The 144,179-nt window shown below is 43.4% G+C and overlaps 1 protein-coding gene across 1 annotated transcript; it reads right to left on the bottom strand.

Annotated features, from left to right (window-relative positions):
* Nucleotides 1-71,192: 71,192 nt before the first annotated feature.
* GABRA4 (gamma-aminobutyric acid type A receptor subunit alpha4) lies at nt 71,193-134,654 on the bottom strand. The gene is made up of 9 exons (XM_083754990.1): nt 133,985-134,654; nt 133,644-133,762; nt 103,525-103,592; nt 101,006-101,226; nt 100,828-100,910; nt 99,085-99,228; nt 96,373-96,525; nt 88,096-88,355; nt 71,193-73,300 (listed from the first exon to the last, which is right to left on the bottom strand). The coding sequence occupies exons 1-9, from the start codon at nt 134,065-134,067 to the stop codon at nt 72,767-72,769; spliced, it is 1,665 nt and encodes a 554-aa protein (XP_083611116.1). The 5' UTR covers nt 134,068-134,654; the 3' UTR covers nt 71,193-72,766.
* Nucleotides 134,655-144,179: the final 9,525 nt, after the last annotated feature.

Raw genomic sequence — 144,179 nt, 5'->3', positions numbered from 1 at the left:
GTTTAGCATGAGGTGTAAGGTAAAGGACCCCTGGGCGGTTAAGTCCAGTCAAAGGCGAATATGGGGTGCGGCGCTCATCTTGCTTTCAGGCCAAGGGAGCCATCATTTGTCCACAGACAGCTTTCCAGGTCATGTGGCCAGCAGGACTAAACCGCTTCTGGTGCAACAGAACACCATGACAGAAACCAGAGCACATGGAAATGCCGTTTACCTTCCGCCACAGCAGTACCTATTTATCTACTTGCACTGGTGTGCTTGAACCCTGCCCATCAGTTTAACTATGGTTTGCTTACTGTCAACAAACCGCAGCCTGAAATCATGGTTTGTTGTCGGTTTACAAACCTTGATTTTTACTATGGTGTAGCGTTATGTGTAAACTCTGTACCCTTTCTTAACCATGGCTTGTTTGCCAACCTCACCACTGACACCCACCAAATGACAAAGGCATGAAGCAAGAGTAGCTGGAACACAAAACACACTTTGGAGAAACAAACCATGGCCTGTTTGATCATCTGGGGACAACTCGAGGTTAAGCCATGGCATGAACACAGGTCACTTTATTATTCTTGGGCATTTGTGGCTCTCATCTGATGTCAAAGACTCTGCTATGTCATCCAGAGGCAAGAAAAGAATCTGGACCAGCCCCAGTAATGATAATGGGGCTCATAAATCCAGTAAAGCAGAGAAACCGATGAGGATGGACTCCTATCTCACCACTGTAAGGTCAACGCCAAACGTGAGCAAAAGAATAACAGCTACAGGACCCCCTCTAACCTCAAAGAATAAGACTCCACAGAAGGCAGCTACAATCCAAGCTTCTTCCCCAACCCTAAAAAGCTCCAGCCCAGGTCACTCCCCGGAGGAGGAGGGATGCAGAGATACCGTATTTTTTGCTCTATAAGACTCACTTTTTCCCTCCTAAAAAGTAAGGGGAAATGTGTGTGCGTCTTATGGAACGAATGCAGGCTGTGCAGCTATCCCAGAAGCCAGAACAGCAAGAGGGATTGATGCTTTCACTGTGTAGTGATACCTCTTGCTGTTCTGGCTTCTGAGATTCAGAATATTTTTTTTCTTGTTTTCCTCCTCCCAAAACTAGGTGCATCTTGTGGTCTGGTGCATCTTATAGAGCGAAAAATACGGTAATTTCCCGGACCAAGTCTCCTGCACCCCCCGCAACTATATCACCCAACCTCTCCAAGAGATTTGTTTTCTGTCTGTGGAAACTTTGATCCTTATATTGCAACAGCTAAATAACACAGACTGTGTTGCAAAACAGCTGCAAATGAACACAAGTGCAGCTGTTTGGGCAATGAAAATGGGCATTTATTTTGAGAGCTGCTGATATTGCGGGAATGGTGTAGTGCGGCCGTCATGACCACCTCTTGATTACTGCCTGAAAAGCATGACAGGGTTTTTGATATTCCTGCCAGAAGATCAGGAAATTCTGAAATTGCAATATTTGACCACAGTGCCATTTATTGTTAATTTTGATAATGGGTCTAAATAACCCCACAGCCACACTCGTGTTTTGCTTGTGCGCTGTCTACCGCGATTGGTGACTCTAGTTCTCACTGTTTTGTTTTTGGATTTGCATTGCAAAAGCAATAAAGGCTTGAAAGAGAAGAATTTGCTAATTGCTATCTTAATGAGAGGCATTCGCAGAAAGTTAATTAGGTCATTCCCCTGAGCTACAGTAATTATGTTTGGGGGTTTCTTTAAGAAAAGAAAATCTTTACAAATGTCCGTCCTGTTGTTTGTCAAGGAAGAAGGCATTGGGTTCATTGCAGAGACCCCTTTTATCAGGGATAACAGTTGCCAAGCTGAGAAATCATTGATAGAAATATGCTATTCAAGAAAATGAAATCAGACGTGCTACTTGTATATGCAGTGTTTATTCTCAAAAATTCAGCAGCTAGCAAGGCAATGATGGTGATTCAAGCAAATAATTATCAATGCTATATCTTAAAATTCAAGGTGCTGCAGTCCTATACCCACTCTCATGTGAATAAGTCCAAATGATGTTAGGATTTTCATCCACCCGTGCTGCTCCAGTACGTAGCACTATGTTGTTTATATCATGTGAGTGTCTGAGAGCGTGAGACAGGAAGTCTCCGTACTGTTGGGAAAGTTAGTTTCACTTCTGTGTGTGATGCTTTTCCTGTGCTGATGCTGAGAGAGCACAGACATGCTGATGGATTCTTTGTTTATAGACTGTAAAATAAAGTACAGTGGTACCTCGGGGTTAAGTACTTAATTTGTTCCGGAGGTCCGTTCTTAACCTGAAACTATTCTTAACCTGAAGCACCACTTTAGCTCATGAGGCCTCCTGCTGTCGCTGCACCACTGGAGCATGATTTCTGTTCTCATCCTGAAGCAAAGTTCTTAACCTGAGGCACTATTTATGGGTTAGCAGAGTCTGTAACCTGAAGTGTATGTAAGCTGAAGCGTATGTAACCTGAGGTACCACTGTAGTTTAGAGCTACTGATTGACTCTTTCTACTGCTATGAGATGCAAGAAGACGAGTGTACTCCTCTCAGGAGGGAGGGGTCGCTTATCACCAGCCTCTCTGGACTGAGGAAGATTTACAGCCAGAGAGTGACCACCGGAGAGACACCCCGGTGTCTTGGGAAGTTGGTGGTCTTCCTGGGTGCTTTTCCCAACAATGAATTCATGGAATCTTAGAACTGGAAGGCACCCCAAGTGTCATCTAGTCCAATGCCCTGCAATGGAGGAATCTCAGCTAAAGCATCCATAACATATAGCCATCCAATCTCTACTTAAAAAGCTTCAAGGAAGGAGAGTCCCCTGTCTCCTGAGGGAGACCGTTCCACTGTCAAACAGCTCTTACTGTCTGAAAGTTTTTCCCTATGTTTAGTCAGAATCTCCTTTCTTGTAACTTGAAGCCGTTGATTTGAGTCCTACTCTCCATAGGATTTAGTTCATAGGCCCACATAGGTATGCACTGTAAAGGGCATATAGTACAAAACCTCAAGGACCTACTCACTCATCATTATACGGTTCTATCATTTTGCAAAGTTTGATATAAAGAATTGAGGGGAGGGGGAGTTGAATAATTGGCTTGATCAAACAGAAGGGGAATAGGCTGCTAGTTTTCTCTCCTTGGGCTTTTCCACACTTCTGCTCGTCGCATGCCTAGGATGCACAGGTCTGAGCAGTTTTCAGTTTCTCACACGATTTCTAGGCAGTTTTGCACCTGCCCCACAGCTTTCCCCTGGAAAACGCACTCTTTGCAGCTGAATCAGAACAAACAGCAGTCCCCATAAAACTGGATTGTTTTGATTCAGGGGTAAAAAGTGTGTTTTCCCTGGGTGAAAGCGGCAGGGCAAACTGAGGTGTGGATGAGACATATCTCTCTCTCTTTCTCTCTCTCTCACACACACAAAAGCACACACACACACACACACACACAGAGAGAGAGAGAGAGAGAGAGAGAGAGAGAGAGAGATGTTAAAGTGGTTTTCTTCCATGTCGTCTGGTAACAAGGCTGATTTTAGACACAACTTGCATATTTTTATTAGAATTTCATTTTTTTCCCTTTCAGGTTGGGACAGGTTGATGGTCCCTGATTTAGGTATTTGAACTGTGAACGTGATATTGGACAGTATTTCAACAGCTGGAATGCAGTGGCATTTCATATTTAATGGTATTGACCATTTAATGTTAGATAGCCACTGACGATCAAAAGAATAACCAGATGCCAACAAGAACTCACATTTGGAGATAAGATTTCATTTAAAATTCACATTCAAAACCAGAATGGCAAAATTGGGGAGTCGGGCAATGTTTGAAGAATCCTAGATCATTGTTTCAGCTCTAGAAAAGAAGTACACAGATTACCCTTCTAATAATAATAATAATAATAATATTTTTTTATTTATACCCCACCCTCCCCAGCCAAGGCCGGGCTCAGAGCGGCTTACAAGCAATAATAAAAACAAGATGAATGATTACAACTTAAAAACAAAAATAAAATACATTAAAATAATGGAACATTAAAATATTAAAATGTAGCCTCATCGCAGGAGGAGAAGGAAAAGAAAGAAAGAGGAGGGGGGAAAGAGAGAGAGAGAGGGAGGGAATCAAATTGGCTCCAAGCCAAAGGCCAGGCGGAACAACTCTGTCTTACAGGCCCTGCGGAAAGAAATCAGATCCTGCAGGGCCCTGGTCTCATGAGGCAGAGCGTTCCACCAGGCCGGAGCCAGAGTTGAAAAGGCCCTGGCTCTGGTTGAAGCCAATCTAACTTCTTTAGGGCCCGGGACCAATAGGGTGTTATTATTTATGGACCTTGAGACTCTCCGTGGGGCATACCAGGAGAGGCGGTCCCGTAGGTACGAGGGTCCTAGGCCGTGAAGGGCTTTAAAGGTCAAAAGCAGCACCTTAAATCTGACCCTGTACTCCACCGGGAGCCAGTGCAGCTTGAAAAGCACTGGGTGAATATGCTCCCATGGCAGAGACCCCGTGAGGAGCCTCGCTGCAGCATTCTGTACCCGCTGGAGTTTCTGGGACAGCTTCAAGGGCAGCCCCGCATAGAGCGAATTACAGTAGTCAAGCCTGGAGATGACCGTCGCATGGATCACTGTGGCCAGGTCGGGGCGGGAAAGGTAAGGGACCAACTGCTTGATGCGGCGAAGGTGGAAAAATGTCGCCTTGGCTGTTGCTGTAACTTGCGCCTCCATGGAAAGGGAGGCATCAAGGATTACACCCAAACTCTTAACGGAAGGCAATGGCACTAATTGGGCCCCCGCAAGAGAAGGGAGTTTAAAAGCTCACCCCATGTTTTCCTAGGAGAACCTGTGGCTCTTCAAATGTTGTTGGACTCCAACTTTAATCATCAACCTCAGCTAGAATAGCAAAGAGTCAGGGATGATGGGATCAGTACACTTAGAAACATCTGGAAGATCATGAGCTCCTCAATGCTGTTCTAAGATTTCAATCACAAACCTTCTTTCCCAGCCTTGTCACCTTAGATCCCTAAAATAGGAAAACCAAGAACTGAACCGTAGGGCTTTATGATGCAAAACATGTGCTCTACAACTAGAAAGACAAGTATGAAATGATGCTATGAAATTTATAGTTCTTTGCTCCTGTTTCTCCTTCCAAATAGGGAAGCTTTTGTGGCACAACACATTTTGTTTTTTGTTTCCCCATATTTCTACATGCAAAATGTTGTCACATTCTTGTATAAACTCTCTTCAGCAAATCCTTAGAGAACCAAACACCTTTTTGCAGTTGAAACCATGCCCAGAATTTCTTCCTCTTTATATTCAGAGCAGTGTAATGTTTCCATTTCCCCAAGAATGCTGTACATAATTACACCTGGATTATTTGTATGCCATGAAGATTTTTATAAAGCTTCATTTGCTAGGGTTACCAACCAATGCCCTTGTGTATTTCATCCATCTACTCCCACTGTCCTGGAGCTATTCATAAAAGTGATGGCATTTCTCATGGCCTTTGTGATTCCTGATAAAACCACATTGTAGGAAGCTGAAGCTGGTGAGAATGGAAGAGGAATTTCTGGAGAGTCTTGGGACCAAACAACTCTTGACATGGAATGCAAAGCTTGCACTTGTGTCGAGAAGCAGCAGCAACAGCTACCTGAGATTCGCAGTATTGATTATGACCATGGCAGGTGTGTGTTTAAGAAAAATCCTGGTCAGCTGCTGTTTGCTTGATTCAAACATATTTGGATAGCCAACAAGGGTGTAAGGGATAGGACTAGATTTCATTCAATACTCCAGGTTCAGTGTCATACTTGCAGGTGTGAGGGTATTGGCGGCAAGCCTTCGGCTCGAGTGGTTGTTGTTGTTTAGTTGTTTAGTCATGTCCGACTCTTCATGACCCCATGGACCAGAGCACACCGGGCACTCCTGTCTTCCACTGCCTCCCGAAGTTTGGTCAAACTCATGCTGGTAGCTTCGAGAACACTGTCCAACCATCTCGTCCTCTGTCGTCCCCTTCTCCTCGTGCCCTCCATCTTTCCCAACATCAGGGTCTTTTCCAGGGAGTCTTCTCTTCTCATGAGGTGGCTAAAGTATTGGAGCCTCAGCTTCACGATCTGTCCTTCCAGTGAGCACTCAGGGCTGATTTCCTGCACAATGGGTCGGTTTGATCTTCTTACAGTCCATGGGACTCTCAAGAGTCTCCTCAAGCACCATAATTCAAAAGCATCAATTCTTTGGTGATCAGCCTTCTTTATGGTCCAGAACCTTGTTTGGGGGATGGGAGGTGTGGCCATCACCTGCCCCTCCATACTAAAGGGTATTCTGTTAAAGCAGGCATGACCAAACTTGGCCCCCCAGCTGTTTGGGGACTAAAATTTCCATCACCCCTGACCACTGGTCCTGTTAGCTAGGGATGATGGGAGTTGTAATCCCAAAACAGCTGGAGGGCCAAGTTTGGCCATGCCTGTGTGAAAGGAATCCCAGGGTTGTGGTTCCTGTCTGAAGCCCGGGTGGAGGCTAGGGCCATGGCACGACCTTCCGGTGCATCAACAGGGCTCCCCCTACTGGTGGTTAACCCTTGTGAGACTTCCTGCAGGTGGGCAGGAGTCAGATATAATCAGTTCAATTCCAGTGCCTAAGCCAATACCGCTCATATTCTGTAATAAATAAAGTTGTGGCCTAAATTTTGCCCGTTTACCTAAAATATGGTGTCCACGTGTTATTATTCAACATAAGGGGGAGGCTTCGGGGTCTTGACAAGCAATAGTAGTAGCCCTTGCAGCTGGCTGTGCAGGGCTCCAACTGCTGGGCGCAGTGAAATTGTTTCACCTGTGCCTTGACGAAGGGGAGCCATTCCGGGCCACAACCACTACCCACCTGGAATACCAGTGCGTGGTCCCAATGTGAAAGGGCTGCCCGTGGTTTCTGGTGTTTTTTAAAAAGGTAACGCTAAAGGGACCCCTGACCATTAGGTCCAGTCGTGACTGACTCTGGGGTTGCGACACTCATCTCACTTTATTGGCCGAGGGAGCCAGCGTACAGCTTCCGGGTCATGTGCCCAGCATGACTAAGCTGCTTCTGGCGAACCAGAGCAGTGCACGGAAATGCCATTTACCTTCCCGCTGGAGCGGTACCTATTTATCTATTTGCACTTTGACGTGCTTTCAAACTGCTAGGTTGGCAGGAGCTGGGACTGAGCAACAGGAGCTCATCCCGTCTTGGGGATTCGAACCACCGACCTTCTGATCAGCAAGTCCTAGGCTCTGTGGTTTAACCCACAGCGCCACCCGCATCCCACAATGTTTTTTTTTTTAAACGCACAAAAAAAGACACAATGGAAAGCCACACGTTTCAAATGATGTAAAATGCCTCTCCAAAATGCCTCTTGTTCGACATAGAAGAAAAACTGCTTTAGTAGCACTCATTTGTGCCTGTGATTCATGCAATCCATCTGGGGAAATGCACACAGAAGCCTTGTCTTGCGCCCATCAGGCTCCACAATGGCCATTTTTTAAAGCTGCCTTTGAACAAAAGGCTTCAGACAACAACAGCTACTATTATTTATTGCTATTTGTTTCTATGAGCAAATTATCTGCGTTACACATTGTCTCATCTCCTTGTCAAATAGCACAATCCAATATTCCCCGGGGGGAATATAAGGAAGACCTAACCTAATTCTGAGCACATTTACTTGGAAGCGAAGCTCATTAATTTCATTAGACCTTACAATGAAAGGCTTATACCAGGCACTTGCACTGGAGATCAAAGCCCTGTCTGAGAAAAGAGAGTCGCCACTCATGCAAATGGCAAATGTAGCCTTAATAAGAATAAGAACACACAAATTATTCCCCAGTAACTTTTCAGGTAAACCTTGTTTTCTGGGTGTCTTGAATTCCTTTGGTGATGAGCTGAAATCCAGCAGAGTAAAGGTTGTTCGCATTACTGCAATTGTTTCCCAGGAAGAGTCCAACTGTTGCATCGTTCCCTGGTCCTGAATTCCCTGGTCCTGAATGGGGTAACTGTGCCCCTGAAGGACCAGGTTCACAGCCTGGGAGTCATTTTGGACTCACAGCTGTCCATGGAGGTGCAGGTTAATTCTGTGTCCAGGGCAGCTGTCTACCAACTCCACCTGGTACACAGGCTAAGACCCTATCTGCCCATGGACTGTCTTGCCAAAGTGGTGCATGCTCTAGTTATCTCCCGCTAGGACTACTGCAACGCGCTCTACGGGGGGGTACCTTTGAAGGTGACACGGAAACTGCAATTAATCCAGAATGTGGCAGCTAGACTGGTGACTGGGAGTGGCCGCCGGGACCACATAACACCGGTTCTGAGAGATCTGCATTGGCTCCTAGTACGTTTCCGAGCACAATTCAAAGTGTTGGTGCTGACCTTTAAAGCCCTAAACGGCCTCGGTCCTGTATACCTGAAGGAGCGTCTCCATCCCCATCGTTTAGCTCGGACACTGAGATCCAGCGCTGAAGGCCTTCTGGCAGTTCCCTCATTGCGAGAAGTGAGGTTACAGGGAACCAGACAGAGGGCCTTCTCAATAGTGGCGCCCACCCTGTGGAACACCCTCCCTTCAGATGTGAAGGAAATAAGCAGCTATCCTATCTTTAAAAGACACCTGAAGGGAAGTTTTTAATATTTAATGCTGTACTGTTTTTAACACTTGATTGGGAGCCGCCCAGAGTGGCTGGGGAAACTCAGCCAAATGGCAGGGTATAAATAATAAATAAATTATTATTATTATTATTATTATTATTATTATTATTATTATTATTATTCCTTTTCACTCAGCTATTTATGGAAGAGGAGCCCTGCCGGTGGAATAGCTGGCAACCCTTGTTGTTTTGTGAACAAATAAGCTATAAGGATTCCTGTACAATTGAAGGCTTGCTGAGATTCACTAAGCAGGCAAAGGTGAAATGGAAGGAATAAATTGATTCTACTCAATGCAGAATCAATTTTCTACATCGGTTTTCTTGTTAATTGAGTTTTTAGCAGCAAGAAAGCCGAAAGAAGAAAAAACGGAAATAGGAAATTTTAATCTGAGTTTATTACAGATATATTAAGCAGAGAACACTAAGCCTTTGAAAAAGTACCAAAAATAATTCCTTTTTTATACAGAAAAAAGCACCTCTCTTTCCTCCCTCAACATCGTTCCCACTTCATTATATAAAACACTTTGCATTGGATTATGCACCATTTTTGGTGGTGAAAGTACTGCCAAACACACCAGGAGACTTTTTCCTCTGATTAGTGTGATAGGGGAGGGTGGGGTGGGGAGAATATCTGTTTCCATAGCAAATACTAAACTTGCTGCGCTGCTGTACCGTTCTGTCAGTATTGGGATTATATAAGAACCTGAAGCATAAAGGTTGAGCAATACACTGGAATCATTAAACCCTGTCTGAGAATTGGAATAATGATGGCTTTTTGTCATTATGGAATTTAAGTTGCGCAAACCCCCTTCGTAAGGAGTTGACATCGCACGGTAAAGCTATTCCAGGCCTCAACAACTTCAAATTACAGCTGTTGGTCGGGGTTCTTTATAGGATTGTTTCAGTCTTCTATGGAAAAAAACTTCCCTGTATATTGAAAACTAGTATTTTGGGGGAGCAACCTAGCCTAGGTTACTGCCCCTTCCCTTGATACCAAGTCTCTCTCTCTCTCTCTCTCTCACTCACTCACTCACTCACACACACACATCCCTGCTTTCTTTCAGTTTTCTTTTAAAAACTGCATTGCTGTATTCAGACAGGCCATTCAAACCACATCTATGGTGCTGGTGCTGTCCATATATCAAGTGCTGAAAAACTGGTAAACTGCTGCATATCAGTGCATCATAAATCTGCCCTGCTTTTAAAAAAGGCTGGAAGACAGAACACCCTTTATGTCAGCAGATATTGGCCATAGTTCTTAAGTGCAACTATTACCAACACAGCAACCACAGAGGCCTTCCTCAGTGCCCAGAGGGTGCCCATTCCCTTGGTTGTGGTGATCAGGACAGGTGAGTTTGAAAATATGCCCGCACGTCCCCAAAAAGTAGGCAACCCTTGCTTTAGTATGTTGGCTTTCATTTCTGGATGTAAATTGAGAAGCTTTTCAAAAAAAACAAAACTGTGCTGTGCATTGTTGAAAAGAAAAAGCATGTGGAAGTCACACACTTAACTACAGTGGTACCTCGGGTTAAGTACTTAATTCGTTCCAGAGGTCCGTTCTTAACCTGAAACTAATCATAAACTGAAGCACCACTTTAGCTAATGGGGCCTCCCGCTGCTGCCTCTGCGCCGCCGGAGCACGGTTTCTGTTCTCATCCTGAAGCAAAGTTCTTAACCCGAGGTACTATTTCTGGGTTAGCAGAGTCTGTAACCTGAAGCGTATGTAACCTGAAGCGTATGTAACCCAAGGTACCATTGTATATTACACATGTAGAGTTGCCCTTTAACAGATTCGTGCCAGGAATTACCGTACTTTTCCGTGTATAAGACTATGTTTTTTTCTTTAAAAATCATGCTAAAAAGTGGGGGTTGTCTTATACATGGGTAGTGCATAGGGTGAACGTTTGATTGGTTGCTGCCGAGGCTGTCAGCGGCTATTTTGCATGTTATTGGTTGCTTCGTCAATGGGTGGTGTTGATTGGCTGATGCTCCGGCAGTTGGGCGGGCAATTGGCAGCTTCTGCCGGCAATGAGACAGGCGGGAGGTGGATTATGTGACACGTGTGGGTGAGCAATTTTCGGCAATCCCCCCTTAAAAAGCTCAACTAACCCTGGGTAGTCCCCCCTAAAAAGCTCCACAACTCTGTGCCATCTCCCCCCATTTTCTTAAATTTGAGTCCCCCAAAATAGGGGGTGTCCTATACATGGGGGCATCTTATAGATGGAAAAATACGGTAAGCAGGTGAAGTGCAGCTGTAAGAAAAGTTTTGGATTAGACTGAATGGCTTGGCATGTAGGTTTCCAGAGATTGGCTCCTTATGTTGTTGACTTACTTCACTACAATCCTGGCAGCAGCACCTTAACTCTTTATGTACAATGTGTTACTATAAGTACTATAAGTAAGACAACACCTCGTTGGACTATATAACACATCACATGATGATCTGACCTATATAACACATAAAATGATGCTCCATGGCTTGTTGTTCTTCCCAAACTGTAGTGACACTTGTGCTCTTGTATAATGCCTTTTTTGTGGGGTATCTGGGCTTTGAACATGCTGTTCCCCTTGCACAAACCAGTGGTGCCAATTCCTAGGGGCAGAGGTATGTTTGGCCCCCTCAATATCCGCTGGCAGGGGACTGGGCCCCCTCAAAGTTGAGGGGGGCAGAGGAGGTCAAACGTGGAGCTGAGTGTGGTGCAGTTCAGTGACTGGCTCCTGGGCGCATGACATCGCACACGTCATACGTCGCGCACATGACATACATGCTGGGCCTCCCCCCCCCAAAAAAAATCTTGGCCACAATACACCGCTTCTGTAGACAACTTACATGGACAATAGACTATGTCCATTCTTTATTGACCATTTGCACTAATTAGTTTGTGCAGAGGTTATACAACATCGTGATTTGTTTGGGCAGCATTCATCTTCCCATTAACCATCCACCCACCCACCCCATGTTATTCAGTGCATTTCCCTGCAACATTCCAAACTGCAAAACGTCTTTTTTCAAAAGTAAATTTGTTGTGCTAAGGGTGACAGGACACCTTAACCCATTTTCATTGTGCAAACTTAAAATTTTGGCGTGCATATGAGCCCCTCCTACAAAAGAATGATAGCCTGGAGGCCACCAAGTCTTCCATTCAAAGGTTTGTCTGCTGATTGCCAATAAAAATGTGAACATCGGCCAGCCTCTGACACTCACTCACTCATATGTACTTCGCCTCTCTGCCCAGTGTCCATAGATTTTGTGCCTGAAATTGCATTTCCTTCCACATGCATAAGCCCTTCCCTTCCTCACTTGAAACCATATTTCCCTCCTGCTTCCTGTTAATGTCATGTTGCCACAATAGGCACAATAACTACCAGCATTACTCTCAGCAGAGGTCAATAACTAAGCACAACAGCTCATTTTTTTAAGCAGAACTGTTTCTCAGTCAGAGTTGCACTGTGTCCCAGTCACTTCACACGTAAGTGTGAAAGAACGAGAGAGTAGAAGCATAATGCGTTGCGACTGGAGAATACTTGGAAGCATTGCAATGACCACACAAGACACAAAGTAGTCTGCTACCAACTTTTTGCTTCTTTAGAAACATCTCTCTTTTTAAAGGAAGCCCCCTTCCCTTCACCTCTTTTTAATAACATTTATCTACACCAAGGAAAATTTACTTTTATCTACAAACACTGGACGAACAGGACAATTGACTTAGCACAAAGCAAGATCTCCTACTACATTCTTGCTTGGTCATCAACATTAATGCAAGTGTGTGTGTGTGTGTGTGTGTGTGTGTGTGTGTGTGTGTTGCCATGCCATCTAACTTGTGTGGAAAGCTGGAAACTGATAGAGTAGTAAGCCTCCCCCCCCCATCACAATTTGGTAAAGTATTACTAATAAAATTCACAGCTGATGACAGTTAGTGGGGGACCCAGTACTCCACAAACAACATAATGTTTTGGTTAGACCAAGTCTTTTAAGGAGCTGCTTGTATTTTCCTCTCTGTCATTTTTAGACCTTAAGTTCAGATTTCTGTTTCAGGTATGGTTAGTGCTGTTTAGGAAAAATAATAATATCTGCAGTTATTTTTGAGGCATTTTTATTATTTCAGTATGCTATTGTGTTGTTGTGCTTGAGGGTTTGTTTTTGTTTATAGCAAGAAACTATAGCCTTTTTAATGAAAAGGTGAGATAGAAATACACTTAATAATCCTTGGTGATGTCAGTCTAAGTCCATTGATTTCAATGGGCAGTATGATTCCAATTTATGATTGATATTGGATTAGTGATGGTGGTGGTGACAACAGCGACGGGAAACAGAGTTGTGATAACACACTGCAGCAACGGAGGAATAAGAAGGCCGTCATTCCATAGCAACAAAACTGATCAGTAACTAAGGATGCAGCAAAAGCAAACACGACATCACTTGAAGCCAGCCACAGTTATCTCTATTACTGCACCTTATCGTACCTTTAAGAAGCAGACAAATTTCCTCATATTCCCCACATATTTGGACAGCCCAATACATTTTGCCAGATGAAGAGAAAGAGAAGATGGTCCCCCCCCCTTCCAGACACAGAACCAACTGAACTAGCAGCTGAATTTTATTTTAGACAACATCCCCTACCTGAGGCTAGCCTAGGGCGTGAAGAATAGGCCGCCTGCCTGCTTAAACTGCCCCGGACAGTGCCAAAACAGTCCTAAAGGCAAGCAAAATCTGGTGAGCTGCTAAGTTCTGATCCACATATTAGCCCGAGAACAGCAAATCAGTTTGCTTTTCTATAAGAATTTGTGAATTCAGTTTGCACATCAGTTTGCTTTTCTATAAGAAACTGGAATTCCTCCAGCATTCTTCCTCCTAATCCTTCATTATCTAGACTGTGGCTTAAATGGTTACTTGTGGCTATAACAAGACCTTTCTGCAACACACTGAATTTCAAAAATATTCTAAGGGAGTTTTTTTTTTTTTGAGGGGGTGGCAGTGATTTTCTTTCTGGCTCCCTCATCACCTTTGGCTGCCCAGTTTCATTTGTCATTTTCACCTTTCTCCAGGCAAAGTTGGACGAAGAAGAACTTAAGTAATACAGGAAAGGTCTCCCCTGCCGTCCAGTCAGAAATAGAAAGTATCAGAAGTATCGCCAGAGAGACTCCCATTAGTCTCCATCACAGAACTATTAAGTCTGTGCAGCTCCTGGAATTCAGATGGTCTGGCTTTTCTGAACTTTCCCTCGTTTAGAAATGGATGTGCAGGACAATGTTGAAGGTCAAGACTGAAGCACACAGTGACTGAGAAAATAGGCAGGTAGCAAAAGCCTGCATCACTATAGCTGCACCAGAGAAGCTGGGAGAGGATGGATGAAGTGTTCCTTGTGTAACCCCATCGACATTGCCTTTACATAAGCACTTGGAGACCTGATTGACCTTCTTACTTATATCCTGACTCCTGAATCAGCTGCCAGCAACATCTGTGGAAACCTTTTAAGGACCTGAGAGTCGAGGGTGCAGGGAGGGCGCTGAGAAATCGCCAAGAGCAGAGAAGTATTATAAAATATTTAGTGTTTCTAAATTAGTCTTGAGGGTATTCCTGGGGCCAGGAAGGGACAAGATGAACTTACTGAAGTCACGATCTCAGCAATTCATATCTACTGGTTCTCCAAGTGACCCTATTTATCTCTGAAGTCACTATTTTTCTGGAAACTGACCTGGTTATGAGTCGGGGAGATTTTGGAGGCATCGTTGTTGTTTTTCTATTTAAAAACATCATTTTAGTGTATGTACCAGAGTTGTCAGTTTTCAGGTTCCATTCACTTCCCATCTCTAGAGCAGGGGTAGCTAACCTCACCTCAGGGGCTTGATCTGCCCACCTACCCATTTGTTCTGCCCTTTCCAGACCCCACCAATTTTGGCAAAAAGAAAGAAAGAAAATAATAATAATGATAATGATAATGATAATAATAATAATAATAATAATAATAATAATAATAATAATAATAATAATTTATTATTTATATGCCACCCTTCCAATTGTGTTACCCCAGCAATGCCAGGCAACTTCCAACAAATTAAAACACAGGAAGACATCAAACATTAAAAACCTCCCTATGTAGGGTTGCCTTCTAAAAGTCATTTATTTCCTTGACATCTGGTGGGAGGGTGTTCCACAGGGCGGGTGCCACTACCGAGAAGGCCCTCTGCCTGATTTCCTGTAACCTCACTTCTCACAGTGAGGGAACTGCCAGAAGGCCCTTGGAGCTGGACCTCAGTGTCTGGGCTGAACGATGGGGATGGAGACGCTCCTTCGGGTATACTGGGCCGAGGCTGTTTAGGGCTTTAGAGGTCAGCACCAACACTTTGAATTGTGCTCGGAAGCATACTGGGAGCCAATGTAGGTCCAATGTACCATAAACACAACTGTGGGTTGGGTGGAAAGATTTAAATCTCTCCACTGCATGTAAACTGCCCTCTCCCCCCCCCCCCATCAAGAGATCAGTCATTGGTTGATAAGAGAACAGGTGATAAATGTCATCTGTATGTGTCAGGGAACTGCCATCAGAGCCAGAGGAGGAGGGAGGGCTCCAGAGGGATGCCGGAGAGTGTCCCAGTAGGGAGAGAGGCAGCCCATCTGCTGGGGAAGGAAATCAGCGTAGCACCAGTGGAGAAGGGGGGCAGACAGGGGAATCGGCGAGGGGACTCCATGACTCTTTGCCTGAGACCAGCAGGGAGAGCACGGGTCCTCCACTGCCCACACCCTCCCTGCGCAGAAGACTTCCGCACAGGGAGAGTAGGAGGAGACTAGGCGTCAAAGAACTTTTTTGCTGGAAGAAGTTCAAGAAACGCCCACTGACGGATTCTGCCAGTGATTGAGACAGCCACGGGTGAGTGGCTGTCCGGACAGAAAGGGTTCACCCAGGTAACCCAGCCAGGTGTGGCGACGACTTACGCACGAGCAACCCCTAGAACGATTACAGTATGCCTACCACATATGGAAATGGATCGCTAGGTGGGAGTGTCTGTCCTCTGTTCAACTGGGTCTCTGGCTCTTGCTAAATTATCTTGGATGTTACCAGTATAAATAGTAGTGCTCATCTTAGACTTGACCTCTTTAACATTCACTGTAGTTCCGAATAAAGCAGTTGCTTCCTCGTTCCAAGGCAACAGAGTCATGACCATGTTTACAACCATAGTAAAATGCACCGAATGTTAAACTGCTGGCAGGATGTCTTCTGCTTCACAGAGGATTTCAGGGACAGAACAGTCGGAGTTCAGTGCTGTCATGCTTTAAACTAGTCTGGCTCGTGTGTCTTTAATAGCGGCCTGATTTAATAGCAGGAATTTAAGAGACAAAAGTTCTTTTCCTGGCATGATGGAGGTGATTAATTTCAAGGAGCAAGGTGCTGTAAAAGACCCAGGAGCGAGACCGTTGAAAAGAAATGGCATGGTAGATAAGGCAGGTGGGAATCAGAGAGGACCTTAGCAGATAACTCCATTTGTAGGTGAATATTTGGGAGAATATGTGATGTATGAGCCAGAGACAACTGGAACCCTAAAACACAATTCAGCCTACGTCCCCACCTCCTTTTAGTATGCCTCTGTGGCCGTCTTTTCATGTTACATTAGACTTATTTTTTCGTCTTCATTTTTACCAGGCCCTCTTTCCTCCCAAAAAATAAATAAAAGTAAAGCAATGCAGCTCTCAAAAATAAACATTAAAAACAAAGATAACAACATGGATAAAACAACCTAAAATGCATAATTAATATAGGTGTATAAAAAACAGATCTGACTCCATGCACTCCCAGTGCCCAGAAGTGGAGATATTGAGTTATATCCAGTGTCAGTCCTACCCAGAGTAGACCTATTGAAGTTAAGTGATGTGAATAACTTGGATCCATTAATTTTGATAAGTTGACTCAGAAAAGGACATAGCTGAATTCAACTCTTTCTTCCCTTCTCTCTTTGTAGTAACTGCATGTAAGTGGGTGGTACTACTCACACCTAAATCTCTCTCCCTTTTGCCCATGGAGGACCTCCGCCTGCTAAATTGTGGCCTTTCAGATATTTAAATAATCTCCAGATCTGAGATGATAGAAATGCATCTGCTCCACCTGCTCCTGTTATGCAAAACATTTCGCACATCTGGACCTCAAAAGCATCCTTAAATGAGATTGGCACTAGAGGGAGTAGTAGCTACAATTTTTATATCATTTAACTTTTAAATTTCCCCCTCATCCTTCTCTGTGTCACAGCTTGCTCTTGTTCTGTCACATGCACACATTCTCTGTCTCTCTGTCTGTCTGTCTGTCTGTCTGTCTCTCACTCATTCACACACACACCCCAACCCCACAATGTGCACCAGGCTATCAGACTAGCAAACAAACCACAGATCTTTCCATTCAATGGATAACCGCAGCTCCAACGCCACTTCTGACAGCTTAATTGCAGGCTTTAACTAAGCAACCTCTGGGCACTTGAAGTAAGTCCTGCAGCTAGGGCTGGATATTGACGTTTCTAATCTATAAGGATTTCTCACTATTGCACAAATATGGCAATCAGTTAATGAGTTGTGTGTCGTTGCTCTTTCCGGAATAGCCAGAATAAATTACTGTTATGTCAACGACACCATTTGCCTTGCAGCAGTGGTAAATTGAAATAACAATTAATGCGCAAGGGGAGTGATTTGGTTGGTCTTCTTTAAAAAATATCAGCCTTTTGAGAAGCCAGGAAATGGAGAGCCTGGTCGATGTAGGGGTGCCCCTAAAAATGGCACAAAGGTTCAAAGGGCAGGAGCTAAAAAAAATCAAATCCCTCCCCTCGCTCAAATGAAGACTGGCTTCAACCCTGGACTGGTTGTAAATTAAGAGGATAAGAAGAAGAGTTTGGATTTGATATCCCACTTTATCACTACCAGGAGGAGTCTCAAAGTGGCTAAAACTCTCCTTTCCCCTCCTTCCCCACAACAAACACTCTGTGAGATGAGTGGGGCTGAGAGACTTCAAAGAAGTGTAACTGGCCCAAGGTCACCCAGCAGCTGCATGTGGAGGAGCGGAGACGCGAACCCGGTTCACCAGATTACGAGTCTACTGCTCTTAACCACTACACCACAGCAGGTTGGGGGGTTGACTGAGGGCAAACTGAGGTTGGTGGTGCCCCTATGGACCAGCCTCTATTGACTTCTGCTACTATCAACCTTCCTTTGGGGGGGGAGCCTTATCTTTAGGATGGGGGATAATTTCAGTTCAGTTGGCATTCTTACTTCATAAACCAATACACAAACTGGAACATAAAGGGTAAAGGTAAAGGACCCCTGACAGTTAAGTCCAGTCACAGATGACTCTGGGGTTGTGGCACTCATCTCACTTTACAGGCCGAGGGAGCCAGCATTTGTCTGCAGACAGTTTTTCCGGGTCATGTGGCCAGCATGACTAAGCCGCTTCTGGCGCAACAGAACACCAAAATCAGAGCAGCGCACAGAAATGCCGTTTAACTTCCCGCCAGAGTGCTACCTATTTATCTACTTGCACAGGTGTGCTTTCGAACTGCTAGTTTGGCAGGAGCTGGGACTGAGCAACGGGAGCTCACCTCATCACAGGGATTCGAACCGCTGACCTTCTGATCGGCAAGCCCAAGAGGCTCAGTGGTTTAGACCACAGCGCCACACAGCTACCCTTTTAAACTCCCACTTCTGTGAATTTTGCAATGTAATTCTCCAGCCAAGTAATGAGTACAAACATGCATATACTGGAGGAAAGTGTGTGTGAAAATGTGTTAACTTAGAGGAAGTTGCTCTGCAGAAATGTCATGTTGGGCAAAATTGCATACAAAAAAAATCTGTGTATATTAGGAGAAATTCATACAAAGATGCTGTTGAATTTTCAGGAGAAATGCTTTCATATTCCGAAGAATGAACTGTTTCTGTTGCATCACAGAACAGACTTCTATGCAAGTTTTGTCTCTGGTGACCACAGAATTTTATTTTTCAGTGCTGTTGCCCCTATTCACCCACTGGGTCTGTTTGACATAGTATGCCTTCATTAACCCTTTGCTTATTTTCACTTTAAGCTGTTCTGCTTTGTTTAAAACTGTTGCTGGGAGGGAAATCCCCTTTCCTCCCCTATGACAAGAAAGTTATTGACATGCCAAAGAAGATAGATGCAATGGCCAAGAGCAGGAACAGAAAAGATCCCGCCATGGATGCTAAGAGGAAATGGACTGTGCTGCAGAACTAACACTATCAGGGCAACAAATTTCACCAGAGACCAACTCTGACATTAGTTTCTTGAGTTTCTCCCCAGTTGTGCAGCATGTCCGATTGACTAGAACTGGGGTAGCCAATGGGGTGCCTTCTAGAGATTACATTCCAACTCCCATTAGCCCCAGTCAGCATGGCCGATGGTCAGAGATTATGAGAGTCCAATAACATCTGAGCAGAGCACTGTGTTGGCTGCTCCTGGACTAGAATGAATACTTGATTTTACAGTGACTCTTCCACTTCCAATTCTGCACAGATAATATTCATGTGAAATGTATCCTTATTGTTGTTTGTGAAAAACCCTGTAGGCTGATGGCTTTCAACTGGTAGGTGGGTCATGACAGTGGCACTACAAATGTTTTCTTTTGCGGTGATGTTGCTTAGATTTTTTAAGAGGAGGAGAAAGGAGGGAAGAAAAGGAAAAAACACCAAGAGAAGGGGAATAATAGTCGTTAAAGCGAGAGAGTAGCAGGTACTTATGGCAACCAATGATAAGTGGATTCACTATTGAAACTTGGGGTTAAACATGGGCTCCAGAACCTTGACACTTATAAAGGACTAAAGTTTTGTGGCAACAACAGTGATTCTTGGATATCTGACAAGCCAGGCATTTAAAATATAGCCTTCCAAAATTCTGCATTCAGTTTATGAGTGGCACAATCAGAGAGGAGTGGATTTGGTCAAATATCCTTGGGGAGAACTTCCCACCATCTCCCAAGAAAATCATCTTCTGGGAAATTTCTGCTCACATTAGGAATGAATGACCCTCTACTTCACATTGGTGGGTGAAGGAAGGAATGGACTAAGAAGGAATGCTTCCATCAACAATATTAAAAGATATGCAGTTCAACCCAAAACTCATGAATGCAGAAAATGGGGAGACCATTTCGCTGAATATTCTTCAGGGAAGGCCTGAGATTCCCCAACAGTTAGGAAGAGCTCAAAAAAGAAAGAAAAAGAAAAACCAGCATAAAACATGGGGGGGGGAGGGGGAATCTAAAATTCATTCACATTTTTTAAAGGCATGATTAAAGCATCTCACCCATTGAAAGAGTCCACAGTGGACTCAGAAATATTATCATTACCATTATTTATATTTATAAGCTAACTTCCAATCTGAAGGTTTTCAGGGTGGTCCACAATGCAACACCAGAAACACCATTAAGCCAATAAACAACACAAGACAGTAATTCAGCACCGGAGAAACCAGTTCATTGGCTGTTGTTTGATGTAAAAAGAGCTCTTCATAGTTCCAAAGGGACTGTTCATAATGGATGTCAAACATCAGTTGCGACAAAGGGGGCATTTTGTTATAGGTTGCAATAGGGTGACGGATTTCCTAATTAAGCAATATAATTCATTACAGATGTGTCTCAAACACACACACACACACACCCCAAGAGCCTTGCTGGAGCTCCTGCGTTTCTCCTGGCTAAACTCCCTGTGAATTTAATTGGTGCCTCTGTTGCAGACAACAAATCAGGATGATGATCCCTGGGAAAAGAACAAAAGATGAATTATAGGGAAAAACCAAAGCCAGCTTTCATCGGAGAAAACTGAAGTGCCAGGCACATTAATTGAGACAAATACAAGCTGTGGCATCATCAAGCATTTTGAGTAGACAAGAGCGTTCAGGTAAGAGTGCCAAAAACATCCCCATATGTAACTTTCTTAACCAAGCTATGGACAAGTACAGAACTGAAGGCTTTCCTCAAAATTGCTAGAGGGGAAAACAAGAATAACTCTTCATGCAGCAGACGTGTAAAGTTGTTATCTATTCACATCCATAGTAGCCATAGTCATAGGAGTAGTGATTTTGGCTGTTCAAAATGCTTTACATAGACACATTATTTTCTTGTAGTTTTATGACGACTCTGCAGAGCAAGTGAACCTTTTCCATCCTCTTGTGGGGGAGCTTCTGTGGGGGACGACTTGCGTGTAAGGGGCGGGGCCAGAGACAAAAGTGGGTGGAGCAATGGATGTGGCTCCTATCTCTGTTGAATAGGCAATACTGCAGCAGAGGGAGGGAGGTTTCTGTGCAAACTCCTGCCTCCATCCAGACAAGCAAAAGGCATTCACCAATCCAGGAGACATTGCAGCCTGACCAAAATGTGCAAGGGAGCTTGGCTGCAGGTCCAGTGAGGCGTTGGGCCTTGGGAGAGTCTGGGAAGGGCAGACAGAGATACCTGGAGGGCCCCTGAGATGGAGATTCCCCATCACTGCTGTGAAGTATGTTAGTACAGGTATGTCCCGACTGAGGACATCAGTGAGGTCGGAGGACGCTAAGGCACCATGGAGCTTTGTTTAGACTGCTCCATTTCCCTGCCTAACAGCTGGCACACAGGGTAGCGCAGCAGCAGACGACGACGACGACACTTTCCCACATGTCCTCTAGCCTCCAGCCAGCCCCAGAGCTTCAACTCTAGATATTTTGGTCTGGATTGGAGAGAGAGCTGGAGAGTGGGGGGAAATAGGCATTCAGAGGCTTTTCAGATGGTGCTCCCCACTTTATGCCATTTCACTTATGGGTGTAGAGTCCCAGAATGTAGCCCTTGTTTAAGTAGGGGGCACACATGTACTATTATTCTCATTTTACAGATGGTGGACTAAGGTGGCTTATCTACTAAGTTCAGGGTAGAGATGAGAGTTGAAGGTGGACCTGTTATAGTTTAAGTCATGAGCAGCTAACCTGTGGCTTTCCGAATGTCACTGGACTGCAGTCTAGCTAGTCAGCCTGACATGCAGAAATCACCAGGGGAAGCTTTTCATTGCATGGACATCAATGTTATCACTGGCTCAAATGACACTTAAAAGACTAACAGATAAATAGTGGTATCGGCTTTCATGGTTGAAGTCAGCTTTTGGTGCATGGAAATATATTACCTAGCTTTTTAAAGGCACCACAAAACTCCTTGTTTTGCCCCCATACTGCTCACATGTTGGAGGAAGCTCTGAAGTGGGGAAGCCTTCTGAATGTGCAGAGTTCCACCGCATGGAGACAGTCTGTGTGTATTCAGTAGGCTTATCCGCTTCTGACCTTTTTCCTGATGCAGGGGCAGTGTGGAGGTGGGGCCAGCAGTGTTAGTGCAGTCTCACTCTTCCTTAATCAATCCTCTCTCTTTCCAACTGCAATTGGAAAGCAAATGACTCACCATTCTACAGTTATTCAGATGTCTTGGCCAACGTTAGAATCTCCCTAAGGGACAGGTGATTGGACTAGAATCAGTGGTGTCCAAACTTTTTTCAAAGAGGGCCAGATTTGATGAAGTGAAGGGCCGTGAGGGCCAACCAAAGGGCCAACCAAAGTTGTTAGGGATTGAATTTGTTGAGCTTTTTATGATTTTACCCCAAAATAGTTGAGCTTTTTGGGGGGATTGAAGTTGTTGAGGTTTTGGGGAGATTTTACCCCAAGAAATGAACTGCCCCAGGGGCCAGATTAAATGGATCGGCGGGCCGGATTAGGCCCACGAAACGGACTTTGGACATGCCTGGACTAGATGATCCTCAGGTCCCTTGCAACTCTATGATTCTGTGTGCAGCAGGACTGTGGATGGAGCAGTGGTCCTGGGGGAGAGATGTCAGGATCGCTCAGGTGGCTTGTCTTTCTTTGAAACTGGTAATTCTGAGCCAAACAGAAGCTACATTATGATAACAAGGATCCATCAGGGTACGATGGATCTTTACCAAGGGAGCGTTCAGGAAATTTGCTAAGAACAGCAATCACTTCATGGTTTTTTGTGAGTGTGTGTGTGTTTCTTTTTCTTCCCCAAGATTCTGCATTGCAGTAGATTTTTGGCTTTGAAAATCCCGGGGAGGCAAACTTGCAACTGATGAGCATTCAGCATTAGATAACCTGCATGTGTCCTTTCAGAGCGACTCTGAATTGTTGTTAGCTTTTGTACTCCCGCTGGCTGGGCGACAAAGGCAGCGATGTCATTGTCAGATGTAGAAGAAAACGGAGAACAAAGTCAAGGCGGCAGGAAACGTACCTGAACAAAAGAGGTGTTTGACTAGAGAGGAATCAGGTATAAGTGGCTATCCATTTGCACAAATGAAGTAAAGGAGAAAGGAAAGGTAAACAAGGAAGTGGACCAGAATCCTTAGATATTTAAGCTTCCCCTCTTGCAGCCCCCCACCCTTCCATCTGGCCATGAAGCATGACAGGCTTCTGGCAACAGCAAAAGACGACCATTGCTCTCATGAGCTGCTTTGAGCTTGCAAGAGACATCTGGTTGGCTAATGTAGGAATTAGACTGCTATGGCAGTCAGATGCAAAAGAGGGAGCTGCTGCATCTTTAATAGCTGTGTCAAATTTCAGCACCTTGCAACCCCATTCAACTCAGAGGAGGAGGAAGAAATTTCAGCAGCACCTTGCCATGCTATTGAACTCCAAGGAAGAAGAAATTCCAGCAAGTTCTGAAGTTCCCTCTTCTACACAACATCGTATTGGGCCACAGTCTGAGAAAAGATATGATGCAAGAAAACAAAACAAAAAAGAATGCCTCCCAAGTTTATATGTTTAATGTACTGAGTTGAATAGGATTCAGAATGCAGCAGTCTGATTGGTCCTAGAACAATGCAGCAGTATGATTGGTCTGCAGGAGCCACCCAATCTGGCTCCAGATGAACCTGATTGACCTACAGGAGAATTCCGGAATTAGCCAATCACGGTCAGCCCATTGTGCAAATAATGTATATAAAGCAGATACTTTGAGGGGACTTTCATTCCTCCTCACCACTATGAGCTGAATAAAGAGCATGAAATCCACTCTCGACTCTGAGTATATTTCAAATGTGCTCCAGATAAAGTTTTCCTTCTTCAGAGCAATCTAAAACCCATGCAAACACCATTACTAGGATTGTTCTGTAGCGTTGTAACATAAAGAGTAAGCAGGGAGTGAAGTATTTATTTTGCTCTCCACTCCCTTTTTTGTTGCTTTCTGAGAAAGCATATTTGTAGTTCCTGACATAAGGGGATTCATTAAGACTTAATAGGTTTGATTTATGCCAGCAATGGCTTTCTGTTTCACAGTTGTGAGTGAGAAAGCAGTGCAAGGTTTCACAGGCTAGTCTAAATTGCATTTGTTCATTAAGAGGTTTTCTAAAAGTTTTTGAGACATTCCAATTTTTAAAAGAAATTTCACTTTATCATAAAAAATGAGCACAATAATATCAAACAGCAATCAACAGCACATTGTACAATGGTGAATCTTGGGGTTGGGAGAAATAATGAACAGCAAATGCAAATGTAGTCAGTTGTACCTTGGAAGTCAAACGGAATCCATTCTGGAAGTCCGTTTGACTTCCAAAACGTTCGAAAACCAAAGCGCGGCTTTTGATTGGCTGCAGGAACCTCCTGCAGCCAATCAGAAGCCGCAGAAGCCCTGTTGGACGTTTGGCTTCCAAAAATAGTTCACAAACCAGAACTGTCACTTCCGGGTTTGCGATGTTCAAAAGCCGAAACATTCGGGAACTAAGGTGTTCGACTTCCAAGATACGACATTAATGGTCACATGGAAAACAAAATAGATTAGGATTGGCAATTTATGAAGTTCTTTCTACTCAGAAGAACAATACACAAGATTAAAATTAATTACGACTCGTTAAATTGGCCTACCTAAACACCACTAAGGGACACGGGTGGCACTGTGGGTTAAACCACAGAGCCTAGGATTGCCGATCAGAAGGTCGGCGGTTCAAATCCCCGCGACGGGGTGAGCTCCCGTTGCTCAGTCCCTGCTCCTGCCAACCTAGCAGTTCGAAAGCACATCAAAGTGCAAGTAGATAAATAGGTACCGCTCCGGCGGGAAGGTAAACGGCGTTTCCATGTGCTGCTCTGGTTCGCCAGAAGTGGCTTAGTCATGCTGGCCACATGACCCGGAAGCTGTACACTGGCTCCCTCAGCCAATAAAGCGAGATGAGTGCCGCAACCCCAGAGTCGGTCACGACTGGACCTAATGGTCAGGGGTCCCTTTACCTTTACCTTTAAACTCCACTAGCCCTCAAGTTAAAGCTTACTATGTTATCCCACCCAAGGCCTTTTAGTCTAAGAGAAGGACACACCTACCAATCCAGAGAAGTCCAACAACATCTGGAAAGCTGCAGGAACAGCTTTCATATGCACACTCATCCCAGTTTGACAATGCAAATATATTCCTACCAACTTCAGAGTCTGAGAAAGATCTGTTTTTCTTTGTAGGTTCAGAAACAGATTTCTCTCTGTATCTCTCTCCTGCTGACTCCATTTCCATTTGCCAGAACACACCAAATCTGCACTCGGTTGGAAACCTAATTGTGTTGTGTTTCTCTCCCTGTTTCCTTATAATCAGTCAAATATGTACAGCTGGTGTTCTATCAGTGATAAATTTATTGTCACTTCCACAAGGTCCCTATTTTATTTTATTTTATTTTATTAAATCTGATTTCAGTGTAGCCCCAGTAGGCTGTGAAAATGGTAGGATTTTCTGGGAGAGCAGAGAGTGTGCAAAAACTGGTAAAAGATAGTGATTTTCATCTTTCTGACGATCCCTGGCAAGGGATTTGTCAGATTTCCCAAAGAGCAGCATAAAATGAAATGGATGGATGGATGGATGGATGGTTGGATGGCATCCTCTTCTTCCTAAAAGGAGCCTAGCCCTTACAAGCATTCGCATTGGATAATGCCTGTAAAACACCCACTTGCAAAAAGGGCTGGCCCACCCATTAGGCAGGGTGAGGCAACCACCTCAGGTGGCAGGATCCATAGGGACAGCAGATCCCGATGTGAATCTTCATTCTCTCCTTATTCCTGATTTGACTCTTCACTCATCCCTCCTTCTGTATGTATGTATGTATGTATGTTGTTTGGTAATTTAATGTTGTGAACTGCCCTGAAATCTATGGGTATAAGGCGGTATACAGATTATTGAATATTACTTGGATTATTGAATATTATTTTATTTGATATAAGTTGTTTATTTTAAGGTCATATTTTTATTATATTTTTGCATTGGATCAGATAGTTACAAGGTGTGCAATCTTTGTTGTTTCTTCAGCTGGTAAACCCTCTTGTGCACAGAAATACAGAAAGGTGGTATACAAATTAAAAGTGAAGTGAAACGAAACGAAATGAAATTGTAATAATAATAATAATTTTGTAGTTCGCCTCAGGTGCCAAAATATCTTGGGCTGGCTCTGGGTGCTGGGGATTCTGGGGCTTCTCATCAGAAGAAAAGACACTCGGCTGTAGACTAATCTACATTGGTGAGTTATAACTTTAAAAATGTGTTATAAAAATGTGACACCAGTGCAGCAATCCATCGCCAATGGAAAACTGCACTGAGAGCTATATTTTTAATAGCGTTTTTTATAGTGTGTTTCAGATCAGTGTAGATCCAGCCATCACAACTTGCCAGGGCTGGTTCAGGTACAGGTCAGCATGAAGATTCAGAAACAAGCAGTAAAGTTGAATTCTTATTCATGGAAGTGGAATACAAACAGAAAAACCTGCAAACAAGACTGGCCTGCAGTAAAATAGTTGCCAGAACTGACGATCTGGGCCTCCCACTTCCCTCTGCATCTCCTAATTGTCCGGATATTTTCCAAGCAGTCTTAAACTCCTTTGAGGAGGGGGCCTCTCTGTGCTCTTTGTTCTGCTACATGCTAGGCCCTCTGTGACTTTAGAGACAAGGAAGGAGGGGAGCTGAATATTACCCTTCTCTGTCTGAAAGTTGAGTTTTGGGGATCTTGGGGCAGGGGAAGAGAGAGGGTGCAACAACTTACAGAGCTGAAGTCAGCACAATCATGCTTCCAGCATGCTTCAGGCACCGCTGGGTTTGCAATCGTTCATCTATGTGTGCACCCCTGCTCAGACACTCACAGCACCTTCTGCTTTCTCTTTAAAGATTACAAAAAGTGGATAGATTTTCTAGCTGTAAAGATAGACTTGAAAGCAGACAGGCAATGGTTGCTGAATTCTCAGAAGTCAGAGGAGCAATAATAAGTGCACAAGCTTTTTAGTAGTGGGGTCCAGGGCTCCAGGGCTCTTCATAACCCTTTGCCCATCTCCATGACTACAAAAAGCAGAACAAATGCATTCATAATAATACAAGAAATTATAATTTCACATCCACTCTGTGTCCGTCTGTTCCATATTTAATGCTGCGTTGCCCTGCCAACAAGGGTATACTTTTATTGTTTCATTTAAATAACATGTAGCCAAAATGATTGCCACATTAAGCGTGACTCATCCACAAAGGCAGGGCCAGCTCTGTAATGTAGCAAAGTGAAGTGGCCACCTCAGATGATCAATTGCAATATTATTAGGATTTCTTTACCATAGGATCCCAGGGTGGGTTTAAAGAATATAAAAATATAATATTTCAAACAGATATTGGACATCAGCAAATGGTAGAAAATTTGCTTTTGCATTGTTGTTTTTAACCAAAAATAATAATTTTGGCATACAGTGGTACCTCGGGTTAAGAACTTAATTCGTTCTGGAAGTCCATTCTTAACCTGAAACTGTTCTTAACCTGAAGCACCACTTTAGCTAATGGGGCCTCCCGCTGCCACCACCACACGATTTCTGTTCTCATCCTGAAGCAAAGTTCTTAACTTGAGGTACTATTTCTGGGTTAGCGGAGTCTGTAACCTGAAGCATATGTAACCTGAAGCGTATGTAACCTGAGGTACCACTGTATTTGTGCACATATGTGAACCTAAAGGTATTTTCTTTGATGCCTTTCAAGCATTTTCAACCCCAGCTCTCCTACACACAATATTAAATAGTGGTGCTGTAGTAAAATTAAATAATAAATAATAAATACCCCATGTCTGTTCTGGGTTTTCTCCAACTCTCCTGAGCAGATTGGGGAGAGGGGAGGGGGAGGGGGAGGGAAAGTTCCTTTGCAGAAGCGAAAGTTCTTGCACAACTGGTACAACTGTCCGCTTTCATGGTAAGGCCTTGCATCCCTTTCACAACAGCATATCAGAGTCCATTCATTTGGTAATTCATTGCCCTACCTAGGCAGCTAGAAATGCTAGCCATTCAGGTTACTCCTCTGTTGCTTAAAAAAACAAAGTTTCAGGGGCTTCAGATCTCACCAGAAATTGTATGAGAGCACACAAGCTCCCACATGACTTTGGGCAAGATCTCACCCAAAACTGGCACAAATCAGTGCCGATAGTGGTGCCACTTCTCCACCAGCAATGGATGCAGCCGGTTTCATGGCGGCTACAGGAGCAGGCAGGCGGGGGTAGCAGAGGCAGCAGAGACAGGGCAAAGCAACACTTCCTGTTTCCTCACTGTGGGAATGTTCAGGGAAGCAGGAGAGGATATATTGTTTATTCATATCCTTCCTAACTTGCACTAGCAAGTTCCTTTACTTAGCAGAGTTTCACATTTCCCTTTTAAACGCACAGCGGGTAGCTGGTTGCAGGCTTGTGTAAGCCTCTCAGTACAGTGGTACCTCGGGTTAAGTACTTAATTCATTCCGGAGGTCCGTTCTTAACCTGAAACTGTTCTTAACCTGAAGCACCACTTTAGCTAATGGTGCCTCCTGCTGCTGCTGCGCCGCCAGAGCACGATTTTTGTTCTCATCCTGAAGCAAAGTTCTTAACCCGAGGTACTATTTCTGGGTTAGCGGAGTCTGTAACTTGAAGCGTATGTAACCCGAGGTACTACTATATCAGGTTCCTGGTAAGTTCCTTTATATCCCTCTTAAAAGAATCAACACGACATAAAGTATATAAAAGTAGTTTACTCACATTCAGTTCACAGATGGATCCCTGAAGGCAGACTTAGTTACCAAGTACATACATGTGGGGCTATCCCATATGGGGATAACCCCAGTGTCCTCTGGAAGCCAACAGAGCATCTCTAGCGAAAAGCTGCTCCAACGACAGAGGAAGTCATAAAGAGGGAAAGTGCTGTGTGCCTTGTCCCTTTTGTTACCTGAACAGGTAAGGTCACACCCACCTCTAGACACATGCAAAGGAAGTATGTCCCAGCCAGGAGGAAACAGGAAGTTTTTGACTGGCTGGACCAAACATTCCCCCGCTTGTCCACTCTAGGAAAACAAGGAATGTTGTACTTGACTGCTACTTATGTATCACACCCCACAGTCACAAGCGCTGAAATGGAACACACCTCCTTTGCAGAGCCCTACCAGGCAGGTTGTGAGAGGAGCCCCCTCCCTCAGAGCCCCCACTTGCAGAAGTGATTCCTCATCCAGCTGTGAATGTGTGTGGACGCTTGCATACCCTCTAACATTTCTCTGTTGAAAATATGGATGTCCTGTTTAATAATAATAACAATTTTACTATTTATACCCCACCCATCTGACTGGGTTGTGAGAGCCACTCTGGGCGGCTTCCAACATATATAAAAACATAATAATACATTAAACATTAAACAACTTCTCTATACAGGGCTGCCTTCAGGTGTCTTCTAAAGGTTGTATAGTTTAGGGCTGCCATATTCCGGGGATCAAAAACCCAGACATCCACACACACACCATCAGGACATAAACCCCACCATCCCTCATCTCCCCCGCTTGCCCCCTCCCTGCCGCTAACCCCTTCCTTGCCCTTTTGCCCCCCACTTCCTTCCCCTCTCTTACCTTTGTTGCCTTCAGCCTTCTGCGCACAATGGGAGGCTGAGCGGCCCTGGGGACATCGCGCAAGGCTTGGTGACGGCCGGGAGCAGCCCAGCATGGCCCCAGGAAAGCCGTGCCAGGTTTGGCAGCCACCGGGAGCAGTGCAGGGCCTAGCACGGCCGCAGGAAGGCTGCTTCAGGTCACCCAAAGCCCGCTTCCTGTTCCGGGGCACAGCGCCTTCTGAGCATGTGAATTAAAAAAACGTAAACATAAACATAAAAAAACACCAAACCCAGACATTTATTCCAAAATGCAAAAATCCACCCGGATGCAGGTGCTGGCCCCCGCAAACCAGACATGTTCGGGAAATCCCAGACATATGGTCACCCTAGTATAGTTACTTTTTTCCTTTGCTCAGGGGCTGCATAACTCCATACCCTCCAACATTTTTCCAATGAAAATGGGGACGTCCTAAGGAAAAGCGGGACATTCCGGGATGAAACCAGAAACTGGGACAGATTCTGTAAATCCAGAACTGTCCCTGGAAAATAGGGAGACTTGGAGGGTCTGTGATTCTACTGGTCCTTGCCTATCTTCCAACTTTCTTACTTCCCGTCTCTCTTTTGCTTCTCCATCTCAGTTTGGCTTGACTTTCTTTAAGAATGTTTCAGCAGTGCCCCTTTTGCAGCCTTTTGTTTTACCTCCCCACGGCCACACCTGCATCTCATTTTTGCGGCACAATCACTAAAATAAGGCATAGCATTAGTTGGTTGACATCTGTCACCATCCCTGGGCTTCTTCGCTCATCATTATATTTCTTAGGTAATTGCTTCAGAATATTTCTGCTCCCAGAATAGTCCTGCTATTCATATTTGTTCCTGAATGCTGCGTACCGATTTAGAAGGGCCTATTTTCAGCTCGCATTACTTTGTCATCATGTGTCAGCCGTGTCAGGATCCCCCTCAAAAGATAAGACTTCTGAATGATTCAGTGCATGGTGGTGGAAGAGGAGGAGTGGGACTGGAAAAGAACTCAGCCCCTTTAATTACCCCCCATTTTGGGGGGGAGGGAGTGTATACAGTTCTGAATTTCCTGAAATGACAATCCTTGCTGTCACTAAATAATTCCTTGGTAGTTGCAAACAAATGTGAAACTTATTTGATATATCTTGGCCTGTTGCATCTCAGCAAGAATATGTGGGGCAACTTTGGAAGGCGTGGGGAGTGAAGAGGGTGAGCTGAAGAAGCAAGATTGCCTTCCTCTATTCTTCTTCCCCAGAAAGATTCAGGGCAACCAAAAGGAAGGACTTCTTCACACCATGCCTAGCTAAACAACAGCATTTGATCCTGCAGCATATAGTGATGGCTGCCAACTTAGATTGCTTTAAAACACGATTAGACAGGTTCACTAAGGATCAGGCTAGTGATGGCTACTAAATCAAACACTCTAGCTTGCAAAATATCAACAGAAGCCAAACGTGTTTTGGCGTTGGTGTTTCCTCTGTGGTTTCTGTTGTGTGTACGTAAATGTTACTTGGCATGAAAGCAAATGTAAATGTACAAATACGAAAACAAATTAGATAGATAGGCAGAAAAGGTGTACCCCAACCATTCTGACACTGGAGGCAAACTAGAAATTATGTGTGTGTGTGTGTGTGTGTGTGTGTGTGTGTAGAGATAGATAGATAGATAGATAGATAGATAGATAGATAAATAGATAGATGATAGATAGATAGATGATAGATAGATAGATAGATAGAGAGAGAGAGAGAGAGAGAGAGAGAGAGATAGATGATAGATAGATAGATAGATAGATGATAGATAGATATAGATGATAGATAGATAGATGATAGATAGATAGATAGAGAGAGATAGATAGATAGATAGATAGATGATAGATAGATAGATATAGATAGATAGATAGATAGATAGATAGATAGATAGATGATAGATAGATAGAGATAGAGAGAGAGAGAGATAGAGATAGAGAGAGAGAGAGAGAGAGAGAGAGAGAGAGAGAGAGATGATAGATAGAGATAGATAGATAGATAGATAGATAGATAGATAGATAGATAGATAGATAAATAGATAGATGATAGATAGATAGATGATAGATAGATAGATAGATAGAGAGAGAGAGAGATAGATAGATGATAGATAGATAGATAGATAGATGATAGATAGATATAGATGATAGATAGATAGATAGATGATAGATAGATAGATAGAGAGAGAGAGATAGATAGATAGATAGATGATAGATAGATAGATAGATAGATAGATAGATAGATAGATAGATGATAGATAGATAGAGATAGAGATAGAGAGAGAGAGAGAGAGAGAGAGAGAGATGATAGATAGAGATAGATAGATAGATAGATAGATAGATAGATAGATAGATAGATAGATGATAGATAGATAGATAGATAGATGATAGATAGATATAGATGATAGATAGATAGATGATAGATAGATAGATAGATAGATAGAGAGAGAGATAGATAGAGATAGATAGATAGATAGAGAGAGAGAGAGAGAGAGAGAGAGAGAGAGAGATGATAGATAGATAGAGATAGAGATAGATAGATAGATAGATAGATAGATAGATAGATAGATAGATGATAGATAGATAGATGATAGATAGATAGATAGATAGATAGATAGATAGATAGAGATAGAGATAGATAGAGATAGATAGATGATAGATAGATAGATAGATAGATAGATAGATAGATAGATAGATAGATATAGATGATAGATAGATAGAGATGATAGATAGATAGATAGATAGATAGATAGATAGATAGATAGATAGATATAGGTAGATAGGTAGGTAGGTAGATAGATACATAGATATAGATACACACACACACACACATACACACATCAAAAGCAACACCACTTGGAAATGCAAAATATAATGGTTAAGATATGGTTGAACATTTAAAACGACACTCTGGTTTAAAATAGACAAGTATTCAAATTTAAAGTTTTATAAGATAGTTCAGAAGTCAAATCCTGCTGATTTTAGTGGTGCTTTTGCGCAGTTCCAGGTTCCTTTTTGCTCTCTATTAATAATATATATTTTCCTACCTGATTCTAGGCTGGTTTTCTCCAAAGTACATTCCACTGATTTCAACGGGACTCACTTCAGAGCAAGCTTGCACTGGATTGCATCCTTAGTAATAATTCAAAGTTTCCTGAGGACCTTGTTCAGAGGCATTCTATACAAAACAAAAATGAGCATGGAATGGCTTTTGAGGGAAAGGTACTGCTGTTTTATCAGCCCCACTGCAGAAAACAAATACCCACTACTGGAAAAGGACTGACAAGAAGGAAGAAATTAAGAGAAATGAGGTGTCTGCCTGCCTGTGAAAACCACTATTAGGAAAACTGACCCAGAAGGATACAAAGATGATAACCCGATGGAACTGTTGCCTTGATTTGAGTTTATTTACTGTAAACTGAATCACAGTCTGTAGTGCCCATTTCCTGCCGTAGGGTTTTATCTCGTACATATGACCTTGTCTCCACTAAATACAAAATTATGGGCAATATGTTGTTTGGTCTAGCTATAAACAGCTGACTTCTATTACTTCTTGTTCTACCAAGTTAAGTCTTCATGCTAGGAGTATATCATGTTCCGTGAAAATGTACACATCAGCCACCCTCTCTGTCCAACTCCTGCTTTTGAATCACTTTTTTGGTAGGGCTGGGAAAGAGACCCTCAGAAAAATGTGAGGCTGTGCTTGGGGAACCTGCCAAATTTCACTAGGAAGAAACTCCGCCCCCCAAAAACCCTCTTCCTCTTAGAAATATGGAAATATCACTGCTTCCCCATCCTTAAGGACGACACTAGTGCCATTGTGACATCAGGAGCCATTCTACCAAACCCCACCCTCATCTCTGACCTATTTGCATGCCTACAAGGCTACACACCTCAGACAGAAGCTGTGTACGTGTTAGCAGCTTAACCCATGGCATTTCAAATAACATTTGCACATTGCTGTACACATCAGTAGTTTGATGTGTTTGCAATTTGCCCGCAATCTGTCCAAACCACTGGGTGGAGACAAGGTGTGGATGTCTTTGTGTTGCTTTCATTGTCATATCAGATCAAAGCTGGCTTGAGGGGAAAGGCATGAAGATGCAGTATTTCTCAAGGAGCTATAGGAAATATGCGTCTTGCAGCTAACTAGTGTGGTGTGCACACTGCTTCACAAACTAGCAGCAGGAGTGCGCCGGAGGCAGAGTAAACAGGGGTGTGCATACAGCCTTAGGGTAAAGCAGGTGTAACGTTAAGCACGCTTTTGATCATATGCTTCTGAGCGGCCAGATCTTCTTCTTTTCGAAGCAGGGTCCCCTGATCCAGAGCTCACATCTCCCACCCACCCACACCACACCCTGACATACTATGTTTGTTAGCTTTTAATGGGGCATATATATTATCTATCATTTTCACTTTATCACCGTGTGTCAAATTATAAGAGGATAAATTGCTGGTATTTTTAACTGCACAGCAGTTTGCAAATATTGATCCTATTATACGGATCTACATGTATTTGGTGCTGGAGGAGACTCTTGAGAGTCCCACGGACTGCAAGAAGAACAAACCTCTCCATTCTTAAGGAAATCAGCCCTGAGTGCTCACTGGAAGGACAGATCCTGAAGCTGAGGCTCCAATACTTTGGCCACCTCATGAGAAGAGAAGACTCCCTGGAAAAGACCCTGATGTTGGGAAAGAAGGAGGGCACAAGGAGAAGGCGACGGCAGAGGACGAGATGGTTGGACAGTGTTCTCGAAGTTACCAGCATGAGTTTGACCAAACTGCGGGAGGCAGTGGAAGACAGGAGTGCCTGGAGTGCTCTAGTCCATGGGGTCACGAAGAGTCGGACACGACTAAACGACTAAACAACAACACATGTATTTAGCAAGGTGAGGTCCTTCCCCAAGCCTCTCTAATATCAGGAACAATGCCGAAGTCTAGGTATGAGGCAGTGGTGTGTGGTCACTGTGAAGCAACTTGTACCTGCGAAGTGGTTCTAAATAAGATCAGCCAGACAGCAATGGAGAATAAGAAGGTGAGGTTTATTGCCAGGCAATAAGGTACCCAGTTGGAATAGTTTCCAAAGAACTGGGACCCTGATTGACAGAAATCCAGAGGTCTTTATACCTGAGCAGAACACAGCAAATCATTGATCATAAGACAATCACGAAGGATTCACAATATTGTCAGCAAGAGTCAGCCAATCAGCAAGCGGTTGTCACGCTACTTGACCCCCGGTCAAGCCTTGGTCAGCACCGGATTCTAGTTCTGCTTTCCGATGCTTATAGTGACGCTTGTCTAACCTTTCCCCCAATTATGACAGGACATGGACATTTTGGACATTTTGTGGTTTTGCTCTTCCTGTTCTGTGGATTTATTTTAGCCTGTATCTGAGGGGATTTTGTACCAGAATCTCTGATTCATGTCTTTCCCCCTTGTTCGGGGTGCGCAGATGTTTAGGGGAAAGGTCGGCTCCAAATTCCGCTGTTTCAAGCATTTTGCAGTTTGCTAAAGCACAGCTTCCCTTTTGATTCAAAATGGATTTTTAAGTACTGTAATCCTTGATTATGTGTAAGCATATATGAATATATTGATTATATTGGTTTCTGATAACTGATTATGTGGATAGCATAGGGGTAACCCTTCTCCCTTGCCTCAACTGGACCAGGGGGACCAGGCTGGTCCCCTAAATATTCCTGGTAAATTAATTTACCTCTTAGGAGGGAGGTGCGATGCTCCGACAGGGTCCAAGAGCCCTTCTGCCACCTCCCCCAAGCCCATCCTGTTTTGGGAAGGAGGCAGGAAGGCTCCAGCATCCTTTTTTTAAAAAAAAAAAATGTTTTTATTAAGCAATTTCAACATAACAAATTGTCAAATCATATAATCCCATACATTATTTCCCCCCTTTTTTCCAGCCCCCCTTCCATCCCTCCCCCCTCCCCCCAAGGACTTCCCTCAGCTCCTCTCTCTGATTTCTCTGCACATATTATTCTCTGCATGTTATAAAATTGTACATATCCTTACCTTATCTGTTTATCTATCTATCTATCTATCATCTATCTATCTATCTATCATCTATCTATCTATCTATCTATCTATCTATCTATCTATCTATCTATCATCTATCTATCATGTTCTCAACCAAAAAAAATGTGTATGTTTATTCAAAACCTGCCAAGGAGTCCAGTTCATTTTGTTGTCTTTTTAGATAATTTGTAAAAAGCTCCCATTCTTCCTTAAAGTCACAGTTGTCCTTGTCCCGCAGTTTGTATGTCAGTTTGGCCAATTCTGAATAGCTCATCCATTTTTCTTGCCACAGTTCTTTCCCTGGGATTTCCTCATTTTTCCATCCTTGTGCTATCAAGACTCTTGCCGCTGTTGTAGCATACATAAATAAGTTCTTTGTGTAGTGGTGTAGTGGTTAAGAGCGGTAGACCCGTAATCTGGTGAACTGGGTTCGCGTCTCCACTCCTCCACATGCAACTGCTGGGTGACCTTGGGCCAGTCATACTTCTCTGAAGTCTCTCGGCCCCACTCACTTCACAGAGTGTTTGCTGTGGGGGAGGAAGGGAAAGGAGAATGTTAGCCGCTTTGAGACTCCTTCGGGAAGTGATAAAGCGGGATATCAAATCCAAACTCCTCCTCTTCTTCTTCTTCTTCTTCTTCTTCTTCTTCTTCTTCTTCTTAGCCGTCTTGTCTTACAATCCCTAACAAGGAGGTCTCCAGCATCCTTCCCAAAGCCTGGGAAGCTTCTGCCCAGCTTAGTGAGGGAAACAAGATGCTCACATGTGTGACATCATGATGCTGCCCCCACCCCCAATTACCCTTGCAAGCTGGCACCTCTGGCCTTACTGTTCCCCTACACACACACAAAATCACCGCACTCCACTGGTATGAGGAATTCTTCCAGATTCTTTTCTGTCCAGTTCCTATTCTAAGACAGCAAGTTCTTCAACTGGACTGTTAAAAAAATCACATCAAATTTCATGCTTACATTTATTTCAATTGAGCCATGCCATCTCAATTGACATTCACAGCTCTCATTTTTTCCAATGGGCCTTCAGATAAGGACTCATTGTTTCCAATGGGCATTCTTGCCATTTGCTGTAGTATGTCCCCTGTCTGTGTGGTGCTGTATGCAGTATATTTTGGAGAGGGAAGTGTGAAAAGGGCATTGTGGGGCAGTTGAGTTTACTGAGAAGGGCACAGGATGTGACAGATGGGCAGAGAAGCAAAAGAACCCATGTCCTCATACTCAAGAAGGAAACCGAGTTAAGTGGAAACGACACTTTACTGGTGCGGAAGTTTGAGTTCACTGGTGAGGAATTCATGAGGGCTGGCAGGGAATTTTATCCACTACTTAATATATTTTATATATTTTTAAAATTCTTATAGATTCTTTGAAAACTGAACCGTGACTAAAACATTCTATTTTAGCCAGAAACTTAAGAACAGGGGGGAAATGTTATTTGACGCCACATGATGCACACTAATAATGCCCACTGATGAAAGTGTGGTTTAACGAAATATGGTATGTCACTATGATGTCCAAGCTTACAGAAATTGGACAGCTTAAGATATAGGAAAGAGAACCATTTGAAACATATTGGTCTTCCTCTATTACTTATATAAAACAAAGGTTTTATTGGGAGCTTTCTCATTGCTGAAGCAATATAGTAGATAAAAGAATGTATTATGGTAACATAAGAGAAGATATATGTTTCTGTTTTCTAGGGAAAGTCCTGGATTTACAGAAGCTGTCATGGTTTTTTATTTGATCCTGGAATGTCCTGCTTGGCCTTAGGACGTCCATATTTTCATCAGAGAAATAAATGTTGGAGGGTATGGTAAGACGTCCCTATTTTCATTGGGAAAATGTTGGAGGATATGGAGTTATGCGACCCCTGAGCCAAGGAAATAAATAACTATACAACCTTTAGAAGACATCTAAAGGCAGCTCTGTATAGGGAAGTTATATTAATGTTTAATGTTTTATTATGCTTTTCTATATGTTGGAAGCTGCCCAGAGTGGCTGGGACAATGCAGTCAGATGGGCAGGGTAATAACAATAATAATAATAATGGAATGGGACATCCCAATTTTCATTGGAGAAATGTTGGAGGGTATGGGAAATTGGTGAACATAGCTCCAGGGAGAATTTTAGCAGAGAACAGCATGGGAGAAAGGATTAAATCCCCCTTCCCACCTGTGCCACAGTTTCAGTTCAGTTCAAGACTACTTCGAAGGGAGGACGAGACATGGGACTCATCTATACAGCTGCAAATAAAACGTTTTAAATGTGTTGTGAAGTGCAATAGGATTGTCCAGCGTGCACTGGTCCATGGGGTCATGAGGAGTCGGACACGACTAAATGGCTAAACAACAACAACCAAGTGCAATATACAAATGAGAACACTAGATGGCAACAGTGAGCTATGCAAAATTAAGCATGTTTTTCAAAACTTTTTTTTCCAAAGAATAGCATTTTCACAGAGTTCTTTTATATGTGTGTAGATTCCACCATGGTCTAATAAGCATGATTTTTAAAAAAATGCTTAAGGCCATACCTGGTGTGACCCTAAATAAAGGCTAAAAGAATGGAATGGAATAACTGAGAATGCTGGAACAGTAGCAAAAGAGATAAGGAAAACTATAGGCATCTGTAGCAGTCAGTGTGGTGGGACAAAGCTGCCAATGTCCCTTCCCAACACATTCATGCAGGATGGGACTGGATTGGGGCAGTGTAATGAACACACTGGTGGGTCAATCTGGTGGGTCCACCTGGCACTCTTGACTGTGCAGCCGCAACCTCGCTCCACTCCAGTCACAATGATAAGAGTCACAGTGTCCAGCCCAAATTCCTTTTGTTTGTTTGCTGACAAGTCTGTGCCTTCACTGCAATATTCAATCTGCTTCCATCGTTTTGTGCTTCTCCCGCCACTAGAGGACATAATGAGCATTATAAAACAGGGGACATTTGACAAAGCGTCGCCTCTGACAGGAATAACTTCAGCAACACTAATCACTGTTTTGCTTCAAATGTGAGGCATTATTTCTCCATTCTTTGCTCTGTAAATCAGACAGAAAAGGTGTACCCCAACCATTCTGAAACTGGAGGCAAACTAGAAAGAGTGTGTGTGTGTGTGTGTGTGTGTGTGTAGATAGATAAATAGAGAGAGAGAGAGAGAGAGAGATATGAGAGATAGATGATAGATAGATGATAGATGATAGATAGATAGATGATAGATAGATAGATAGATAGATAGATAGATAGATAGATAGATAGATGATAGATAGATAGATAGATGATAGATAGACAGATAGATAGATGATAGATAGATAGATAGATAGATAGATAGATAGATAGATAGATGATAGATAGATAGATAGATAGATAGATAGATAGATAGATAGATAGATGATAGATAGATAGATGATATAGATAGATAGATAGATAGATAGATAGATAGATAGATAGATATTGATAGATAGATAGATGATTGATAGATAGATATAGATAGATAGATAGATGATAGATAGATGATAGATAGAGAGAGAGAGAGAGAGAGAGAGAGAGAGAGATAGATGATAGATAGATAGATGATAGATAGATAGATAGATAGATAGATAGATAGATAGATAGATGATAGATAGATAGATAGATAGATAGATAGATAGATAGATAGATGATATAGATAGATGATATAGATAGATAGATAGATAGATAGATAGATAGATAGATAGATAGATAGATATAGATAAATAGATGATAGATATAGATAGTAGATAGATAGATAGATAGATAGATAGATAGATAGATAGATGATAGATAGATAGATAGATAGATAGATGATAGATAGATAGATAGATAGATAGATAGATAGATAGATAGATAGAGATAGATAGATAGATAGATAGATAGATAGATGATTGATAGATAGATGATAGATAGATAGATAGATAGATAGATAGATAGATAGATGATAGATAGATAGATAGATGATTGATAGATAGATATAGATAGATAGATAGATGATAGATAGATGATAGATAGAGATAGATAGATAGATAGATAGATAGATAGATATAGATAGATAGATAGAGATAGATAGATGATAGATAGATAGATAGATAGATAGATAGATAGATAGATAGATGATAGATAGATAGATAGATAGATGATAGATAGATAGATAGATAGATAGATAGATAGATAGATAGATAGATGATAGATAGATGATATAGATAGATGATATAGATAGATAGATATAGATAAATAGATGATAGATGATAGATATAGATAGTTAGATAGATAGATAGATGATAGATAGATAGATAGATAGATAGATAGATAGATGATAGATAGATAGATAGATAGATAGATGATAGATAGATAGATATAGATAGATAGATGATAGATGATTGATAGATAGATGATAGATAGATAGATAGATAGATGATAGATAGATAGATAGATAGATAGATAGATAGATAGATGATAGATAGATAGATAGATGATAGAGATAGATAGATAGATAGATAGATAGATAGATAGATAGATAGATAGATAGATAGATAGATAGATGATAGATGATAGATAGATAGATGATAGATATAGATAGATAGATAGATAGATAGATAGATAGATAGATAGATAGATAGATAGATATAGATAGATAGATAGATAGATAGATAGATAGATAGATAGATGATAGATAGATAGATATAGATAGATGATAGATAGATAGATGATATAGATAGATAGATGATAGACAGACAGATAAATTATAGATGCGATAGCCTCTGTTGCATACCAGAAAAACAAAGTCAAATAATATGTGTTCACTGATAATGTTTACACATTTTTGTGTGTGGATACAACCTTTCTTAAACAAGGTCTCCCAATTTGCATTTCCTGATCATGATTCTGCTTCCACCAACCAAATCTCTATAGTCAATGCACATAAGATTTTTTTTTTAAATGTACACAACCAGTGTGTCCCACTGAAATAAATGAAGCTGGTGTCTGGTTCATGCACACATGGTCACCACTTAATAATTTGCAGATGAGAATGGGCAGTCACAGGTTGCACAACACAGACAGATATTCTTCAAAGTCCTCTCTTAGACACAGAGCTCGGTTCATTTACATTCACTTGCTAGTCATCAAATGCATAGAAATGAAGTGATATATGTGTGTATCAGAGTTAACTATATTAGTACATGTTAGCAAAAACTCTTTGGGTATCAAAGTGGAAGGGTTAATAGGTGAAAAGGCATGGGAATCTATATGGCATAATCCATCTCTAAAAACAATTTTGGCTCATCCCAGGGAATTACCCTTAAAATGAACTTTCAGTAGCATTGGAATCCCACATGCCTTGCAACTCCACCCTTAAATCTAAAGAATTAATTTCTTTCCTGTTCACAGCAGCTAGCCTACTTATTGCCCAACGATGGAAGGAAACCTTTAATATACCAACAGAGGCTTGGGTTAATAATATCTGGAGCATTGCTTTATCAGAACACTTCGCATACCATTGGCGACTAATCAAAGGCATCTCCAAAAAATATACCTTTGATACAATCTGGTCTCCCTTTTTCTCTTTTATTGAAGAATGGCAGGACATTTTAATGCCATCATCACCACAGAGGTGTCTGTGGAGGGGATATATTCATTGAAAATGTTACCTTTTTTTCCTTTCCTTTTTTAAAAAAGGAACCTACCTGTTAAGTCTGGCTCCAGATGTCCTTCTTGAAACATTGTTGCCACTCTGTAGGGTTTCTTAATAATAATTACCATCATTTATATGCCACCAGGGTTGCCTGGAGAGCCATGTGTGTTGTTGTTGTTTTTTTAAAAAAAGATTGCCCAAGATTTAAACTGATTTTATATATATTGCTTTTTTATTTTCACTGTTGCTATGATAACTGCTTTTGTTTCTGAAGTTTCTGATCTGTTTTATATTTGTTTTATGGTTCTCATTTGTAGGCTATCTTGAAAACCTAGATTAATAATAATAAGAAGAAAAAATTAAGGGTATCAAAGCAGAAGGGTCGATATTCTGTCAACTGAAAAAGGTAGGTGTAGATGATATGACATGCTACTGGACAAAAAAATTACACAAATTTGCCACCATTTTACCTGAAGCAAAATAATCTGAGGGGTAAATTGATAGTTCCTGTTTCAGTAAAATATTTGAAGCAATTTTCAGAGAAACTGGTTTTGGTAAGCTTAGGAACAAATGGAAGGGGTCTGAGTATCTAGACTGTGCCCTAGATTGTGCCCATGTCTGCAAGCTTCCAATCGAGAGGTTTGTCCAAGCTCACAAGATGCCTCCCAGATGGAAGAGAGAATCAGAGAACTTGACTGTCATCTTGTCTCCTTGATGGCCTAACTCTGAGAGAGGCATAGACTATGGCCCTATTGCCTGAAGTGTCAATTCAGCTTTATTTTATAATTCTTGATTCGTTTCATACATAATGCATTCCTTCTCTTTCCCTCTCACATAAGCCCCTTTATGTGAGAGAGCCACTATTTAAATGATACAAAGAGTTATTTTTAACCTGAATTGGCTGCTTTCGAGGCACTCTAATATTAGATCTATTTGTAGGGATAATGCACGTCTGCCGAGCAATGAAAGTGGACAGAACCTGGAAGTAGAAAAAGACAACGGAAGTCTCTTTTGCTAGATCAATGTTTTTCAAACTGTGTTTTGGAGAATGCTGGAGTTATTTACAACCTTCTCAATGTTCTTCTGTGAGAAGACCCACCACTATGGGGCATAGATTGCCACAGCAGAGTGTTGGATATGTTGTTGGACATACCCTGAATTTTTAAAAATATAATTTAAAATATAATTTCCATTTAACATTATACATTCACATCATCTTTATCCATTATACCTTCTTGGCTCTTAGAGCCTATCGAATTCCTTCCCTCCCGCCTCATGGCTTTCAAAATTAACCTTTATATCTTTGCAATCTATACATTTTCCAATTCTAATTACACTCACTACAGAATATCTTTAAAAATTAAATAAATAAATACGGAAAGATAGAAAATTTCTCCTCACATGTCTTCAGTCAACCCTGCTAGCAATGTTAATTGCTTACAATGATCTTTCAGATATCATCTAAATTTACTCCAGTCTTTTTGGAAATACTTGATCTTGCTGGTTTCGGATTTTTCCTGTCAGCTTTGCCAGTTCTACAACTCTTCTTCTGCCACTCTTCTTTCGTTGGTACTTTTAAAATTATTATTGGCTTAAAAAAAAATTTATACAGACAGCAAAACAAAGAAGTCTAAATTAACATTGCCTTCTATCGATAAGAAATAATAATAACTATTACAATAATGAAAATACTAAAAGTACATTTACTTCCCCTTTTAAACTTCTGTTCTGGTTACAATATATTACTATTCTATAAGAATCTATTATGAAGAAGAAGAAGAAGAAGAGTTTGGATTTGATATTCTGCTTTATCACTACCCGAAGAAGTCTCAAAGTGGCTAACAATCTCTTTTCCCTTCCTCCCCCACAACAAACACTCTGTGAGGTGAGTGGAACTGAGAGACTTCAAAGAAGTGTGACTAGCCCAAGGTCACCCAGCAGCTGCATGTGGAAGAGCGGGGAATCGAACCTGGTTCACCAGATTACAAGTCCACCACTCCTAACCACTACACCACTGCTGTCCCAGATATTATTTTATTTCCCAAATTCAACCTAACCCTCCCCTCCTCCCCACTGCTTCCCTTCACCTGTGTGAGATCTTCCCATCATAGTATTTATTTTCTAGTTGCTTTGATAAAATAGAATAACATGAAAACTGTTAAATTATAATTACTTCTTTTGTCCTTACACGCTTAACAATTGCCTATTAAGAGTTCTGCTTTAACACCGTATTTCTTCATGTATTCCCCTATGCATTCCCATTCTGTATAGAATTTTTGATTGGAGCAGCCCCTGATTGCTGCAGTCGTTTTTGCCATCTTTCGTTAGTACTTCTTGTTGTTTCCATTTTGGGGCTAAAAGAATTCTGGCCGCAGTTGTTGCATAGGACGTACACTGAATTTACATGGGAAGGATCAGGCCAATGGCCCATCTAGGTCAGCATCCTGAACTCAAATGGCGAACCAGATTCCAAATGGGATGCTCATGAGCAGGACCTGAGCTCAAGAGCAGTCTCTGTTGGGAAACTGTGTACGTGCAGCTACTCACACAGAGTCAATGAAGGTTTGGCAGAGAGCCAGAAGGTCACGTGAAGGAGTAAGTCTGCCTAGTTATAACAGAGACATGGAGACCGCTCCCTGATTGGTCAAGCTCTCTCAAGGGAGTGATAATTAATGGCCTACTAACTGGTAGTTCGTGAGTTCAGAAGTTCATTGCTTCAGTGTGTCAGTGTAGGAGTTGTGAGTCGTGTCAGAGAGAGCTAGCTAAAGATCCGTGTTCTGTTCCTGTAAATAGTCCACTGTATATAATAAACACCTAACTACAAGTTCCTGGTTCCTGTTTGCAGCCAAGTCGCCAATTGCTTCCGTGGATTCTGCGTTGACTCTGCTAGGTCTGGCTAAGGTCCTGCAACTAGTCAGGAAGTTGCGAAACACCAAATAGGTTTTACCAATAGTCTCTCCATCACAACACAATTAAAATAACCAAATACAATAAATAACAACCAAGAGGTCAAAAAACCCCTAGAGTTCTATAGTGGCAGGCATCAACAGCCAGCCCAAGACATGGTGAACAGAGATGTTTTCAGCCTGCGCCTGAATTGCCCTTGTTGGTGCATGCCTTATTTCCAGAGGAGGACTATTCTAGAATTGTCTTGAATTATTTTCTTCATCACAACCTTGATGGCAGAAAGTGAGGAGGAATTAAAGAACCTTTTATTGAGGATGAAAGAGGAGAGCGCAAAATATGGTCTGAAACCGAACATCAAAAAACAAAGATCATGGCCACTGGTCCCATCACCTCCTGGCAAATAGAAGGGGAGGAAATGGAGGCAGTGAGAGATTTTACTTTCTTGGGCTCCATGATCACTGCAGATGGCGACAGCAGCCACGAAATTAAAATTTCGCCTGCTTCTTGGGAGAAAAGCAATGACAAACCTAGACAGCATCTTAAAAAGTAGAGACATCACCTTGCCAACAAAGGTCTTTATAGTAAAAGCTATGGTTTTCCCAGCAGTGATGTATGGAAGTGAAAGCTGGACCATAAAGAAGGCTGATTGCCGAAGAATTGAGGCTTTGAATTATGGTGCTGGAGGAGACTCTTGAGAGTCCCATGGACTGCAAGAAGATCAAACCTCTCCATTCTTCAGGAAATCAGCCCTGAGTGCTCACTGGAAGGACAGATTGTGAAGCTGAGGCTCCATTACTTTGGCCACCTCATGAGAAGAGAAGACTCCCTGGAAAAGACCCTGATGTTGGGAAAGAGTGAAGGCACAAGGAGAAGGGAACGACAGAGGACAAGATGGTTGGACAGTGTTCTCGAAGCTGCCAGCATGAGTTTGACCAAACTGTGGGAGGCAGTGGAAGACAGGAGTGCCTGGAGTGCTCTGGTCCATGGGGTCACGAAGAGTCGGACACGACTAAACGACTAAACAACAAACAACTTCCCAAATTTGCTTCTTGCCCACTGTTTGTAAAACTTGGGTTGTCTTCTCTCACTGCCTAAACACAAACTGTTTTCCTATGGCACACAGACACATACAGGAAGCAGATTCCCCCCCCCCCATCATCCTGCCTGGTGGGTGTGACCTTCAGGTTCTCAGCTGCCAATGGCTTTTAAAGCAAGCAATTAAGCTGAACAAAGAGGGGTCGCCTCTTCACTTGACACAACAGAGTTGCATTCCCATAACGCATCACTTAATTCTGGAGCACAGCAACTTCCTTGCACCCTTATGCATGTTAACACTCACAGCCAACCTTTTGAAACAGAGAGATGCATTCAAATTGATGACAAGAATGATAAACAACCATTTTATATACACAACTTTAGCCGGAAAGTACATGTTTTGATGAATGCATAGAGCTCCTGTAAGCTTTCCAACATCACCTCTTTATACCTATTCAAAACAGAGGTTAAAAGCTGCACATCTAAGTAATGCCTACCAACAGCAAAGTTTAAGTGACACAAATATAAGCAAACCTTCTATTTCCCCCGATGATAGCTACATTCTGTCTGGAATGACATCATCTAAAGCAATACTGACAGGACTGGAGACAGCTTGCTTGCCGCATCCAGTGTTATTATTTTGATTATTTAATTTCCCTCCTTTATTTTATAAAATATTCCATTTTAGCTGCTGCTACAATGACACATTTTTGAAATATAAATCTTAAAACAACCACCACCATAGGAGTAGCCTTCAAATAATCTTGTTTACATTCTTTGTAAGGATTCTATTCTCTCCCTGTTTTGCTGAAGCAACCTGTTGCTCAGAGTTTAGTTCAAATGTTCAGCTCAGAATGTCCAAGATAATACGTTTGGAACCAGAACCAGAAAGGACCTCTATTTCATCTTCAATATGACTCAGTACAGCAAGTTTGGCTGAGCCCCTTGCCCTCCAGATGTTGTTGATCTACACAGTGTCTATAATACCTGACCATTTGGAGTTGAGTTTGACAACATCTGGAGGGCTACAGATTACCCATCGTTGTGGTCCAGGTTCTGCCATGGGTCAGAAAAAAAGCCCTGATGTGTGGAATTTAGCAACTATATTTTGTAGACGTTCATCACTTTGAGCCAGAAAACACTATTCTTTGCTTGCATTATCCTTTTTGGCCCATTCCCTTCTAGACAAGGGCCACGTGGTCACAGGCCACTGAATAGATATTCTGAAGTAGCGGAAGTCTATTTACATTTTTCAACTCCCAGCCATCACTTTTGTAAGCAAATGTACCTTTGGGATGGGACGATTAGGAGCAGAAAAGTGACAAGAGCAAGGGTGTTAAACTCTTCCTTTATTTTCTTCTGATCTCCCAGTCACGCACCTGGAAGCTACTCCCTGCTTTGGTGGTTTCCAAACATGTGTAGTTACTAGGACCTTGGAGGTCTATCATCAGGTTTAGGAGCTATCCATGGTGCTGATACTTTCCTTTTTGCCTGTGCATCCAGATCAGGGCAAGGAGAGGTAATATGGAATCATCAATCCAAACCCTGCTGTCCTTGCTTAACAGTTGAAGGATGAGCAAACAGCGACACCCTGGACCCTTAAAAACCCAGTGCCCTTAGAATAGGGGGAATGTTCTAACAGATTGAAACCAACACCTTGATCTTTGCCAATGCAGTGATTGGAACACTTTTGTGACCAGCCAATCTCAGGATGTGGATTCCTACACTTTGCACCATTTTCAGTCATAACAGAGACACAAATAGCAATTCTAAATGAAGCACTTTACTACAGATCTACTACAGATCTAGCCATCTCCTGTCCAAACTACTGCTCTGTCAGATAATCATGGTAGTTATTTATGAGTAAAATGGCTGATTTGCTCTCCCTTTCAGCAATGCATGCTGATGCTTGAGAGGTGTTAATACAGCACGGCAGATAAAACTTGATTTCTTTATCAATTCTACTCTCAGACTCGATATGTTTAAGTCCACATCTCATCTTTTCTCTTGGGCCCTTCTCACCTTATGTTCTTCGTATCCATTGAAAATGCGGCACTCCATTCTGTTATATATTCTTAAAGCCTTGGCTTTATTCCTGACTCTCTTCTCTCCCTTCAGTTCCCAGGCAATTGCCAAGTCATGTTGCTTTTCCATTTACAACACTGCAAAGCTACAGCACACTCTCTCCACCCTGTTGATGGAAACTCTGGTTCAGCCTCTGTTCATCTCTCACCTTCATTACCGCAATTTCGTTCCTTTGCAGACTCCCATTGTCTCTTCTCAGTTCCTTCACCTCTGTGGAACCCTGTTACACCATTCATTCATCTTTCTCATCACCACAGTCTGACCACATGGTGCTCCTTCTTAAATCCCCACTCTAGCCCTGTATTCTCTATATGCTCTGTATTCTTGCACATGCGTCCTGTGGCCCTCCAGCTCCTTCAGTCCTCACGCTCCACCAACCTCAGCCATTTGAAGGTATCCTGCTCCCCTTAATGCAGGGCTGGGAAACCTCAGGCCTGTCAACAAAGAGTGTTTGAGGAACCTGTAATCCATTCTTCTGGGACAGAACTGTGCCACCTCTGTTTCCTAGAAGAATACTATGTTTTGTTTTGATATCAGCACTTTTGTGTTGGCAGCAGCCATTATTCCAAGGCTGACCCTCATCTTGGAACTATTTGCATGCCTGTTAACATAGTTCATTTCACATTAAGAGGCAAGAGGCTGAATTGTTTCATTCATTCAGTCCTTTAATTTGTACTTTGATGTTCCTCTCAAAGAGCCCAAAGAGGGCACCAAACATAAAAATGTTAAAACAATACAATTTAAAATAAATATATATTTAAACTGTTTTAATATCACTTGAAAACATTTAGAGCACCTAAAAAATCAAGAACACCTACAAACATGATCTCATTGGATAGAGAGAGGGGGAGGTCTGGGCAAAGGTGGAGTAACTGCCACTGACATTCACCTTTCTTCTTGACTATAGAGCCATCTAAATGACCACATTTCTCTATTCATTTGTCTCTCACTAGTATGTGACACACACACACACACACACACACAAACTCTCACATTTTCCAACAGGTCAATCGCGATCTACTGGTCAATCCCTGGAAGGCTCTGATAGATTGTGGCCAACCACCAGCTCCTCCATCCGGCCCTGGCCCCTCTCCCCACCCTCTAGATCACTATACCAAAAGACGGAGCTCTCGTTGAGAGGCTTAGTGTATCATTAGTGTTCTCTTGGTGAGCGACTTTTTAAAATTCTCCATTCTTCCAGATTCCTGATTTTGTTCCCTAAAGAAAGCTCAACAACGTTGACCTCAACCCTCCCAAAACGTGATGTTCCTTCCTCAAAAAACTTTGACCTGAACCCCCCCCCAAAAGGGGTGGATCACTGCCAGTTTTAATTGTGTGAGTAGATTGCAGTTTCTTGGAAGTTGGCCGTCCCTGCAGTAAAGTATTCACAGGCAGGTTGCCATATGTCCTCTTTTTCTAGGACGCGTCCTCTTTTTCATAGCTATGTAAAATGAGAGGCACCATAGCGATCCATAGTTAAAAGTAGATGTTGGCAAGTGTTTTACTCTTCAAAATTTGCCTATTGAGAAAATAGTGCCCACCATTTTAACACACCTGTCATATCCACACTGTGTACTTTAACATTAGTTAGCTTGTAATCTTATGCACACTTGCCCAGGAGTGAGCCCCACGCAACTCAGACATGCCTAGGATTGCACTAATAGTTTTACTGCCTGTATCCTGGGCTCTCTCTCCTTCCCCACTGCCAGCTGCCATCTCAACAGGAGTTTGCATCTTTATCCATCTATTGTAGTCATTTAATTAGCTGCTATCTTGCTACTTCTTGTTTGAAGTTTGCAGTTATAGTGCTTTTTTCATTCATCCAGCCAGAAAGCTTAAATAGGTCAAGTTCTAAACTACTAGATAAGTTTCATTCTTGACTGACTCATTAATGCTTCTTTCTTCCCGGGAAGATTTCTCCAGCCTCTCTTTCAACAAAAAAACACATAAATAAATGTAAATCTTATTTTAGGTCCCAGTTTTGGTAGAATATTTAAGGGTTCCTCTCTCAAAGGCAAGCTGTCTTTCAGATTTATAACCACAGTCACCAAGGAGCCTGTTTATTAAATCTTGCTTGACAGCTGTTTCCTTACTAAGATATTTTGCAATTGAAATCAGGCTGAACAGCACTGGCCTGGTTAACATTGTGGGTAGGAATAGGTACGACCTAGGTGGGCAATCATTACAAGTGCCTCCTCCTTTGAACCTCTCATTGCTTAAAAACAAAAGATCAAGCAAGCCAAGGCTGCCTGAAGTACATTTATAAAATTAATGGATTTACCGTCTTCCATATAAAATCCAGCATGATGAAACCTATGAAGAAAATGTTGTTGTTGTTTAGTCATTTAGTCATGTCTGACTCTTCGTGACCCCATGGACCAGAGCACGCCAGGCACTCCTATCTTCCACTGCCTCCCACAGTTTGGTCAAACTCATGCTGGCAGCTTTGAGAACACTGTCCAACCATCTCGTCCTCTGTCGTTCCCTTCTCCTTGTGCCCTCACTCTTTCCCAACATCAGGGTCTTTTCCAGGGAGTCTTCTCTTCTCATGAGGTGGCCAAAGTAATGGAGCCTCAGCTTCACAATCTGTCCTTCCAGTGAGCGCTCAGGGCTGATTTCCTTAAGAATGGATAGGTTTGATCTTCTTGCAGTCCATGGGACTCTCAAGAGTCTCCTCCAGCACCATAATTCAAAGCATCAATTCTTCGACAATCAGCCTTCTTTATGGTCCAGCTTTCACTTCCATACATCACTGCTGGGAAAACCATAGCTTTTACTATAAAGACCTTTGTTGGCAAGGTGATGTCTCTACTTTTTAAGATGCTGTCTAGGTTTGTCATTGCTTTTCTCCCAAGAAGCAGGCGAAATTTTAATTTCGTGGCTGCTGTCGCCATCTGCAGTGATCATGGAGCCCAAGAAAGTAAAATCTCTCACTGCCTCCATTTCCTCCCCTTCTATTTGCCAGGAGGTGATGGGACCAGTGGCCATGATCTTTGTTTTTTGATGTTCGGTTTCAGACCATATTTTGCGCTCTCCTCTTTCATCCTCAATAAAAGGTTCTTTAATTCCTCCTCATTTTCTGCCATCAAGGTTGTGATGAAGAAAATAATTCAAGACAATTCTAGAATAGTCTTCCTCTGGAAATAAGGCATGCACCAACAAGGGCAATTCAGGCGCAGGCTGAAAACATCTCTGTTCACCATGTCTTGGGCTGGCTGTTGATGCCTGCCACTATAGAACTCTAGGGGTAGAACTCTAGAATGGAGAGGTTTGATCTTCTTGCAGTCCATGGGACTCTCAAGAGTCTCCTCCAGCACCAGAATTCAAAAGCATCAGTTCTTCGGTGATCAGCCTTCTTTATTGTCCAGCTCTCACTTCCATACATCGCTACTGGGAAAACCATAGCTTTAACTATACGGACCTTTGTTGGCAAGGTGATGTCTCTGCTTTTTAAGATGCTTTTTAAGATGCTGTCTAGGTTTGTCATTGTCACTGCCTTGCTGAGGTGAAGGGGCTTGAATAACTCAGAGAAGCTATGAGCTATGCGGTGCAGGGCCACCCAAGATGGACACGTCATAGTGAGAGTTTTGACCAAACATGATCCACCTGGAGCAGGAACCGGCAAGCCACTCCAGTATCCCTGCCAAGAAAACTCCATGGACAAAGACAACAGGCATATAAAATTTGGGAAGAGTTGCAAGTAAATGCTGTTGCTTTTGGGGAAACAAATGCTGCTGCCTCCAGACTGAGATGATATACCTCTGAATTGCTGGCAGCCACAAATGGGAGAGTACTGTTTCACTCAGATCATCCTTGCAGATTTTCCATAAGCATCAAATTAGCCACTGTGAGAACAGGATGCTGGACCTGATAGGTCTTTGGCTTAATCCAGCAGAGCTCTTTTTATGCTCTTCACTAGCATTGTCTGTCACAGTCTTGGCTTGTCTCCCCAGCTCAGCATCTATATGCAAAATAAACAGCTCTGACAGCTGTACAAGCTTGCCAAGGGGACTCTCCCCGCTAAAGCGTGCCCCAAAATGTCTTGTTAGTTGAGGAAGTGGAGAATGCAGTAAATAAACCAGTCAGTATATGCTGTGGCTGATGATTAGTGTGTTAATACTGAATTGGGGGGATCGAGCCAACCTCACATAAAGCCATTATTATTATTATTATTATTATTATTATTATTAATTATTATTATTATTATTATACCCCACTTTTCCCCCTCAATTGAACCCAAGGCAGTTTACAGAAAAAATAAGAAGAGGTAAAACACAGAAAAATAATAATTAAAAAAACAATTAAACATTGATCAAATATATACATATACCTATATTCTATTTAAAACATATATATAATTACAATAGGAACAGCATGGCACCAGCCCTTTCATTAACAGCAGTCACTCCCCCAAAGCTTGCTGGTACAAGAAATTCTTCAACCGTAAAAGAAGGACAACAAGGAGGGAGCCAGTCTGACTTCTCTAGGGACAGAGTTCCAAAATCTGGAAGCAGTGTAACTTTGGAATATACTTGGGTCTGGATATTCAGTACATATGTTGCAGTGAACCTTGCAGTGGATCAATTGGATGGCACTTTGGTTCAACAGACCTCTTTTTGTTTCTGGCTCATGCCCAATTCTACTCAAATAGATCATATTTATTGGTGAGCAACAGTGTAGCGCTGTTTGCCGGCACCCAGGGCAGGAGTGTGTGTGCTTGCACACACACACACACACCCCAGCAGGGCAGAGGGCGCTAAGCTAGCCCCCACCGCTTCCGCTGCCTGGCAGCTGCAGGCCTTAAAGGATACTCTTCACCCTCCGCACCCCTCCCAGCTAGCGGGCAGGAGCAGGGCAGGGCATTGCACTCACCCAGACTCACTGCTGATGGGTAGGCGGTCTCACTCTGGTGCCCGGTTCACCTGCCCCCGCCCCCATTCTGCACCCGGGGCCATGGCCCCCCTGACTCCCCACGCTACAGCAGTGGCTGTGAGCCCCCCCCCCTCCTTTCCACATTATTATTACTATTGTGGGTGACCCGGAAACTACAACTAATCCAGAATGCGGCAGCTAGACTGGTGACTGGGAGCAGCCGCCAAGACCACATAACACTGGTCCTGAAAGACCTACACTGGCTCCCAGTATGTTTCCAAGCACAATTCAAAATGTTGGTGCTGACCTTTAAAGCCCTAAACGGCCTCGGTCCAGTATATCTGAAGGAGCGTCTCCATCCCCATCATTCTACCCGGACACTGAGGTCCAGCGCCGAGGGCCTTCTGGTGGTTCCCAGCTGGTTCCCAGCTTCCCTAAACAGGGCTGCCTTCAGATGTCTTCCAAATGTCAGGTAGTTGTTTATCTCTTTGACATCTGATGGAAGGGCACCACTACCGAGAAGGCCTTCTGCCTGGTTCCCTGTAGCTTTGCTTCTCTCATTGAGGGAACCGCCAGAAGGCCCTTGGCGCTAGACCTCAGTATCTGGGAAGAACGATAGGGGTGGAGACGCTCCTTCAGGTATACTGGGCCGAGGCCGTTTAGTGCTTTAAAGGTCAACACCAACACTTTGAATTGTTCTCGGAAATGTACTGGGAGCCAATGTAGGTCTTTCAAGACCGGTGTTATGTGGTCTTGGTGGCCGCCCCCAGTCACCAGTCTAGCTGCCGCATTCTGGATTAGTTGTAGTTTGCGGCTCACCTTCAAAGGTAGCCCCATGTAGAGCCCCGCAAAGGCTCCAGGCAAGTCTCCCTGGGAAGAACGTTCCACAAGTGAGGAGCCATCACAGAAAAGGCCTGTTCTTGTGTTGCCACCCTCCAGACCTCTCATGGACATGGCACACAAAGAAAGACCTCAGGTGATGATTGCAGGGCCTGGGTAGGTTCATATGGTGAGATGCAGTACTTGAGGTGTTGTCCTTCTGAACCATTTAAGGTTTTATGGGTAAAAATCATCACTTCCCATGGGCGTAGTGATTCCCTCAAGATGGAAAAGATTAGCCAAGCCTGCGAATTCTGGAGGAAGCTCAGTGTCAGAACACTGGAGTCTATTTTGCTTCACAGCTAAATTTGCAAAAGGAGCTGTGGTAAAAACAGATGCAAAGCAGTCTAAAATTAATGGACTGCTTTTCAAGGGTAGCCTTTCTGGGGGGAAATAAAAAACCCAAATCCTTATGTTTTTCATCCTGCCTCTCATATTACAAATTCTGGTGACAGTCAGGATTGAAAACATCAGGATTTGAATTTTTAAAGATTACCCTTGCAAAAGAGTAATAGGATTCAGAATGTATCTAGGGCATTTTAACTTAGGTCTTATGTCATAATGTATCACACCTCTGAAAGTCTGTCCATCTCATCCTCTCAAAGTGTTTTTCAAGTGTGGATAGAAGAGGCATTGTCTGAAAGTGGAGAATGGGAAGAAGGTAAAGGTCTGGATTTTGAGAATTCTCAGTCTTTCACTTTGCCAAGAGCACCTCAAGTGCTATTTTTCTTGAAAAAGATGTGTCAGAATTCAACACAAATGCCTCCCTTGTTCTCTTATAATGGCAACAGCGCCCACCAGAGAGGTGCCAAAACTGAGCCCCACTGAGTTCAGGCTGGGAAAAAAGCCCTGGGCCTCCCCCACTAAGATTTGCTCTGGAAATTGCACTGTTTTCCTCTGGTTAAGGGAAACACCAGCCCCTTTTATGATATTGGCAGCCATTATACCAACCACTCACCTCCTCTCAAACTTATTTGCATGCCTAGCAATCAGCATACTTCGTGTTAAAGAATGGAGCTAGCAAGGAACACATTCTGCAAGGCTTCGACAATTAGGGTGAGTGAAATATACTCGGAGTCAAGAGTGGATTTCATGCTCTTTATTCAGCTCATAGTGGTGAGGAGGAATGGAAGTTCCCCCAGAATGTCTGCTTTATATGCATCATTTACACAATGGGCCCCACGTGATTGGCTAATTCCGGGATTCACCTGTAGGCCAATCAGGTTGCAGATTCACTTCCACCTGGTGCTGGATTGGGTGGCTCCTGTGGACCAATCAGACTGCTGCATTCTGGACCCTATTGTTCTAGGACCAATCAGACTGCTTCATTCTGAATCCTATTGTTCTAGGACCAATCAGACTGCTGCCTTTTGGATCCTATTCAACTCAATACATAACAGTGGGCATCTTGTGAGAATGGCCACAGAGCTGGGTTGAATAGGACTGAACTGAAAAAGAGGAAGGAAGGATGCAGATGAGGGAAGAATGGAAGAGGGCCCCAGTGGACTGAAATAGTGGACAGTGGGAAGGAAACTGAGGCCAAGCTGCCTGGGAACAGAAGCTGGGCCACATCTTATTTCCATTATCTATAGTTACCTTTATTATTTTCTGCCATCTTCTTCCAACAAGCTTTTAAATGGAGGTTTTAACCCTGGTCTTTCATCTGCATTGGACTAGAAAATGCGTTTGTGTTTTTACTGCTGATGTTTTTACTGTTAATTGCTTTGGGATGCATCATGCCAAACGATTCGCAAATGAAATAATACAAATAATTCATGCTTTAAATAATACTGTGCCTTGTTCTGTGGAGTACTATGAAGTCAGGTCAATCTTTTAAATGCCAGGGATAGTTGGCTATTTTAGTATAACACCTAGAAATGGCAGGGGAAGGGAGAGGATGTGAAAATATTTTGTCTGGTCTGGTGGGGTGAAAACAAAGAATGTGGAAGAAAATCTTTCTGGTACAATTTCATAGTTCCTAGCTTTACGGTGCAAGCCAGTGCATGTCAGTTCTGAAGTAAGCCCCAATGAGTTCAATGGGACTTACTCCACTGTAAGTGTGTATAGGATTGTGGCCCAAGTTGCACTGCTGTCATTTTGGCAGCCCCTATCGGGGCAAGAATTACTCAGCTCAGGAGGGTGACTAGAAAGAAGCAAAGCCAGAGTTTTGAATCCTGCAAAGATGCAGTGATCAACCTTATCTGTCGGTTGAACTTTGGGCTGATTGGCGCCGTTAATATTTCTTGCAGCGGTTCCATCACAGAACACAAGTATGCCTGGCACACGGTTTGAGGATTCCTATGAGAAGGTTAATCAGAAGGATGTCCTGACCATGTTGATGTTGGGAGGCAATTCTCAGGGCTACCTGGTGACATTTAAGAGAGAAAGCATTGAGACCAAATGTGTGTTCTGCCTCCGTCCCTGCTCTCCATTCTCCTGAGAGTTGCATCTAGGTTGGGATTACCAATTTCTTCCATATCTCTCCACTCCCAAAATGGCATATCCATTTGTCCAGGAACTAACATGACTAATTTCTCTTTCACACACATTTTATACGGTGCTATTTGTCTAGAAAAAGAGGTGCCAGAACTCACCATGAATGCCTCCCTTGTTTCCTCATAATGGCAATAGCGACTACCTAAGAATTGCCAGCACTGAGTCCCGGAAAGTTCCAGCTGGAAAAAATTAACTCTGATTTTATAATTTGTAATCTCTGGCTAAGACAAAACGGCCTCGGCCCAGTATACCTGAAGGAGCGTCTCCACCCCCATCATTCTGCTCGGACGCTGAGGTCCAGTGCCAAGGGCATTCTGGCAGTTCCCTCATTGCGAGAAGCAAAACTACAGGGAACCAGGCAGAGGGCCTTCTCGGTAGTGGCACCCGCCCTGTGGAACAGCCACCCACCAGATATCAAAGAGATAAACAACTACCTGACATTCAGAAGACATCTGAATGCAGCCCTGTTCAGGGAAGTTTTTAATGTGTGACATTTTAGTGTATTTTTGGTCTTTGTTGGAAGCCACCCAGAGTGGCTGGGGAAACCCAGCCAGATGGGCAGGGTACAAATAATAAATTATTATTATTATTATTATTATTATTATTATTATTCATCTTCTTTTACGGATATTTTTTAGTGATGCTAAATAATGCCTCCTTTCCTTAGTGCTTTGGAGGGGAGGGGTTGATGCTCCTTTAAACAATATTATTTATTTAAACTGCCCTCAGTTACCATGACTTCCCCCATCATTCCACAGCCAAATCTGATTTCATTTCATCTACTGAGGAAAATTGCCTTCAACCGGTGATATTCTGTGAATTCTGATTGGGTGGGATAGTCCATGTGACCACAATTCTGAAAAAGAGAGGAGCAGTAAGGGAGGAGGGAAAACAGGACCAAAATGGCAGAGAGGGTTACAGTGGCATTTGAGCAGATTTGGAGCAGAGGGAGGGTGAATATCCAAACACCGTTGCACAGGAGGAATTCTACGTCAAAACTGCAGCATTAAAAGCTAAAATTGAAGTGAATATTTAGCACAGATCTAGGACATTTGCATAGGAGCATTGATCATGAACTCGTTTCAAGATGAGAGGCAGCATCTTGAGACAACTCAGACAGAGATATTGGTTTACTCGTACTGCTCTTTCCTGAACACATCTTCAGATTGCGGCACATTATTTCCCTTCTCCTTCTGAGACTCCGTCCTGTAAAGAAGACAAACTGTAATAATACTTTCTGCCTAAGGGATTTGTTCTACCATCGTATGGAGCTACCAAATAATTTTAGCCCACCAGAGTTCATATCCATAGCCAACTTTTATGTCCATATTACAGATAAAGAGGGGAAATGACAATAGAAGGAGGCTGTACAATCATTGCTTATTTCAATTTACAGGAAGGAAGATATATTAATACTATATTTTCACACCCAGCTTTAAGGCTACTATGTTTTATTGATCAGCCATGCCTCACAGCTGCATCCACTGCTAGAGGACTAGAAGAGGCCAAGTGTAATTGAGGCTTCATTCCAAAACTGGTCATTTCTTTGACTAAAGCAGACTCCTAATTTGAACTTCTGCATCTGGATTTAACTCTGAACTGATGCCTTTGGAAACAACAGGATATGGCGAGTATCACATATTTCAAATTCACAAACTCAGTACAGTTTGTGCGCAGTTTGTACACAGTTTGTACACTTTCAGGAGGTGGTGGAACAGAGTCAGTGTGGTGCAGGAAGAGTCCCAAATGTCAAACAGAGAGACCTAGATCTATGATGGACTGGGAGAAGGGAGGAGGCAATGAGTTTTCTTCTCTCTTTAATTCTTTTAAACCTTCACCTGGCACCTACAGGTCATGACCACGCACCCCAAAAACTCCATATTCTGTTCACATACAAACCCTGTTTCCAAGTGGCCAGACCAGGAAGTGAGACAATGAAATGACCAAAGGGAGCTTGTTTGAAATTAACATGCATTCCGGCAAGGACATCAAATTTCTCCTAATTAGCTTGCATATAGAGAGGATAGCACACATCTTAAAAGAACACCCATCACACCTCCCTTAAAAGCTCTGAACAGAAAATGAACTTCTTAAAAATAATTGGGAGAGGGCAGAGAAGAATGCAATTAGTGCCCTCACATTAGAGACTCCACCTCAATTAATACAAAACTAGAATTATCAGTCTGGTTTGGCGGCAACAAAAAGCCCCGAAGAACAATGTGCCACCTTAAAGACTGTTAAATGTATTGTGGGATAAGCTTTCAAGAGTCAGATCTCACTTAAACTAAAGCAGGGATAGGAAATCTATACTTCTGGGGGTGTCCTTATCCCCAGTCATCTTAAATAGATATCACTTGCCAAAATGGCTTCTAAGCAGGTAAATAGGTAAGGGTAAATGACCCCTGGACGGTTAAGTCCAGTCAAAGGCGACTATGGGGTGCGGTGCTCATCTCACTTCAGGCCGAGGGAGCCAGAGTTTGTGCACAGACAGCTTTCCGGGTGCGTTGCTCATCTCACTTCAGGCCAAGGGAGCCAGAGTTTGTCCACAGACAGCTTTCCGGGTCATGTGACCAGCATGACTAAACCACTTCTGGCACAACGGGACACCATGATGGAAGCCAGAGAACACGGAAACACTGTTTACCTTCCCACCGCAGCGGTACCTATTTATCTACTTGCACTGGTGTCCTTTTGAACTGCTAGATTGGCAGGAGCTGGGACAGAGCAATGGGAGCTCACTGCCGTTGCACGGATTCAAACCGTTGACCTTCCGATCAGCAAGCCCCAGATGCTCAGTGGTTTAGACCACAGCGCCACTCGCGTCCCTCATGGTGGTCTGGGGAGGGGTATACATACAGAGAGAGAACCAGAAGGCCGGATCACATTATTATGTGATCAGTTTCATTCTGAAGAACTTCATTGCCCAATGTTGTGACCTGCCAAGTGTAATGCACCATGACCCACCAGTCATAATGACGTCCTATGTTCCTGAAAGCTCCTCTTCCCAGTTTTACAGTTCCCAACCAAAAATGAAAAACTGGAGGCTTATGGAGCCATTGGTGAACCACCGCACACGGCTAGTGTGCTGCTTTTACCCTGTGCATCACAGGATATGCAGGCTTGCTGCAGAACAATATGAAATGATAGTAACTCATGCATCTAATTTGTGGACAACTGGCACTCAATGGGACATGGATGTTGTGAAAGGAAACAACAGCCCATAGCCACAAATCTATCAAGCAGACAGGGTGTCATCTATATTGAACACTAATTAGCATCAGGGTGAGAGAGAACATATTGATCCTGAAGCAAACCACAGCGAGGAGTGTTCAGTAGCATTTCTAATTGTTTGGCTTACCATTTTTCATGCTGGCTGGCCTTGAGTGTACCAAAGAAACTTCTTTGTTTCTTTATTTGTAAGATTTCTACCCTGCCCTAATGGATCATGCCAAAGACCCATCTAGAAAAGCACTCTGATCTCACAGAGGCCAACAAGAGGCCCATGGGAAGCCCATATGCAGGACACAAGTGAAGTGTAACTGCACACTCACATAATTGTGTCCTTTGGTATACAGAGGCATACTGCCTCCAACTAAGTATTAGCTCATTTCCTGTGCTCCTATGACATCAGAACACATAGCAAATTGCACTACACATTAAAGGTAAAGGTAAAGGGACCCCTGACCATTAGGTCCAGTCGTGGCCGACTCTGGGGTTGCGACGCTCATCTTGCTTTACTGGCCGAGGGAGCCGGTGTACAGCTTCCGGGTCATGTGGCCAGCATGACTAAACCGCTTCTGGTGAACCAGACCAGCGCATGGAAACGCCGTTTACCTTCCCACCGGAGTGGTACCTATTTATCTACTTGCACTTTGACATGCTTTCGAACTGCTAGGTTGGCAGGAGCAGGGACCGAGCAACGGGAGCTCACCCCGTCGCGGGGATTCGAACCTTCTGATCAGCAAGTCCTAGGCTCTGTGGTTTAACCCACAGCGCCACCCGTGTCCCGCACTACACATTACAGACGCAGAAATCAATATTGGGCTGCTACATTCGGTAGTAGCATGGAGCATGCAAATAATAATAATAATAATAATAATAATAATAATAATAATAATAATAGAAGTATAAAACATTGAAGTATAAAGCATCATTTTCAAATTTTCACATATTGTTTTAAGGCAAAGAATGTATAAATGAGGGATGTGGAGAGAGAATGAAAACAACAATAACAGGAAATGTATTTTTTTCAGAATGATGTTGAAAATGCACATTTAGTGGTTTCAACTGCAGGCATAGAATTAGTTTAATTTGTTTAGCTTTTAGCTGATTAATGGACCGAGCTGCATCTTGACAATAATATTAGGATGCTCGCCAGCTTCTGTGCCACTTCAATAAATTATACAGCACGTTAACATTCATCATCTCACTGATGAAGCCCATCCTCTTACCTGTCCATCTGCAACATCTTAGTGATAAATCAGTGGGGTGTAGGATTTAACATGACTACAAAAAGGAGCTCTGAGACCCATGGTTACAGAAGTTTGAGCAAAAAATGTATCCTTATAAAGAGAAAAGGGATACTGCAAGAAGACAAATTGCACCCCTAGACGGATCCTATCGTTGTAGGCTTTGTCTCTGTCCTGATGCTGATCTCCAGAGCAGATGTTGGTGGTGATTTTCCATAGAACAGAATAGCACCTATTCCCTTACATGGGGGGAAATAAAAGGATGTACTTTGAATAGAACTGCACAACTTGTGTCTCACCAAGCCAAAAACATGCACACACCAGAAGGGGCCCTTTGATACAAGCTCCCTGGAACTGCAGACTTGCAAAGTGCCCCTGTTTTCCAAGGACAGTCCTGGATTTACAGAAGCTGTCCCCGTTTCTGATTTGATCCCAGAATGTCCCACTTTCCCTTAGGATGTCCCTATTTTCATGGGAGAAAGGTTGCAGGATATGGAATAGGACATCCCTAGGGCTTTTATCCCAGCCAGAACTCACCAGAACTCAGTCCCAGCACCTCTCGGGTGGGCACCATTGCCATTCTAAGAGAAAGAGGGATGTGTTCATGGTGAGTTCCAGCACCTTTTTCTGGAAAAAAGAGCCCTGGGGCTGTATCTAGACACATCGAAGAAGTATTACACGTGTTGTAAATTTAAACAGGGAAAAAAGGTAGGGACAAACAGAACTCCATTGCGCCATCTGGTGGCACAATGTTATATTGCATATACAACGCATATAAATTGCTTTTTCTTTGCCAATCTAGCCGAGACCTGGGTGTCCCTATTTTCATCAGAGAAATGTTGGAGGGTATGGCCATAGGATGTCCTTTTCATTGGAGAAATGTTGACGGGTATGGAACTGCCGCAGTGAGGGGGTGGACTCATTTGGGGAGAAGGTCCCATGGAAGATGTCTTGACCAAGGGCCCTCCAGAATCTGGAGCCGACACTGGTTAAGAACTCTCACAATATAGTATTTTATTGACATCAGCAGCATACATTGGAATATAATAGGAACAGTTTTGCACAACCTCTCCCTTTTCAAGATGGATTTCTTCTTTTTTTTTTCAAAAGACACAGATGTTCATAATACAGGTAAGGTAACAATTAAGCTGCACAATACCAAAACAAGTTTACAGTTATTTTCACCACTCTAGATTTTTGTGGTTCGGGTCACCTGACCGAGACTGAATGTATACATTCAGATTCAATCATTAGCTGGGTTATTTTATCATCGTTGTTATTATTTACTCATTAATCCTCTGGGCACATTGCTTTACCATGCAATCCTACACTCGGATCAACTCAAACATTTGTCCCACTGAGTTCAATGGGCCTTACTCACCAGTAAACAGGTATAGGATTGCACATGTACAGTGCAAATCTATACATGTCCACGCAAAAGTAAACCCCATTTGGTTCAATGGGACTTATAGGAAAGTGCATATAGAATTGCAACTTGTGATGAATGGACTGGGACACTTTTGGACTTGATGACTCAGATGAATGTGTTGTGTCCATTTCAAACAGCCCCCAAACTCCATTTTAAGAATCATCCCAGCTTGAAATTAGCACAACCAAACTAGACTGTGCAGAAGTTCAATTTCCTCTGCATTATTCAGTGCTGGGTGGACCTGTCACATCTCTCTTCTTGATCAGGTTATTTCTAGGATGTGGTTGTGTATTGTCTGCCTACCAATCTCAGTGTTTTCTCCCTTTTAAATGGGAAACAGCCTTGGTTAGCAAGCTGAGATTCAGGTATCCAACTTAATGTCATGTCTTAAGCTACTCTGATTGGCTTTTCACAAGCCCTAGAATCTTCACACACTTGAATAGGCATGAAGAAGAAGAAGAAAAAGAAGAGTTTGGATTTGATATCCCGCCTTTCACTCCCCTTCAGGAGTCTCAAAGCGCTAACATTCTCCTTTCCCTTCCTCCCCCACAACAAACACTCTGTGAAGTAAGTGAGGCTGAGAGACTTCAGAGAAGTGTGACTAGCCCAAGGTCACCCAGCAGCTGCATGTGGAGGAGCGGGGAAGCAAAACTGGTTCACCAGATTATGACTCCACCGCTCTTAACCACTACACCACTCTGGCTCTCTTTACATGACAGTAAACAGAGCTCTCTTTTTGCTAATTGTGAAGATTTTCCTTGTTATGAAGCAAGATTCGAGTGCCTGAGAAATTCAGAGTTCATATCCAGATAAGGTTTGGAGTTTGGTGATGCCATGGGGTACAATGGTACCTTGGTTTATGAACAGCCCTGTTTATGAACTATTCGGTTTACAAATTCCACAAAACCAGAAGTAGTGTTCTGGTTTGTGAACTTTACCTCAGTCTACGAATGGAAGCCAAACGGTGGAAGGGCACCAATGGCAGGAGGCCTCATTAGGGAAAGTGTGCCTCAGTTTAAGAACGGATTTGGTTTAAGAACGGACTTCAGGAACGGATTAAGTTCATAAACCAAGGTACCACTGTAATTTCTTGCAGGGCTGGGCCTACCATCATCCAGAGTGAGATTTGTCAACGTGACTGCTGAAAGTGCTATAAAATGGCAAATATTAGAAACCTCAGCTGTGGCCTTCCGTTTTTGATAATTCCTCTTTAACTCTGCCACAGTTCCAGGTCTACTTTCCCCACCCCGTCTAACATTTCAGCATATAGTTTTGTGTGTATAACATCACTGGAACTTCCAGTTAATGGCTATTTCAACATACAGCTTCTTGCGTACAAGATCTCAAGTTCAGTCACTGGCATCTCCAGTTGAAGAGGCCTGATTTAAGGGGTTAAGATAAGATGGCAGAATCTGGAAATGGTAGAGTGAACCAAACCACTGCAGGTAGTCAGTGCCACTTTGAATGGTCTCCCACACTAAACAACAACACCTTACATATACAAAACTATCACAGCAGGGAGAATGTTGCGACACAGCCCATTCCTACTGTGCTCATTCTCTAGCTGTGCAAGGTGCTTTTTTCTATACAGGGCGCACACCAAAATGTGGCCTTCTCTGCCTGCAGTGTAGTGCATCTTTCCCATCATGCCACAGATTCTGCTGCACATGTAAACGAGACTTCAGATAGTAGAGCAGGGAATGGCTTCAGCCTGAGCCCGTCAAGATCCGCTGGAGCCAGTCCACATCAATGTGCTACTTGAGGCATTGGTCTGAGTTAGTATTAAGAAGCACCTTTTACCTCTATTTAAAATACACATTGAGGGTTTTTTTGCTATTGATTCCAGCAGGCATGTAACTGGGCATAGGACGGCTCTTTTTTTCTGACAGTCAACACAATCTGCCCTGTGGAACACCCTCCCATCAGATGTCAAGGAAATAAGCAGCTATCCCATTTTTAAAAGACATCTGAAGGCAGCCCTGTACAGGGAAGTTTTTATTATTTAATGCTGTATTGTTTTTAACACTCGATTGGGAGCCGCCCAGAGTGGCTGGGGAAACTCAGCCAGATGGGCAGGGGTATAAATAACAAATTATTATTATTATTTTAAAAAAATAGTATTATTATCATGCCACCTGTGCAGGTTCAATGGGAATGAATGGGTGAATTGTATTAAAATGCTACAGTACTCTCGCCCAGGAGTTGTTCCTAATGAACATGGTACAAATATCTAGTTGCACACATTTGCAACTTGTTCATACAAGTTGTTTACTGGCTTTAAAACTAAATCCATGATAGTGTAGGTGAACCACATTTGTGATGTATTGGTGATATGCAGAAATCCTGCGGGTTGTGTGGGTCACGCAGAACGTTTTTGCTGGGGGGGGAGAGGTAAAAGTGTTTTCTATGGACAGGATTCAACCAATGAGTCCTGTCAGTGGAAGTTCTGCAAAAGGGTTTCTGCTAGAACAAGGGGCCTTTTCCATCTTTCCTCATCCTCCTGAACCCCTCAAAATTGACTCAAGGGTCAAGAGAACCACTGAAACAGCAAACAGGGAAAGGGGTGGGAGATTGTTCCATCTGGCAAGGCGAAATGTTTTCCCTGATGGAAGGATCACCTTAGGGCAATGTTGAATTCCTCCTTCCATCTTCAGTATAACAACCGTTTAACAGTGTGGGATATAACAAGGAAACATTGGCTGTGCCCTGTCCTCAATGGACTACCACCACAGCAAGATAGAAGCAACACCAGCTGATGTCTAAGAATGAGACCAAACACTTTGAATAACTATAAACTAAGTCTTATTTTTAAAAGTTTTTGTAGTGCTTCAAAACCCTGCAAAACCAGTTGGGCCAGAGGCAACAAGGAGAGAAAAGAAACCACAAATGCCTCTATCATACTACTGTCAGCTCCTAAAACGCTCTTGTCTCCAATATTTCCAACCCTAGATTTGAAAGGAACAGCAACAACAACAAAATAACCCCAGACAATAAGATTGTCTCTCTTCCAATTCAACCTAAACAATGAAGCACATACATAGTCATCTTTTCCCTTCTGAAAATACATTATTCATGGTTCCTCTTGCCATGAAAGCGAATAAGCTCTGAGCTGCTGGGGAGGGAGACTCTGACATTAATTGGCGCGGTGATGAGGTTTATAAGCCCCTTCAGCTGAAATGTGGAAGAAAGGAAAATATTCATGATTTCCAGGCTCCCTGGTTTCTTATGTTCTCACATAAGAGGACAACAAGCTGTCATAATTAAGAGTCAACAAGCCAAGCTACAATATTTTAACACGTAAAGTGACTGAGTTTGGGAGTCCTGTTGAGCAATTCATGCAGATTTCTGCCTTCTCCATCAATCTCCATTCCACCTCTTTTTTTTTAATAATAAAAAAAAACCAATAAACATGCTTATAAATAACAGTGACTTGAAAAGAAACACCTTTTGTTCTGTATGACAACCACAGTTATACAGTCCTTGTTTCTTTGTAGAATAAAACAGTGGCTTTTGATAAGTCACTCCAGAAGACAGATGTGGATACAGAATTTTGTTAAGTGTATAGCAAGCATGCTGAAACCAGATAATCGGAAACAAGTTTTAAAAAAAATCAGAGTAGATCAACAAACTAATCAAAGTTAATTATAGCAGTACACATAATACACATTAGTTCTCTTGTCTCATTATCTTCCACTTCTCAATGCCTGCAAGACATTTGATGTTGCAAATAGAAGTGTGGGGGGGTGGGGAACAAAAGGAACCAATTGCAAATGAGCTTTGCTTGCTAAGATGTACAACTTGTGGGTGTGCACACACTTTGTAACTCTACGTATCGGGAGAAAAATAGTTGTACTTAGGTGCACTGAAACCAGTGGGGGAACTAACTCAGTGCTCATTCCTTTCAATAGGACTTAAGCATGGCAAACCTTCTTGGGCTCCAGGCCTGCTAAAGACTATGAGTTGGATCTTGCCCTCTTGAAATGTTTGGGATGGGTGCTGCTGCTTGGAGGAAACTTTCCTTCCATGAACTTCCTTAATTTAGGAGCCAGTCTTGGTCTGAGGTGTTTCCTCCCTCTCCCACCTGTCCTCCCCTCACATCGTTTTGGAAGACACCCACCCACCTACCCCCAGCTGCAGGGAGAAAGAAGGGATGGGAGAATTGTCTTCAATTCAATCAACTTATTTTAGGGCCCAAGCCAATGGCCCTAATCCAACTCGTAGTAAGGACTAAGCCCCATTAAAAGCAACCATCCTTGAGTTAGTCACTACTATTTTGTTCCATTGATTTCAAGGGGAGTAAGTCCTAACTAGCAATCTACAGCTGGACTGAGAGCACTGTTGATGAAACATTCTACATTGGGCTGATCCCAGATATTTAGGCCCAGTTCTGTAGGCAGAGGGAGGATTCACTAGGTAATTCTGGTTGTGATGAAATTAATTCATTTATTGTTGTTGTATTTCTACTCGCAAGAAGAGGAGCTAGTGAGATTTTTTCCCCTCAAGTGCTGAAATAACTTGGCCACACTTGGGCTGGATCTACATTGATCCGTAAAAACATTATTAAAAATAATGTTATATAATGCTTGATGCATTTTTCCATTGTTGGTTGATCGCTGATCTTTAGCACCCTCAGGTGTCACATTTCTAACATTATACCCAATGGGTGTAGATGAGTCCTTAGATTCTATGCAACGTGACTTGCTCTGGCCAGGACATTTGCTGTGAAGGCAGCGAGACTCCTTATGGGGTCTTCGCTGCGTGATCATATTCATCCAGTACTATACCAGCTGCACTGGCTCCCGGTGGAGTACAGGATCAGGTTTATGGTGCTGGTTTTAACCTTTAAAGCCCTATACGGCCTAGGACCCTCCTACCTACGGGACCGCCTCTCCTGGTATGTCGCACAGAGAAATTTACGGTCTGCAAATAAAAACATCCTGAAGATCCCAAGCCACAGAGAGGTTAGGCTGGCCTCAACTAGAGCCAGAGCTTTCTTGGCCGCGGCTCCAATCTGGTGGAATGCTCTGTCTCAAGAGACTAGGGCCCTGCGGGACCTGACATCTTTCTGCAGGGCCTGCAAGACAGAGCTGTTCCACCAGGCCTTTGGTCAGGGCGCAGCCTGACCCCCTCCTCTGGCAATCTGCACAGAATTTTGCTTAACTGGTTGCCATCAATTTGATTTTAATTTGATTTTAATTAATTTTATAATGAATGTTTTTAGAATGTTGGATTATTTTGATTGTTGTTAGCCGCCCTGAGCCCAGCTTCAGCTGGGGAGGGCGGGATATAAATAAAATTTATTATTATTATTATTATTATTATTATTATTATTATTATTATTATTATTATTTGTCAGGGCCCTGGTGATAGCCCCTACCCCTTGTGGAAGCTGCTCTCAAGAAGCATCATGAGAAGGCACCATTTGTGAGAACCAGTAGTGCCCTGTTGTGTGCTCTTTGTGCAGCTGGAATTGGAAAAACCACACAAAACATGCTAAGCACATACACTGGAGGCTGGTCCACTTGTCAAAGAGGTACTGAGTCACCAACCTCACTTTGTTCTCAGCCAGCCTTCTACCTACTTACTAGAGGCTGGGGGCGGATACTGTCTTTCAGCTTCCTTCTCCTTTCCCATGCCTCAAAAGGGAGGGAAATGGGGACAAAAGATGAATTAGTTGGCCCTGCCTGTTGAGGTGCCTCCACCTACTGTTGGTCTCCCTACCTTCTGCCCTAACATTCCCATTGAGCACAGGGCATCACTGATCCTATACTGAACGCCTATGTGAAAGTACCAGTCCTCACAAAAGATGCCTTTTTATGGATGGAACCCACTGGATGACCCCCTTTATGTTCCCAAGGGACTCTTGATAACAAGGAGCTCTAGTTTATATAAGTCATATGTTAAAATAAAAAAAAATTCACACTGTTTCACACTGCCCTTTGAAGAATCTCTGACTGGATTTGAGAAGTTTTCTGAAGCCACCTTCACAGAATTGCATCTGTTCTTGATGCATTTGCCGATTTACAAAGGAAAAGAAGCTAATTTACAAAGAAAAGCTGATTTACCAATTAAAAGGGAGGATTCTCTCATTTGCCTTCTTCAAAAGGATTGAAGACACAATCGACTTCGAATTTTACATTCCAATAGATTGATTTGCTTTGAAAATCCTTATAATGCAAGAACACAGAAAGATGTCCCCCAAAAGTAAATCAAATTACATATTACAAAGCAACACAATAGAAAATATTTTTAAAGCATATCTGTTGCATCAGCAGATTCAGTACTGGAAACCAAACATGCTCAGCTGGCGGTGCTTATACATCAACAAAAAAAAATACATTTTGCTTCTCAGAGACTTAAGCTCAGAACACTTAAAAAAACACTGTATAAAAATGATAAGGATGGTTGTTCCTTCTTGACTTGGAATAGAATTATCTTTATCTGTGTTTTTTGGATGTAAGCACACAGGTGTTGAGAGGTATTTATATGATCCCTTGTAAAATGACAGATTAAAAGGGGAAAGATTTGAAAATAGCCTCAGAAACTTTCTTAAGAGGGAAAGGAAATCTTGCTCTGTATTCAAATTTATAAGGGGCTACTTCCATTCTCAAATTGTACAATCCCAGGGAGATATTGGTTGTCCTATTTCTTTGCCACTTCCTGGACACTACTGTGTTTGATCCCAGAGTTGGAAGGTGGGGAACTATAGGGAATCTGGGGCTTCACTCATGATTTCCCAGCATTTTTTAAAATGGCCATTGGTGAAGAATGACAGCATGAAAGGACAATCACCATTCAAATGAAGAAAGAAGCACAAGAGGGAGGGCACATGTCAGATGAGGGAAGAATGTAGATTGGTGATGAAAGCTACAACAGCAATATTGCAGGCTTCTGAGGCACCCAGAAAATTTGTCTCCTCTGACTAGAAAATACTTCAATGAAGCCCAGGTCATCTCAAACAGACGGGAAGCAAGCAATTTTGCATGTTTTATTGGAGTAACCAGTAAACAAGTTGTATTTGTGGGTTGTGACTCTGCCTGGATAGCTGAAATAAGGAGATTTGATTGTGAGTTATTAACTGCAGTGGGCCCAGCTACTTGTGGGGCTGAAGACAGATATGGTGCAAGAAGTGTGAAGAAGTCAAGAAATATGGCACCCATGGTGGGAGCATGGAGTGTAGGAGGCTGGGGCCTACTTCACATGAACAAACTATTCTTTTGCCACACACAGCCGTGTACTTGAGTGCCTGGCCATGTAAAGAAACTTCAGTGTGAACCTGCTGCTTACACAAGGTCAGCTGCAGCCATCTTGATGAGTGAATATAAGCAATTAGTTGACTCTCAAGAGAGGCCTGCACAACTCGTGACCCACCAAGCCAAACATAGCCCACCAGTCATGCACTGTGGCCTGCCAGATAGCTGCCATCATACTACAAAAAATGATAATTTATCAAGCCCCTGGTAGCCCACTAACTATGGCTAGCAGACTATATACAGCTTGTTTGCTTAGTCATTGTACAGGCCCAACTCCCAAGATGGCATGGAGGAAATGAACAATGTGATTTCATAAAGGCAGAGAAACAATAATGTAACTCAGCCAAAAAGCTTTTACTATATACTGCTTGTAGGTCTTTGAAATCTTTGAATCATTGTAGTGTACTTTCAGCACAGTCCAAAATTCACAAGGCATGATAGAGAAAAAGGCTTCTGTAAGTGCCATCTGTAATGCATTGATTTCCTCTGATTTCCCCAGTCTTTGCTTCATAAATGTACTACATGACTCAAAATAAATACAAAACATTCCAACCGGACAGCTACAATATTGAAATTCCCAGAATGTGGAGGTGGACACAGATACATATTTTACCGTGAATCTGTACCTGAATGATTCAAACAAGTTTGCCTCAGAGTGAGAGGACTCAATTAAGGACAATTTGATCACCTGTATGGGCTCAGGCTTAACTCTGATTACCACCTCCCCCTCTCAGAATCTAACTTAGATATGGGGCAATAATAAAGCCATTAATTCATTTCACTAGTTCCACCATCTATGGAATTCTAGTAACATTGGGCTTACCAGTTGTAGAGTCTGTTAAGCAAGAAAGGTGTCATTTAAAGATAGTATTCTAGCTAACTGCCACGCCATCTGTACCACAGTCAGAGTTACTGTCATGAAGGTCACCCAGTCACACCTTTAGCTCTGCTGTTCCTTTTGACTGCTCTTCTGTTTGGCTACTACTTCTGAAATGAGGCACCTCCTATACTCACAGAGATGCCCCACATGTTTTAAAACCCTGGAAGATCAGGATTCACAAATGCATGGGGAGCCTCCACTAGAACAGCAGCCCCCCCCCCCATTTCAGAAGTAGAATTATTTATTATTATTATTATTATTATTATTATTATTATTATTATTATTATTTATACCCCAGCCACACAATAAAAGATCAGACATAAAAAAACTTCCCTAAACAGGGCTGCTTTCAGATGTCTTCTAAAAGTCAGAGAGTTGTTTATTTCCTTGACATCTGATGGGAAGGCGTTCCACATTGCGGGTGCCACTATCGAGAAGGTCCACTGCCTGGTTCCCTGTAACCTTACTTCTTACAGTGGGGGAACCGCCAGAAGGCCCTGGGAGCTAGAACTCAGTGTCTGGGCTGAACGATGGAGGTGGAGATGCTCCTTCAGGTATATTGGGCCAAGGCCGTAAGAATGCAAGTAACATTAATATCAGACCAAGCACCCATCTAGTCTAGCACCCTGTTCTTATAGTGGCCAGCCACACCTGAGTGTGACAACACTCTTCTCTGTCCTGAATCTTCCAACTTTCAGCTTCATTGGAGGACCCCAACTTCTAGTTTTTTTCATGAGAAAGGGAGGGAAACTTGTTTCAATTCACATTCTCTGCAGTATGCATAATCGAAAACAGTCAAGAGTCAAAACAAAAAAAATTCCTTCCAGTAGCACCTTAAAGACCAACTAAGTCAGTTCTTGGTATGAGCTTTCGTGTGCATGCACACGAAAGCTCATACCAAGAACTGACTTAGTTGGTCTTTAAGGTGCTACTGGAAGGAATTTTTTTTGTTTTGACTATGGCAGACCAACACGGCTACCTATCTGTAACTGGAAGTCAAGAGTCATGCAGTGATGGGCAGTGCTTCTTCATGGCACTGTAGAAGGCTCCTTTTAGAACTGTATGAAACCAGGTGAACTATAAGAAGAAAACTTGGAAACAGGCTTTTTTAAAGGGACTTTGTCCATATCTCTTGAGAAAACATGGGCAATAACAGCTGCCTGCTTTTAAAGGCACTGAAGACACTACTAGAGAGAATGCAGAAGTACAGTGGTACCTCGGGTTACAAACTTAATTCATCCCAGAGGTCCGTTCCTAACCTGAAACCTTTCTTAACCTGAGGCACACTTTCGCTAATGGGGCCTCCCACTGCCACTGCACCACTGGCCTGTGATTTCCGTTCTCATCCCGGGGCAAAGTTCGCAACCCGGAGCAACTACTTCCGGGCTAGCGGAGTTCGTAACGTGAAGCGTTTGTAACCCAAGGTACCACTGTAGTGTTCTAGGGGTGACCCTAGCAGGTTATTCATTCACCTGAACCTTCACAGCTTGCATTACACACAGACATACCAAAACGTTGAAGGAAGTATTCATAGCTACTTCCCGTGCCAATGTGCTGGCCTACTCCTCTTGTAACATATTGGCTGTCTGCCTTTTGGTGAAATATTGAATCCAGGGAGTGGGGAGACTCGTGGACAGATAAAGAAGAAATGCACAAATGAGGAGAGACATGAGGAGAGATACAATTTTCATGGAAACAATACTTTCCGAGCTTGATCTTTCTTTTCTTTTCAGAGTTGTAAGTCAAGAGAAACACAAACGGTTCTCCAAAGCTCACAGAAGTCGTAAATGTTTGCTCCAGTGCAATGTTATCATAATGTTGCCGCAGTGCTGCCAAAATTTAACATTTGTAGTTTGTAGCTGTCACTAATCCACATTCTAAATATTTATGGGTTGGTGCTGCAGGTTGTACAATTCGGCTAAACCAGTAAAGTGCTTAAAACACGGTACTCTCAGAATTGGCTCATTTCTTATGTTCTGACACTGGTTTTGGAATCGCTTTGCCATGACCCAGTTCCATGGTCAGACAGAGGCTGTTCAACATTCATGTGGGAAACATAGGTTCCTACATACAAATGTCACAGAAGTACCTAGGTTAAAATCCACAGGAAGCAGCCACAGTGCCACAGTGGAGACACCTGAAGTTACTGTGACTAAGGCCACTGAAACAGGAACAACAACCAGGCCCTGGTTCAATATTCACATATTCATACTAAGATGTATTAGAAATGTAAGATAAAAAAATCACAGCAAGTGAAGAGGAGAAACATCCTGGCAAGCGAGGGAAGGAAAAACAAAAATATCACGGAAAGTAGAGGGGCAAATCCATCCATTTGGTACTCCTTTTCTATAAAACAACTGTTGAAGGGTAAACATTAAGTAAACTTGAACCTAACATAGCTTAAATGGAAGAATGATGCTTAAATGATTTATGGAGGATACACATGAAATGCAGGGCAATGCAACTAGCAAGTTCATTTAAATGAGACGAGTTCCAGTTTACTTAGACAGGTTATACAATCCAATTCAAGCCTAGCACTATTGTGTCCCATTCATATTAGTGAAACTGACTTAAATTGGGCTTGGTCGTGACCCTAATTTGCCAGCCAAAAAGATTTTGTGCAAGTGTTTTACCTTAAGACCCACCCAAGCTTAGTTCAAAAACATAATTGCCTGTGCATTTTGTTTAGTGGAAATTATCTACCCCCTTATTTGCATAGCTCTTTTCTCCTAAAGCTTCCCCACGTACAACAATTTTTTTTGCTTTGCTTTCCACTACATGAATGCATGCTTTTTTTTTTCAGGGTGTGTCTTTACCAGCGAAGGTATGAATAACCTCCACTTCACAGCCATCTCAACTCACAGGAGAGAATACTGTCCTGCAGCTAGGCCATGAAAACATCAGCTTCTACTTACTGGTGCACACTTTCAGGAAAGCCGGACCACATTTATTGTATACATGTATCTGTATATCACTATAATATATTTGCTTCCCGTCTCTCTTCTTCCCAATGGCCCCATGCATTTTTGTTCAAACAGAACACCATTTCAAAAAGGCCTGGAAGACAGTGTCCATACTCCCTGCCCCTCCATTTTGCTGCGTTAATTTACCTAATAATACCTGCCCTTTACCATGGGAAAACGAGCACAGAGCTTTTTCTCTCTATCTTTTTTTTTTATAAAATAAGCATTAAAGGTTTCTTTTTTAAAAAATAGCTTTAAAAGAAGAAACTCTGCATTCAAATGTGTGTAGAATAAATTTCAGGAAAAAACCTACTACATAGCAGCAAGACTACATTAGACTTTTCGATTTCTCCATCGTGTCCTTGGATAGATACACCACCCAGTAGACCATATTAAATGCTCCAAAGGTGACGGGGAACAAAATGCGTGCATATTTGTCTATCTTACTGGTGCCAGAGCTTGAGGGTGGGGGAGGAGGAGGAGGAGCGATGACTGACGACTTTGAAGGCGCCCCCAAAGTATTTGCTGTAGTCTGAATCTGCTCCAGTCTAGATCCAAGTAAACGATGAATGGTTGGAGATCCAGTCGTGGCTTGCTGGGGTATATATCCTGTTAAAACTGGGGTAGAGGGAGGAGCTGAAGGAGTAGCTCTTGCAGAAGCCAATGTTTCAGATATGCTAATTCGGCTGAAGGGGTTCGGACTTGATGCTGAGGGAGATCGGGGCATAACGTCCGAAGGCCCCTGAGTTACCGTTGAAGGTGGCATGGAACTGTTTCCTGTATCAATTCTCCTGACGCTCTCCGTTTCTGCCTGTACGGTGGTATTAGTTCTTTTTCTCACATTTGAATTCGAGTCCGTACTCTGCAATATGAAAAAGAACAACATCAGAAAATATCGTGAGCAGATGAAATCGCGAGCAGGATTTGAAATATGAGCAGCGGTAGAAAATTTGGTAATATATGAAATCGAAGAGAATGTCCTAGGCGAAAAGTTTTTTAAAATGCAATATGTAAATGGGATGGGATTAAGAACAGCACAGAGGAGAAAGCAGGAGGTCAAAGTTTAAAGAGAAATGTGTAACAAATTTGGGATCTGGAATTTATATCTAAAGATTTTAAAGTTTAATAAAAAATTGACACAAAAAGAACATCTGCAGCTTTAGAAAGAATTTTGCATGAGCAAAATCCTGAAATTTAGGAATGCGGCTAGGACATTCAGTGCAAATTTGTTAGTCAACATGAAATCTCTTATTCCCATTACATAGCAACATGGCCAGTTAGACAATCACAGCTAGAAAACTATCTCACTGAATTTTCATTGTGATTTGGCAATGTAGACACTAGACAGCTATTTTGGTTGGGTTGCTGACGATTGAGAAACTATTCGGCATATTACATAAAGTTATATCATGGTAGAATTCCAGACTGTAGCACTTCATACTGCATAGTACAGGGAGTTATATGCTCCCTTACATAAAGACCTCCTAAAATGTAATAAATCAGTCGATCAAGGTCATGCTAAAACTCTCAGCCTGAAGAGCTACTTCATAGAGTAGACGGAGGTTACATACAATTGATAAACCTCTCAATGTAATGTGAGGGAACATTCCAATGTGTAGTCAGAAGTGGTACAGTCCATTATTCTACACTTCTGTCTACAACCTCATTCTTGTAATATGTTGACCCTGACAACAGGGACAATATCCATGGGAAAGATCCATGTAATGCAAGCCACATCGATATTTCTGGAAATAACCCAGGTACTCAGCTGTGTCCTAGCACAACTCTATGCCCATTTTAATCAAGCCCCGGGTGGGAAATGTTTTCAGCACACTGTAGTTTGCATAGTTCATGCGGACTGAATTTCAAATCTGGATGTAAAGCTTGTTCATAGAGATTGAACGTGCCAATCTTCCCTCTGGCAGCGCTTGTATGCTTAGCCCAGTGTGAAATGGTGCAGTGTGACTGACCTTAATACTCACAGCTATGGCTAAATGTGGCTCCAATTTTCAGGGAGTAAAACAAAAATAAAAATCTTAATGGAATCAATGCCAATGATGTAACTCATTTGAGCATTCTTTCTTCCTGACAAAATAAATCTCGACCCAAAGTAATGCTCTCTCTTGCAGTACCAAAGAACATAGGAATTTGATGAGTCTGTGAAATTTCTTGAACACTGTGGCTATCTTTTTGTATCCAGCATTGCTTCTGATGATAAATGGTTTTACAGCAGAATTCTGTATGTGCCTACTCAGACTTAAGTGTCTCTGAGTTCAAAGGAACTTACTTGCAGGTAAATGAGTACAGGTTTGTAGTCTTTGACGGGACATGGGTGGCACTATGGGTTAAACCACAGAGTCTAAGGCTTGCCAATCAGAAGGTCAGCAGTTCGAATCCCCATGACGAGGTGAGCTCCTGTTCCTCAGTCCCTACTCCTGCCCACCTAGCAGTTTGAAAGCACATCAAAGTGCAAGTAGATAAATAGGTACCACTCCGGTGGGAAGGTAAACAGCATTTCCGTGCGCTGCTCTGGTTCGCCAGAGGCAGCTTAGTCATGCTGCCCACATGACCTGGAAGCTGTACGCCAGCTCCCTCGGCCAATAAAGCGAGATGAGCACCGCAACCCCAGAGTCCTAATGGTCAGGGGTCCCTTTACCTTTACCTTGTAGTCTTTGGTTGCAGCCATGCATACATTTAAGTCCATACACACTGCCCAGGCCTGCAGCCACAGCAGGCGCTGTGATTATCCATCGGTTTGACTTCACCCCCAGAGGTGCACTCCATTGTCTTGTGAGACAAAAGGATGCCACCAGCCCTCTGCACGTACAAACATGCAGTTTGATGTATAAATCCATCTCCATTTTTCCAATGCGCTGATTTGTTAAGGCGTTTGTGGGCATTTTAACCAGGAAAAGGAGCTGTAAACACACTTGTTGTGAGCTGAGTGTTGATACAGTTGTGTCTGGAAGCATGGCTTTGTCGGGAATTCAAGCCCATATCAGGAGAAACTGGCAACAATCCCAGGCACCCGGCTTGATTCCCTGTTGACCTCCCTGGCTGCATTCCCCAGCAAGCACAGGCTAGGTCTCGATCGGCGATTCTTCTCAAACGTGGGAAGAACACCCCCCTCTTTCCTGCCCCCCCCCCCGGCAGGGGAAAGAGATAGACAGAAACGTATTTACATGCTTTTATTTCTGTCTTTGCAGCATTACAAAAAAACATGACTGCTCTCTTCAAACTCCAGCAGTGTAGTGACAAACACTTCCTGCACTTCCTGGACGGGAACAAACGGAAGAGCTCATATTACACTCTGAGGTAATTCCGGTGCTTCGCACTGTGAATTGACTGTCCCTCTGTTTCCCACGGACAGTCCCAACATTCCCATCATGTTTACTTTTCAAGCTAGGACTTTGCAGCAGCATTGCTTCAATATCGTAACAGGCTTCGCAATGGGACAGGGAATGACAGTGGCTAGAGCAGGGGGCAATATGATGCTCTCTCCAGATGCTGTTAGACTACAACTCCCATCACCACTGATCATTAGCCATCCTGGCTGGGGCTGATGGGAGCTGGAATCCATCAACATCCCAAGTACCACATTGGTTATGCCTTGGCTTGAGTATGTGGAATGGGGAGGGGAATTAAGCATAGGCAACGTTGAGGAGAGTTAAAAGAATGGCATGCCTGCAGAATGTCATACACTTAGTAGAGTCCCTTTGTTACACATACAACCTAACATGTGGCAGGAAATACACATACACAACTGAGCTTTTATCTCGAAAAGGGGAGAAGAGCAATGTATCATGTGGACATACACACAGGTTGTGTAATTGTGCATAGAAGTTTATAACACTCTGAGAGCAGAGCATTCACTGCTACTTAAGAAATTCTTGACAATACAGTGGTACCTCAGGTTACATACGCTTCAGGTTACAGACTCCACTAACCCAGAAATAGTACCTCGGGTTAGGTACTTTGCTTCAGGATGAGAACAGAAATCGTGCTCCAGTGGCACGGCAGCAGCAGGAGGCCCCATTAGCTAAAGTGGTGCTTCAGGTTAAGAACAGCTTCAGGTTAAGAATGGACCCCCAGAACAAATTAAGTACTTAACCCAAGGTACCACTGTAAAGCCTTTAAGCCTTCAAACATGCAGAGAAATCCAATGGCACTGTTCACATCTTTGAAAACACAGAGTAATTAAATGGTAAGAAAACTTGGTTATGCCATTGAGCGCTCTACATGATGGCACAATGGGGGTGGGGATATGTTAGGAAGGAAACATAATTTGTTTCCCGCACAAATCATTTACATTTGAAGAGGAACCCAAAAATATGATTGTGTGCCACCACAATAACGTATAATAAACAGGAAGAACTCTTGCATGTGGTCTTTTGAACCCTGCTGCTATTTAGCCTACTGCCAGCTATTCTGCCACTTGAGAATGGACTGCATGAAGAGACAGAAGAAGAATAACAGTGAAAAATAAAACCGTTAAAAGATAAAGGTTTGTTTCTAGGACCTCTGCCTGATATGTTATTATTGTTTATTTACTAGAGTGGTGATTATGCAGGGTTGGGGTGTTGTTTTGATGAACAGGATGGTGTTTTTTTTAATGAACAGGGTAACCTTTGATACTGTTTCCCACAGAAACTGATACAAAATACATTGAAATGCAAATGTTTTCCTTTCGAAATGGAATCCGAAGCACCTTATTGTGAAAAAAAAGAGAGTTTAATTTTCCTCAGAGGTGTTCTCTGTTATGCATTCAGCTGACATTTTGTTCCTGGCCTTTACTTCAGGTAGGCCAAAAACTTGCAGTATTAAGCAGAATTTACTTCCAGAAGCATTTAGTCATTACCTATCCAACAAAAAGTTTTGAATATTCTTTGTTTTGAAAAGGGGTGTGTGTGTGTGTGTGTGTGTGTGTGTGTGTGTGTGTTTGACAGCCAGAAACAGCAGAGTTTTAACTTTTTTTATTTCTCCCAAGGGCTCGCAAAAGATGCTCTTTTCATCAGTACAGTCACTTGTGGAAATCTTATCAGCTCTATTTGGCACAAAGGTATGATAACTAGGCAAACTTCCTTGCAGGCATGTATAAATATTGTAATTAATGCTGCAGCCGTCTCTTTCCAAATGGAAGCACATTTAATTGACCGTGTGTAATGCAATGGAGTATGCCGTTGGCATAATTTGCTGCAAATCTGTCTAATCTATTGTTAAACATTATGGCAGCTCTGTTCAATAAGATTGTGTGTCTCACCTTATGGTTCAAAATCCATCTTGATACAATAAGGGGCGGCGAGGGGTGGGGGGGAGAGGAGCTACTAATCTCTGTTTGCAAAAACAACTCACAGATCCTCCGCTGCTGCCTCTTCACCAACTAAACTCTCTAGGTGTGACCGCTTGTTATCAAGCAAACGTGGTGCTCAAGTACAAGCCAAACCATGCTCTTTGATTTTTAACAAGGTTTGCCCATTAGAAACAGCTGTTCACCTGCAGTGCAAATTTTGAAGAAGAAAATCCTCTGAGCCACCATAATCCTCCACTTGAGCCAGAAAAAGAAGTATTATATTGTTTTGCTCGGATTAGCAGCTTATGACAAGCAAGCCAATTTTGCACTCCAGTGAAGTCAGATTGCAAATAAGCATGAGCTGAAACTGTGCATCCCGGCAAAAGCTGAGATTGCAAAAGCTGAGATTTGCAGCAGGTAGCTCACCTGCCTATTAATCAGCACCACAAGAATTACAAACAAAAATTACAAACAATGGAACCAAATGAACAAGTAAAAAGCATATCACAGAAGATTTAGAGACACAGAATTCCAGAATATCATGGAGATGGTATATCTAAATGCTTCCCCATATGTCATGGCTTACAATGTGTAGGAAATATTTTACATGGAGGAGCATGAAACATAAAGCCATAGACTTAGAGGGCATCTCCTCCAACCTTCTGTTCAGTGCAGAAAACCCAAAGCTGAATCATACCCAAGTGATGACTAGCCTGCTTTGAAGTCCTTCAGCAAGGGAAAGCCTCCTATCAACCCTCTAAATCAGCGTTTCCCAGACTTGTGTCTCCAGCTGTTTTTGGACTACAACTCCCATGACCCTTAGCTAGCCAGTGGTCAGGGATGATGGAAACTGTAGTCCCAAAACGGCTGGAGACACAAGTTTGGGAAACCCTGCTCTAAATCAAAGATGAGTGTTGTCATCCAAAAACATCTGGAGGAACACTGGTTCCCCATCTCTCCTCTAAGTAATCGGTTCCATTGCTGAACTGCTCTAACCACCAAAAGGTTTCTCCTAATGTTCAGCTGAAATGTCCCCTCCAGTATATGGGACACTGATCCCCCCCCCCCATGTTTGAGTAATGGCTTCAAGTTACAAGAAAGGAGATTGTCAGGAAAAACTTTCTGACAATAAGAGCTGTTCAACGGTGGAACGGTCTCCTTTGGGAGGTTGTGGACTCTCCTTCCTTGGAGGTTTTTAAGCAGAGGTTGGATGGCCATCTGTCATGGATGCTTTAGATGAGATTCCTGCATTGCAGGGGTTGGAGCAGATAACCCCGGGGGTCCCTTCCAACTCTACAGTTCTATGATTCTATGACATCCAATTATATGAAGATATGGAGTAAATCTTTAGCTCTTATAATGTTGGAGATCAATGATGATGAGGATCCTATACATAACTTAAAAATTAAGCACTATACCAAAGCTAAAAGAAGACAACTCTGCCCACAGACATACAATCCAATATATGTATTATGATCATTACCTCTCACACATTGAAATAAATGGGACTTAAGCATGCTCAGCTTGGGCTGGATTATACCCCATGCATTAAGAGTTGTAGGGCATCTCTTGCAGGCATAGCTTGCAGGCTTCTGGGCAGAATCTGCCCAAGGTTTAGACACTTAAGCGGCCTAGAGAAACATTGCAGGGATGCAAGGCTGCTTTAGGTATGTATCTGCCCCACAAGCTGAACAACTGCAGAATTTAATATTTGGGATCTTCCTAGCAGCCAACACTCTTATTCTTCATTCTAGAATCTACCCTGCCCTCCCAGTCTACTTTAAGTCCTTCTGGGAAAGATTAACCCAGCCTTTCCCAATCTGGTATCTTCCAGATGTTGTTGGACTCATACCTGACCATTGGTCATGTTGCCTGGGGTAATGGAGCAACATCTGGAGAAGACTGGACTAGCCTATGATTATTCTAAAATGGTAACTTGAATGAAGGAATGGCACTGTTGCCGTAGTTAGAGTGACACCACATTCAGTGTTTTGCTCTCCGCCAGAAGCAACATGCACTGAACTGGCATGGAGATGGGGGTGGGAATGCACAATACAATGGCATCATGTTATTGTGGGAGATTAGTAGCCAAACCTAGCGTGCATATTCTTGCTAGTTAGCATGAGAAGGGGCTAATACAACAGAACTGCACTGGTGATACTCAGGTACTCAAACCATAGAAATACAATTGGGAGGGAGGGCTTTGTGTGATGTCATTTCCCCTCTGCTGCTGGAAAGGACGACGAAAATGGTATTTCCTGTTCTTCTCTCTCTTCTGTTGACCAGCAATGGATGCAAGACATGCCTCCACGTGCTCCTACTTTAGGTACATGCCAAAAGCTGTGCCTTTACCTTTACCTATACTGTAAGTATTTTCCCTGCATAGTTTTTGCTGCTGCCATTGCAATATTATAAGTGAGTAATTCATCTTTTTAAACTTACTTCCCAAGTTGTTGCCTGGTTCTCTGTTAAGCAGGGTGAGATAGGGAGAGCCACAGCTCACTCCATAGCTGGACTTGCTCAAAACAAGGTTTTACAGTCTAATTTCTATGCTTTTAATTTTGCTGCCAAGGGTGGGGTATTAAAGTTCCGCTCGGCCCCCACAAATGGGCACCTGGAGGGATAAATCACAATTAATATCCTCTCCTGCCCATTAAATCCCATCCCACAGTTATGTGTTTCTTTTACTAGACCTTATTTTTGTAAAGTGCCTAAAGGTTTTCTTACAATCAGGCAGCGTATGCATTTTATTAAATAAATAAAATAGATAAAAACCAGCAGGGAGATGGGTGGAATACTGATAGCAGACACATATCCTCCAAAAGAACTAGTTAGGTTCCCACTTGGGATTTTTCATGAAAATCATTATTATATTCTTCATGCTCCTGAGTTAGCTTCTTCTTGTTTTTATTCCATTAAATTGTATATTTAAAGATGTATGGATTTTCTTTTAAAAAAACCCAAAACAAATTCTTGTGATAAAGCATTTCCTTGCGAATCAGGTCAAGGCAAAATGTTTCCTTTTCTGGTAATCTCCTAATCTTTATTAGCACAATATTTAACCCTTGTCATGTACCCCTGGAGAGTACAGCTTAGAAACTAGGTCAGCTTCCAGCAAACCCTCTTCTAACATTCGGTGTCTGCTGCAAAGTAAATGATAGGATCCCCCCCCCAAAAAAAAAAACACCTAAAAGTTAGTGGCAATTCAAACTAGCAGAGTTTATTCTCATTATCTAGACTGGTTTCCCATGTAGCAACTACAGGTTGGGTTTTAACTTCTGTTCCGAAGCCAGCACAAAAGGAGGCATGCTAGTTCAGAATGTTTTCTGTTATGCTCATTATCTTTCACTCACAGTTGTCCTCCAATGCTCTGTTTGTTGGAAGTCCTCACAAAGAAGCCCCCTTTGGTGGCTTGGACAGGGTAATTTGGCACGGGGAGGCCGGGGTGGGACTGGCATGCGCGTCCTCATGCTCCCTGCTCATGTCTTCATTCAGGCACAACTAAAGGGTTAATTCCATTAGCGCTGAAGTCAACTAGCCAAAAGGGATAAGGCTGGAGGTGTTGCTTAGCAACCAAGAAGAGGGGCATAAATTTGCTGAGGTACCATGTGTCCTGATTAGTTCTGTAGTTCAGAGGGAGTTTTCCCCCTTGTATTGGTTGAATGTCTCCCTCTGATGTACAAAGTCTGAAATAAGAAAGACAAGTCCTCTCTGTTCCCTTCTTCTCAAATTATACCAGTGTCCTCAGTACTGGTGCTGACCTTTAAAGCCCTAAACGGCCGCGGTTCTGTATACCTGAAGGCGTGTCTCCACCCCCATCGTTCAGCCCAGACACTGAGGTCCAGCACCGAGGACCTTCTGGTAGTTCCCTCACTGCGAGAAGTGAGGTTACAGGGAACTAGACAGAGGGCTTTCTTGGTAGTGGCGCCCGCCCTGTGGAACACCCTCCCTTCAGATGTGAAGGAAATAAGTAGCTATCTTATCTTTAAAAGGCAACTGAAGGCAGCCCTGTTTAGGGAAGTTTTCAATGTTTAATGCTGTACAGTGGAACTTTGGGTTACGTTACCGGCATCCCTGGAAGTGTTTCGCTGCAAGCACAGAGGCGAAAAACCGTGCCATGTGCAGAAGCGGCACCTCCAGTAGCAAAAACTTCAGGATACGGCTGGACCTCCAGAATGGATCCCGTTCACAACCAGAGGTACCACTGTGTTGTGTTTTTAATATTAGATTAGGAGCCCCCCAGAGTGGCTGGGGAAACCCAGCCAGATGGGTGGGATATAAATAATATATTATTATTATTATTATTATTATTATTATTATTATTATTATGTGCTATCAGGTTTTAATTTCTCTCCAGTCTCCACCTGCATCATTTAAGTGACTTTGCTAACACTATTTACTCTCAGACTATACATTATGACTCACCAAGCCAGACTCACATGGCCAATCAACCTTCTATTGCAGCTTGTGAGATACTTGACAAACGTCCCTTTCTGAAGTCCAAAAAACCTCCTCAACCCCTAGGAGACTCATTGAGCATCTCTGTAGCATCCCTCTAGGGCAGGGGTAGCCAAAGTGGTGCCTTTCAGATCTTTTGCACTGCATCTTTCATCGGCCCCAGCCAGCATGCTTAATGAGAAGAGATAACTGGAATCCTGAATACTGCGAATAATTCAGAAAAGTTTTTTAGGTGAACACTCAGTTCATCCTGGCTGCCTGCAAGGCTTCTTTGGCTTCCTTGATTTCACCCTAGATAAACAGAGTACATGCCCTGGAATCGAATTATAAAATAATACCCCATATTCCCTGCAGATGCACATTGCAGGAGATGATGAGTAGTGATAGGCCTTTTGGAATAACTTGCTCAGCAATTCTGATCTTCTCATTAAGGATTCTCAATAAGCTTCGGAGGAACTCCAGGGTTCCACAGAACATAATTTGAAAACCACTGGGGAAGCCGCAAAAGATTGAGGGGTGTGTCTGTGTGTGTGTGTGTGTGTGTGTGTGTGTGTGTGTTACAAGACTGTTGGAAGGGTCAAAACAACCTTCCTCAAGGTCAAACCCCTTGTCACAAGGGAGAGCATCCATCTATCAGCCTCATACACAGAAGTCCATACAATCCAAAGCATGGTGTTTATAAGTAGCAAGTAGCAAAAATGTACTAAGCCTCCAGATAGCAAGTACAGTGGTACCTCAGGTTACATACGCTTCAGGTTACATACACTTCAGGTTACAGACTCCGCTAACCCAGAAATAGTGCTTCAGGTTAAGAACTTTGCTTCAGGATGAGAACAGAAATCGTGCTCCGGCGGCGCAGCAGCAGCAGGAGGCTCCATTAGGTAAAGTGGTGCTTCAGATTAAGAACAGTTTCAGGTTAAGTACGGACCTCCGGAATGAATTAAGTACTTAACCCGAGGTACCACTGTGAGTGCTTTTCCTTCTTAGAAACTAAATTTAGGGAGGGCTGGAACTCAGTGGCTCAGCATCTGCTTGTTGTTCTATTGCAGGTACCATCAGTTATGAATGGGAGCGACCCAGATCTCCAAGTGTCCCTATTTTCCAGGGACAGTCACAGATTTACAGTAGCCATCCCTGTTTCTGATTTGATCCAGGGCAGCTGTCTACCAGCTCCACCTACTACACAGGCTGAGACCCTACCTGCCCGCGGACTGTCTTGCCAGAGTGGTGCATGCTCTGGTTATCTCTTCCTTGGACTACTGCAATGTGCTCTATGTGGGGCTACCTTTGAAGGTGACCCAGAAACTGCAATTAATCCAGAATGCGGCAGCTAGACTGGTGACTGGGAGTGACCGCCGGAACCACATAACACCTATACTGAAAGACCTACATTGCCTCATAGTACGTTTCCGAGCACAATTCAAAGTGTTGGTGCTGACCTTTAAAGCCCTAAACGGCCTCGGTCCTGTATACCTGAAGGAGCGTCTCCACCCCCATCATTCAGCCCAGACACTGAGGTCCAGCGCTGAGGGCCTTCCAGCGGTTCCCTCATTGCGAGAAGTGAGGTTACAGGGAACCAGACAGAGGGCTTTCTTGGTAGTGGCGCCCGCCCTGTGGAACGCCCTCCCTTCAGATGTGAAGGAAATAAGTAGCTATCTTATCTTTAAAAGACAACTGAAGGCAGCCCTGTCTAGGGAAGTTTTTAATATTTAATGCTTTATTGTTTTTAACACTCGATTTAAAGCCACCCAGAATGTCCCGCTTTTCCTTAGGATGTCCCTATTTTCATCAGAGAATTGTTAGAGAGTATGGAGTTATGCGACCCCCAAGCCAATGAGATAAGTAACAATACAACCTTTAGATGACGTCTTAAGTTTCCTGTGTTCCTACAAATGGATAAGCCTAATTTGAAATGTCACCATAAGTGACCTTCAGATCAATCTTGTTGGATCCGTATTTCCTATCACAAATCTTCTGAGGCATCTTCTCCCAAGCTACACTCCACCTGTGTATTTTCTTTTCAATTATCTTCAAACTGCATGCTATAAATATGAACTCCTGCAAGCCAATTACTTCTTATGACTTCACCCCAGCAAAGAAACTCTGAACCTAGAAGCAATCAGAGGCGAAATGAACTCTTATATGTAACCCATTTTTATTTCAGATGAAATAAAGTTTGTTGCTGGAGTGGAGAATAGGGCCCATGAATTTTGCATGATTTTCCAGTTCGTGGAAACCAATTATTCACTTGTTGCCTCAAAAATATGGGTAACGAAAGAAAAACAATTTAGATAAAGCAGCACGGCAAGCTTTTTTTTTAATGCTATTATTTTATGAGAAGCTGGGGACAAATAAAAGAGGGGGAACCTGGGGGGAAATGCAAGAAAGGGTGATTGCTTTTGCAGTGTCCATAAGGAAAGGGCTAGTAAAACCAATGTAGGGCAGTATTTGTGCATAAACAATGAAGTAACCAAAGTTAAATTAGCTTACGAAGGGACATGTGAAACTTATAGCCTTTGGAGGCCTGTTAGGAGAAGTTATTGCATTGGGTTAACCAAGAAAAAAATAATAATTGCTTATGCTTTAGGCCAAATGTTGGTACTTGCGGTAGAAAGAGTGGGGGCAGGGAAAAGTTTAATTACAGAAGTACAAGTAAATCTTAGAAGCAACCAGAAGGTTTAAAATTATTTCCAAGTCCCATCAAACTCTTTCGTTACATTTGCATTCATATCACATGAGACATGCCATGGATTGTCCCAACAGGGTGCCATCGCGTCCTGCTTTACAGATGACAATCCTTTAACTGAAGGAGACCTCTATCTGAAAGGCTGCCTGGCCCAAGTCCAGTTTAAAAATGAGGAGCCATAAGAAAGGAGAACAAAGGCTTTGAGGTTGCCCAACAATAGCCCCTGAATAGGCATGTGGGCATCTTAAAAAGCACAGACATCACCTTGCCAACAAAGGTCTGTATAGTTAAAGCTATGGTTTTCCCAGTAGTGATGTGTAGAAGTGAGAGCTGGACCATAAAGAAGGCTGATCACCAAATAATTGATGCTTTTGAATTATGGTGCTGGAGGAGACTCTTGAGAGTCCCATGGACTGCAAGAAGATAAAACCTATCCATTCTGAAGGAAATCAGCCTTGAGTGCTCACTGGAAGGACAGATCCTGAAGCTGAGGCTCCAATACTTTGGCCACCTCATGAGAAGAGAAGACTCCCTGGAAAAGACCCTGATGCTGGGAAAGATGGAGGGCACAAGGAGAAGGGGACGACAGAGGATGAGATGGCTGGACAGTGTTCTCGAAGCTACCAGCATGAGTTTGACCAAACTGCGGGAGGCAGTGGAAGACAGGAGTGTCTGGCATGCTCTGGTCCATGGGGTCATGAAGAGTTGGACACGACGAAATGACTAAACAACAACAGGCAAGTGGGCCCCCTTGCCCCAGTCTCCTCCACTATGGTGAGATGTGTTCTTATTTAAATTATAGTAATTATATCTGGGGGACGCAGGTGGCGCTGTGGGTTAAACCACAGACCCTAGGACTTGCCGATCAGAAGGTCGGCGGTTCGAATCCCCGCAACGGGGTGAGCTCCCGTTGCTCGGTCCCTGCTCCGGCCAACCTAGCAGTTCGAAAGCACATCAGAGTGCAAGTAGATACCTTCCCAGCGGGAAGGTAAACAGCGTTTCCGTGCGTTGCTCTGGTTCGCCAGAAGCGGCTTAGTCATGCTGGTCACATGACCCGGAAGCTGTACGCCAGCTCTCTTGGCCAATAAAGCGAGATGAGCGCCGCAACCCCAGAGTCAGTCACGACTGGACCTAATGGTCAGGGGTCCCTTTACTTTTACCTTTAATTATATCTGGATTGACACCTATACATACACATTTTCATATTATATGCAAATCCATGTCCTTTTCGCTTCCTATTTACTTATGTACTTCTTCTTTTCTGGTGATGTTTTAATATGGGGCAGTCAAAGTGCTTTTCCTTTCCTTTCCTGCTCCCCACTTCCTTTTTTGGCCCCCACATCAAGCATCATCTTGCCTGGCTGCAGCAATCTTGTGGCTTTCCTGGGAATAAAATACCCTTGGGAATGATGCTATGTTATCATTCCCAGGAGTATTCATCAGGGGGGAGGGAGATGGCTGATCCCAAGGGGAGACTTTGAACTCCATGACGTGTTGGATTTATCAGCCCTGTTGTGTCTCTCTTCTTGGCTGATTGGCAAAGGAACCTTTTCCGCTTGGGATGGATCTTACACCCTTGTTCCTCACCCTTGAGCTGAGCATGCGCTGGATATGGCAGCTGTTCTGTTGCTGTAATATGTAATATTTTGCGTCCGAGTGTAAAGTACAGGCAGCAGCCTGATGCCCAGCTTTGACGGCCAGTTCAGATGGTGTGATAGCACTTTGATGATGTGGCTTTATCTCAGGGTCAGCCTAAATGAGCTGAGGCTTCATTTTATACACCAATGTCTCATGTGGATGTCTGCTTCCGATAACAGTTTAATGGAGGGTAATTTCCTTCAGATGCGTCAAATGAAAATAAAAGCCTCTGCATTTCCTGTTCGTTTTATCGCACCCTTAAAACATGGCACTAAACAAGGACTGTATACAATTCCATCTCTGCCTGCAGGATCCAATCCACTTTCCTTGGACTGGGCCAGGGAAACTTTTTGTGAATATGCAGCCCAAAGAATGATCTCGGAAACGATTTTCCAAAATGTTGTTGACACATGGTAGGCACCAATTTGAAAGATAGAATTGTGAGAAGCCTCAAAGCTTTCTAGCTTTGAAAATCCTGGTTAAAAGTGTACAGAAGAGTCACACCATGAGTCCCAGTATCATAGGTTGGAGTCAGTCCCAGAAACCAACCCCACAACAAGTCCAGATCCAATCTGTAAAGTAATCATGGCGGTGCAATGTAGACTGAGACCACAGCATGCAAAGAAGGGAAGTTTAATCGTTCCTTTCCCCACTATGATTTCCCCCAGAATCAGCCTGACACCAAGTAGTGAAAGGTAAGTGGAAGCTCCCATTGGTGCCCATGGGAGCTTTTTTCCATTTGCTACTTAGAGCATGGAGGCAACTGGGAGGGTGGGAATGCTGGTACAGGAGATATAAATAAACCTTTCTTCCCCACAAGCAGTGATCCTGATCTGAATAAGGGCCCCACAAGCTTACTTTTAAGTTTAAATATGCTACATGGAGCTGCCTACTCTTTAACATAATCTATAATTTTGACCTTCAGACCTCCTTGCCTATCTAGGAAAATGGCAACAAGGAAGTAAAGCAAAGAGGTCTGGTTTTAAGGGCAGAAAAAGAGTGTATAGGGGTATCTCAGTTTTCAAACGTCTCCACTGACAAACATTTCGGTTTTCGAACACCATAAACCCAGAAGTACATGCTTCGGTTTTCGAACACGCCTCAGAAGTTGAAGATGCCACGCAGCTTCCACTGAGTGCAAGATCCTGAGGCCTAGTTTTCGGCTGTTGAGTTTTTGGTTTTCGAATGTTTCAGAACTTGAACTGTCTTCCGGAACGGATTACGTTCGAAAACCGAGGTACCACTGAAATTGCTACTGGTGTTCCAGATGCACTGCTTTCTGCCTTAGTAACACTGAAATGTTACTGTAGTAACACGGAAATGTTACTGTAGTAACACTTAGTAACACAGAAATGTAAGACTGAAGGGAAAAGGCAAAGAAGTCAGTTTAAGTAAGAGTACAGTCTAGGTTGTGGACAAAAGTAATAGTCTCAAAGGAAGCTAGAGGACAATGGAAAGCAAGAAGGGTTCAAACCACCCTAGAATGGAAGCTGACCATGCACTTCAACCCTGACCCAGCTTTGAATGCCCTTTCGGCCCACATTTCACTAGTCACGTTTTAATGCGTATTAAATAGGCTAAATACCGTGTGTGCCTCTTCTGCACAGTTTTCCTTCTGCATAGGAGTCGCTGGAACTTCAGGAGCAGATCTCGCAGCCTTCCTTTTGGCTTTTTCCATCTGAATGTTAGTGAAATAGTTGACAGCTGCAAACTCAATCAGCGCAGAGAAGACAAAGGCGAAGCACACAGCAATGAACCAGTCCATGGCAGTGGCGTAGGAGACTTTGGGCAAAGAATGCCGCGCACTGATGCTCAGAGTTGTCATGGTCAAAACCGTTGTTATCCCTGTAAAAAGAAAAGAAGCAAAGCAACGCTGCTGCATTTGAGAATCATATCAATTTTTTAAAAATAAATCACTCCAATATATTTGGGGCCATAGCCAAATACAAAATGGTGCAAGCTGAAATAGTTTGGAAGCTTTTCAACACTCTCTTTACCAAAGGGGGGGTGCATTTGAGGATTTCGTTAAAAAGCATTGAGACAAATGAGACCCCAGCTGAAATTAAAGTGGGGAGGGTGAAACACCGCATGAGTGAGGTATTGACTGATTGATTGATTGATTGATTGATTGCAATCATATCCCTTTTCCCAGCCCAAGGAACTCAAGGTAGTGTCAGGGCTGGTTCCAGATGTCGGTCAGCACACAGGAAGCAGAGACTATTAGTTCAGTTAATTCTTTATTCAAGAATATGCCATATAACTTAGCAACACTCGCATCAGGACTTGCTCTGCTAGTTCCCAGGACTGACGGTCCTCACCTTCCACTTCCTCTAAGGCTCCTCCTCTGCCGGATGTTTTCCAAGCAGTCTCAAACTTCACCTGGGCACCTGTAATCTCTGCTCCACTCTACACATCGTCTTGCATGTCCTTGGAGACTAGTGGAGAGGGGAGCTTGTCGCAGTAGGAGAGGCAGGCTCCAGGGATTTTTTCTGCAGCCTCTTGCCCCCACCCCTTCTGCTTTAGTCTCTGAGTCAGAACAGTTCCCGGTCACCAACTCTCCCTGCTCACTCTATCCTGCTGCCTCTCAGCCTCCAATCCCTCTTCCCACTCTTCTCCCTCTGACCTCCATCAATTTCCTGGCTCTGAGCCTTCCTCCTCTGGGGTTTCCCATGGGGGTCTCCCGCCTGATGCTTCCTACCACTCTTTATCATCCAGCCAGTCCATGACAGGTGGCACACATGGTTCTCCCCCTCCTCAGTTAATCCCCACAACAGCCCTGCAAAGTAGGTTTGGCTGACAGGCAATGAGAGGTCAACCAACAAGCTTCTAGGTAGGTTTGGCTGAGAGGTCACCCAATGAGCTTCATGGTCAAGGGCAGATTCGAACCCTCTGTCTCCCAGGTACTAGTCCAGCACTCACTGGAGAGTCAGTGTGGTGTAGTGGTTAAGAGTGGTAGTCTCATAATCTGGTGAACCGGGTTCGCGTCTCCGCTCCTCCACATGCAGCTGCTGGGTGACCTTGGACCAGTCACACTTCTCTGAAGTCTCTCAGCCCCACTCACCTCACAGAGTGTTTGTTGTGGGGGAGGAAGGGAAAGGAGAATGTTGGCCGCTTTGAGTCTCCTTCGGGTAGTGATAAAGCGGGATATCAAATCCAAACTCTTCTTCTTCTTCTTCTAGCCACAATGCCACACTGACTGCTAGTGTCTAAGTTACTCCAGTGTGGTGAAAACTCTCCTTTAACAGCACCATAACTATTTTAGATTAATGCAGAAGTTAAAATTATGGCCTCACCCATTCCATATTTTTATTCCTAGCTACTAGAGATAGCCAGGATCCATGAGACATCACGGGAATTAACATGGGGGCTGCCATTACACATACACCCTAATATCATCTGAATACAGTTGCATGCACTCATTATAAGCACTGAAAACAAATTCATAATTTTACATTAAAATGGAGTTCATTACTTCAGTGAAAGAATGCTTAGAACTCTGATTGTGGTCAAAAAAGTTTTCATGCTTGAAAATTGATAAGGGTCTTGGTGGACCAGTCAACTGATGATTTTTCCGCCTGTTTTAGCAATTGAAACCTGCTGTGCTATGTGCTATATGATTTTCCATTGTATTTTTAAAGACATACCACCACAGATTGAAACCCTGGGTCCAATACATCTTGTTATTGCTTTTTTAAAAATCTTGCTTAGTTGTGGTCTACCTGACCCCAATAGCAATTAAAGTGTTTTATCCAAGGAGGGTGTGTGTGTGTTAAAAAGTACTGAAGGCAAAAACCTATTTTTTGCAAACCTAAAAGGCTCCACTGAAGCTCAGAGCTCTAAATGACAGTGATTCCACTGCAAATTCTGTTTATGGCTCTCTCTCTTTCTTTCTCCACCAGAAGGCAGAGAGGAAGAATGAACTCAATATTGCTTTAAAATAACACGAGAGACTATACATTTTAATAAAGCAGCCAAGGAGACAGCGGTATGTGATCAAATACAGCAGTACAGTGTTCCTCCTGACAGTTCTGTAATATAGCTCTAATGATATGGAACAATCCACTTACAGCTCTTGGACTGAGGCTGCAGCTTGAATTAGTACAGAGCATAAGCACCTCGGGGAAAGGCTCTCTGTGTTCTGCAATGCTGTGTGCATGTGTGTGCATGCACACATGTGCTCATTACAGCAAAAGGAAAGCTGTATATGGAAAGTTTGTATTTAGACTGTACACTTTCAAAACTGTATCTGTGTCACAATGCACACTTGAGACATTATTATTTTCTATTTCTACCCCGCCCATCTGGCTGGGTTTCCCCAGCCACTCTGGGCATCTGACAGCACATCTAAAAACATATTTAATGTGGATTCAGGATCAGCTGAAGTTTGGGTTTGGTATGCACATTCACATCTGCCTTGCGATGCAGAAGAGAAGAAAGAAATTAAGAGAAGTATCAAAATCAAGAGTATGGGGAAGCAGAGAGGAGGTGACCTCAACATTTGCTAGACCTACACTGAAAAGATCTACACTGGCTCCCAGTATGTTTCCGAGCACAATTCAAAGTGTTGGTGCTGACCTTTAAAGCCCTGAACAGCCTCAGCCCAGTATACCTGAAGGAGCATCTCCACCTCCATCGTTCTGCCCGGACACTGAGGTCCAGCTCCAAGGGCCTTCTGGCTGTTCCCTCGCTGCGAGAAGCCAAGTTACAGGGAACCAGGCAGAGGGCCTTCTCGGTAGTGGCACCCACCCTGTGGAACACCCTCCCACCAGATGTCAAAGAGAAAAATAACTACCAAACTTTTTGAAGACATCTGAAGGCAGCCCTGTTTAGGGAAGCTTTTAATGTTTAATAGGTTATTGTATTTTAGTGTTTTGTTGGAAGCCGCCCAGAGTGGCGGGGAAAACCCAGCCAGATGGGCGGGGTATAAATAATAAATTATTATAGACTACAGTCCATTGAAATGAGGCTGAGCCCAAGGGATCTTGGGTAGAAAACTCTCATTTCAGAGCAACTTTCCTTACTCAAGATTGGTGCCTCTAACAATGGCAGGCCAGATACCTCATAAAATAAAGATTGGATACTGTAAGGGGCACACACTACATCAGCAAGCCAGGTTCCAGCAGTCGACAACATCAACTATCTGGCCAAACTGGGGGCACTAAGAAACAATGCAGGGTCACTGAGGACCATTGGCAATGCATGATAACTGTTCTTCCTCCCCCCCCCCCCCCCCCGCCCTGAGGTGTGAATAGAGACATGGAATTTGGAAGATTGCCACGGAAGCTGGGTGTGATGTCACAAGAAGAGGTTTGGGTCTTTGGCATGAGGCTTGGGGACAGCTGAGATCTTGGCTGAAGGCAGGCTGGGTGAAATACCTTGGACTCCAGTGCTGTACGGCTGTGGGGAACAAGCCCCTCTTGAGCTGACCATGCTGACTAAAGGTATAAATATGTGTAACTAAACAGTATTTATGAAGACACATCCTAACTCTCATGTGAACACAGGCCCTGGGTGAGCGCCTGGAACCCCCTGGAATCTTGCCATAGCTTAGCAGAGTTTGGGGTGGCATCCAACCTTTGCAACACGATGTCCAAGGTGCTGATCTCCTTGCTGTGTCCGGCAGGGCAAAAGTTTGGAGACTTGGCCTCAGATCCATGAGGGATCACCCCAAAGAGTTGCTTCCCTTCTGGCAGCCTCCAAGAGGCAGCCACTTTCCAGATCTCATGCTGGGGAGTTGGGCAGTACAGGCAGAAAGCACAGGGGAGGGGAATTGTGTTGCATTATGTAGACAAGGATTGTATCCTACTGGAAGACAATTCCTTTATTTGGGAACTTACACATTTTATTTTGAAGGGGCCTTTCAGATTAAAATAGTAATTCCAAACATAACAAAAGACTACTGTTAATCCTTCTGATTCTCTCTGGGTATATACACAGAAGCACAGCAGAGAAGTGCTCCCCGGATATTTAATTGTTAAGTATTATCCTATCGTGTATTTCATTAAAAACTCAAGTCTTTTTAAAGAGAGTATCAGATTGCCTAATTGGCATATGAATGCTAATATATTTATGTTGTAGCCTAAACTGTGACTGTTCTTATTCCTCGCATAATCCAAATAGAACTGGTGACATCGATATTAATGGGAACAATTCACTTTGCTGCTTGGAGGGGAAATGGCAGGATTATCACTTGGCACTTTTTAAGGAAGCTCTTTATCTGTTAAATCTTTCCGCAGGAAGGCTACTAGGAATGAGATTCAACTGGGAATATGGAAAGAGAGCATACCCTCCAACGTTTCTCCAAAGAAAATAGGGACATCCTATCCCATAATAATAATTTTATTATTTATACCTCACCCATCTGACTGGGTTGCCCCAGCCATTCTGGGTGGCTTCCAACACATATAAAAACATAATAAAGCATTAAACATTAAAAAAAAACCTTCCCAGGTGTCTTCTGAAGGTTGTGTAGTTACTTATCTCCTTGGCTTGGGGTCACATAACTATATCCTCCAACATTTCTCCAATGAAAATAGGGACATCCTATTTTGGCATGTCCAAAGTCCATTTCAGTGGCCTAATCCTGTCCTGGGGTAAAATCCTTTAAAAAGCTCAGCAACTTCAATCCTAAAAAAAGCTCAGTAACTTTGGTCAGCCCTCATGCATGTTCACTTCATCAAATCTGGCCCTTTTAGAAAAGGTTTGGGCACCCCTGTCTAAGGAAAAGTGGAACATTCCAGGACCAGATTAGAAACCAGGATGGCTTCTGTAAATCTGGGACTGTCCCTGGAAAATAGAGACACTTGATTACTCTGCTTCTGGTGAGTAGAATAGCATAATAGTCACCTCAGACAGAGAAATGGCTTAGCTGGCCCTTGCCCTTCCTCTAGTCTCACACCTAGAACATCTCACTGTTTCATAAGCATTTTTTGCAAGGGAGGGGGAAGATGAAAGCCTGAACGATTGTTCATGTTTATTTTACATGAAACTGGCTCACATTAGCTATCCCTGGCTCTTGGCATCAGCTGTACTTATAAGAGCTTCCCATTGAAAACTTTTCACCCAGACAAAAGCTGCTGGGTCTCTGTAAACATTAAAAATATAAAGAGCTTCTTCATGCCTGCTTGAAGATGGAGAAATGTAATCTGAATGGCTGCGCAAGACCCTGCTTCTCATATAATCAAATCTAACAAGACAAAGGCAGGCCGCTGTGAGCCTGAAGCTCCTTTGAGGGGAAAGAGAACAAACAAACAAAGCAGAAAACACTGAACTGTACTTCTTGGAATGGTGGAATTTTCCAAACTTGCTAAAGACTGCTAGCTAGAAAAAAAAAATCCATAGAAACTCTAAAGTATTTTTTTTTTAAAGCATTTTCACCTTTGAGCACAAAGACCAGCAAATGATGGCTTATTGCTACAAATGTATCACTTCAGGGTGCGTTCAGATGGGGACTTAATACCACCAATGGTTTATTGGCAACTAGGTTTTCTGGTCCCATCACCTCCTTGCAAATAGAAGGGGAAGAAATGGAGGCAGTGGGAGATTTTACTTTCTTGGGCTCCATGAACACTGCAGATGGTGACAGCAGTCATGAAATTAAAAGATGCCTGCTTCTTGGGAGAAAAGCGATGACAAACCTAGACAGCATCTTAAAAAGCAGACATCACCTTGCCGACAAAGGTCCATATGCTATGGTTTTCCCAGTAGTGATGTATGGAAGTGAGAGCTGGACCATAAAGAAGGCTGATCACCAAAGAATTGATGCTTTTGAATTATGGTGCTGGAGGAGATTCTTGAGAGTCCCATGGACTGCAAGAAGATCAAACCTATCCATTCTGAAGGAAATCAGCCCTGGACAGATCCTGAAGCTGAGGCTCCAATACTTTGGCCACCTCATGAGAAGAGAAGATTCCCTGGAAAAGACCCTGATGTTGGGAAAGATGGAGGGCACAAGGAGAAGGGGACGACAGAAGACGAGATGTTTGGACGGTGTTCTCAAAGCTACTAACATGGGTTTGGCCAAACTGTGGGAGGCAGTGGAAGACAGGAATGCCTGGCGTGCTCTGGTCCATGGGGTCACGAAGAGTCAGGCATGACTAAACGACTAAACGACAACAAGGTTTTTTAACTGATTGGATTTGCCATGGAAAGGGTAAGTCTAGATTAAAGCTGCAATACCTGGTTTCCTGGGAGTAAGCCTCATTGAGTTAGGTGGGACTTCCAAGTAGACACTTCTAGGCTTGTTAGGTAAATAAGGGAAAAAATACAGGCTGGCATTTGGATGACATGTTGTGGACCTGAAGAAGCTTGCCTGCAGGAGCAGCACCCATCCTACAACAAACAGTTCTCTGGCAATACACACAGTACAGCAAATGCATTGCTAAATGCTCATCAGCCTTACTTACACAGGACAGTCAAAGGCAACAATGTTATTCAAGTTACCATGGATCATTTGCAACCTTCTGAACTCCACTTGGTATGGGTAAGCCAACCCCCTTCGTAATTGACAGCAACCCATCACAGCCCATTACAGCATAGACATCATCACCTGCTTGCTAGGTGCACATACAAAAACTATCCCACTAAAGATAGTATGTCAGCCATGGGGGTGGGGGGAGGGAATCCAAAATTCCTCCAATTTAGAAACCTGTCTCCCAGGTCATTTGTGTGGGGTGTCTGTGTGTGAGGGAGAGTCTCCAACCAACCCTCTAAATCAGGGTTTCCTAAACTTGTGTGTCCAGCTTTTTTGGGACTACAACTCCCATCATCCCTAGCTAGCAGGACCAGTGGTCAGGGATGATGGGAACTGTAGTTCAAAAACAGCTAGACACCCATGTTTGGGAAACACTGATTGAGTCATATTAGGAGTTCAGGGCAACTCAAAAACTTTTGTGACCTTTTGGTTAGCCTAATAAAGGCATTGCCCGAATATGGATTTCTGAATCCATCCCGCCATTATTTATTTATGCATGAATTTAATAATCTGCACTTTCGTAAAAATCAAGCAAGGTGGAGTACAACATATAAGGACAAAATCAACAGCAGAGCCATAAAAACATCGATGAAACATCAACGTCATCTCTGACAAAACCTATTTATCAGGCTTTAATTTATTATGGGAACCTGTCTGAGCAGAGACAACATAGGATTAGGTGGGGATAAATTTACGCACCGCAAGCAAAAATGGATCTATATCAAAGCACTTTCAATTCTGTAAAACCTATTACCTTTCTACAGCCTCAACAAGAAAAGGCGCCACTGAAGTTTTCTTTTGCGATTTCTTGCTGGGATGAAACGGAGGAGGGCTAAGTAATACATACATATTCAGATTTCTCTTTCAGATGGAAAGTCCGCCCCTGCCAGGCCTAATTTTAACCTCTTTTATTCATCTCTCTCTGAAATGTACTGCTTAATAGGTCTTTTGGTTCAATGGTCTCCACTTGATTAATCCTTCTCCAATGCATGGCAATGCTGAGGTTTAGAAAGATAACTTCTTTAGAAAATTGCTTCAGCCGTATCTGTATTCTCCTCTCCTTTGTCAGAAACCCAGATTTCCCCCTCAGCTCCCTGTGCGTTGCCTCCATGCCGTTTGTCTCCTCTTGCTTTCAGTGTCAATTGGAGCATCCTCTTTCAAATTGCATTTTAATGTGCTTCATTCTAATATCGCGTAATCGATTTTCCTAATTGCTTTTTCAATTCACTCTCGCCAAGGCAGGAGGAGAAAGGGGCCTGTATCAGCGAAGCTGACATTACAGATTCAGAGCCTGAGGGCATACTCCTTACTTGGCCAAATCTCTCATTCAAATCAGCTGGGCTCCTCAAGAAGACTAAAAAGACATACAAAGTCAGCGGTGAGACTTACCAAAAACAGTTCTGGCAGGAACAGACTCCTTATTGATCCAAAATGAAACTTGAGAGAGGATCACAGTCATGATGCATGGGATGTATGTTTGTATCATAAAATAACCCATTTTTCGTCTGAGGTGGAAGTGTACTGTCATAACGACATATTCACCTTAAAGGGGGGGAAAGCCAAAAGTGATTAAAAAAAAAACTTTCAGTACACCCAGATTTATTCATTTATTTATTTTAACATATTCTCCAGCTACTCAAATTGCATTCAGTTCATTTGACTCTGAAAACATGAAGTTTCACTAAAGTGAAAGAAGTTTCAGCCTACCTAAGACAGCAGTGGGAGCTCACATGAGTCACTCCAAGCTCCACATAGGAAGAACAGGATATATAATAATAAACAAAAGCCATACTGAGTCCAGGGAAAGTAAGTAGATCTTAAAATACTATCCAGGAGGTGGGATGTAAAACATGACATAATAGGGACTGTATGACATCCCTCATACTTTCACGTACCATAAAGATATGTAGGTATACGCTGGAGGGAGGGGAAAATAAGTATAAGTAAAATATTAGCTGTCTGTTCTGATACTGCAGCATCTGGAAAACATATAATTACTACTTCAGGGTTATATTTTCAACAGATGCACCAAGAAAATGTCTTCCTTTCATTGGTTTATTTAAGCCAATGAATACCAAACATAGTTGTTATTCACCAGGTGAAGTTCTCCCATTTAAACCCCATTGAAATGAATACGGCACAAAATCACCTCCCTGGGCTTGTGTAGTTGAGTACCCATTCATTTCAGTGGGGCCTGCAATGGAAAATTTTCCATAATAGTGACTGTATGGAAAGTATGCTTGGGACCTTGGGACCAGTCCAATGCTCAAAGCAGGAGGGGGGGAATGAAGTGAGGTGGTTATAGGTCCATCTGAATAGAAATGGAATGGCTCTCTATCCTACTTGGAGTCAGGCTTAAAGGTAAAGGGACCCCTGACCATTAGGTCCAGTCGTGACCGACTCTGGGGTTGCGGCGCTCATCTCGCTTTATTGGCCAAGGAAGCCGGCGTACAGCTTCCAGGTCATGTGGCCAACATAACTAAGCCGCTTCTGGCAAACCAGAGCAGCGCACGGAAATGCCGTTTACCTTCCCGCTGGAGCGGTACCTATTTATCTACTTGCACTTTGACGTGCTTTCGAACTGCTAGGTTGGCAGGAGCTGGGATCGAGCAACGGGAGCTCACCCTGTCGTGGCAATTCGAACTGCCGACCTTCTGATCGGCAAGTCCTAGGCTCTGTGGTTTAACCCACAGCGCCACCTGCGTCCCTAGGAGTCAGTCTTAGGGCCTACAAAAAAATGCTGCACAAGAGCAAATGAGTTTCAAAGCCAAGACAGTAAAGAGCTAAGGATTATCAAACATATTGCAGGCTTGCATGCCTCCTCCCATGCTCATGTCCTAGTCTACAGAGCCAAACATAGTTGACCAGATGTGTTGTAGCTGGCCACCTGCCTGTCACTGTTTTTCCATCCCTGTTTCTTCAGTCTAGGGCATGCATTAAGAACAAGAGGTTTATTAAGCCTGTGGTGGGTCAGGTCTGTTCCAAAGTGCAACTGTGTGCAGGATAGAACCGAACCAATCTTCTTCATTCCACACTGTGAAAAGAAATTGCCTGCCAAAACCCAAAGCATGATCAAAATGCTCAATTAATTGCCTCACTTCCACCCATCTTCTCCTCCCACGTACCACCCACCCACTTAAAGGAAAGCTATAAACAACCTGAGCCTTCTGGTGGAAATTCTGGTATGAAACCATCATTCTGGATTTGGGCTGCTGTTCAAACGCAATTTTAAAAGAAGTGGAAGGAAATGTAAAGGTATCTTGCTGGGAAGTCCATTACACTCCAGGATCTAGTTGTTTTATAATTACATACTGAGATTTTTTGCCAAGATCATGGAGACACCTTCTTAAGGAGCAATCTAAGAATCTTGGCCTGATATTCCATTATAGTTCAGTGATATCTCACTTACAGATAATATCCAATACATTAGGAAAATATTGCTTCATCTTGTTATCAATAACGACACTCGGAAATCTGTCGCCTACATCTGCTCCCTCTGTTGCTTAATTCTGTCGTGATCTCTGCGAGAGCATGTTTCAAACTGCACCAGTAATAGAGCGTTTAGCAATACAATCATATAACCAACCAACAGCCATCGTTTTTTAAAAAATGAAAAACAAAAACACCCACAGATCTTAAGCACTGCCACTTCTCACACTGCTGCCTGTTGCTATTTTTTATCACTACACAAAAATATTTTTAAAAAATTCAAAAACAACCCAGCAGTAATAGCTGTTATGTTTAATGTGTTTGCTCCAGCAGCAATTCTAATAGGGATTTAGTTCGACAATCTGCATGCAATTTGTAGCATGATAAATCACAAAAATCAACACTTGCTAGCAGCACGGCTATGAAAATATGTCGGTAGCTACAATCTTGCATTTTCAACCATTTTCACTTTGCTTTCCGAAGACAGACAGAACAGCATGCAGCAACAGGCTATCTGCTTTAGTGTAAGGCTGGAGATAAATGGTCTAGGATTTGTCATATGTTTATTATGCCTCTTAGGCTACACTGAGATTTCCAAAGCATCTTTGGCTAAAACGAAATTAGACCGCTAACTCCACCCCTTAAGTTGATGATCACCGACTAGATTCTTACCTGTAATGGATTTAACAGTATCAGTGGATGCTGTATGCCCAAGCAGGTCATACTGAACTAAACTGGAAGACTCTTCAGGAACTTCCACTGAATTCTTAGGTCCTTTTGTCCAGGTATAAATCATTTCACTCTTTGGATATGCATCTGGGTGGGAAATACATACAATTAAAATGTTGGGTCTTAACCTATGGATGCCAACAGGCCTTTGGATCGCTTCAGGGTTTGTTTGTTTTTACTTTGATTAGCCAGTCACCTTAATAATTATATTTTTATTTTTTTTACTAGGGAGTGAACTGCTGCTCAGCTCTGCTTGCCAGACCCACCACTGCCATTCGCCCCATATTAACCCCTAGAGCTTCCTCTTCCCACCCCATACAATTACTAAGCTAATTTTTCACCTTCCCAACCCCATTTATAATAATTTATAATAATAATTTATTATTTATACCCCGCCCATCTGGCTGGGCTTCCCCAGCCACTCTGGGCGGCTTCCAAAAAAATATTAAAATACTGTAATACATCAAACGTTAAAAGCTTCCCTAAACAGGGCTGCCTTCAGATGTCTTCTAAAAGTCTGGTAGTTGTTGTTTGTTGTTGTTCTTTGACATCTGGTGGGAGGGCGTTCCACAGGGAGGGCGGCACTGCCGAGAAGGCCCTCTGCCTGGTTCCCTGTAATTTCTGAAGCAGTTTCTCTCTTCAATTCTGCAGTGACTCCACTTTACAGCCATTTTCACTTTCACCCCTATATCCATGCCTCCTTCTCCTCTCCCTCCTTCTGTGCAACTTCTTCTTGAACACAAACTACCCTATTGGTAAACTCCTGAATCTTCCTCAAGCCACACATAGCAATTAGCTTCATTTTCACCTTCCATTCAGTTGTGAAACCACCACCCCATTCTATTCTGCATTTCTTTTAATGGCACTTCTCCCATTCCCTTACCCCCTTTCCCCTCTTTTTTTTGCAACACCCCATTTTTACCTGCACCCCACATTTCCTCCCCCTTCCTCACTTTTCTCAGCTCTTCTTTACACCCAGATCGCCCCCACAGCCATCTTTGTGCACACCCCCCCATTGTGAGATATGTTACTGGATCTTTAAGATGAAACAGAATTTAAAAAGCAAGTCTGCCATTGAACTTGTTCACTTAGAGAAGGTTAAGTTCAGTTGATGGGTGTTGTACACATATGGGTGTCTTCTTGTTAATGAAATATATATATTCTAAATTACTACATTGCACCAGGAACGTTGAAGAAAACACATGGTCCAGGAGTGAAATACATTGTACTATGGAATATTAGAGGGCTCCACAACCTTTATCTCTGTCACATGAACTGCTGAGAAATGGATGACGGAGAGCTTTGAGTACAGTGAGAAGGGAGAGATAGCAGAAGTTTGAGTAAGGCAGGGATGAAGAAACACTGATATGGTGGTTTTAAATAGCAGCACAGCTTTGAGTAAAGCAGGGATAGAGAAACACTGAGGGGTGGTTGTTTTTAACACACACACAAAGCTTTAACAAGGAGAAATGGCAGAGGTGGGTACCACACAGTAGCCAACACCAAGAAGCAAAACAGCAGAGCTTTTCCCAACTCCCTTCTCCCTTCTTTTAAGCTGCCATTTCAAAATCAGTCCAGTGATATCCCCTGCTATCAATTTCAATTGACCTAAGCCATGCAGCTCTGGATATTATCTGACCAGTTTCATACATAAGACGTTAAGTAGAGAAGGTCTGTGTGACTTACAACTCCCAAATTTCAGAGGACAGGCGTGACCATCCATTGGGAAATCGACCAATCTCATGGGGCACTCAGCACTTATGGTGAGCCTATAAGGAACAAAATGGAATTAGCCCCAGAATGATGTGTTGCCTCTCTCACGCAAAGTAAAATAAAAGAACGGAAAGATAGATAAATCAACTACCTCATTGTATAAAGGATGGTACCATTTCTCATGATTCTGAATAGTTTATTTGGGGCTGTCATATTATGTGAGACAGATTTTTTCCCATTCCGGAAGAAAGTGTCTGGTGTCCACACTTTGGTAACCATCAAGTTGTTAAGTCTTAGAATTTCAATGGGACCATCATATCTTAATCTTTTGTCGACCCACGTCTGACGAAAGAAAACATCCATCGTGTATTCCTACAGTAATTTGGAAGAGACACAAACTTAATATGTTTTATAAGCATATCCTTTCTATGAATATCCCTCAAGGACAAATTAGTCACTGGTAACTGTAAACTCCCTAAACACATTTCTATCAATTAAACAGAACTATGTACTCCTTTAATACTTTAATTTTCCACATTAGTCATATAAATAAATTGCTATACATATTAAATCAATCAAAAATAATTACTATAATCTAATAGAATGGCAAGAAGCACGCAATTAAACTTGTACTCTAGCACAGAACTGGAAACAGAATGATTAATTCATTAACATATGTTAATGGTTTTCATGTCCACGCTATTTTTTTTAAACAGATGGACAAATTAAAATATGCAGTGGGCCACATGATTAATTATATCAGCCAAAATCAAAGGAATATTATCTAATTTCAACAAATAAAACACAGATGGGATGATCCAAATGGGAAGTAGCATGTCACAAAATGATCATGCAGCCCTTTATTTGGACACCACTTATGTACACGCATCTTTCCAATGGCCTTCATAAATGTGTTCACAGGACTAAAAAATGTGTGCATGTGTAGATAAAGATCTATAGGTGCATGCATATGGCTTAATGCAGAACCCTATGTGAACTGCAAAGGTCACATGGACATCTAGAGCAAAGAGGCTCCAGAGCAAATGCATACAAACCTCAGCAGAGAGGGCAAGTCCATATGGAAAAGGATATGCGCACGAAGCTGATGTTTTCAGCTGAAATCAAGTCCCAAATAAATGTGACTAGGTCTGAAACCTTAGCGAACCAATTGTGAAATCACTGGGCACTTGAAAAACATGCACTGGAAGATGCACGGATTGAGCAAGAGCAAGGCATAGACTAGAGTCACGACTATGCATTTGCTGCAACTTCCAAGCAGGAGGAGAGAAAATGTGTGGAAGATGGAACTGGGTGTGAAACTCAACTACCTGAGAACCTCAGCTTGCACTTACAGTGGTACCTTGGTTCTCAAACGCCTTGGTTCTCAAACGCCTTGGTTCCAAACACCAAAAACCCAGAAGTAAGTATTCCAGTTTTCGAATGTTTTGTGGAAGCCGAGCGTCCAATGCAGCTCTCAGCTGTTGTTTCTGGGGCGTCTGCACCAATCAGAAGCTGCGCCTTGGTTTTCGAACATTTTGGAAGTCAAAAGGACTTCCGGAACGGATTAAGTTTGGCGCTTTTGTTTTTGCTATTTTTTTTGCGTTTTTTGTTTTTGAGGCTTTTTCAGTTAATTTGTTTTTGTGACTGTGTGGAACCCAGTTTATCTACTGATTGATTGATTGATTGATTGATTGATTGTGTGACTGTGGAAATGGATAAAAGGCCCCCCTCCAAACAATGACTATCATCAGTGCAGGTAAGAACAAATTTTAATTTTAATTTTTATCATCTACAATACTTTCTTATTTATTTTATAGTACAGTACATTGATTATTGCTTTCATTTTATGGATCAATGGTCTCATTAGATAGCAAAATTCATGTTAAATTACTGTTTTAGGGTTCTTTTTACAAGTCTGGAACGGATTAATCCATTTTGCATTACTTTCTATGGGAAAGCACTCCTTGGTTTTGGAATGCTTTGGTTTTGGAACGGACTTCCGGAACGGATTAAGTTTGAGAACCAAGGTACCGCTGTATTTGTTTATCTATTGGGAGGATTTATAGTCCTTACTGTTGGAATGAGAACAAGCAATACCTGATGAAACATCAGAAGATTAATAAGATTTCTAGTAACTGTGGGCACAGCCTTATAGCTCTGCATTAGCTTCTTGCCCCTCCCTGTGACTTAAAGGAGTAGTATAAATTGTGCAAAATGAGGCAACTCAGGGAAATGCACCTCTTTTGCTTAATATGTACAGTTCATAGACTTCAGACTTCCGTGGCTCAGACTAAGTCTTTAATGCCAGTATCTAATGCCTCTGTTCCTGCCACTGTTGTCCTTCAAATCCAACAAGGTTATATTGGGGTGACTATTCTCCAAAGAACTGGCTATATCATTTCCATAGCTGGTGTAAATCTGCTGAAAGTGATTTAAACAAAAACCAAAAAAACTCACACACATTGGTCTAAATCCTGCATGGGAGGACCAGAATCAGGGCTGCCACATCTAAAAATAGCCTGAAAATTAGGCTGCTGCTAATCTTCCCTACTTTGCATGATTGACAGTAGTGCACAAAGGCATCTGAATTAGTCGTTCACTCATTACTGGGGTTCATTTCCTCACCGCCACCTCAACCCTACAAAATCAAAAAAAGCGAGTGATACCTACCATCTCTACATCAGAAACAGGTCCAAAACTGGTGACATAGATATCTGTTTTGACTTCAGTTACAGGACCTAATATATATAAAAAGGAAGTAAGCAAGGAAAATTGGAATGTTTCAGGTTTAAAAGCAGGAAAGATTGTACTTGCAAAAAAAGAAAAACCACATCTTATGCAATTGTCACTTTGACGATTCATTTGACTAATCGGAGGAAAATGCGCAGGCAGCATGTTCTTCCAACCAAGCCTGCTGAACTTGGAAATTCTTGCATAATGTTAATTTTCATGCCATCTCTTGACTTACGTAAGTACACTGGTACAATTCAGAAATGCTTTTGTAATGCGTTGTCTCGGATTGACATGGGCAAGAAAATACATGCACATGAAGATCTGGAAAAAGCTCTTTTTTATAGAGAGAAAAGTGGTCTGGACCTTCAAACTATGTTTCAAATTAGGTTAATGGGAAATATACAACTGCATTTGCAAAGACTCAGTTCACATATAACACCAAACCATGGTTTGACACTAGAGGAGCAAACCCTATACTCAGTTGCTGCCTTGTTCAAACTCCCTATCTTTCACTTTTGTGCTCCATCTGCTGCAGACCATGCCGTTTGCCACAGACCATATTTTGCAGTTACATCCAAGCTGGCAAACTATGGTTTGTGCTTGCTTTGCAAATCAGTGTAACACCGTATGATCAAATACTATTTTACAGTCCCATTCTGCAACGTAGGTACATGCCATAGTTTGCCAGTTTGGATGCAATGGCAAACTGGTTTACCAATAATCAGGAAGTAATCAATTGATAAGGAAGTGTAGAGGGAGGAGGACAGGGTAAAGGTGTGGGCACAGAGTTCATTCCTGCATGTGAACCTTCCAGAGTGTGATCCAACTAACTACACGAGAAATAGAAAACATAAAGAAGTTAGAATTCCCAATGCAATCCTACCACACCTCACTCAGAATACACACAGGTCCCACTATCCACCTGCTCATTATGCGAAAATTTGCTTATCCAAACACAAATTATGCCAAAACCTTGCTGCACACATGGCTGATTCAGATATCCAAACTGCCAGAGTTTGCCCACTTCCTTAATTTTTTGTGCTTTGCTGGCTAGGGGCTGCCATTTTAAGGCAAAAACCATGGAGAGAAGGAGTGGGGAGAAAGATTCGGACAAATCACCAAGCAGGATAAGTCAGACAAATCAGGGAACAGGAGACATTAGACAAAATCAGATTTTTCCTCTGCCTCTCTTTTGCTAATTGGCTGCAGGAAGAGAGCTCATGGATTAGAAACGTTCCCATAAGAAATAATGGCTCATCAGCACATTATGTGAATGCTCACTTAACAAATTATTTCCTGGGAATGCATTGTGTTCAGATGGTGGGACCTGCATTTATTTATGAGGATACTGTGGCTCCCAAGCATTTGGGGGGGGGGGGGAGTTGCCCTCCAATTCATTTGAGTTTAACATCCTTGACCACAATTAATGTCCAGGCTAATCAGTTCACAGCAAAGGAAGGAGCAAAGTGGCCGTGCGTGCAGTCAAAATGCTCATACATATTTTGTCTTAATAAGCCAAGTTATGGTTTATTAAGCCAAGTTACATAGCCAGCATGTTCACATACTGAGCTGGAAAACAAGTCACCAGCATCTATTGTCCATTATAGCCTCTTAATACCCTATGCCCCATTTTAGTTTTTCAAATGATTATAGCAAACAAAATAGCAACAGTGTCCATGATATTTCTACAAAACAATTTATCCTTATTAGATTTTTTAAAAAATCAGCATACTGGCTGACATTCTTTGCTGCCTCCAAAAGCTATTTTGTCTCAAGTAGGTTTATTTGAAAGGCACAATCTATTGGTGTTGTTTGAGCACATCCTTCTGTCCCCTTAAACTATTATCCATAACACATTTATTACTTCAACCCCCCTGAAAGGCATACAGACTTACACTTAGGCAAGTCTGTGATTGGAAGGAATTGTTTAGCTAGGGAGGTGGGAACCTCCACCATGTTCTCTCCAGGTTCAAAATAGTATGATGGGGGCAACTTTTGGTCCAATCTATCAGAGCTTTTCTTATGATATTATGACTTTAGAAGGTGGACAGGGATAATAATATAGATGGGTTCTGCTGCAAAACTGTGTATCTTAAAAAAGACCTCAGGCATATACAATATTTATTTATTTTTATTTTTTTGGTTGGTTGGTTGGTTGGTTGGTTGGTTGGTTGGTTGGTTGGTTGGTTAGTTAGTTAGCTAGAATACATACACACCCCTTCATCTATAGATTCAGGGCAGTTCACAACATAAACGCCTAATGCAGGAATCTCAATGCTATCAGTGATGGACCTACATTTTGGGGGCCCTGAAGCTTGAATCATCATGGAAGCCCTTTCACAACCAGCAATGAGGTCTGGGCATAGCTGTCAACCATCCCTCATTTGGCAGGAAAGTCCCTTATCCCAGCGCTGTGTCCCCCTGCTGTCCCTTACTGATGATGTCCCTTAAATTTCCCGGGTTTCAAAAGAAGCAGCTCCTCTCCCTCCCTCCCTCCCTGCCGGCCAGGGAGGAGGGAGGCTCCAACTGTGTTGCTTGGCTGCGTTGCTCACCCAATAAGGAGTCTAAGAACGACTGGGGAGGTGGAGCTTGCATGCCTTGTGCCGATCAAATCGGCTGCATTGCCTGGGGACTAGCCTTTGCTCAGCGCTTCCCAACAGAGAGGTGACGGTGGTTTTCCTTGCTGCATCCCCTTTGCCGGGTTGCTGCGCTGTGGGAACCACTGCTTGAGGCTTCGTTTGGCTGTTGGCTGGGCTTTCTGCCTTTGGTTTGGAGGGGCTCAGAAGTCGAACACACCTGTGCTCGGAAAATCCCTTATTTTGGCTGCTGATCCCTTATTTTTGAGGCTGCTGGTCCCTTATTTTCAAATCTGTAAGTTAACAGCTTTGGGTCTGGGTAGCCACTATTATCTTCTGCAATAGGCTTGTTCCACGGCAGATCAGCACACCTTTACAACATCTGTGCTACTGACTCTCAAACTTTGGGATGGTTGAAATATATACAACAAATATATACAACTCAGATTGAGTCATGTGACTCTAATTGAGTCACGGTGTGGACTAAAGATGCTTCTGGGGCCCCACCAGGATTAGCGGCCCTGAAGCTTAACCTTCATTAGTTTCATTGTTGATTCGTCCCTGATGGTTATTCTCTTTGGCTATACCAAAGAGGAAGAAGTTCCATATATTTCGAAGCCTTCAAACTTCCAAGCTGTTGGGTTTATTGGGCTCTTTTAAACAACTCTTGCAGCCTAGCAGGCACAATGTGACAACATTGTGAAGATTTTGTTGAAAGGTAAAGCGCATTTGCCTTGTGCCTAACATTGTTGTGTGCGCAAATGTCATCTAGTGTCAAAATGCAGAAAGGAAGCATAAACAATGAGAAAAGTGAAATTATTATTTCCCATTGGCCCGATATGGAGGTTTCAAGCTGCTAACTGAACACAGAACAAAAGCATGTAAAATTACCTCACTTCACAGTTTGTAAATTACACCTAAGAGTTCAGTTCGGAAGAAGATGAATGCAGGAATCACGAGAAGCTTTTCCCAACAAAGCAGCAATATACAAGCTATGTTAGGATCACAGTCACCTCAATCAGCTCCTGCAATTTTCTAGTTCAAAAGTCTTCACCTTCTATCTCTTTTTTCTGACTTTCCATTTTTAATTCATAAGTCATCATGATTGTGCAGCTGCTTGAAATCAACTCCTGAAAGTCCCCACATCTTCTTGTTGGAATGACAGCTTTTCTGAACATGACTTTATTCACTTAGCACAGGGTTGACAAACCTCTGACCTATGGCCCAGGCCTCCCTACTTCACCTGCAAGGCCATTTTGGACTCACTGTACATCTGGCTTGCATGTCCTTGTTGTAAACTTATTGCTTATTGCAGGGCATTTGGTTCCATGTGTGTAAAGCTTTTGCATTGCTGGGTTCTCTTTTACACACCTGAAGATCTTGTATCAGTGGTCAAGCTAACATGCCAAAACACACAGAATTAATGCTTCAACTGTCATTGGAAATCCATCAGATTGCTTTTGTTTGATTCAAAGCCAGCGGACCTGATGGGATACCTGCCGAAGTCTTCAAAGTGGGCAGAAATGAACTGACACAACAACTTCACAAGCTCATTGAAAAAATCTGGGAGAGAGAGGAGATCCCAGCAGACTTTAGGGATACCAAAATTATCAACCTTTTTTTAAAAAAGGTGATAGAATGGATTGCGGAAACTATAGAGGCATCTCTTTATTAACTGCGGCCTGCAAAATTCTTGTAAGGATCTTAGCAAACCGTCTCCTAACTATATCCGAGGCTACCCTTCCTGAATCCCAAAGTGGTTTTTGACTTTCTAGGGGGACAGTGGACATGATTTTCACTGCTTGACAGATTCAAGAAAAATGCAGAGAGCAAAACCATCCCCTGTATATGGCATTTATCAACCTGGCTAAGGCCTTTGACACTGTAAATTGTAATGCCCTGTGGACTGTCCTTCTGAAAATTGGCTGCCCAGATAAATTTGTGAATATCCTTCAGTTCCTCCATGATAATATGATAGAAACAATTGCAGATAACAATGGCTCTCAAAGTGAACCATTCACAGTGGGAGCAAGTGTTAAACAGGGTTGCGTTATCGCCCCAACTCTATTAATTGCTTTCATTGCCATGATCCTACACATTGTCAAAGGGAAACTCCCCACCAGGGCAGAAATCATAGATCAACAGATGGAAAGCTCTTTAACTGGAGTAGACTGGAAACAAAGAGTAAGTTACCATAATTTCCATCATAGAGCTTCAATATCCTGATGACAATGTAGTGTGTGCACACTCAGAGGATGACTTCCAAACCATTCTAAATATCTTCACAGAAGCCTATCACTCAACATCCAAAAAAACCCAAAGTGCGGCACCAACAAGGACAAAACAATCCCTCTGCAGTGCCACAAATCCAACTCAATGGTGTAACGCTGAAGAGTGTCAATCACTTTTCCTACCTGGGCAGTTATCTTGACACAAGGGCCAACATTGATTCCAAAATTCAGCATCGCCTGAGCTCAGCAAGTGCAGCTTTCTCCCAATTGAAGTGCAGAGTGTTTGAGCACCAAGACATTCTCAGGGAAACCAAAGCGCTTGTTTACAAAACTATTGTACTACCAGCCTTACTGTATGCTTGTGAAACATGGACCACTTATAAACGCCATCACCAACTCCTTGAAAGATTCCATCAACGGTGTCTCTGGAAAAAAATTCATATCACTTGGGAAGACAGGCAAACTAATGCTAGTATACTGGAAGAAGCAAAGATCACCAGCGTCAAAGCAATGATTCTTCAACATCAACTGCTTGTGTTGTTCGCATGCCTGATTATCGTCTTCCAAAGCAACTACTCTATTCCGAACTTAAAAATGGAAAGCGTAATGCTGGTGGTCAACAAAAGAGGCTTAAAGACTTTTTCAAGACAAATCTTTAAAAATGTATATAAACACCGACAACTGGGAAACGCTGGCCTGTGAGTGCTCCAATTGGAGAACAGCCTTTACCAAAGGTGTCATAGACTTTGAAGATGCTCAAACTCAGGACAAAAGGAAGAAACATGCTAAGAGGAAGGCACACTTGGCAAACCCTCACCTTGATCAACTCCTGCCCAGAAACCTATGTCCCCACTGTGGAAGGATGTGTGGATCCAGAATTGGCCTCCACAGTCACTTACGGACTCATTGTTAAAACCATGTTTATGGAAGACTATCTTTCTCGGCTATGAGTGATCGCCAAAAAAGAAGAAGACATGTGCAATGGTAGAGGCCTGGCCGGAAAGATTAAAACTCACCACTGCTACACAGGAGACAGAATGAAGAAAAGGAAATACAAATTTGCTCTACCCTATAGCTTGACCAAATGTGGCTAGGAGCTAAGTGGAGTCATAAGGTAAAGGTAAAGGGACCCCTGACCATTAGGTCCAGTCATGGCCAACTCTGGGGTTGCGGCGCTCATCTTGCTTTATTGGCCGAGGGAGCCGGCGTACAGCTTCTGGGTCATGTGGCCAGCATGACTAAGCCACTTCTGGAGAACAAGAGCAGCAGATGGAAACACTGTTTACCTTCCTACCGGAACGGTACCTATTTATCTACTTGCACTTTGACATGCTTTTGAACTGCTAGGATGGCAGGAGCAGGGACCGAGCAACGGGAGCTCAGCCCGCTGCGGGGATTCGAACTGTGACCTTCTGATCGGCAAGTCCTAGGCTCTGTGGTTTAACCCACAGCGCCACCTGCGTCCCTCAAAGTGGAGTCATAGAACTTAGCAAAGTGTAGACTTGCATTTTGACTTGAAATGTCCGTTTTGAGCTTCTCAGAAGTATGTAAAGGCAAGAAGTGAGTGGGGAGTGCTGGCCCGCAATGGCGCCTGCCAGAGAGGTGCCGGAACTGCGCTCCAGTGCACATCAACTGAAAAAACACTGATTAAAGCCTTTATACATACATTTTTTTAAAGCCCACATTACTTCTATTGCTTCCCTCCCTCTGCTTCCTGCACTACTGATTGTTAGTTCTTTTTGGCAGAGACCTGCTCTCTCTTTTTTAATGTGTTGTTCTCTGGAATTTCATGTGTCATAAAAGCACTATGAAAATTAAGTAATAATAAACTTTTAACTACCCAGTGCATGCAACTTTTAACTACCCAGTGCATCCACATACAGTGGTACCTCGGCTTACATACGCTTCAGGTTACAGATGCTTCAGGTTACAGACTCCGCTAACCCAGAAATAGTACCTCAGGTTAAGAACTTTGCTTCAGGATAAGAACAGAAATCGGGCTCCGGCAGTGTGGCAGCAGCAGGAGGCCCCATTAGCTAAAGTGGTGCTTCAGGTTAAGAACAGTTTCAGGTTAAGTACGGACCTCCAGAACGAATCAAGTACTTAACCCGAGGTACCACTGTATAGTAAACAACCAGCAATGGGAAACATCCAGAGTAAGATCTACTAACTGAACCTCAAGCTAATCCTAAGGGAGTACACATACTCTGAAGCGTGAGACCAAAAGCAGTGAGAGAATTTTTTAGGAATTCAAAGACTAATTTAACACCATTTCAGACAGTACAGAACACCCTGGGTGCCAGCTTGCGTGCTGAAGTGTAAGACACAAACATGAAATGCCAGCCAGGACCTGCTTATCCTTAATACCTAAATTTATTTTGGTTTAGAACTTAACATACGCAGGCAAAGTGGCACAACAAGGTGCTACTGAGGGAAATTGTTTTATTACCACATTGAAAAGGAAAAGAAAACATCTGCGCATAATACAGATGAACATTCAGGTGATAAGGTATACAGTTATTACACAAGAGCAAGCTAATGCTGGGTTGGAGAAAATGAAAAACTGCTTCTTGGTGGACCTTCTAAAAAAATCCCCGTTTGCATTCTAGGAACTATTTATAGATTTAGTGGTGAGCATTTTTAATGTCAGCTAAATAGTAGGGGAGCTTTACACACACTGCAATGGGCACTGTCAAGTATGAATCACCGCTCAGAGGAACAAACATTCCAAAGAATGGAAAGCAACTGAGTGCAAAATTCAATTATTACTCAGTTTCACATCAGACAGGGAGAGTGTCCAGTGGCTGCCCCACCCCCCCATCTCACGTCGGCTGCCGAGCCTCACTCTGTGCCACTCACTTTCAGCTGAGATGATAACAGGCAAACTGGGAACAGAAGAACAGAAAAGGGAGAGTTTCGGTGTGGAAAAGCACGGCCATTTGGAGCAGGCAGATCGATAACTTCCCAGCAAATTACGCCTTTAAATTGATAATAAATATTTATGAATATAAAATGCTTTTATTGGTGGGCTGGGGGAGGGCAGTTGCACATCTCCCTCTCCTACTCAGGTATCTAGGCTGGTTGCTCAAGAGCAGCAACAGACTTCCAATTCGTTAGTAGTCCAAGTCTTCTTTGCCTGCACTAGCTCCTCCTTAGTTTCTCAGCCCAATTCAAGGGGCTGCCTTGAAAGCCCGCAAGAGCCTTTGTCCTGCGCACCTTACGGAGCATCTCTAATATGCTGCTTCCTGTTCTTTAAGAACTGGTGTCGCCTAGTGATGCGTAAGGATTATATAACCTATCTGAATCTCTTTGAACACTTGAAAGCACTAAGTAACACTTAGCATTTATAATTCTTTGAATGTGACCTTGGACCATGTCCCATTGCTGGTGCTAGGCACAAAGTCGGGACTTCTCTAAGATGGTATGGTAGTTCTTCTTTCTTCATAATGCATTTAATGCACACAAAAATATTTATATCCTGCTTCCCCAGTTCGTCTCCAGGATGCCCAGGGTGGTGAACACCATCAGAATTTAATAATAATAATAATAATAATAATAATAATAATAAATTTTATTTATAGCACACACATACAGAGATGCAAGTTTACAGAAAGAGCAAGTTTTTTTTATTTTAAAAAAGATAAATTTTTAGCATTCAGTAACCAGAAAGGCTTGCCACCACGCACACACATACAAAATTCACTTTGTGCAAAATACCAACACAGACGGCTCTCTTGGGAAAGAGAGTGCAATCAGCTGGGTGCTGCCACAGAGACGGCCTTTTCCTGAATCCCCCCCAACAACATGTATAGCAGACAAATGGGGGGAAGAAGAAGAGGAGGAGTTTGGATTTGATATCCCGCTTTATCACTACCCGAAGGAGTCTCGAAGCGGCTAACATTCACCTTTTCCCTTCCTCCCCCACAACCAACACTCTGTGAGGTGAGTGGGGCTGAGAGACTTCAGAGAAGTGTGACTGGCCCAAGGTCACCCAGCAGCTGCATGTGGAGGAGCGGAGACTCGAACCCGCTTCCCCACATTACGAGTCTATCACTCTTAACCACTACACCACACTGGGGAATCAAGCAGAGCTCCTAAAAAGTGCTGTGTGGGCCGACAGGCTCATAGAGTTAGAGCTAGTGATGACTGGTGCCCATTTGGGCTGGCAGGATGGGAGGCAGGAAGGTCAGCATTGGGTGGCACCACAGCCAGTAATAATAATAATAATAATAATAATAATAATAATAATAATAATAAATTTTATTTATATCCCGCCCTCCCCAGCCGAAGCCGGGCTCAGGGCGGCTAACAACAATCAAATAATCAAACAGTCAAATAATCACACATTCTAAAAATATTTCATTATAAAAATTAATTAAAATCAAATTGATGGCAACCGATTAAGCAAAATTCTGTGCAGGTTGCCAGAGGAGAGAGTCAGGCTGCGCCCTGACCAAAGTCCTGGTGGAACAACTCTGTCTTGCAGGCCCTGCGGAAAGATGTCAGGTCCCGCAGGGCCCTAGTCTCTTGTGACAGAGCGTTCCACCAGATTGGGGCCACAGCCTAGAAGTCCCTGGCTCTAGTTGAGGCCAGCCTAACCTCTCTGAGGCCTGGGACCTTGAGGATGTTATTATTTGCAGACCGTAGGTTTCTCCGTGGGGCATACCAGGAGAGGCGGTCCCGTAGGTACGAGGGTCCTAGGCCGTATAGGGCTTTAAAGGTTAAAACCAGCATCTTAAACCTGATCCTGTACTCCACCGGGAGCCAGTGCAGCTGGTATAGCACCGGATGAATGTGATCTCGCAGCGAAGACCCCATAAGGAGTCTCGCCGCGGCATTCTGCACCCGCTGGAGTTTTTGGGTCAGTCTCAAGGGCAGCCCCACGTAGAGCGAGTTACAATAATCCAGTCTGGAGGTGACCGTCGCATGGATCACAGTGGTTAGGTGAGGGCGAGAGAGATAAGGGGCCAACTGCTTAGCTTGGCGGAGATGAAAAAATGCCGCCTTTGTTATAGCTGTAATCTCCGCCTCCATAGAGAGGGAGATATCGAAGATTACACTCAAACTCTTAACGGACGGTGCTGGCACTAATTGCACCCCCGCAAGAGATGGGAGTTGCCCCCTCGATCCCATATCGTCCCGCCCCAGCCAGATGACCTCTGTCTTCAAAGCCATCCTCTGACTGGTTGCCAGTAAGAAACGAGGCAGCCTGGGGCTTACTGAGGGCACACTGAAATTGGTGGGTCAATACCTCATTTGCCATAATGAAACCCCTTCTATTCCTGGAAGTATTTGGGTCCCAACCATTTAGGGTGTAAGTATGGTGCTCTCCGATCTCCCCCTTTTTTAATTTAAGTTTTTAATCTTTCAGTTCGCTGTTAGTGTTTCTATGGGATTTTGAACCTGTGCATCGATTTGAGGATGGTTTATACAGTGGTACCTCAGGTTAAGTACTTAATTCGTTCCAGAGGTCCGTACTTAACCTGAAACTCTTCTTAACCTGAAGCATCACTTTAGCTAATGGGGCCTCCTGCTGCCGCTGCACCGCCGGAGCACGATTTCTGTTCTCATCTTGAAGCAAAGTTCTTAACCTGAAGCACTAGTTCTGGGTTAGCGGAGTCTGTAACCTGAAGCTTATGTAACCTGAAGCGTATGTAACCCGAGGTACCACTGTATACAAAGGAACTAACCTACACACACACACACACACAAGCAACTAGAAGAGCAAATGTTCGCCACAGCCACAAAACTATGAAGTCAGCGTATATTTGCCACTCGTTTTGTATAACTGTACACCCTACTCACAGAAAAAAACGATGTTTTGGTCTGCGTAGCTGCAATAATAGACTTGAAATGGTTTCTCCACACACGTTCAAGCCGATATATCTGTAGCCACACTACCTAGAAATTTGGTTGTGCATTTTTTAAAAAGACAACTGCAGTTCTCAGCAGGTTGTAGTCAAAGTGTATGCTTGTATGGCAGTTCTTCAGAATCACAGAAGCTCTGTAGCCCTGCTGCTGAGTAGTTTATGCAGTACCAAATAGACTACTTTATTGGTATGGTTTTGAAGCTGTGGCCCTGCATGTTCCTTAGGGAGGGAGGTCATAAGAAACCTCCTCTTAAATTTTGTATGCCATTATTCATTTCTCTTTTCTTCAGTGAGTAGCCTCAGACAAGTGTGTGGTGTTTAATATGATGGAAAGGCAGATATCAACCTCTCCGTCAAGTTCCCCTCACAAGCAGACCATTGGCCTGATGGGAGTTCATCTATAAAGCACCTCATTGGCCACCACATGCAGATATGTGCTGGGACACCTCAATAAACAAACAAAAAAATGTCTACATAGAAAGCATCCCCTGAGGAAAACATTGCTGTAGAGGTGATAAACTGAAGATCGCAACCACATCTATGACATCTTCCCGATTCAAAGAAGGTCATTTGAAGAAATTATGAGGTAATTTGCTTTTCACTGCTATTCAACACTCAGCCTATCAGCTAAAGATGCCAACAAGGTATCAACTGGGGCCAATTTCGTGAGCAGGACACCTGTCCACTGGGGACAGTGCTAAGAATACCATCTAATTTTGCCAAGGTCACTGAGCAGTAGACAGATGGTAATAACTTCAGTCACTACCAACCTGGGAAAGAAATCAAGAAAGACAATGTATAGGTAAATACTAGGCCCATATCTTTTTAGCAGTCATCTGAGTCATCCAGTTTTGCCATTTGGACAGCTGCCTGGAAAACCGATCAGCCTCGCTTCGTGGCTTAAATGACACTGACAATTTTGTTTTTCAGGTAAGCAGAATAAGTTTGTAACAAAAGTATGAAGCCAATTGTACGGATGGCTTTTTGGAACACTTGTTGTATGAAAATTATCTCCGAAGAATCGTAGAAAACCACATTCTTTCCATTTCCAGTTTTTCTCTTGTTTTCTGACAGGCTGGCTACCAAGGCTTAACTCAAAGCTTGCGCTGAGTACAGGTGGGGAGCATTTCGCATGGGGGTTCCATTCCCAGCCCCCCCCCATCGATGGAGTGCGTATAAGTGCGCCCCACCCCATTAGACCTGTTCTGCTCCACCCCCATTCCTTCTACAGTTCCACCCTCTTCTGGGTCCAAAAGAACCCCTGTGTTGGTGACTACATGTCATATATGACATTAGCTATAGGGCAGGTAAAAATATGACTGGGTCAAAAGCGGGCTAGAGGCTTCATCAGGTGATGAATAGCACACACAAAACATTTTGCAAGCACTAGCAAGTATTATTAAGGGAAGCGGGTGGCGCTGTGGGTTAAACCACAGAACCTAGGACTTGCCGATCAGAAGGTCAGCGGTTTGAATCCCTGCGTCGGGGTGAGCTCCCATTGCTCGGTCCCAGCTTCTGCCAACCTAGCAATTCGAAAGCACAAAGTGCAAGTAGATAAATAGGTACCGCTCTGGCAGGAAGGTAAACGGCGTTTCCGTCTGCTGCTCTGGATCGCCAGAAGCGGCTCAGTCATGCTGGACGCATGACCCAGAAGCTGTACGCCGGCTCCCCCGGCCAATAAAGTGAAATGAGCTCCACAACCCCAGAGTTGGCCATGACTGGACCTAACAGTCAGGGGTCCCTTTACCTTTTTAACAAGTATTATTATTATTATTACTATTACCCATTCTTCATTCTAACATCCCAGAGCGAGTGACAGCAATTCAAAATACAACATTTTTAAAAGTTTAAAACAATCAGCATCAAATGATGTAGTCGCTTCCCAGTTCACAAGCTCCTGAACCAGCCCTCATTATAGTTATCATTAACTGCACCCACGTACACACCCCTGCTGCAATTATCTGTCTGGTTACTGGCGAAGGAACTTAAGATCAAATCAAATATTTTTTAATAAATAAATAAAAGGGTTAGAACTCCTGCAGAGGAATGTCTTTTGATCCAGGGTAAATGCGGTCACGTTTTCCAAAGGGTGAAGTTCTTTGGAGTATTATAATTATTACATTTTCTCTGAACTGTCAAAGCACTCTGTGTACAATCATCACAGTAATGGTTAAAATAAGCCTTTAAGGTAGGTCAGTATATTTAAACCCATATTACAGATCAGGACTGGGGGGCAAAACTCCCACTACATAGAACAATGACTCGCCAACGATCTCCAAAATAATAAATAGGTAAGAAGGAAATCGAGGATTGGGCCATTTTGAGTACATAAGCAGCAGAGCTGGAAGAGGCGCTTAACCCATTTGTTAATGTCCCTAGCATAGCTGTCAACCGTCCCTTATTTGGCGGGAAACTCCCTTATCCCAGCGCTGTGTCCCGCTCCTGTCCCTTATTGATGATGTCCCTTAAATTTCCTGGGTTTCAAAGGAAGCAGCTCCTCTCCCTCCCTCCCTGCCGGCCAGGGAGGAGGGAGGCTCCAACTGTGTTGCTTGGCTGCGTTGCTCACCCAATAAGGAGTCTAAGAACGACTGGGGGGTGGAGCTTGTATGTCTTGTGCCGATCAAATTGGCTGCATTGCCTGAGGACTCGCCTTTGCTCAGCGCTTCCCAGCAGAGAGGTGATGGTGGTTTTCCTTGCTGCATCCCCTTTGCCGGGTTGCTGCGCAGTGGGAACCATCGCTTGAGGCTTTATTTGGCTGTTGGCTGGGCTCAGAAGTTGAACATACCTGTGCCCGGAAAATCCCTTATTTTGGCTGCTGATCCCTTATTTTCGAGGCTGCTGGTCCCTTATTTTCAAATCTGTAAGTTGAAGGTATGGTGCCAAGCTCCACCCACTGCTACAGGAGCCCACGAAGCTTGCAAAGCCACGGAGGGGGAAAAGCAGGGAACAGGGAGTTAAGTGGAGCAGAATGCCAGTCAGCAGAAAATAGGATAAGCACCTGTCCACCCAGACTTGGCCCTTTCAAAAAAAAAATTTCATTTTCAAATAAAAGAACACAGAGGCTTGGTTAGGCTCATTTGTGCCTAACACTTAGATTGCTCTTATGAGATACGGGTTTTAGTGCTGGATTTACGTATATGCTAAACAAGCTGTAGCTTAGGGTCCCACTCTCTTGGGGACTCCAAAAAAATTAAAGGAAAAAAACCTGGATGTACACTTCCAAAATATAAGATAAAAAACGAATAAAATACATACAGCAACAGTGTTTTGTGTTGAGTAGGCTCCTGTGATGTAAGTAATGGGCCCTGCCTGCTAGCCTCCTCCCTAAAATATCACTGGTTTGCTCATTTCTATATATAGGGTGCCTACATTCTGCACAGACTGGTTGCATGACAACATGTGCAAATGGCTTTAGGTCCATAAATTACCATATAGCATATATTCAACACAAAAAACAGTGACAGTTTGTTGTTGACAAAGGACAGCTGTATTTCGGCATTTGTCCTGTGTTCAGTGCAATCCTATGCATGCCTACTCAGAAGGAAGCTCAGTTGTGTTTCAGTGGGGCTTAGCAATCCTAGGCATACCACAATGTGAGTTCCGCTAAAAACGACAGAGTTTTCTCTAGAGAAAACATTTCTGCTTCTGAGTAAACACAAACAGAATTTCACTATGTATCATTTCTCTCCAGTTTTCTTTCCCACTTATCACAAGGGATCGTGTGGGTGTGAAATGGAGCCAGGGAAGGGATCATTCCCTGGCAGGTGAAATGTGTGCTCATTGGCTAGGTAGGTTTCTCTGGTAAAGCAGGGCTAAATCCACATCCTTTTTTGTCTTCTCTCAAAAGCACGTCAAAGTGCAAGTAGATAAATAGGTACCACTCCGGCGGGAAGATAAACGGCGTTTCTGTGCGCTGCTCTGGTTTGCCAGAAGCGGCTTAGTCATGCTGGCCACATGACCCGGAAGCTGTACACCGGCTCCCTCGGCCAATAAAGCGAGATGAGTGCCGCAACCCCAGAGTAGTCCACGACTAGACCTAATGGTCAGGGGTCCCTTTACCTTTACCTTTACACCATACGCTTAAAGTACATCCAGCGTGCATTACTTCCTCCAAAGAATGCTGGGAACTGTAGTCTAGCCCCTTACAGAACTGCCATTCCCAGCACCCTTAACAAACTACATTTCCCAGGATTTGGGGTGGGGGAGCCATGTGCTTTAAATGTGCACTGAGTGTGCTTTAAAGTGCACATTCAGCTTTTCTTGTTAAGGTTGCTTTCCTGTACCAGTCCCCCATCCTTTTTTTGTCCCAAATCCTTCACTTAGAAATTACTGAGCGCTTTGTGTGTGTGGCTATAAGCATCACTGCAGTCCCCCTGATTATTTCCTTCTGAAAGAACAGCAAACTCTAGTGATAAGTGGGAGTGGATAAGCTATGCTGTTGCATTAAATTAGTAACAATTAAAATGGCATGTTAAAGATTAAGGCGACCATCTGGGTAATACTTACAAGCTTGCAAATCCCATTGAAGAGAAGGCAAACTTGTAAGTCGTGTCAGGGCTACATCCTTTAATCAGTATCTGTGAGGAACAGCCACCAAATCCAACCTGAGAACACTTAACACTTAAATAAACCATAAAAAACCTTATTATAGTTATAGAATAACCAATCCATAATCACTCTTGGCATGTATATATCAAACTTCAAGTGGGCAAAGTGCATTGCATGCAACGTCTTCATAGATCTTACAACAACCCCAGAAGGTTGGTCTGTATTATTATTATTATTATTATTATTATTATTATTATTATCATCATCATTATCATCATCATCATCATCATCATATTGTACAAGGTTTGTACTCAAGGGGATAGTGGCTTGTCTAGTAAATTGACAGATCAGGTGGAACTTTTGGTGTGAATAATTCAGTAGGACAGGGATATGGAACCTGTGTCCCTCCAAAAGTTGATGAACTCCAATTCCCATCTTCCCTAACATTAACCTGTTAGGATTCTTTCCCCGTGTTGCAGTCATGGGATTGGTTATATCCCATGACGGTGTATGTTTTCATTCCACATTGTGGGAAGTGACAGAGACAGGATGTTTGTATTACTATGTTTTGGTGATGTAGGGCATTTGTCCTTTGTTCTTTCTCTTTGCTGTCTGATGCTGAAGAGGAAGGAGATGAGTTACGATGCTCCGAGTGTGTATATGTAAAGAAACATAGATTAGCCAAAATGTTGGGCTACTGAGTCTGTACGCTGGCTGCCTATACTCTGCTGATCCTGAGGTGTGCTGATGGCCACAAAATGGCTACTCCTCACAAATCCATTGCTGAAATGTTGGGTCATTTTTCTGAATTGCTCAATGCACTTTTTCTTAAAATAATAACCCTGACATTTCTGCTTCTTTCTGCCATTACTACGGACTGGCCTTCCTTCTGTTAGGGAGATTGGCCCAAGATGGTTGGCTGACAATTGATTTCCTTACTGAGAGCTCATTGATTTTGTTATCCATGAGTTTTGAGATGGTGGCATATCTCAGCTATGGGGAAAGAATTGATGGACGTGCGCGTGTGCACCGCATGCAAGCATAATCCGAAGGCGGTGAGAGAGAGAAAATTGAAGACGGTAGAACCACCAAGTCTTGCTGGGCTTTTTATAGCCCTCGCTTTCATTCAGGAATGTGTTGGGGAAACCACGAGCAGACTCATGCCCCACCAGCAGACCCTTCTCTCTATTTATGGAGAGGAGGATCAGCAGACTGCTATGACCCCTGGGATGCCCATCCAGGAACCATAGAACTACATTCTGAAAGTTAATAGTGGCATTGTAAATTTGAACAGCTGTAGTTAAAGGCCATAGTTTGCTGTGGTCAACACACCTCATGAGAAGAGAAGACTCCCTGGAAAAGACCCTGATGTTGGGAAAGATTGGGGGCACAAGGAGAAGGGGACAACAGAGGATGAGATGGTTGGATAGTGTTCTCGAAGCTACCAGCATGAGTTTGACTAAACTGTGGGAGGCAGTGGAAGACAGAAATGCTTGGCGTTCTCTGGTCCATGGGGTCACGAAGAGTCGGACACGACTAAACGACTAAACAACAACAAAGTTAAAGGCCCTTAAGAAAATAAGAAGCTGCCCTATAGCAAGTCAACCCACTGGTCTATCTAACTCAATATCCTCTACTCTAGACTGAATAGCTGTAGTTCTCCAGTCTTTCAGCTAGGGGTCTATTCCAGTTGTTCTGCATGTAACACAGTTGCTTTGCCACTGAACTATAGCCCTCCCCTGCTTCTAAGGTAAAGATATGGCTGATCAGTGAATTACTGCAGAGATGCCAGGCTTTCAAGGACCAATCAATACATCTGTGCACATGGCACCTATAAATATGAGTTCCTTCCCCCCCCCCCAGCAAAAATTGGTGGGTTCAACTCCCACTGACTTTAATGACCCCTACTACAAAGCAAACACAGGGTCTGAGAAACTATTAAAGAACTTTTACTCTGTTTGCGAGTAATCTGAAAATGAGCTAATATATTAAAATAGACACTTTAGCATGTTAATTCATGAAGAGCTTTGTTATTGCCTCATCTGTCTTGGCTCTCCCAACTCCAAATATATGGCAAATCCTGAAGACTTTGGGGCATTTTGCTTGTTTCTCAGATTCATATTCCCCCTGTACATTCATGATGAGAAGCTCGGAGTGTTTTAGAATTAAAGATAATAAAGCATCGCTGATGTATCGAACTGCTGCTAGCATGATAGTCAAAATACAAAAACATGTTTTTATATTTAAAAAAAAATACATAGAGGTTCTAAATCCTGCCGTCAGTAGAAAAGGAAATTTCCAAGTTCACAATGCATAAGTTCATTAGTCATAAATGCCCTCCTAAATCAAAGAGTATGTACCTATTCTTTTTATAGAGATAAAGCTCTTTCGGACAATCTGTATACGTCCCTTGTCCAAGGTTCTGAAAGGTTTTTCCAAAGCCTTGCTATACAGAAGATCAGCAGGCGATGGACAGCTCCATTTCCCCCAATTCTTAACTAGGATGAGCTGGCAGGGGAAGGCTCCATAAACGGAGCTATTCCTGCAGGTCCCTGCACCAGGCACAGAATCAACCATGTGAGGACACAGTATCGTCTTCCATGCAAGGAAAGATTAACCCATTGGCAGGAATCTATCAGCAAACTATTCCACTTAAGTTATCTGAGCGAAACTCACGCTTTCTAACTTACAGCTATACTTCATGATCATATAATGTGGTTGGCGAGAGTCTGACTTGCTTTCGCACATTGGAATAATGTAATGTCAGGTGTTTTGCTAATGAACAAGTGCTGTGCATCATCCTAAATTGTCTCAGTGAAATATGCCACATATATGACGCAGGTGGCGCTGTGGGTTAAACCATAGAGCCTAGGACTTGCCGATCAGAAGGTCGGCGGTTCAAATCCCCGCGACGGGGTGAGCTCCCGTTGCTCGGTCCCTGCTCCTGCCAACCTAGCAGTTCGAAAGCACGTCAAAGTGCAAGTAGATAAATAGGTATCACTCCGGCGGGATGGTAAACGGCGTTTCTGTGCGCTGCTCTGGTTCGCCAGAAGCGGCTTAGTCATGCTGGCTACATGACCCGGAAGCTGGACGCTGGCTCCCTTGGCCAATAAAGTGAGATGAGCACCGCAACCCCAGAGTCGGCCACAACTGGACCTAATGGTCAGGGGTCCCTTTACCTTAAGATAACAACTTCTTCCAAAGCAACGTTGTTAAGCCAAAGATTTTGATGACAAGAAGTCTTTCCTTTTATCTCATCTTCTCTCTTTTTTTCTAAATACAACTATCTCCTTAATACTACGTAAAATATAACTGGTGGCCAATAAATATTGTTTCCCACGGTTAACCAGAGTTAATTATTTGCTGTGAATCTACAGATCTCACCTGCCTTGCCTCTCCTCACTTGTGTGCAGAAGCAACAAACCCAAATCCCTGGCTTAATGTTACCTTCAAACTGGGTATCATAATTTGTTTCACTCCAAACAAACCCTGAAGAATAAATCAAGAGCAAACTCTGGCTACAGATTTAGGTCTGATTGGAATGAAACAAATTATGATGCTAAGCCAGGGATCATGGTTTGTTTCTCCCACACACCAGTGGGAAGGATCAAAGCATGCAGGGATTGGCATGGCTTACTGTGATGTACAAACCAGGACCATGTTTCTGTATTTCAGTAAAGTGTTGTAATGAAGGACTGATATAAATGAGTTTGTTCCAGATGTTGCGAAGAACCAATGTGACTCTTTTTAGCACAAACCAATGCTGATTTTAAACAATTCCTATTGAGTGATAAACTGACGACTATTAAGGAACAGCAGCTAGCAGATTACAAACATAAAATAGCAAGTGGTATGCGATTACAAAATATAGGCTATCAAATATTGATAATTAAATATGAAACATAGTGGGGGTTTTTAATGTCTCACATCAAGTCTCAAATTCTTATTTTTCCCCCCTTTAAATTACCAAACTAGTCATGCTTCGTGACTGGCATTTGTTTCACGTTATTATATAAGTCATTTATAACATATACAGTTGAAGGAGAAGCCAAAAATTATATATGTTTCTGAAAGAGACCTAAAGCAAATTGAATTCCTTTCTTACTGAGATCAGAAGCTATGATTGACCACATTTTACAGGAGTCACATGAATTGATCTTTATCATATGGCCTGCATCACCTTATATTCTGGCTAGTTATCCAATAGTTTTTTCCTTAAGCATAGCTTTAAACACAAGCCTAAATCCTTCCTTGGTATCCTGAAAATCACAGACTCTTGGGGGGGGGGGGGACTCGAGGGGAAAAGACCAAGAAAACATAATATTAAAAAAGGAAAGAAAAATACACAATGCCAATAAACACCGTCAGCTCACATTGATAAGACAATATCAAGCAGTACTTCCATCCAAGATTGAACTTATAAGTCGATAAAAGCCCTCCAGATGTCCAAACAGGTATCCAACTATAGTAGAACTGTAATTGCACAACAGCATGAAAATCCCAATCACTTACTATCCGTCAACATTACAAAAATATTTCAGGTAACAGCGCAGAGAAAACACAACTTAGTTACATTTTGAGATCCTATCTAGCTATAAATTAAAAGCTGGTCCAAAGTGCTCGTTAGGAGCACATGGGAGAGTCACCTACGCCAAAAAAGCAAACAAAGAGTGGTTCGAAAGCTGTCTTACACTCAATGTCCATTCCATCACAATACACTTCCTGCCAGATGAATAATTGGTGATCTTAAGGAATATCTATGTCCTGAGAGACGACGACTCTTTTCCTGCTTTGTTTCCCTTTTAACAATAGAGAAGGAAGGTCCAGCTTCAAAGTTAACTTCCACACTGGCTGGTCACTGCAAGTAACAGTAATGACTGCTCATTTTGCCCATCGAGGGGGCAGCGTTTGCGACCCACCACGGGCTCCATGGGCTCCTGGGGACACAGCTTGGCTGGCTGGCTGTTGCTCCATCATCTGGGATGGCCACTGAGGCTGCAGGGTTCCCGCCTGGCCCTGCTTTGAATTAGCCAATCGGCGGTGGCCAGGGGGGCGGATCCGGGGGGCCGGGTAAGGAGGCTCCTGCCGATGCAGTCCTCACAGTTGGTGCAGAGCATCACCCACCCTAAGTAAAGGGTAAAGGACCCCTGACCATTAGGTCCAGTTGTGACCGAATCTGGGGTTGCGGCACTCATCTCGCTTTATTGGCTGAATGAGCTGGAGTACAGCTTCCAGGTCATGTGGCCAGCATGCCTAAGCCACTTCTGGCGAACCAGAGCAGCACACGGAAACGCCATTTGCCTTCCCGCCGGAGTGGTACCTATTTATCTACTTGCACTTTGATGTGCTTTCGAACTGCTAGGTCGGCAGGAGCAGGGACCGAGCAACGGGAGCTCACCCTGTCACGGGGATTTGAACTGCCAATCTTCTGATTGGCAAGTCCTAGGCTCTGTGGTTTAACCCACAGCGCCACCCACGTCCTTTATCACCCACCCTACCCTCCCTCTAACTGTTTTAAGGTTGTTGCAGGCTAACCTTTTCCTTTTCAGGTCCCCGGCATTATTGCAGTCGCACGATGGTTGCTGTTTCCCAGATTCTGCAGGTTTTGCCTTCCCCATAGCAATTGTCACAACTTTGGTGGTTTTAGGCCTTGGGCAGTATTCTTTAGTCCACCAACAGAATGGAGGGGTAGCGTGGTTACGCACCCCTCGCGCAGTGCTGTTAGCAGGGCCCCATTAGAGGGCTTTTCGCAGGGAGTCACTGGCCACGAGTGCTCGGTGTATGGTCAAACTCCCAGAACCGGAGGGGGGGGCAGCTGCATAAATGTCCATTTTGCAGTCTCCTCCATATTTCCTGCCTTGCCCCTGTCCAGCCCCAGTCCCCAATTGGGGGCTGAGAAGGATACCCGCCCAATGCCTAAGCCAAGGTTTCCTACATCTGAAATTTAATAAAGTTGTGGCCTAATTTTAATCCTACTGCGTTGTGTCTTGTTTTTCCTGGCCTTGGCTCCCAGGGGGGTGAGGGGTCTGTGGCTGGGCACACAAAGCCCAACCCATTGGTCTGGCTGATCAAGAGATTTGAAGTAAAATTCACCTCTAAAGCATGGAGGAAGAGAGGGGGGATGGAGAGAGGATTGGAGAAGAGAATACCTATCATGGTTCCAATCCTGTTGTAATTGAATGGACATTCATACTTCCAAAATTATAAGTTCAAGCCCAGCAAATTATTATCAATGAAGAGTCGAAAGAGAAGTTAGGAGTTTTTTAATCATCTTTTTTCTTTTCTGTATTGACTGTCTTTTAATGCCTCTGTCTCTCTATGTTTCCCAGTTAAAAGTTAGGAGTTTTTTTATCATCTGGTTTCTTTTCTGTATTGACTGTCTTTTAATTCCTCTGTCTCTCTATGTTTCCCAGTTAAAATACCTCTTTTGGGTATGAACTCCTAGAAGAAGCAGAGGGTGGATAACCAGGGGTGGCTGGAACTCACAGTGCCTGGGGGTTGGGCTGATGGCTGTTAGAACCATTCATACGCCCACTTTGAAAAAGCAGGGTGGTACAAATCCCCTTCTCTAGATGAGCAAGCTGATAGCACTTCCTACTCATTTTTCAGCCTTTTACCCTACAAATGCTAAGCAGTGTACTGACGGGGACTAATTTTAAGAGTCTAAGGCAATGTTGCAATTGATGAAATCTCTACTGAAGCCAAGATGGTTTCAGATTTCTTTGAATCTGGGTACATGCCATCTTTAGGAAATCAACAGAAAGCCAACAGTATCTCCACATTCCAGGAAAACTGTACGACAAAATTACTGATAAGGAAATATTGATCGGGTTGGGGGGGTGGGGAGTTTGGAAAACATCCAGGCTTCAGCAGACGCTTACACGTCATTCTGCTCTAACCTAGAAAGCAGAATGTTACATGATGATCTGTTGTAATAAACTGGTCGGATTTTATTTATAATTCACAAGGGGCACAGCCCAGCCAAGCTGATACATTTAAGGCCCATTAATTTCAGCAGGAAATCCATGTGACTTAAAATTTGGCCGGATCCTACCCAAGGTGTTTATCAGCAGAAGTCGGCCCATTCTGTTTCAGCCTCTACATTTTTCATGCCAGTGCAATTTTAATAGGGGTTACGACGCGGATGGTGCTGTGGGTTAAACCACAGAGCCTAGGGCTTCCTGATCAGAAGGTCGGCAGTTTGAATCCCCGCAACAGAGTGAGCTCCTGTTGCTCCGTCCCTGCTCCTGCCAACCTAGCAGTTCAAAAGCACGTCAAAGTGCAAGTAGATAAATAGGTACCACTTGGGCGGGAAGGTAAATGGTGTTTCCGTGCGCTGCTCTGGTTCACCAGAAGTGGCTTAGTCATGCTGGCCACATGAGCTGTATGCTGGCTCCCTCGGTCAGTAAAGCGAGATGAGCGCCACAACCCCAGAGTCGTCCGCGACTGGACCTAACGGTCAGGGGTCCCTTTACCTTTAGGATGGAAATTGAAACTAAGCTAAATGGATACAGGCAGAAGTATGATAGAGGTATAATGTTGCAGTCCAATGGAGACAGAGAGAAAGAGAGAGAGAGAGAGAGAGAGAGAGAGAGAGAGAGAGAGAGAGAGAGAGATGGGGCATGGAAAAGTTGCTCTCTGGTAGTCTCTCCCAGCCCCCTCAAGAAAGTGCTTTCACCTTTTCTTTTTTTAAAAACAACACATATAGGTCTTAAGCCCTTGCAGATAAGTGTGCTCTTTGATATTGGATGTGGCCATGGTCACATGCTGACAGCTTCTAGGAGTCACAGGTGAAAGCTGAGTGCAGGGTGTGGACCAAAGGTGGACAAACTCCCCCAGAAGGAGCACAATGTGTCGCCAACAAGAGATACTACCCCTCCCCTGACACTAAATAAAAGGTTGAAATGAAATGAAACTAAAAAGAAGGTTTAAGCAAAGGCTTCTAAACTGAGGTTAGGTGGCCATCTGTCATGGATGCTTTAGCTGAGATTTCTGCATTGCAGGGCATTGGACTAGATGACCCTTATGGACTCTTCCAGCTCTGCAATTCTATGATTCTGTGATTTTATGAATAATAACAACTGCCCCACAGGTGCTTTCACAGAATCTGTGACATGTCAACCCAGCTTCTGTGAAATCTGTACAGAATTTAACCAGAGCTAAATGTGCTGGAGAACATGATTCAGCAGGATCATTAAATATTCCATTGCTTGTCAACCTGGAACACAACTTTAACATTAAATGTTCTCTTCTCATTGAATCTTGCCATGCTCTCTGACATTTGTTTACTTATGTGTTCATTGGTGAATTACATGATTTCCAAAAAGAAAAAAGAAAAGAAAAAAGTGAAACACTTTTGGCATAAAAGTTTGTCAGCAAAAAAAGAAAAACAAACGAAGAAGAAAAAGAATATTTTAATGATTAATCAGCTGCTGCTATTCTGAGTTATGTCAAAGAAACAAACCTTTGTACACTGCAATACAATCACGATTAAATCATAATATGAGTTCTTTCTAGCAGAAAGGTACCTTTACTGCAAAAATCGACAATACAGGGCTAGATATTATCTCCCCAAATCAGAGTCTTTTATTCAATCTGCTTCTTAGGAGCTTTAAAAACTGTTCACCTTTTTGAGTTTGGACAAAGAAGCAACAAAAATGGCCCAACACCCAACTTGTATTTCAAAGGTTTTCTTTCTAGGGCTTTCATTGAATTTTCCTTCCATTCCAAATGTCAACCTAAAGTAAACCCTATCTTATGCATGGTAGTTCTCCAACATTTCTAGTTTACAGGGTTGCTTCATTCATTTACATGGCAGCAACCCCAGGTCTGCTGCTGGATCTGCATTCAACAAGAAACAGCTGCCCCATTCCACACCTGAAGTGGTCTTCCACTGTTTCATCTTGGTCCATTATGTCCATCCATCATTCTGCCATCAAAACTTTCCACCTTCCTCATCACTCAAGACCATATAAAGCCCATCCTTAAATTCCTGCTTTGGCTTCCTGTTTGTAACGAGATTTTGCACAAGTGTCTTGTTCTTACCTTTAGAGTCCTCATCTCTCGACTACCAGAGGTCACAAAGAAAGGAATATATGATAAAACAAGAAGATGAGGAAAATAATAAAGTGAAGATTGAACAGAACTGTGAATACTATTTGGACAGAACTGTGTACATTAAAGCAGCAGCAAGAGCGATGTTTGGATCCCTTTCTGAGCTTGAAGCATGGGTAACCCCAACAAAAAATTCAAAATTTTGCTGTGTAATTTGGAATTAATGTGATGTGATTTGATTGGCTTGTTAATAAAAATTATATTAAAAAAAAGAGTCCTCATCTCTCTGTGCTTGTATCCCAACAAACCTTCACTTATCTAGCTTCACCACCCTTAGCTGTCCAAATGCTCCCTGAAACTCTTCTATCTTTTCTCCCTTGCTGCCTAGGATCCACTCCTAGAATACACCTAGGAGGCCAACTACCTTAACTTCCTCCAGATTCCTCCTCAAAACTCTTCTTTTTCTGCAAAGCCTTTGGAACAAACCCCTATTCACAATACCCTACTACTGCATCTAAGACTGCAGTCCTGTGCAGACGGCAATAAGGCTTAGTGGGACTGACTTTCAAGGAGACGTGCCTAGGATTGCATTGTCAGTCACATGTACCTAAAATAAGTGCATGCACTTGAAATAATTGCACATCCTTCTCCTGTTTACCCTATCTAAATTTCCTTCCTCTGCCTCTGCTGTTCCGCTTGGGTCTCTTTTGAGGTTGTAAGCCCCTTGGAGTAGGGCCTACCAAGCCTTCAGAGTAAAGGGATGGTGTTGCCATCAAACATACACCTTTGCCGCTCAAGCGGACATACCTGTACTAGACAAAGTGTTTCCAAACACATGCTTGTATCATTTACACACATTTCTCCTTAAGGTTTAAACCTATAACTGTAATTGTTGAAGCAGCCCAAATATCCACTATCTGCCCCATGTTGGACCAGGGTGGACAACCTTTTCTCCTTTTAATGGTCACCAACTTTCTGGGGGGGGGTGCAGGTGGCGCTGTGGTCTAAACCACTATGCCTCTTGGGCTTGCCCATCAGAAGGTTGGCGGTTCAAATCCCCGCGACGGGGTGAGCTCCCATTGCTCGGTCCCAGCTCCTACCAAGCTATGTTGCAGTTCGAAAGCATGCCAGTGCGAGTAGATAAATTGGTACCACTGTGGTGGGAAGGTAAACGGTGTTTCCATTTGCTGCTCTGGTTTCAGTGTTCCATTGCGCCAGAAGCGGCTTAGTCATGCTGGTCACATGATCCGGAAAAACTGTCTGCGGACAAACGCCGGCTCCCTCGGCCTGTAAAGCGAGATGAGCGCCGCAACCCCAGAGTCATCTGCGACTGGACTTAACTGTCAGGGGTCTTTTACCTTTACCTTTTTATCTTTCAGGGGCTGCAAGCCAGCTGTGGGTGGTGTCAAAGCCAGCAGTGAGTAGGGTTAGGAACTGAAAATGGATCAAACCACCCCTTTCCCCCTCTCTCTCTCTCTCTGCCACCCACTTTTCCCTCTTTCTGTTAGCCCTCCTCCACCCCATGCCTAGCAGGTCACTGGTAAGGAACAGGTCACACTTCCCACAGGCTTGAACAAATTGCTTGCAGGGGGATTTTGACAGAGAACGCCCATGCGCCATACTTTACAGAGAGCACTCCTCTATATGGAAGCACCTTCTTCTACATAGAAGACAACTCCTAGGGGCTAAGGCCCCTTTGCCCACCACCCAATAAAAATTTTGAGGGTGGCGGGGTGGCCCCCAAAGTTGATGGACATTGCCAGTCAATTGGTGTGCGTGCATCGCTTCCCGTGATCGATTATGTGGGGTGGGCCTTACCTGCCACTCCAATATTTTATTCAAGATGGCACCCCTGCTGCCCAGTGTGACCCAATTTAAGTATATATTTAAGTGAAGGCAGAACTTGTCCATCAGGAGTTATCATTAGGAGAGAAGATGAGCAAGTAGACAAGTCACCTGGTCACAGTCTTCTCCACTCTGGTGAGATGTATTTAAATTATAGCAATTATTTCTAAAATGGATTCTATGCATATATATCAGCCCATGAAAATTATACGTGAATCTCTGCCCTTTATAACTATTTTTATGTTATGCCTTTACTCTTTTTCTTGATGTTGTTGATGATGGCTGCCCTACTTTGAAATTAGGCAAACCGTCATGTGTGCAATCTTTTTGTCACAGGAATCCCACCCCAATCTAAAGTCATCTCAGTGTGAATCCTGCGCAGCAATACTCCTATTTATCTGAGCCACTGACTCTCCAACCATCAAATGGCCCCGAGGGTACCTCTCAATTATATGACTTTATGTGCCTCAGATAGATAATGTGACATATAATCATTTATGGGACCCTAAAATTGGCATTTATTCCAGAAAGATTAACAGCGTCTTTCTCAGCTGACTATGAAATCTGCACAAGATGTAAAATAGATGAGATCATGCATTATAGCAGGCCAGCGATGGTTTGTGGGACACATCATTGTGGAGCCAGAAGCTGATACATCTGTTCATTCAACACTTCTGTAGCAGATTCTCAGTCATGTAGGGACTCTAGTTGCTTATTAATGTTTGCTTCACTTTAGAGACAAAAAAGTTATCATTTTGAGAGGGGGGGTGTGTGGGTGTGGGTGTGTGAGTGTAAAGGACCTCTGGATGGTTAAGTCTAGTTGAATTTGACTTTGGGGTGCAGAATTCATCTCCGCTTTCAGGCCAAGGGATCTGGCATTTGTCCTCAGACAGCTTTCCAGGTCATGTGGCCAGCATGACTAAACCGCTTCTGGCGTGACTGGACTTAACTGTGTAAGTACACCATTTTTAGCCTTCTAAACATTTTTAAGATACATGGCCAGGGGACAGTCTAGCAGGAAGCAATTCCTTTTAGTTCTTGGGTCGGTAGAACATCATATAACTCAAAGACCTTAAATTCCTTAAGCGCCATGTGTGCTATTCAATAAGCAAACATGCATGTTTGAAGCGATTAAATAGTTGGGATGAGAGAAAATATTCTAAACATTACATGTAGTTGATGTTGTTCCACATATAGGCAAAAGAACTGTTTTAGGGTTGCAGTCTTAAACTCACTTACTTGACAGCAACCCCCACTGATTATAGTGAGACTTAGTTTTGAACAACATGCATAAGTTCATACTGTGCCTAAACAGTTGGGTCCAGTATACTTTTTTTTTCCTTTTTTTTTTCTCTTTAAAAAAGTCATGGCCCACTCTGGGGTTGCGGCGCTCATCTCGCTTTATTGGCCGAGGAAGCCAGCATACAGCTTCCGGGTCATGTGGGCGCATGACTAACCGCTTCTGGCGAACCAGAGCAGTGCATGGAAACGCTGTTTACCTTCCTGCCAGAGCAGTACCTATTTATCTACTTGAACTTTGACGTGCTTTTGAACTGCTAGGTTGGTAGGAGCAGGGACCGAGCAACGGGAGCTCACACCGTCACGGGGATTCGAACCACCGACCTTCTGATTGGCAAGTCCTATGCTCTGTGGTTTAACCCACAGCGCCACCCGGGTCCAGTATACTTTTTGATTCCTCCCCATCCCTTTGAATTGTCGTCTCCTTTGCCATCAGGACTGGCCTTGCCATTGGACAGTGTGGGGCAACTTCCTCGGGTATCCAATCATGAGAGCCAGGGAGTGGCAGCAAGGTCCTGGGGGGCAGAGATGTGTTTGCTCCCTGGCCTGGCCTGCACTCCCTAAGCTAGTCTGTTGCTCTCTATGGAAGCATAATGCCCCATCGCCAGTGTTGGAAATAAGATCCAGCTACCAGTCTGGTCATCTTATTGTCCTTGGATTCAGGCAGCAAAATATATCAGACTAGTCCTGCACGCCATATCACAAACCACTTTCATAATCTCCCTCATTTTCAAAAGGACTTTGCCATGTGACATGGAGAGCTGCTGTTCAAGAACCACAAATCCAAAAGCTCTCTTTATGTCTAACTTGGGCCACAGTTCTTTGGAGCTGAGCTAGAAAAAATTGACTGCCTTTAATCTTCTTGATAAAGTTTTCTCTTGTAACTCAAAAGTTTCCAGAACCCTACGCCAACCAAAGTGGATCAAGTAGAAGCTATCATCTCACAAAAACACATGCAAAACATCTATGTGATTTGTGATAGACAATATCTGTGCATGCATGCTGGAGAGAAATGTATAAAAGAGACGAGAAAACCATCCTTGTGTCACTGGTTGAGTGTGATGTTTTCATAAGGTTAACTTCATCTATGCTTCGTGTTCTTCAGCAGACCTCAGAGCAGCCCAACTCTACTGAAAAGATGTCTAAAATAAGCAGGAACTGATAGTGCCAAGTTGCTTCCCATTATGACTGCACTGGGTAACAGCATATCTGGAAATTACCGGCATAGATGCCAGCGTAGGTGTATCACATGTCTAAACTAAGCACTTAAAGAAAGAAGCACAATGTTTTCACAGAACAAGCCTCAGCAAAGTCTTTGCTCAGTGCTGGTTGCATAGTAGCCTCCGAAATAACTCCATCTCCTCATCCTACATTTTGACACATGCCCGTTTCCAGCAACAAGGAAGAGCTGCAGCCAGCCCTCAACACTTTGTCATGGAAGCAAAGGGGAGGCGTAGTGTTGCTTGATCCTGTGGGACTTTTTGCACCTCCTAGGTCACAAATCCAACCCACAAATCTGGCCATGGGTTGACTCAAAGTTCAACCAACCGAACCTTCTAAATCAGAAAAATGAACAAGTATAATTAATGCGGCGGCAAGGGCAGCAATTAAGCAAAGCCAGGATGAGCGGCTGCTACAAAAATCTGGAGGTCCCCATGTATTGGACTAGAGCTGAAAAATTTGAGGGGGCATAAATGCGAGCTAAAGAAGGGGGCGTTCGACTTTCTGCTGCTACCGCCTGCAAAGGATGGGGCTTTCGATGTGAACGTTGTTGCCAAGATCATCAGATGCAGGTGCAAGAATTCTTTTAAAAAACCCAAAAACCCTCCCATAGCCTCACTGCCGGAGTGTGCGGGTGTGTTTTTAATCAGAAGCAGCAGCTGCATTTGCTCTCCTTTGACAGAATGCCAAGCGATTGCTGCCCCCAAAGTGGCAGGATCCAAGCAACCAACTCTCAACTTCTCTCCTACCACCATGTACACAATCTGCAGATGAGGTTGGGCGGGGGGGTGGGGAGGAATGGGGGCCCAGCTGTTTTCTCTGCTTAATGTGGCGGAATCAGAGAGGGGCAGGGGAGAGGAGGTAGCCGAAACTGGCAGGGAGGAAGGTTCCCCAGCGCCGCCTTGCCACTGCTGGATCGCCAAGGATGTGAACTCGGAGGAGGAGACCAAACTTCCTCCCTACTCATGTTAAGCATGTAGCGGAATTTTGATTGACAAGCTGCTGCCTGAAATCCAAAACAGGACCCAGGAAACTGGTCTGAGCAGCTGTGCTAGAACCAGTGGGTGGCTGTGGCGTTTCTAAGCATCAAAGGAGCAGCTTTGGGTGCCACAATCTGGAATGTGGCTCTCTTTTTTTTGTAGGAGGGGGGATGTAAAGAATCAAAAGGCTCTCCCTCCCTTTCCCCCCCCTTCCCCATCCAAGTGATCAGATATAGCAGAGCTGGAGGAGGGAAATGGGTTCAACACGGTTTGTGGAAGGCACACAACAAGAGAAAATCAACCATCATCATGACTTTGTTTTTGTTTTGGTTTGGAAAAGGCACAGAAGCATACCTAGGCGAATTTCCCCCACAGACAAGACACACAGGCAGACTCAGCACAGACAGCAGGGACCGTACACAGTAACCATACCCCCAAATCCCGGACGCAGCCTGTTGTCATAACCATCCAGGAGACGGTCCAGGATGCGCGTGAAATTCTCCGGCCATAATTTCTCCTCCTTTTTGAGCTGTCCCGGGAGCACGGTGAGGCTACAAGGGAGTGGGGGGGGGTGGAAGCACAAAAGCATTTTAGTGGGAAAGAGGCAAGAAGAAAGGAGAGGCGGGGAGAAGGAGAGAGGTTTGATTTAGCCCTCGCCAACTCACCTTCTTCCTCTCTCTCTCTCCCCTTCCCAAATCCGGGGCATCAAGTAAAGGGGTGCCAGGGAATTGGACGGAGGGGTGGGGGGGTAGGGATGCTGCCCTGCTACTCACCAGGTCGTCAGGCACAGGAAGTGTAGGAAGGTGACAGACAGACCCCAAGGCATCGCGATCGCTGGCTCCTTGGCAGAAACCATCTTTGCTTGCCATACTTTAAGCCTGGTAGCACGTTCCCCCGTCACTAAACGCCTTGTCCAGAGATCACACAGCCGCGAAAAGGAGGAGAGGCGGGGTGGGGGGTGGAGAGAGAGAGAGAGAGAGAGAGAGAGAGAGAGAGAGAGAGACGGAGAAGAAGAGGAGCGGGGTGGAGTGGAGAGGAGGAGAGGGAGGGAAGCGAACCCACCACCACCACCACCGGCGCACCCGCTCTTCCCAGCCACAAGCTCGGTGTGCCTGCTGCTTGCCTTGGAGAGCCAGCGAGGGAGCCTGGCAGACGCCAATCGACCAAAGCAGAGGAGGAGGTGAGGGGGCGAGCCTGGGCTGGGCAGGGGCCCCGATTCCCTGAGCCAAACCCCCGCCGCCCCGATCCTACATCGCGTCGGTTTCTCCCGTTGCCAAACGCGTGGCGCGCTCAGACGCAGGACGCGCGCGCAAGTTGCCTCCGCTTCCAAGTCCCTTTCCCTCCACTCCAGGGGGCAACAGGCTTCCAAACCCCACCTCTTCTTCTTCTTCTTTCTCCTGGATGACTCCGCCCCGCTACTCCGCCCCAGGAGGATTTTTAATTTTTTATTTTATTTTGCAACATGGTTTCAGGGCCTCTCTTGTGGGTGTATGTTGTCCTTTTCTCTCTCTAGCGAGAGTTGGGGCGGCGGCGAGTCTTCCGTCAAGAGGCCCGCCCCAGAACCTCGGGGCTCATATTCTCTGGAAATCTTAAGCGATGGCAATGACATATTATTGATCCCGCACCTCTGAGCGTGTGCAGAGCGCCTTTTCCTCCAAGTGCTACGCCCTCCCACTTGGGAACATAAGGAGATGGTTTATAGCGAGGAGACTATTCGTTCTTCTGCCTCAGTATTGTCAACTGGAGACAATACTGTCTCTCTCAACCCTGACTGGAAATGTCTGGGATTGAACCCGGAACCTTTCGTATTGTGCTCTGCCTCTGAGCTACGCCACCATCAAGTCCGAAGGACTCCCTTTGCAAACCGGTTTAATTAAAGCTCCTCTTCTTTGCAACGGAAGACTTTCCAGAGATCCCATTTAGGCTTAAACATGAGTCTCCTTATTACGCCTGTTCCCGTGGCCAAGTCATATGTCCTGAAACATAAGAAACACTCAGAAAAGAGTGGCTTTCAGCATATGCTTAGCATCTTCCCTTCACAAGCCATGGATACGAAATGACCAACTTTTATACACCTGGGATCAGTAGGAAAGACTTCCAAGCCCCACGCTTTGGACAAGCTTCAGACTCCTTAGAAAACGCAACCTGATCAGCAACAGTCACTACTAATCTTTCCTTCCTTAATGTGGATTAAAAACTGCTAGTAGTATCCAGTGGCGTAGCGTGGGTTGTCAGCACCCGGGGCAAGGCAAGTAATTTGCGCCCCCTAACCCTAACCCCCAGGTGTTGCGGCCGGTGCGGCCGGCCCCCCCTGCACTCCCCACGCTACGCCACTGGTAGTATCCCTCAAGATCAATTTTTGTTTCCTATGGGAGAGAAGAGAGCACACACATAGCAATTGGCAAGAAAAGTCATTTTGCGAATTCCAGCAAGGACCCTCATTCTCAAACACACACACAAACACACCCCTATCTGTGCAGACGCCTCTTTTTGCCTTCCCTTTCCTCCATCACAATGGCCCTCAGGGACCTTCACCCCCCCCTTCCTGTCATTATCCAGCCTCATTGCCTAAGGGCAACGCTACCACTTTCACTTCTGCTTCGAAACCCCACATCCCAGAATGACGCAGACTTGCTGTCACAGTTTCTCTCTAGCTATTCTGCTGTGCATGCCTCTGTCTCTCTCCCATTCCTTCCCAGATGTCCTGGCCGTGATCATGGTGATGAAGTCTTCATTTGTCTTGATTGTCTTTTGGAGGGAGGGGGAGAGGGAGAGGGAGGCACACAAAAAAAGACAATGAAACCAGGGGAGAATAAAGAGCTGGGTTGAACACATGTGCGCTCCTTTGATAGGAGAGGCTGGGTGACAAGGCGATTTCTTCCTACAGAGATCCTGGCATAAAATTAAAGAGGAGGGGGCTAGAGAAAGAGGAGCCCTCCCAGTGTACTGCGATGCTAAAAACAGTGCTCTCCCTACCAAATGCATATAATCCGGCTAATTATCCCTGGCCACTCAAGAGAGAGATGTCAGCTTCAGAGAGGGTGGTAGTCAGATAAGTGCCTTTAGAACGGCACGATCAAGTCCAGGTTTTGGTGACCCAAATAATTTCCATCACACCAGCACCAAGGGATTAGGTGACACTTCCCCCAGATCCATTTTAGAAAGATTTCAGAGCTTGCTGGATTTCTTCTGGAAAATGTGCTTCATGCAAACAGTTTGAGCCAGCCACAGCAGGGATTCTTGGATCCAAAGGCCATCCTATATTTAAATGTTATTTAAATACAGGTGTGGAAGTAGAACTTGAATAGTACAATCCTGTGCATGTCTACTCAGAAGTAAGCTCCACCGAGCCGACTAAGGCTAACCTTCCAGGTAGGTCTATAGAGAACTACAGCTTAAATGATTCATTTATCCCTGCATCACCAACCAGCACACATGAGCGTCTCATTACTTTTTTCTTTTCTTTTTTGCCTTTGAAACGGAATCTGATTATCTTCAATACTGTTGTACCCTTGAATTCTTCCAGATTGCACTTCAGATCTTGTTCCTCTAAAGGTGTCCTTCTGAGTCCTTTGGATAAAGAACACACAGAGAGACTCTGTGATGCTGTACTTAAAATTTACTTCACTTTATTGTTCATTCAAAGGGCTTCCATCTAGATAAGCAACTCTTTAAAACAAAGGCCTGCTTGAGTTTGAGAAGACTGCAGGTTTATTTGCTCTGGTTGCATTTCTTCCTTCTTCTTCTTCTTCTTCTTCTTCTTCCTCTTCTTCTTCTTCGGAAATTCAGCTAGGTCCCATCTAGATTTGCTCTCTTTGCATACAGTATTCTGCGTGAATTCTATTACTGCTTTATGGAAGTGTATCAGTATTATTCAAAACAGGAAAATGAGATTTACAGTCTCATAGTCCTGGATGCACATTAGTTTGGGGATCAGCAACTGGAGGACCTATGGCCGAATCTGGCCTCCCTGTTCCTGCTCCAGTGAAGAGGGGTGTGGAGAGAGCAGTGACTGGCAACAGGAATGATTAGCAGTTCACTCTGGAATGATTAGCAGTTCACTCTGGGGCCTCTGCTGCACATCAAAATATTATGGTAGATCTTGGAAAAGTTCAGAAAATGGGCAACTAAAATGACAGAAAGGCTGGGAAAACTTCCCTGTGTGGAAAAGTCTGAAGCTACAATATTTGGGGCTTATTAGTTTAGGGTGCCGGAGGAGACTCTTGAGAGTCCCATGGACTGCAAGAAGATCAAACGCATCCATTCTTAAGGAAATTAGCCCTGAGTGCTCACTGGAAGGACAGATTGTGAAGCTGAGGATCCAATACTTTGGCCACCTCATGAGAAGAGAAGACTCCCTGGAAAAGACCCTGATGTTGGGAAAGATTGAGGGTACAAGGAGAAGGGGACGACAGAGGACGAGGTGGTTGGACAGTGTTCTCGAAGCTACCAGCATGAGTTTGACCAAACTGCGGGAGGCAGTGGAAGACAGGAGTGCCTGGCATGCTCTGGTCCATGGGGTCACGAAGAGTCGGACACGACTAAATAACAACAACAACAATTAGTTTAGGGAAGGGAACGAATAACAGTGTATAAATTTACACATGGATGGTATGGAGAAGTTGATAAGAAGGTTTTTTCTTCTTCTCTCGTAATACCAGAACGTGGGACCATCCAGTGAAACCGAATGTTGTAAGTTTTAAGACAGGCAAAGGAAACAACCTTTTATTGAGCAGTCATCCTGCTATGCTTGCATCAAGGGTAACAGCCATGACTGTTAAATCAATCATTCATTCTGATTTGTCTGCAGGGAGGTTAGACAATGTTGCCTCGAGCAAATGTTATCATCTCATGCTCCCCAGTGCGTTTTGCCATCACTTTCCTTATTGCAAAAAAAAATGGCGGGTGGGTTTTGTTACGCAAGAGTTCCAAATCAACTTTCTTGTGCAACCTGCCAGTATGTGATTGAATAGGGAAAGAGTGGCAGTCTGGAAATGCTGTGAGTTATTTGGTCATTTGGTTGGATGAGCTGGGAGAGAGATCTTCTCAACGAAACGCAATCCTTCTCTCATCACAAAAGCAAAGTGAGTGCTCTGCTCTGCTGCAGTCCAGATGACTCGGTTCTGTTCTCTTGCCTACAACTTACCCTGATGCTCTCTCTCTCTCTCTCTCTTATGCACACACACATACACCATTCAGGAATTAGAGAAAGCAGTGGCCTGCATTCTTGAGTATCTGTTTCAGATATTGACACAAGCTTACTGCACCTACAGCTAACAGGAAGGCTCCACCTGTTCAAAGAATGTCTAATTTTGACTTCTTCTTCTTGTACCATCCTTTTTGTACCCAAAACAATAAACCAGTGTGACTGTTTTCCAGTGATAGATATCATAGCCAAAGATTTCCCCATAAATACAAAAAATAAAAATAAAATATCCACTGGAAATAAACTCAAATACAACCAAATGGCATATAAAATTGTTATACTGGATTCTGTCATATAGAGAAAAATGCAACAGTAAATTCATCAAACACATCTGCACTTCACAAGGTGCAATAAAATAAAAAACATTATTTTAGTTAATTAATTACACACATTAAAAAAAACCAGAGCGGCATACAACGGAAGAATGCAATATACCACATGAAATTCAGAATAAAATAAAATCACATTGATCAATGTTGCATGTTGCTGGGGTCACATTTCAGAGAAAGGCCATGGAAACAGAAAACTCTGAAGGATGTTTAACACAGTTGGTGCTTATCTAAGGTCAGTAGGAAGGGATTTCCATAAGGCAAGTGCTGCAACCGTGAATGTCCTGCTCCTAATGTCTTTGAAATGCACAAAGTCACCCATAGACTGTATAATGGGAGCAAGCAGTCAACTCTCCTTAAAGTGGCGCTAGATTAATTCAGCACTAAATATTGTATGGAGGTGTCCTGACTGATGATGTTAGAAGAACTTGCTATTGGCCTTGTGGTTGCTATGCCTGGAAAAGACTGTGAGAAGGTATGATAGCCATCTGCAAATATCTGAAGGGCTGTCACATGGAAGAGGGAACAAGATTGTTTTCTCCTGCTCTGGAGGCTAGAAGACAAACCAATGGCTTCAAATTACAAGAAGGGAGATTCTGACTAAACATCAGGAGGAACTTTCTGGCAGTAAAAGCTGTTCTGCATTAGAATGGACTCCCTCAGGAGGTTGTGGGCTCTCCTTCACTTGAGGTTTTTAAGCAGAGGTTGGATGGTCATCAGTTATGAATGCTTTAGTTGAAATTCCTGCATTACAGGGGGTTGGACTAGATGAACCTTGGGGTACTTTCCAACTCTATGATTCTATGCTTCTAAAAGCAGAGACATCACCTTGCCAACAAAGGTCTGTATAGTTAAAGCTATGGTTTTCCCAGTAGTGATGTATGGAAGTGAGAGCTGGACCATAAAGAAGGCTGAGCACCGAAGAATTTATGCTTTTGAATTCTGGTGCTGGAGGAGACTCTTGAGAGTCCCATGGACTGCAAGAAGATCAAACCTATCCATTCTTAAGGAAATCAGCCTTGAGTGCTCACTGGAAGGACAGATCCTGAAGCTGAGGATCCTGAAGCTGAGACTCCAAGACTTCGGCCACCTCATGAGAAGAGAAGACTCCCTGGAAAAGACCCTGATGTTGGGAAAGATGGAGGGCACAAGGAGAAGGGGACGACAGAGGACGAGATGGTTGGACAGTGTTCTCGAAGCTACCAGCATGAGTTTAACCAAACTGAGGGAGGCAGTGGAAGACAGGAGTGCCTGGCGTGCTCTGGTCCATGGGGTCACGAAGAGTCAGACATGACTAAATGACTAAACAACAACAAAGTGTTCACAGACTGACTGTTGAATGATCTGTTCTAGGACCTTCCCTGGTGTCTTTGTCAAGCACACCAGTTGGTAGTTACCTGGGTCTTCTCTCCCCCCCCCCTTTTTGAAAATAGGGACAACATTTGCCCAGTCTGCACGGACCTCCCCTGTTCCCCAAGAATCATCAAATATTATATACAGAGGCTCTGAGATTACATCCGCAAGCTCCTTTAGTACCAGGCCCTGGAGATTTTAATTCATTTAAAATAGCTAGATGTTCCCTTACCACCTCTTTTCCTATCTTGGGCTGCAGTTCCTTCCTTACACTGTTTATTCTTTTATCACCAGGTTGGGCATCGCTTTCCTTTTGGGTGAAGACCAAGGCAAAGTAGGTGATGAGCAGTTCCACTTTCTGTCTGTCACCCAGTAGCAATTTTCCATCTTCTCCATGCAGAGGACCTATCGCTTGCTTCTTCTTCCTCTTGCTTTGACCATAGCCGAAGAAACCTTCAAAAATTATTTTTAATCTCTCTTGCAAGCCTGAGCTCTTTCTGAGCTTTAGCCCACCTGGCACTCACCCTGCAACTGTTGGCTACACATGTATACTCCTCCTTTGTGATTTCCCCTTTCTTCCATTTCATGTGACATACATCAGTTTGCTTTCAGGCTTATGCTTCCTCCAAAGGCCGTGTGCTCTCTGTTTGCTCCACCTTTCAGTGACCAAGTCTCTCTAATTCTAAATCAGTCATAGGGTTCATATTTTCTGTTCTTCAGCTACACCCATGTATTTTAATGTACTGAAAACATATTTGGCAAATCTATTTTGCTGACGATGGACAGGAGAGAGTAGAGGTGATTATGGCATCCATAGAAGGTGCTGTCATCTATGCATATCTCTGCATGTTATCCTTTGCTTATAACTCCCACTCTTCCTGGTTTATATGTCTGCAGTGCACTCAGAATACACGCAGGGCTGAGGGTTGTGGACCTCATGATCCTGCTGACTGAACATAGTGTTGTGAGTTTTGGGGTGTGGGGAGAGCCTGTACCTGAGTGCCTTCTAATTCCTGAATTCAACAAGACACATTTCTTGGCAATGCCCTCTAAATATGGGTCATTAAGGTAAGAAAGGAAGTGGTTCCGTGTCAGAGGAAAAATGGGTGGCGCCCTCTTTCAACTAGCTGCAAGTTACAGTGGCGTAGCGTGGGTTGTCAGCACCCAGGGCAAGGCAAGTAATTTGCGCCCCCTAACCCGTGGATTTGCGCCCCCTAACCCTAACTCCCAGATGTTGCGCCCGGTGCGGCCAGCCCCCCCTGCACCCCCCACATTACGCCACTGGCAAGTTAGAAGGACAAAAGCCAAGGTTGAATTGTGTGAGCTAGAAGCAGGCTGGGCACTTGAGAGTCAGAGACATGCCTGATTTCTGCTGGGAGCCAAGGCTATGGGAGAAGCAAGACCTTCTTGGGGTGTTAATGCTGTGAGCCTCTCCATTGTAGGCTCAGGTTGTATATATGTGTAAATAAACCATATATCATAATGATACCACAGTCTCTGCTGTCCCTCATTCTGATGAAACTGAACCTTGGGTAAGAGGCCTGGAACCTCTGGAATCTTGCATCGCTCAGAGATTAGGGTGGCAGGCAACACTATCACACCACCCATGTATGGAAGTCCATCAGGACAAGGCTGAATGATAATGGCCTCCCCAAATTGTCCACCATATTTGTGGTTAGTGAGACATGGAGGGAAGAGAGGTTAGTGGAGTATACTCAAAGTGAGTGGCAGAATTCTTCTACAATTTGAGAGTGAAACCATCTCTGAACATTTTTCATTGGGGGTGGAGAAAGAGAGAGAGAGAACTCCTCTACCGCAAACACTTCAGCTCAGTTCATAGTGAATGGAACTGTATTTCTAGTTCATACTGGCGGATGAAGGAAGCGATATGTACTAAGGGCTGGAAGAGGGGTGGACAGAGAAAGTGATGCCGGAACCAATCCTTCTAAATCATCCATCAGAGGTTGATGGGTTGATCCAACAGGTCAAGCCAACTGCTTCCTTCAACAATGTTAAATTAATATTAGATAGTATCAAAACTAGAGTCATGGATGCACCTGAAATTATTCACTCGGTTTTGAGGCACCTTCCGGAATATTCTCCTGGGAACTGAAATGCCTCAACAGTTTAGGCAGAGCCTGAAATGAAATGAGCCTCGGAGTCCCAACTGACAGTCAAACCAGTTGTGCCATCCTAAAGCTCATCCCCTCACTAGGGAGGAAGCTAAAAAAACTAGCCTGGCCAGGGAAAGTGGAAGGAGCTGTTTTTGGTGTAGAGGTTTGTCAAGATAAAAAAAACAAACTGAAAGCTTTTCTAAACTTTCAAAGCCTTGAACTCCAATGGATGGTACTGTTGTTGATGGGCCTGATGCAGATTAGGATTGGCTGTTGTCTGCTCAGTCTCTGTCTTTCAAACTAAAGGATTATTACACAACATGGCATTTTTGTGCCTTCTTTCTATTCCATGGGAAATGGATTGTGTAAAGTTGCCCTGGAGATTTTACTAGTACTTCAGGTGGGTAGTTTTGGACTCTGGTCTTCAAAGAATTGTGAGAGGGGCTCTTTAGATGATAATGTGCCTTCACTGACTTTAAATGTAGCTGGGGAGGAATCAATTTCAAGTTTCTCTCAGTTTTCCTCCCCATTCTTAAATTGAGTTCTCCACATTCCAGCATCAATTTGGGGAGGGAGGGGGGGTTAAACACACACCTTTTTTTTTTTTTGCATGCAGTTTTTCCTAAGATGTATATTTTGCAAGCAATTCCCCCTAATATAATGTGATTTCCCCTAGCATACACCTTGACATTCCCTGAGTATAAGCATTTTTGCACACCTTAGTTGGTAAGAAAACTCCATGGCAAGCTTGGAGAACTGCGGACGTTGAAGGATTGCTGTGTTTCTGTTCACATATCATTTCAGAAAGTGCAGATCAGGTTCATTTTTTCACCTATTAATGTGCACTGACTCTGATTTCTTCCCCATCCATAAATGCAGCCTTGCTGTGCTTAGGGTCCCTTCTGCTCATTCTGCTGGACCTCTGCCCCCCAAGTCTTGCTCCAATGGTACCTCTCATTACTGCTGGCAGTCATCACAAACAAGATGAATTTTAATAGGGAGAAATGTAAAGTATTGCACTTGGGCAAAAAAAATGAGAGGCACAAATACAAGATGGGTGACACCTGGCTTGAGAGCAGTACATGTGAAAAGGATCTAGGAGTCTTGGTTGACCACAGACTTGACATGAGCCAACAGTGTGACATGGCAGCTAAAAAAGCCAATGCAATTCTGGGCTGCATCAATAGGAGTATAGCATCTAGATCAAGGGAAGTAATAGTGCCACTGTATTCTGCTCTGGTCAGACCTCACCTGGAGTACTGTGTCCAGTTCTGGGCACCACAGTTCAAGAAGGACACTGACAAACTGGAACGTGTCCAGAGGAGGGCAACCAAAATGGTCAAAGGCCTGGAAACGATGCCTTAAGAGGAACGGCTAAGGGAGCTGGGCATGTTTAGCCTGGAGAAGAGGAGGTTAAGGGGTGATATGATAGCCATGGTCAAATATATAAAAGGATGTCACATAGAGGAGGGAGAAAGGTTGTTTTCTGCTGCTCCAGAGAAGCGGACACGGAGCAATGGATCCAAACTACAAGAAAGAAGATTCCACCTAAACATTAGGAAGAACTTCCTGACAGTAAGAGCTGTTCGACAGTGGAATTTGCTGCCAAGGAGTGTGGTGGAGTCTCCTTCTTTGGAGGTCTTTAAGCAGAGGCTTGACAACCATATGTCAGGAGTGCTCTGATGGTGTTTCCTGCTTGGCAGGGGGTTGGACTCGATGGCCCTTGTGGTCTCTTCCAACTCTATGATTCTATGATTCTATGATTCTATGTCAGATACAGCCTCTGTGCAAATCTAGACTTATCCTCAGCGGCAGGTAGCTTGACATCTGTCTCCACCTTGGATTTCTGTGAAAGTCCTGCTAGATGATATTTTGTTTGGCTTGTTTGTTTGAAAGAAAATACAATACACTTGGCAGTACCCAGAGCAGGGGATCATTTCTTCTGCTAGTGCTCAGGGAAGCAAGA

Source organism: Podarcis gaigeae (assembly GCF_964106915.1).
Source record: "Podarcis gaigeae genome assembly, chromosome: 9".
Lineage (NCBI taxonomy): Eukaryota > Metazoa > Chordata > Lepidosauria > Squamata > Lacertidae > Podarcis > Podarcis gaigeae.
The sequence above is the reverse complement of the archived record's forward strand: the minus strand, read 5'-3'. Positions and strand labels throughout refer to the sequence as shown.

Excerpts from the sequence above, each read along its gene's own strand:
- GABRA4 (XM_083754990.1), bottom strand. The coding sequence starts at position 134,067 with ATGGTTTCTGCCAAGGAGCCAGCGATCGCGATGCCTTGGGGTCTGTCT. Across the intron at positions 103,593-133,643 it reads GCTGCGTCCGGGATTTGGGG|GTCCTGTAACTGAAGTCAAA; the intron begins GTATGGTTACTG and ends TATATATATTAG. Across the intron at positions 96,526-99,084 it reads TACTGTTAAATCCATTACAG|GTGAATATGTCGTTATGACA; the intron begins GTAAGAATCTAG and ends CCCCCCTTTAAG.